The 126882-nt window shown below is 43.4% G+C and overlaps 2 protein-coding genes across 5 annotated transcripts; both read right to left on the reverse strand.

Annotated features, from left to right (window-relative positions):
* Positions 1 to 43355: 43355 nt before the first annotated feature.
* On the reverse strand, positions 43356 to 59327 carry sptssa (serine palmitoyltransferase, small subunit A). The gene is made up of 3 exons (XM_078406535.1): positions 59201 to 59327; positions 49020 to 49156; positions 43356 to 47334 (listed from the first exon to the last, which is right to left on the reverse strand). The coding sequence occupies exons 2-3, from the start codon at positions 49120 to 49122 to the stop codon at positions 47231 to 47233; spliced, it is 207 nt and encodes a 68-aa protein (XP_078262661.1). The 5' UTR covers positions 49123 to 49156; positions 59201 to 59327; the 3' UTR covers positions 43356 to 47230.
* Positions 59328 to 62023: 2696 nt separating this feature from the next.
* Positions 62024 to 112126, reverse strand: snx6 (sorting nexin 6). Of its 4 annotated transcripts, XM_078406536.1 has the most exons (15): positions 112015 to 112126; positions 111831 to 111881; positions 103026 to 103130; positions 102838 to 102858; positions 101454 to 101564; positions 95028 to 95149; positions 94802 to 94925; positions 92963 to 93058; positions 86954 to 87059; positions 85847 to 85922; positions 77362 to 77401; positions 70133 to 70219; positions 66288 to 66447; positions 64512 to 64597; positions 62024 to 62526 (listed from the first exon to the last, which is right to left on the reverse strand). In XM_078406536.1, the coding sequence occupies exons 1-15, from the start codon at positions 112018 to 112020 to the stop codon at positions 62473 to 62475; spliced, it is 1245 nt and encodes a 414-aa protein (XP_078262662.1). In that variant the 5' UTR covers positions 112021 to 112126; the 3' UTR covers positions 62024 to 62472. The 4 variants fall into 4 exon arrangements, with proteins under 4 accessions (XP_078262662.1, XP_078262663.1, XP_078262664.1 ...); XM_078406537.1 differs by lacking the exon at positions 102838 to 102858; XM_078406538.1 differs by lacking the exon at positions 102838 to 102858 and having other exon boundaries at positions 62025 to 62526; positions 111725 to 111881; positions 112015 to 112059.
* Between the last annotated feature and the right edge of the window lie 14756 nt (positions 112127 to 126882).

Consider the following 126882-nt stretch of genomic DNA (forward strand, 5'->3'; position numbering starts at 1 on the left):
ATTCCTCCAAACCTTTTATCAATGTGTCTGTCTTTTAAATGTTGTAATTGCACCCATCTCTACCACTGCCTCTGTCATTCCATGTCACACATCTTTTATATGTGGGAAAACATATTACCCCCTGATCCCTTTAAAGTCTTTCCCCTCTCACCTTAAAACTATGCTCTCTAGTTTTAGACTCTCCTACCCTGGGGAAAAGACTGTGGCTTTAAGACTGTGGCTACTAAAACCTGAATTCTCGTCCCCTGCACCAACTCCTGAGCCACACATTCATCTGTCTCATCTTTCAATTCTTTCCCTCACTAGCATTTGGCACAGGGAGCAATCAAAAGATTATCATTCGAGGTTCTGCTTTTTCATCTTCTGACTAATCCCCCATATTCACTTTGCAGCATATCATCCCTTGGTAAGTCATGTTAAAACTGTAGAAGATGTTGGTAAGGCTCTAATTGGCTGACTGTGTACAATTCTGACTACCTTGCCATGTGAAGGGTGTCACTAAAATGGAAAGGATGCAAAAAACATTTAAAAGTATGTTATGGGGTTATATATCATAAGTATATAAAATTATGATCATAATTTTATATACTTATATCAGGTCTCCCCACAACCTCTGGCATTCCAGACAAAACAAGCCAAGCCTGTCCAACTGCTTCCTGTAGCTAATAACCCCTCATCCAGGCATCATTCTGGTAAACCTCTGCACACTTTCCAAACCCTCCACATCCTTTCTATAATGTGGTGACCAGATCTACACTCTTACTCCAAATACAGCCTAACCAAAGTCCTATAAAGCAGCATCATGACTTTCTGACTCTTATACTCAAAGTCCCACCCTATGAAAGGATAGACAGTCACAACCTTTTCCCCAGGATTGAAAAATGAAATACCAGAGGCCATAGCTTTAAGGTGAGAGGGGCAAAGTTTGAAGGGGATATGCAGGACAGGTTTTATACATAGACGGTGTTAAGTGCCTGGAATGCATTGCTGGGGGTGATGGTTGAGGTATTTAAGAGACTTTGGGATGCAGGGAATGGATGGATAGGGATTATATGCAGGCAGAAAATGGTTGGTTTTGGCCATGTGTTTGGCACAGAGGTAGAGGGCCGAAGGGCCTGTTCTTGAGCTGCACTGTCCTATTTCAGGAAATATTTTTCCAGCCAGAAGGGGTTTAAATCTGGAACCTACTGCTGAAGCGAAGGTGGTGAGAGGTACTCTCATAACCTTTAATAACTACTTAGATGAGCAATTCAAGCACTTAAGATCCCATGGTGTAGAAGCCAAGTGCTGTGCATTTGGGGAAATAGTATTAGTATAACTGGGCAGTTGATGGCTTGCTGGACATGGTGGGCTGAAGAGCCTGTATCCATGTTGTTTGTTCATGATCCTTTACATAAATCTTCTATATTCTTTATGCCGGCACTTGTAACAGACTAAACAGTATTTAAGACACTTTTGGAGAGGCACATAGATATGCAGGGAATAGAGGGATATGGATCACATGCAAGGCGATGAGGTTAATTGAAATTGGCATCATGTCCAGCACAGAGCCGAAGAGCCTGTTCCTGTGGTGTACTTTTAGTTTTACTTTTGCATACTGCAGACACAGCATGGGAACAGGCCCTTCAGCTCACCGAGACTGCACTGTCCATCGATCACTCATTCATACCAGTACTAGGTTATCCCACTTTCTCATTACATTACACATTACAGGCCATTTTACAGAAGCCAAATCACCTACCAACTTGCAAGTCTTTAGGATGTGGAAGGAAACCCACATGGTCACAGGTAAAACATGCAAATTCTACACAAATAGCTCCTGAGGTCGGGGTCAAACCCAGGTCTCTGAGGCAGCAGAATCTTGCTTCTACCAGCTACGCAACTGTGCCTTCCCTTCTTCTTTACGTAGTCTAGCAGGCACCGGCAAGATTCAGCTGGTGTTGCTCACTTTCAAAGTTGGGTTCACTGATGTACGCTGCAGCAGCAAATTGGTTGATTAGCACTGTTTTCAAGAGAAAGTTAGATGGAGCTCTGAAAGATAGCGGAGTCAAGGGATATGGGGAGAAGGCAGGAACAGGGTACTGATTATGGATAATCAGCCATGATCACAGTGAATGGCGGTGCTGGCTCAAAGGGCCGAATGGACTACTCCTGCACCTATTGTCTATTGTCTATTGACTTGTGTAGACGCCAGGATAACAAGTAGGAATTTTGTACCTGGTTGAATCATCAGATATTGTGATTCCAGTGTATGATTTCCAGTGCTGTCCTATTTACCCTCCCTGCCCACCACCTGTTTATAGATATCGTTTTAGTAATTTGTTCAAAATCAGACAGGAGCACTTGTTCTTTAATAGCATGTCTACTTTACCGTGCTGGCATTATTCTATTATTTTATGCGATGACTGTCAAAGGTGTCTAGTAATCATTAGTTTCCCCTCCAAGGTATGGTGTCCCTAATTGCAGTTGTAGAGGTCATTACATTTGTCCATGTGTTTGACATCATAGGTTTGGAAAATGTAATCAATATTTAAAAGCCAAACATAATGATATGCTCTTTGAATTCATCATTCAGATCACATGTTTTAATACATTGTGGCACAGTGGGATGTAAGTTGGCTTCCACATTGAGCAGGTTTAATAGCTGTATCCTTGAGAATAGTTGGTAGGTTATTTACCTCAATTACACCCAATGCTTGTTTATATTCCCCACAGTGTCATTGCAGTTGACCAATTAAATGATTCAAATGCAACTATTTGCAATAGAGGATTTCCCTAAGTTCTGCTAAATGATTAATAACGGCATATTTATTTATGCAATGTGTGCAAAACTCTTTTAATTACAGCTTTAATTAAATTCTAGCTTCCATGGCCCAATTTTCATCTTTACCCTGGGGTTCAGGCCTTGTAGAAAAATAGAGACATTGCAAGTTTTAAAATTATAATTATAGCTACATTGAATGAATAATTTTACAATGAACCTGCATTATATACCATGCACTATAGGGCTTATTTTTTCAGGGACTCTAAACTGATGAAAGTTATGTTCACAAATTTGACAAGGGTATGGATGATAACACTTAGTATTGTTATGATTTACTGAATAAAAGCCTGGGCAGAAAGTGTGTTTTTTTTTCCCTTAAGGAATGCTGGATTATAAAATGATGAATGGGATTTGATTTGTTTTCTTCAATTTATCAAAACAATTGATCAGCTAAGCTTCTTACAGGTACACCTTACATTACAATATGCTCAAAAGTCAGAGTCTGGTGGTATCTTTGGCATAATGTGTTTTTAACTACAGATTGGAAGTTCACACCATGCCAAAACCAGCACTAGTAGACGACATACTGCTAGGTTGCATCACATCTTAGTTTGGGAACAACTGCCCAAAACTGCAGGAGGTTGCAGAGATTAGTAAATGTAAGTCCAGTCCATCACACAGACCAGACTTCCCACCAGTGACTCCATCTACAGTTCGCGCTACCTCGAAAATTCAGCCAACATAATTAAAGACCACTCTTTGGATGCTACCTGACCTGCTGAGTTACTCCAGCATTTTGTCTCTTTCCTTGGTAAACCAGCATGTGAAGTTCCTTGTTTCTACATTTTGACTGCTCCACTGCAAAATCTCCTCAAGGTTTGCCCTCCAGGAATGCTACCTGACACATTGAGTTACTCCACATTTTGACTTTTCTTCCTTAATCAAAGACTTGGCCTACCTTGGTCATTTCTTCTCCCAGCTCCCATCCAGAAGAAGGTACAGAAGCTTGAAAGTGTACACCACCAGACAGCTTCGGGAACAGCTTCTTCCCTCTTATTGGGCTTCTGAATAGTCCTTCTATAAGCTAAGGTACTGTACTATTCACCTCATTGCGAACATTGGATTATGTCTATGGAACTGATACGCTACAATGCTGAGAATTGTATTCTGCACTCTATTTTCCCCGATGAGTTTGACTGTACATAAATACAATCAAATCAAACTCATCGGTAGGGCAAAGGGCAAACATCTGATGTGTTTGGATAAAGTATTCCCAACACTCTACGAAGGGTCAGTAAAGCACCATAGAGAAACCTATCACTGTTCCAGAAAATTGACAGTTTAATACATCGTTGCAGGCAGCAGCTGTTGTTTATTATAGACAATAGACAATAGGTGCAGGAGGAGGCCATTCGGCCCTTTGAGCCAGCACCGCCATTCAATGTGATCATGGCTGATCATTCTCAATCAGTACCCCGTACCTGCCTTCTCCCCATACCCCCTGACTCCGCTATCCTTAAGAGCTCTATCCAGCTCTCTCTTGAATGCATTCAGAGAATTGGCCTCCACTGCCTTCTGAGGCAGAGAATTCCACAGATTCACAACTCTCTGACTGAAAAAGTTTTTCCTCATCTCAGTTCTAAATGGCCTACCCCTTATTCTTAAACTGTGGCCCCTTGTTCTGGACTCCCCCAACATTGGGAACATGTTTCCTGCCTCTAACGTGTCCAACCCCTTAATAATCTTATACGTTTCGATAAGATCTCCTCTCATCCTTCTAAATTCCAGTGTATACAAGCCTAGTCGCTCCAGTCTTTCAATATATGATAGTCCCACCATTCCAGGAATTAACCTAGTAAACCTACGCTGCACGCCCTCAATAGCAAGAATATCCTTCCTCAAATTTGGAGACCAAAACTGCACACAGTACTCCAGGTGCGGTCTCACTAGGGCCCGTACAACTGCAGAAGGACCTCTTTGCTCCTATACTCAACTCCTCTTGTTATGAAGGCCAACATTCCATTGGCTTTCTTCACTACTGTACCTGCATGCTTCCTTTCAGTGACTGATGCACTAGGACACCCAGATCTCGTTGTACGTCCCCTGTTCCTAACTTGACACCATTCAGATAATACTCTGCCTTCCTATTCCTTCCACCAAAGTGGATAACCTCACACTTATCCACATTAAACTGCATCTGCCATGCATCCGCCCACTCACACAACCTGTCCAAGTCACCCTGCAACCTCATAGCATCTTCCTCACAGTTCACACTACCACCCAGCTTTGTATCATCTGCAAATTTGCTAATGGTACTTTTAATCCCTTCATCCAAGTCATTAATGTATATTGTAAATAGCTGCGTTCCCAGCACCGAGCCTTGCGGTACCCCACTAGTTACTGCCTGCCATTCTGAAAGGGACCCATTTATCCCCACTCTTTGCTTTCTGTCTGTCAACCAATTTTCTAACCATGTCAGTACCCTACCTCTAATACCATGTGCTCTAATTTTGCCCACTAATCTCCTATGTGGAACCTTCTCAAAGGCTTTCTGAAAGTCGAGGTACACCACATCCACCGGCTCTCCCCTGTCAATTTTCCTGGTTACATCCTCAAAGAATTCCAGAAGATTAGTCAAGCATGATTTCCCCTTCGTAAATCCATGCTGACTCGGAACAATCCTGTTACTACTATCCAAATGCTCCGCAATTTCGTCTTTTATGATTGACTCCAGCATCTTCCCCACCACTGATGTCAGACTAACTGGTCTATAATTTCCCGTTTTCTCTCTCCCTCCTTTCTTAAAAAGGTGTGCTGCTAGTATGTTTGGACACTAGATATAAACTAACTACACTAATGTTCACTTACAACAAGGACAAACCACATTGATGTAAGTAGCTTGCCAAGTTTTAGAAACATAAAGCTTATTTGACACCCATAGAACTAGAGCTGCTGTTTGTGTCGGAAATGTTAATTGTGGCTCATTCTTTCCACCATGCATGTGTACTGTTGTAAAATCCAGTTTAGTAAAACAGCCTTAGGCAAGAATAAGATTAGGTGAAAGAGATAATAAATATAATCTAAAATATTCACCAAAGAAAGTAGAAATTAATTTAATATTAGTCATTATAAAATTTGCAGCATTTCATAAAAAATAATTCAGGTAAATTTAAAGTAAATCATAGAAAATTATTGAATACAGCTCATATTCATGAGTGGGAAGTTGCATAACTCTAGAAAAACTAACTTGGGAAAATCACAAAATCCCTCAGGAGTGACAAACAAATCATATTTTAACATTTATGAATATAGGATTCTACACTTATGTTTGCTGGCTATTCTCTAACGTCCCTCACAGTTCTCAAACATGACAACTCTTCCCATCTGAGCCCATCTGAGCCCATCAGTCCCAAACCACCTTGTTCCTTATGAAGGAAAGAATTGCAGATGCTGGTTTACACTGAAGATAGACACAAAATGCTGGTGTCTGAAGTCTGAAGAAGGATCTCGACCTGAAATGTCACGCATTCCTTCTATCCAGAGATGCTGCCTGTCCCACTGAGTTACTCCAGCATTTTGTGTCTATTGTTTGAATCCGTGCTTCCCTAATGTCAGTTCTTGTACTAAGCTTTACCCCAGGATGTACTACGTCATTATCCCTTTGTCTTGCTGCCATGAATGTGGCTTCCCCTCTACTGCCCCATGGAGTCCAGATGGAGTAGGGTGAACTTCCACAGGTGTTGGTCTAGAAAGCAAACCAAAGAACCTGCAACTGGTAGCAACAAAAATTCCAACCGACATACTCGACAGATAGCATCTATGAAGAAATAGAGCCATATTTAGGTTCAGGATCTCTCATCATAAGTGGCAGAGGCTGAAAAAGCAACAGGTTATAAATTGCAGAGAAACGGGGAGGGGGTAAAGAACAAATGGGAATTTCTATGGCAGCGTGGTGACCAGGTGAGTTAGAAAAATGCAACTGAGGTAGGGTGAAAATGGTTAATGAATTATAAAACAAAATGACAAACAAACATATGAATGTAGGAAATGCGAGCTACAAAATTGGATTGGCTGATAATTTCAAATTGCTGAATTCGGTGTTAGATGAAATACTTGAGCAAAACACAAAGTAACAGAAGAACTCAATGGGTCATGTAGCAGGAATGTGGCTGGAATGGACAGATGGGATTTTGGAACAGGATCCCGATCAATAATATCATCTGCCCATTCCCTGCACAGATGCTGCCTGACCTTCTGAGTCCCTCTGGGACTTAGTTTTTCTCAAGATTCCAACATCTGCAGTTCCTGTGTCTTCATGATAAGATACTGTTACTGGAGCTAGAAAGTCAAAAACAAAGAGTTCAGACTGGGAGTGGGATAGCAAATCAATTTGTTTGGCAACTTGGAACCCAGGGACACCTTTGTACACTGACCGAAAATATTTTGCATTTGGCTTCCCTGATGTACAGTTACCACTAGAGGCTGATTACTAGATTGCAAAAAGTAAGTCCTAGCTTCACCTGGGAAATGCTTGGGGCACTGGATGGCAGAAAAGAAGGTAAAAGACAAGGTGCTGAATCTCCCTCAATTGCATGGGAAAGTACGATGAGAAAGGAGAATGCTTGGTGGAGACAAATGAATCAACCAGGAAGCAAGAAGGTAATTGTCCCATTGGAATGCCGAAGGGGAAGACAGTGTTTCTCTCTCCAAACCTGCTGAATATTTCCAGAATTTGCTGCTTTTATTTCTGATTTTCAATGTTTTCTGTGTTCTGTTTCTAAACCAGATTAAACTCTGGAGAGAATGAATGGGTAACGTTTTGGGTTGAGACCCTTCTTCAGTTATTCATTAAGTTTATTTTTATTGGTATTGGTTAGCATCGGTTTATTATTGTCACCTGTCCTAAGATGCCATGAAAAAGTTTGAAATTTTCTCTCCATCTTTAGGACCAAGAGCTGTTGGTCAGTTTGCATAATTTTTGCTATGTGGATTGCCTATATATTTCTTCGTGTTCTCTGCGAAAAGTCTTTTGACCTCCTCAGTCAGGGTACAGGGTGCTTTTGTACTGTTTTGCAGAGGTCTGAGTTTGATGGTATATAATGATAGTTTTAGACTAGGGACTATAATATAACTTGCTTAACCAATTCACCATGTGCATATGATGTTATTCATTAACATGTGATTTATTGAAGCAGTACATATGTGGTGAGGAGGTCCATTTTACTCCATTTAATTAGAAAATATTGAGATCCAACAATTAGATTAACTTGATTATGTATTTGGTTTGAGGGATTTAAATTTATTTTGCAGCAGTCTTATTTTTATGGAAGTGCTAATTACTTGAGGTACTGACAATATTGAAGGTACTGCAGCAGATAAAAGGCCCGGGTTGCCATGGTAACAGCTAGGGCTCACCAGTTTTGCAAGCCAGCACACAATTATTTGATTTCATTTTTCAGCTCCTGGCAGCTCTTGGGAAAGCAGTAGACAATATACCAAGGTAAATTGTGACAGGTTGTTTCCGCTAGTTGGCATGACAGTTACAAGATGGCACAAATTTAAGGTAATCACAAAACGATTTAAAGAGGTCAAGAAAAATTTCATTGCACAGGAGAACCATCACTGAAACACAAGCCATCATTGATACACAGTCCATAAATTCTTTCTAAAGAGAATCAGATGGTTGTTTGAAATGGAGGAATATTAAATGCTAAGGGTGTAAGAAGGTGAGTGAGATTAGGTGCTGTGAGCTGTATCAGCTGAGATAAAATGCACTGAATTCTTTGGTTTTACTTATTTGGATTAATTTTGTATGGTTTTTGTTTTGTTTATATATTTTTTACGCTGCATAAAGTTTATTTTGAAAATGTAAGAAAAAATTCTGTGCTGCAACATTCTTGGATTCAAAGATTTAAGTAAGACAGGTAAATTCCACATTCAATATACATGGAGCACAAACATTTAATAGACAAATAAAGTCAAGTCAAGTCAAGTCAAGTCAATTTTATTTGTATAGCACATTTGAAAACAACCCACGTTGACCAAAGTGCTGTACATCTGATTAGGTTCCAATGGGAAAAATAAAATAAAATGAAACATACAGTAGCACGCAAACAGTTCACAGCGCCTCCTCAATGAGCTTCAAACGCTAGGGAGTAGAAATAGGTTTTGAGCCTGGACTTAAAGGAATCGATGGAGGGGGCAGTTCTGATGGGGAGAGGGATGCTGTTCCACAGTCTAGGAGCTGCAACCGCAAAAGCGCGGTCACCCCTGAGCTTAAGCCTAGACCACGGGATAGTGAGTAGCCCCAAGTCGGCCGACCTGAGGGACCTGGAGTTAGAGAGGGGGGTTAGAAGATTTTTGATGTAGGGGGGGGAGTGTCCATTTAGTGCTTTATACGTGAATAGGAGGAGCTTGAAGTTGATTCTGTACCGTACAGGGAGCCAGTGGAGAGAGGCCAGAATCGGGGTGATGTGGTCCCTTTTACGGGTACCCGTCAGGAGTCTCGCTGCGGCGTTTTGGACCAGTTGCAGGCGGGACAGGGAAGATTGGCTGATCCCAGTGTATAGGGAGTTGCAGTAGTCTAGGCGGGAGGAAATGAAAGCGTGAATGATTTTTTCTGTGTCGTCGAATTGGAGGAAAGGTTTGATTTTAGCTATGGTTCGAAGTTGGAAGAAGCTGGCTTTTACCACAGCGTTGACTTGCTTATCAAATTTTAATGCAGAGTCAAATATCATGCCGAGGTTTTTGACATGCGGTTTGACTAGGCAGGATAGACTTCCAAGACAAATAAAGGAGTTGGAGTGGACCATTCAGTCCATTTGAAAGATAATTGTTTAATTAGGGGCAGTCACACTGGCTTCGTATGCAGAAGGTCGTATCTTACTAACTTGATAAGTTTTTCACGGAGGTGACAAAGGTGACCAATGAGAGTAAAATGGTGGACATTATCTACATAGATCTTAGTAAGGCATTTGATAAAGTCCCCCATGGTAGGCCGATCTAGATTAAGACACACGGGATTAACAGTGACTTATTTTTATGGATTCAGAACTGGTTTACTGATAGAAGAGACGTTGTGGCAGAGGGACAATATTCAGGCTGGAGGTCAGTGGCTAGTGGATTTTGGCAGGGATCTGTGCTGGGACCTCTGCTGTTTGTAATTATATATTGGATGTAATTATAGATTGTACATAAATGTAGACAGGTTGGTTGATAAGTTTGCAGATGATGCCAAGATTGCTGGGGTCATGGACTGTGAGCAACATGTCAAAGTGTACAGCAAGATATAGATCAACTACAGAAATGGGTGGAGAAATGGCCAATGGAGTTTAATATGAGCAAGTGTGAGGTATTGTACTTTGGGTGGTCAATTGTAAGAGGAAAATACAGTAAACACTTGGTATCATGGTTTTTGTTATAGTGGATGGAAGTGCTGACCTTTACCACCAGGTCGGTGCCATCACCACCTCCAGCCCGCACCTCCTTCCACCCCCGACCTGCACCGCGTCTCCGGCTGATCCAGGTTGGACCTATTGCTGCCACCATCGATCCACACAGCTTCCTCGGCCGCTTCCAGGTCGCCACTGTTATCGCCAACCCTTGCTTGGACTCCAGCCACCCGCAGGTTGTGACCATTGACCCAGCCGATACTCACCTGGATTCCAGGCCCAGTTCCAGATTGAGAGTCTGAAGAAGGGTTTCGACCCAAAACATCACCTAATCTCTGCCTGACCTGCTGAGTCATTCCAACATTCTGTGTCCTTTTCCTCAGAAATATTCTACTTAGAATTAATGCCACGTTTTGTATACAGTAAACACTTGCTATAACACTCACAATTCTCCCCCTCAATGCTCCGTAATAACGAGACTTTACTGTGTACAATTAATGGCATGTCCCTTAACAGCATTGATGTGCATGGGGGTCTTGGGGTCCAAGTTTATAATTCCCTGAAAGTGGCCACAAAAATAGATAGAGTGGTAAAGAAGGCATATGCTATGCTTACCTTCATTGGTCAGGGCATTGTATATATGAGTCAGGAAGTCTAATGCAGCTTTATAGGATTTTGGTTCAACTGCATTTGAAGATAAGGGTTGCTCTTAGCATTATATTCGGCGCAGGCCGAAGGGCTTGTTCCTGTGCTGTGTTATATTTTCTGTCTACTGTTCTATGTTCTTTCCACCTTTATTCTGTAACCTTGATGATTTTTGTGAGAATTCATTTCATGTGGATGTAATTTCTGGTATTCTGCCTCTTTAATTCTTTATTGAATCCTTTAACCAAGCTAGGCACCTAGACTGCACCAGTCCTTACTCTTCTATTCACACTATGTTCATAATTAAACCTTCCTTTGAGCCTTTCAGACATTCTGATCTTTCCAAGGTCGATATACCTTTCTGAGGTGTCCAAATTTGAATATAACAATAGGGGGCTGAACAGGGTTTTGTATGTTTGGAGCAAAGCTTCTATTTTTTTAATATTGATTCCATTTGAGATTAAAGCTGACATTGAAAATTTAATTTTATGTTTTATATTTACAGCTCTTCTGTATTTTATCGCGACTGGTACAGGTTAGCTCATCTAGTTCATCAGCTTTTCACTTTTCTTTGTAAGCTTTTTCTCTCGGATTCATACAGTCATTAATATCATTTGTTGTCAAGAGTTATGTTCACAAATGCATTATTTTTGGTGTATGTGATTTTTATATTGTAACAAAAACTTCTTTGAAGTTTCATCACAATTTGGATGTAGTTTTACCTACTTACAGTTCATCTCAGATTACAGTGGTGATTTTATCTCATCTCAGAAATTACTTAGATTTAAGGCCATGTTTTGTGTCTTTCCTTCCTCTTTTTCTAAACTAATATAAGGTACAGTCACATTATCATGACTTTTTGCAGTTTAGTTTAGAGATAGCTTGGAAAAGGCCCTTCAACCCACCAAGTCCATGCTGGCCAACGATCATCCGTACACTGGTTCTATCCTCCGCATTCCCAATTTACAGAAGCAAAGTAACCTACAAACCTGCATGTCCTGCGAATGTAGGAGGAAACTGGAGCATCTGGAGAAAACCCACACACAGTCACGATGAGAACGTACAAACTCCGTACAGGCAGCACCTGTAGTCAGCATCGAACCCAGGTCTCTGGCGCTATATGGCAGCAACTCTACCACTGTGCCGCCCCAGGTGTACTGAAATCATCAGATTGTTGGCTAAATTTGTGTTACATAAGTACATTTTTCTCAATAACATTTTAGAAATACGATACATTTTCCTGAAGTTGAGGGGAGACTTGATAGAAGTATATGGAAAGGCATTGATAGGGTAGACAATCTCATTTGCCTGGATATGATTTATATCCCTCTATTCCCTGTTCCTATCTAAAAGCATTTTAAACGCCACTATCATATCTGCGTCCACCACCATCCTTGGCAATGCATTCCAGGCCCCCCACCACTCTATGTAAAAAAATGCCTTGCACATCTCCAGTAAATGTCCACCCTCTCACCTTTATAACTGTGCCCTCTTGATATATAGTGGTTAAATCTTAACAATAAAACATGGGAAATGAGGAAGTAATGAAGAAGAAAACATGAATAACTCAGAAAGGGAAAAAAAAGACTAAAAGAAAACAATATACCCAATGAATATCTATTATATTAATTTTAAAAATGTTTGACCCTTCTTTTTTCTTGGAGCAACTCAGCAGGTCAAGTAGCATCATTGGAGAAAAGAAATAGGTGACATTTCGGATCGAGACCCTCTTCAGACCCGACCCGATCTCGACCCGAATCGTCACCTATTCCTTTTCTCCAGAGATGCTGCCTGACCCGCTGAGTTACTCTAGCATTTTGTGTCTATCTTCAGTGTAAACCAGCATCTACAGTTCCTTCCTACACACTTCTTCTTTCTTGTCTAATAACAGATTTAACATCCCAAAAATAATTTAAAGAAAAATTACTGATATTTTGGCAAGAATACAATAAATCAGCTAATTTATTAAATTTACTGAACACAGAGATCCTCCAATTATATTATCCATTTAGTTTATACTAAATTCATATGATATGAAGGGTATTAACCTTATCATTCACCTCAGAGCAATCACTTCTCCATAGTTTTAAATCTTCAATATCGGAATGATCCTGATCAATAAATTTATTGGTGCTAAAAATGTGCCAAATAAAAACTGCTCCAATCAACAGAAATACTGTCTGAGGCGCAACAGATATTCCTGCTAAGTACTTCATTCTTTCTTTGGCCAGATTCTCATACGGAAAATGAGGAGTGTTTATACTCATACATTCACATCTGCAGTGCTTTTCTTGTCATTAAAAAGGTGCTGGTTTGCCAGACTAATAAACATATGCATCATGTGAAGGGAAATGAATAATGACATTTCTGCTTCTGGAACAGTGGTCTGGCTGACATCAAAGCTCTGGCTCCTCCTAGACGCAGAAAACTAGCATTTCTCCGTAAAAGGAAAACAATCCAGACTTTAGCTGGTTGGGTCTGGGAATATTCATCGGGTATTACAATTATCATATCATATCATATACATACAGCCGGAAACAGGCATTTTCGGCCCACCAAGTCCGTGCCGCCCAGCGATCCCCGTACATTAACACTATCCTACACCCACTAGGGACAATTTTTACATTTACCCAGCCAATTAACCTACATACCTGTACGTCTTTGGAGTGTGGGAGGAAACCGAAGATCTCGGAGAAAACCCACGCAGGTCACGGGGAGAACGTACAAACTCCTTACAGTGCAGCACCCGTAGTCAGGATCGAACCTGAGTCTCCGGCGCTGCATTCGCTGTAAAGCAGCAACTCTACCGCTGCGCTACCGTGCTACATGTATGACTCACTGCAGAATTCACTGTATTAGCATGAAGATGATCTTATACTTCAGCCCAACTTTGAAAAATTCTTCCTAATGTCATAATAACATTTAAAAACATGGAACTTATCTGGAACAATCAAATACTTGTTAGTTTATATGCAAAATACCACGGCAATCCAAATTCACAAGACAATTTAGGGCAGCACCATGGCACTGCTGGTAGAGCTGCTGCCTCACAGCACACGACACCTGGGTTCGATCCTGACTAATTTTATTAATATCTTTACAAACATGTTTTTGTCTCTTGTACCTTACTCTATTCCAATCCCAGATATCACAAAAAGCTGGAGTAACTCAGCGGGTCAGGCAGCATCTCTGGAGAGAGGAATGGGTGACGTTTCGGGTCGAGACCCTTCTTCAGACTGATGTTAGTGGGGGGGCGGGACAAAGAAAGGATATAGGTAGACAGGAAGAGAGGGACAGAGGAGCTATCTAAAGTTAGAGAAGTCAATGTTCATACCGCTGGCCTGTAAGCTGCCCAAGCAAAATATGAGGTGCTATTCCTCCAATTTGCAGTGGGCCTTACTATGACACTGGAGGAGGCGCATGACAGAAAGGTCAGTCTGGGAGTGGGAGGGGGAGTTGAAGTGCTGAACTGTGCAAGGTCCTTCTGTGATAAGTGTGGGGCGAAGGCAATTCAAACAGTAAGAGTGGGCAAAGATGGGCAAACAACATCCAGGCCACTAAACTTACAGCACAGAGACAAGCCTTTCAACAAATGGCCTATTGTTCATTTTATTCATGACATCAACCTCCATTTATCATATTCCTTGAAATATTACTTTAGTCCTTAAACACAGTGTGGAAATCGGCCCTTCAGCCCACCGAGTCCGTGCTGACCAACAATCACCTCTTACACTGTTTCTATCCTACACACTACAGCAATTTACAATTTTACCGAAGCCAATTAATATACAAACCTCTATGTCTTTGGAGTGTGGGAGGAAACTGGAGCACCCAGAGAAAACCCACACGGTCACAGGGAGAATGTACAAACTCCATACAGATAGGACGTCAGAATCGAACCCGGGCCCTTTAGCACATACAAGACCAAGTGGACTCGTTGGGCCCAACCCTCTCCTGCATTGGTCCAGCACCCTCTCCTCCCCCACTGCCCCCTCTCCCTCTCCCCCCCTTCCCCCTCTCCCTCTCCCCCCCTTCCCCCTCCCCCTCTCCCCCCCTTCCCCCTCCTCCTCCCTTTCCTCCCCCACTCACCGACTCCATCCCCTCTCAACCCCCTTTATTCCCCCTCCTCCCCTCCCCCCCACTCACCCACTCGATCCCCCCTGATATAGTCGGTGATGGTCCGGGGCGCTGGGGCCGGGTGGAAGCAGGGACCACACCTCCCAGCAGGTAGCACGACACAGACACAGACACACACACACAGACACAGACACACACACACACACACACAGACACACACACACACACACACACACACACAGACACACACACACACACACACACACACACACACACACACACACACACACACACAGACACACACAGACACACACACAGACACACACACAGACAGACACACACACACACACAGAGACACACACACAGACACACACACAGACACACACACAGACACACACACACACACACAGAGACACACACACAGACACACACACAGACACACACACAAAGACACACACACAAAGACACACACACAGACACACACACACACACACACACAGACACACACACACACACACACACACAGACATAGACACACAGACACACAGACACACGGACACACGGACACACGGACACACAGACACACAGACACACACACACACACACACACACACACACACACACACCTGCGGGCCTCCCCAGCTGACAAAGCCCGTTGCCGGGAGGGAGTTTCCCCCCGGTGCCGTGGGCGGATGAGGGGGGGACAGGGAAGGAGAGAGGGAGCCACTCACCTCGGCCCTATGCCGCCAGCGCTGCAGCTAGACCGAGCCATGGACCCGCGGCGAAGGGCGGCGAAGGGCGGTGAACGGTGGCGACGGCCATCTTGTTGGACCCTCTACCGTCACGCTGCACCACGGGAGGAAGGTCAGGCGCGGGGCACGCTGGGACGAGCGCCGGTCCACCCGGCTGGGGGGTCGTATCTATTCAAGTTAGTGGCAGCTCGTGGGTCCCCCCTCATTGGCCTCCACGCCCATCACTCTGGCGGATCCCGCCCCCAGTGTGGCACCCCCCTCCCTCATTGGCCGCCACTCCTGTCACTCAGGCAGGTCCCATTGTGACGTTGAATGCGGAAGACGGCGACCGTGAGTTCAAAAGGTGATTTTTTAACTTTATAAAATCTAGAACTTTAAAAATACGAGACTAATTTGAATGAAACTTGCATTAAGGTGACCCCAGGAGAATGGTGAGCAAGGTGGGCTTAAAATTATCCCGCTATGGTGTGACAGGGGCACAAAAATAAGGCATCATCAGACAAACAAACAAATAAACAGAGAGTTTTAGTTATATATAGATAGATAGATTGGGCTTGTAGGGGTTTTGACGGCCATGGAGATGGCAGTCAAGAGTGCTATGAAATATCATCCTATCCCAGCCCCAAATGCAACACTGGCAGGCAAATGCTTGAAAGTGGAGTGGGTACAAGCAAACAAGCAAGAGAATGGAGTTAGGGACAGTCAGACACTGGGAATGGAACTGAGTAATGGCAGACACTGGGAAGGACCTGGATACAGGCAGACACAAGGAAATTTAGTTAGGTATAGGCAGACCCGAGGAATGAAGCTAGGTACAAACAGACATGAGGAATGGGGCTGGGTACAGGCAGACATAGGAAATCGAGCTGGGTGCAGGCGTAAGCTGGAGTGGGTTGCCGAGACCAGGGAATGAATTTGAGGAGAGAGAAACACTGGGTACAGGCAGATGCAGATAATGAAGTTGGGGACACACATTACACTGAGAAAGGTACTGGGTACAGGCATACCCAGGGAATGGAGTTGTGTACAGACACTGCAAATGGTGCTGGATACAGGCAGACCCAGGGAATGGAGCTGTGTACAGACACTGCGAATGGTGCTGGGTACAGGCAGACCCCGGGAATAGAACTGGGTACTGGCAGTCACATGGATTGGAGCTAGATACAAGCAGTCATGGTGAATGGTGCTAGTTATAGGCAGACAAGGGAAATGGTGTTGGATAATGTCAGACCCATGGAATGGACCTGAGTGCAGGCGGAAAGAGGGAATGGAGCTGGGCACACGAGTACAGACAGACTCTGGGAATAGAGCTGGGTACAGGCAGACATGTGGAATGGAGGTGGGACAGGCAGACACTGGAATGCAAATGGACACAGACAGACATGGATTGGAGCTAGGTACAGGCAGAAATGGAGCTTGGTACAGGCAGACATGGGAATGGAGGTGACTGAGATGGGGAATAAGCTGGATTGAAGCAGCCAGTGGGGAGTGGAGCTGGGTACAGGCAGACACAGGGGAGTACAGGCAGACATGGGGAATGGAGCAAAATGAACACGGACTTGCAAATAAATAATGAAAATGCTGGAAGATTGCAGCAGGTCTTGCAATGATATGCATCAAATTAACTACTTTATATCCTTGTGGACATTCTATCTTTTTAAAAGTAGAGAAACCATGTGTTGTTAGTTCTGCCACTGATCTAGAATCTAAAGAATATTTATAACTGCAATCCATCCAGCGCTAGGCTCTTATCTACAAGTTTGGCAGCTTTATTGATTATCTCCCCTCTTTCTATCTTCAATCTTGCAGCATCTTTTGATCCCATTTCTTTAATGCCACATCCATCCGGCTCGTCATTCAGGCCAATACTGTGGGAAAGTGATTATTTATATTTCTGCTGTTTTGCTCTCATTACTTGCAAATTTATTATGTGTATCTTCTGGCATCAGTACGCTTCTGAGACAAAAGCAAAGTGGTGGAGGATCTCAGTGGGGCAGACATCATCGATTCTTTTGTTTTCTGCTAGTAATTTGTAGTCGTTTAGTGTAAATGGATCATAGAAGCAAATACATCAAATAATATGTTGAAATTGATATTTGCTTTGTTCCTTTACTTCAGCAGTTGTCACTGCCTTTGTAAATAGTTAATAGACAACAGACAATAGGTGCAGGAGTAGGCCATTCAGTCCTTCGAGCCAGCACCACCATTCATTGTGATCATGGCTGATCAACCACAATCAGTACCCCATTCCTGCCTTCTCCCCATATCCCTTGACTCCGCTTTCTTTAAGAGCTCTATCTAACTCTCTCTTGAAAGTATCCAGAGAATTGGCCTCCACTAACTTCTGAGGCAGAGAATGCCAGATTTACAACTCCCTGAGTGAAAATGTTTCCTGCCACTAGCGTGTCCAATCCCTTAATAATCTTATATGTTTCAATAAGATCCCCTCTCATCCTTCTAAATTCCAGTGTATACAAGCCCAGTCACTCCAGTATTTCAACATACGACAGTCCCGCCATCCCGGGAATTAACCTCGTGAACCTACGCTGCACTCCCTCTAGGCTCTTATCTACAAGTTTGGCAGCTTTATTGATTATCTCCCCTCTTTCTATCTTCAATCTTGCAGCATCCTTTGATCCCATTTCTTTAATGCCACATCCACCCGGCTCGTCATTCAGGCCAATACTGTGGGAAAGTGATTATGTATATTTCTGCTGTTTTGCCCTCATTACTTGCAAATTTATTATGTATATCTTCTGGTGTCAGTATGGAGACAAAAGCAAAGTGTTGGAGGATCTCAGCGGGGCAGACATCATCGATTCTTTTGTTTTCCGCTAGTAATTTGTAGTCGTTTAGTGTAAATGGATCATAGAAGCAAATACATCAAATAATATGTTGAAATTGATATTTGCTTTGTTCCTTTACTTCAGCAGTTGTCACTGCCTTTGTAAATAGTTAATCGACAATAGAAAGACAATCGACAATAGGTGCAGGAGTAGGCCATTCAGCCCTTCGAGCCAGCACCACCATTCACTGTGATCATCGCTGATCATCCACAATCAGTACCCCGTTCCTGCCTTCTCCCCATAACCCTTGATTCCGCTTTCTTTAAGAGCTCTATCTAACTCTCTCTTGAAAGCATCCAGAGAATTGGCCTCCACTGCCTTCTGAGGCAGAATTCCACAGATTCACAACTCTCTGAGTGAAAAGGTTTTTCCTCATCTCCGTTCTAAATGGCCTACCCCTTATTCTTAAACTGTGGCCCCTGGTTCTGGACTCCCCCAACATCGGGAACATGTTTCCTGCCTCTTGCATGTCCAATCCCTTAATAATCTTCTATGTTTCAATAAGATCCCCTCTCATCATTCTAAATTCCGGAGTATTCAAGCCCAGTCGCTCCAGGCTTTCAACATACGACAGGCCCACCATCCCGGGAATTACCTTCATGAACCTACGCAGCACTCCCTCAATAGCAAGAATGTCCTTCCTCTAATTTGGAGACCAAAACTGTACACAATACTCCAGGTGTGGTCTCACAAGGGCCCTGTACAACTGCAAAAGGACCACATTGCTCCTATATTCAACTCCTCTTGTTATGAATGCCAACATGCCATTAGCTTTCTTCACTACCTGCTGTACATGCATGCTTACTTTCAGTGACTGATGAACAAGGACACCCAGATCTTATTGTACTTCCCCTTTTCCTAACTTGACACCATTCAAATAATAATCTGCCTTCCTGTTCTTGCCACCAAAGTGGAAAACCTCACATTTATCCACATTAAACTGCATCTGCCCACTCACACAACCTGTCCAAGTCACCCTGCATCTTCATAGCATCCTCCTCAGTTCACACTGCCACCCAGCTTTGTGTCATCTGCAAATTTGCTAATGTTATTTTTAATCTCTTCATCTAAGTCATTAATGTATATTGTAAATAGCTGCAGTCCCTGCATCGAGTCTAGCAGTACCCCACTAGTCACTGCCTGCCATTCTGGAAGGGACCCGTTAATCTCTACTCTGTTTCCTGTCTGCCAATGAATTTTCTATCCATGTCAGTACCCTGCCCCCAATACCATGTGCTCTAATTTTGCCCGCTAATCTCCTATGTGGGACCTTATCAAAGGCTTTCTGAAAGTCCAGGTACACTACATCCACTGGCTCTCCCTTGTCCATTTTCCTAGTTACATCCTCAAAATTTTCCAGAAGATTAGTCAAGCATGATTTCCCCTTCGTAAATCCATGCTGATTTCGAATGATCCTGTTACTGCTATCCAAATGTTCCGCAATTTCTTGTTTTATAATTGACTCCAGCATCTTCCCCACCACCGATGTCAGACTAACTGGTCTATAATTTCTTGTTTTCTCTCTCCCTCCTTTCTTAAAAAGTGAGATAACATTAGCTACCCTCCAATCCACAGGAACTGATCCTGAATCTATAGAACATTGGAAAATGATCACCAATGCATCCACGATTTCTAGAACTACTTCCTTAAGTACCCTGGGATGCAGACCATCAGGCCCTGGGGATTTATCAGCGTTCAGTCCCATCAGTCTACCCAACACCATTTCCTGCCTAATGTGAATTTCCTTCAGTTCCTCCGTCACCCTAGGACCTCTGTCCACTGGTACATCTGGGAGATTGTTTGTGTCTTCCTTAGTGAAGACAGATCCAAAGTACCTGTTCAACTTGTCTGCCATTTCCTTGTTCCCCATAATAAATTCATCTGGTTCTGTCTTCAAGGGACCCACATTTGTCTTAACTATTTTATTCCTCTTCACATACCTAAAGAAGCTTTTACTATCCTCCTTTATATTTTTGGCTAGCTTACCTTCGTACCTCATCTTTTCTTCCCGTATTGTCTTTTTAGTTATCTTCTGTTGCTCGTTAAAAGTTTCCCAATCTTCTGGTTTCCCGCTCATCTTTGCTATTTAATATTTCTTCTCTTTTATTTTTATACTGTCCTTGACTTCCCTTGTCAGCCACGGTCGGCTCTTACTCCCCTTAGAATCTTTCTTCCTCTTTGGAATGAAATGATCCTGCACCCTCTGTATTATTCCCAGAAATATCTGCTATTGTTGTTTCACCGTCTTCCCTGCTAGGGTCTCTTTCCAGTCGACTTTGGCCAGCTCCTCCCTCATGCCTCCATAGTCCCCTTTGCTCAACTGTAATACTGACACTAATACCGATTTTCCCTTCTCCCTCTCAAATTATAGATTAAAACTTATCAAATTATGATCACTACCTCCTAATGGCTCTTTTACCTTGAGTTCCTTTATCAAATCCGGTTCATTACACCACTAATTCCAGAATTGCCTTCTCCCTGGTAGGCTCCAGTATAAGCTGCTCGGAGGCACTCCACAAACTCCCTTGCTTGGGGTCCAGTACCAACCTGATTTTCCCAGTCTACCTGCACGTTGAAATCTCCCATAACCACCGTAGCATTACCTTTGAGACATGCCAATTGTAACTCTTGATTCAACTTGCACCCTAAATCCAGGTTACTGACTCTACATCTCCTGATTCTATGTCACCCATCGCAACGGTCTGAATTTCATTCCTTACCAACAGAATTACCCCACCCCCTCTGCCCACCTGTCTGTCTTTTCGATAGGACATATACCCCTGAATATTCAGCTTCCAGCCCTGGTCCTCATGCAGCCATATCTCTGTCATTCCCACAACATCATACTTGCCAATATCTAAATGAGCCTCAAACTCATTCACTTTTTAAAAAAATACTTTGCGCATTCAAATACAACAATTTAACTCGGTATTCACCTCCCCTCTCACACCGCCACCTCCCCTCTCACACCGCCACCTCCCCTCTCACACCGCCACCTCCCCTCTCACACCGCCACCTCCCCTCTCACACCGCCACCTCCCCTCTCACACCGCCACCTCCCCTCTCACACCGCCACCTCCCCTCTCACACCGCCACCTCCCCTCTCACACCGCCACCTCCCCTCTCACACCGCCACCTCCCCTCTCACACCGCCACCTCCCCTCTCACACCGCCACCTCCCCTCTCACACCGCCACCTCCCCTCTCACACCGCCACCTCCCCTCTCACACCGCCACCTCCCCTCTCACATCTCTCACTATTGGCCCTGACACTCTATTATCCCTTCTCAAACTTTCCTTCCCATTAATTCAGGAGTCTTTTGCAACTTTTCCTGTATTCACTTCTCCTTTAACTCCATCTTTATACTCCCAATTTGCCAACCCCTCCCCCCCGCTATTTAGTTTAAACTCACACGTGTAGCACTAGCAAACCTGCCTGCCAGAACGTTGGTCCCCCTCCAGTTAAGGTGTAACCCGTCCCTTTTGTACACGTCACCCCTACCCCAGAAGAGATCCCTATGGTCTATAAATCTAAATCTCTGCTCCCTGCACCAGTCCCCCAGCCACACATTCAGATCCCCTATCTTCCTGTTCCTACCTTCACCAGCACGAGGTACAGGAAGCAATCCAGAGATAACCACCCTAGAAGTCCTGCTTTTCAATCTACTTCCTAATTCTCTAAACTCACATTGCAGAACCTCCTTCCTCTTCTTCCCGACGTCGTTTGTGCTCACGTGCACAACTACTTCCGGCTGTTCACCTTCTCTCTTGAGCATGTTCTGAAGTCGGTCCATGACATCTTGAACCCTGACACCAGGGAGGCAACAGACCATGCTCAGGTCAGGCCACCACAGAATTTCCTGTCCGCACCTCGGACAATGGAGTCACCCACCACTATGGCTCTGCCCAACGTTGGTCTCGCCGGTCGAGTCTTATTTGGGGCCACCAACCTGTCCGCCGCTCGGACTGAAAACGTCTTCTGCCCCGAAAGCTCCTGAGGGTGTACCTATTTTCATTAGGCGTCTTCTGCACTCCATGTTTACTCCCCTTCCTCACAGTCACCCACCTTCGCTCTTCCTGAATCCTTGGCGTGACAACCTCATTATAGATCCTGTCCAGAAAACTCTAATTTTCGCGGATGGTCCTGAGGTCATCCAGCTGCTTCCCCAGTTCCCCAACATGTTCATTCAGGAGTAGCACCTGGACACAATTCCTGTAGGTGTAGTTTCCAGAAGCTCCATCGGTGTCCCTGACTTCCCACATCCTGCACGAAACACACTGCACCAACTTGTCTGCCATTTCTGCAGTGACAAAACTCAAATTTCAACCAAGTGTAGCCTCCTTGCCTCAGAATCTTGAGCCAAAGACTCACACTTTACCTCCCAAGGCACTTCACCTCAACAAGGCCGCTCCCAACAAGCCCCCTCCGCTACAGCTGCACTTCTTTATCTGTTACCTAATCAACTACTTTAGGGCTGATTAGTAAATTGACTAGTAAATTACCTGAACCTGGGTCTTGGCGCTCTTTTTAAACTGTCTTTCCCTGTGACTCACTTTCTTTGTCATGGACTTTCAAGCCAATGGTCTCTTCTCTCCACTTCTGCTTACTGTTTCTCCAAGCTCCATGTAAGGACTAGGACTAGGGCCGGGTCTTGGCGCTCTTTTTAAACTGTCTTTCCCTGTGACTCACCTTCTTTGTCATGGACTTTCAAGCCAATGGGCTTTTCTCTCCGCTTCCGCTTACTGCATCTCCGAGCTCCACGTAAGGACTAACGGGAACTAGGCAATAAGCATATTTTCATGTAATGTTTTGGGGAGATCCTTGCAACTACAGGAGCTTGTAGCTCCGGTAACTTGTAGAAGTCGGGTTAGTGCATGTTCCAGCATGAAACATATGCTATCCAAAAAGTGCCAGCAATTCAAGTAATTTTCTTATTTTGTTCTCATCATCACTTTACTTCGATCACAGGACAAGGACTAGTGTTGAAGAGCAGAGGGATCGAGGAGTACAGGTCCATGGTTCCTTGAAGGTCGAGTCGCAGGTAGATAAGGTGGTCAAAAAGGCTTTTGGCACTTTGGCCTTCATCAATCAGAGTATTGAGTATAGAAGTTGGGAGGTCATGTTGCAGTTGTATAAGGTTGGTGAGACCGCATTTAGAATATTGTGTTCAGTTCTGGGCACCATGTTATAGAAAAGATATTGTCAGGTTTGAAAGGGTTCAGAAAAGATTTACAAGGATGTTGCCAGGACTAATGGGTGTGAGCTATAGGGAGAGGTTGAGTAGGCTGGGTCTCTATTCCATGGAGCGCAGGAGGATGAGGGGTGATCTTATAGAGGTGTACAAAATCATGATAGGAATAGGTTGGGTAGATGCGCAAAATCTTTTGCCTAGAGTAGGGGATTCGAGGACCAGAGGACATAGGTTCAAGGTGAAGGGAAAAAGATTTAAGAGGGATCCAAGGGGTAACTTTTTCACACAAAGGGTGGTGGGTGTATGGAACAAGCTGCCCGAGGAGGTAGTTGAGGCTGGGTAGACACAAAATGCTGGAGTAACTCAGTGGGTCAGGCAGCATCTCTGGACAGAAGGAATGGGTGACGTTTCTGGTCAAGACCCTTCTTCAGACTGATCGAATAGTTGAGGCTGGGATTATCCCATCGTTTAAGAAACAGTTAGACAGGTACATGGATAGGACAGGTTTGGAGGGATGTGGACCAAGCACAGACAAGTGGGACTAGTGTTGCTGGGACATTATTGACCGATGTGGGCGAGTTGGGCCGAAGGGCCTGTTTCCACACTGTATCACTCTATGACTCTATAACAACCTCTCCTGGATGTATTTGGACATGGAGCCCCTGTGATTACACCTCCTTGCTCACATCCATCCTGGGACCCCAACAGCACATCCAGTTAACTTCTCTAACTCACCCACTGCATTTGGTTCACCCAATGTGGTCTCCTTTACACTGGTGATACCAGGCATAGACCAGATGACTTTTGCTGAACACTTATGCTCGGTTCGCCTGGTTTTCCTGGATCTCCTGGTTGCTAATCATTTTAACCCCCCGTCCCATACCGACCTTTCTGACCTGGGCCTCCTCCATTGCCAGAATGAGGTCACATGCAAATTAGAGGAAGAGCACCTCATATTCAGTTTGGGTAGCTTGGGTAGCTTACAACCCAGCGGTATGAACATTGAATTCTCCAATTTTAGGTAACTAACTAACAAACACCCTCCCCACCTTTTTCCACCCTCTCTTCCTTATGCCCCACCTGGATGCACGCCCATTTATCCCACGATCCCTTCCAATACAACTTGAATTTGGAACATCTCTGCCCAAGACTGCAAGAAATTGCAGAAAATTGTTGATGTAACCAATTCCATCACACAGACCAGACTTCCCACCATTGATTCCATATGCACAACGCTGCCTTGGAAAATCAGTCCACAAAAGACGTCCCACCCCGGTTGTTCTTTCTTCTCCCATCGGGCAAAAAGGTTCAGAGACTAGAAAGCATGCACCACCAGACACAGGAACAGCTTCTCCTCCTCTGTTATCAGGCTTCTGAACAGACTTCCATAAATTAGGATACTGTCTGATTCACCTCTACCCCATTGCAGAAATTGAACTTTTCTATGGAACTGATGTGATACAATGCTGAGAACTATAGTATGTACTCCGTATTTCACCCTTTGCTCCACGTGGGACTGGGGAGGGGGAGGGGGTGGGAGGGACTGGGGAGGGGGACAGCGTGGGTGGGGGGAGGGGGGTAAGAGAGAGTGGGGGGAAGGGGTGGGGTGGGGGAGAGTAAGAGTGGAGCTAGGGGAAGAGAGAATGGGGGGGTGGGGAAATTTAGTATATCCTAAATCAGCAGTGTCTTTATCAGGTGAACTTCAGTGATGGTGAATCTGCAGCACGTTGCCACAATTCTCGGAGAATGCATTACATTACAACATGCCTCCTTTATCTCCTTTGACGTCCCAATTCAATTTCTTCATTATTTGCTGTGTCCTAAGCCATGAACAGGGTTAAATTCATTAAACATCCTTTCGACTATAATTGCTTCTAACTGCAATGTGTTGTTATGCCAAATTAAAAACGCAGTTTGTCGTGCTCCCGTTGATATCATAGGCTGCTTTTGTTCTTTGGTGCAGATACCAAGCTTGGATTCTTTCCAGTTCTCGCATTCTCCTTAGTAATATATTATCAGTTGTCTCCACTCCTTGATAGCTTTCTAATGTACATTGATAAACTCGGCAATTAAAGTTGCATATTAAATTGTTCTGCTTCACTAGATTCTCACTGTATTATACGGGACTTCTCTTCAGTAATCTTTGACTTGTCTCCACAAAATGTTATTTTTATCTAAATAAGAGAAATCTCTGATCACTGCACTGTTCAAAAGATTTTTTTTAAATTCAGTTCAACCATAGCAACAAATATTAAGTCAGTGGCTTTAAGTCAGTTACCATGGGAACTCGCACTCTGGACAACCTGACTGTATCACCATTAGTCCATTTTTGGAGAGGCAGGTTACCTTGGAAGGGATTCTCCCAAGATATTCCTTGAGGATTTGAATGAGGAAATAAAATGCGAAAAGACAAGGTTAACCAAGGCAGGAGGTTTACAGAACAAGTATCAGGCTATTCAGGCGCAAGTTTTCTTATTTAACCGCATGATGGAGAATAAAAAACTTACTTGCAGTGAAATGGGAAACAGAGAAGATTCACACCCGGAGTCCTGATTTTGAATGTACAGCCTAAACCGAGTTGCCTAAATTGGAAGATTAAGGAAGCTGCAGTTTTTTCCTTTTGGGGCATCAAATCTTTGGAAATGTATTAGCCGAGCACTTGTGCATCGCAGAGAGTGAGATGCTATTTGATACCTGCTCCTGAAGGACTGTGGTATTTAATCCCTGTGCTGTGAACAAACCAGTTTGCACTTTTCATCTGATTCAATCCTGCATCACTTCACTCCAAAAATAAGCTAAGCATCACCATTTGGATTAGTCACAATAGATAAAGCAAATTGTTCCAATCATTAATAGACCAGAAGCATGGTGCATGACGCAGACTAAAAATGGATAACCTTACATATTACTATATGTGAAACTAAATTGAAAGTTAGATACTTTTACTTTTCCACTAACCAAAAGGCAGCTTAAGTTAAAGCTGTGACAGCTCGAGGATAAGGTGGCTAATGCTAATTGACAAGGTTGCTTCTGTTGTAACGCCTTTTAAATCCGGATTGCACCTTCATCCCTACACTCTAATGACTAAATAGTTTCACACACCAATTTTACTTAACTGTAGGCAACGTTGTTTCAAAATCTTTAGTGTCATTGAAAAAAAAATCCTCTTTACCACATTGCTTTTTCCACACTGACGGTGCTGTCAGGTATTAGCAGGCTATATGACAGCAGACCTTAACTCTACTCGATGGGGCAATGGGATTGATGTAGTCTATACAGAGTTTAGAAAGGCTTTTGATGATTGCAGGTTAGCTAAAATAAAAGTGACACCTTGTGGGATGCAAGGGAGAGCGAAAGATTGGAGGCTAGGGTACAACAGGACACAATAGTCATTAGATCGCAATTTATGCCTGTTTCAGATCATCCCGTTACGGGAGATTTATGTAGTTGTTGATAAATCTGGAAAATTATAGCCACAGGTAAGATTGTATAAACTAGGATTGTTACCTTGGAACAGAGGAGGCTGAGGGGGGGAATTAATTGAAGTGAATAAAATTATAAGGTGCCCAGATTGCAGAGCCTCCAAAAAAAACAGGAGCACAAATTTAAAGTTGTTGGTTGAAAGATGAGAGGACAGCTAAGGAAAACCTTTTTCTCTCGGAAGTTGGCAGGGGTCTGGAACTTGCTGTTTGAAAGGATGGTCATGGCAGAAATCCTCTTCACGTATTAGCTGTATGTGGATACAAACTTTTATCATCATCATCAACCCAGTATGATTGCCCTTTGCGAGGTCCTTTCTGTACGTCTTGAGATGGTTGAAAAGACCGACCGAGCCTGGAGCCACAGACTTTATGCCCCTCTGTGGACACCTGTGCGAGATATCTTTTAACATGGGGAGACTGGTGCACAGACAGCCACTACACTGTCCTTGACAGAGACAGACCCAGGCCCAACGGCATGGACACCATGAAGGTTGGGAGCCTCTCTCTGCTGCAGCCTTCTTCTGCCTTCCCAGCCACCATCCTCTGCCTGTTTCACCATTGAGGTAGTCTCCTTGTGCTGTTCTTTGTCAGGAACCTCCCCTGGTTTAGCTCTCAGGATCTTCGGCACGCGCAAGATTCTCCACCAGGACGAGGAGAAGATATATACTTTTGAGCCTTGACTGCAAGGGCCATCAACCTTGGTGTGGGTTGCTCAGATTTATACAGCAGCAACAGGATGGGCAGAATGATCTTCCTCTGCATCTTTAATTGTCCATAATAGCTGATGATCATGTAATCAAGCTTTACTGGATAGCAATGTTAAGCAAACTCTCCATATTTTCCATTGTAGCAACCCAACTACTCCCTAAGTCAAATCAATTAACTCAGCACTGAATGGAAATTTAACTCAGGCCTTCCATCAAGACAACACTGTGCAGTCCCAACAAATGTTTATGTTTATGAGGAAAGTTCTGGTGACAAACGCTCTCCAGATCTTTCATGTCTACACAAAGAGCACATTGTCACCTTTACAGAAGCTGAGATTTATCATATGCAACCCCTTTAAAATTCTGTTCAGCGGATTGAATCCTGACTGATGTGTTTCAATAATTAGGCTTGCAACACGTATGAAGCTGTTCCTGAAATTAAAGCTTATTTGTTTACTGTAATAATGCAAATCCTAATTTACTCATTCCATTTGACCAGTCATGCATGTACCATGTCTATTTCTCATTAAGTCCACTCGTTGGAAAGCTTTGCTGTATAAATAAGAAGATAAGGTTTTTATTATTTTAAGCTTCACAGTACTCACCCCCACATTAAGCATTTGATGATAACACTATATATTTTTAAATCTTAATTTCTCTTAACTTCTAAACGCATTAAAAACCTTTGAAGGGTTTCAGGCTAGTAGTAATGCTTACTAATTAAACTCAGGCAAGTGGAAGTTATAGCCTTTCGGAAAAAAAATAACTTTTACTATAGTGTACATTTTTTGCAAATCACAAGCTAGCTCAGAGTGTTGTGAAGCTCTGCCTCAGAAGGCAGTGGAGGCCAATTCCCTGGATGCTTTCAAGAGAGAGTTAGATAGAGCTCTTAATGATAGCGGAGTCAAGGGATATGGGGAGAAGCCACGAACGGGGTACTGATTGTGGATGATCAGCCATGATCACGGTGAATGGCGGTGCTGGCTCGAAGGGCCAAATGGCCTACTCCTGCACCTATTGTCTATTGTCTATTGTTACTACATCTGTGCTGAAGTCAAATAAGCAGGCAGAAGTCAGTGGGAACCCAACCCATGTGCTCCTGGTCACTGAATCAGGACCATCTTATTGGTGGTAGGAACAGAAAGAGGAGACAGTCAGAACCTTTTTCTTAGTATTGTGTGAAGTTCTGGTTGTCCCCACCATAGAAAGGAAGTGAAGGCTTTGGAGAAGGTGCAGAAGAGGATTAGCAAGATGCTGTCTGATCTAGAGGGTTTTAGCTGTAAGGAAAGGTTGGACAAGCTTTGATTGTTTTCTCTGGAACATCAGAGACTGAGGAAACTTGATACATAAAATTATGAAAGGCATAGGGTAGAAATTAGAATCTTATTCTCTAGGGTGGAAATGTCAAAGACTGGAGGGCACAGATTTAAGGTGAGAGAAGCAAAATTTGTAAGATATGTGGGGCAAGTATTTTTTACACAGAGAATGGTGAGTGCCTGGAACACGCTGCCAGGAATGATAGACACAAAATGCTGGAGTAACTCAGCGGGACAGGCAGCATCTCTGGAGAGAAGGAATGGGTAACGTTTCGGGTCGAGACCCTTCTTCAGACTTCAAATAATTCGTACTGTATTGGCATGACAATGTCAAGGGAGACACAGAGATATAGAAAGGTAAGGTGTGAAAACAAGATATCAAAGGGGACGAAGTTCAAGGACAATGTAGAATAGATCATTGTTAGCTAGGGAAAGGTGACAACAAGACATGTAAAGATAAAAAGTTAATCAGGAGGACAGTCAGACTGGTCATAGCCCTAGGTTGGGGGAGGGTTGGAGAGAGAGGGAAAGCAAGGGTTACTTGAAGTTAGAAACATTTATATTAATACTACTGGGTCGTAAGCTGCCAAGCAAAATATGAGGTGCTGTTCCTCCAATTTGCGTTGGGCCTCACTCTGACAGTGGAGGAGGCCCAGGACGGGAAGGTCACTATGGGAATGGTAGGGGGAGTTAAAATGTTTACCTACTGGGAGATCCTACGATGGTGGGGACATATATGGGAGAGGCATTTAAGAGGCTATTAGATAGGCACTTGGATATGCAAGGAATGGAGGGATATGGTTTCCATGCAAGCAAAGATTAGTTTAACTTGACATCATGTTCCACACAAAGAAACATAGAAAAACATAGAACATAGAAAAATAGGTGAAGGAGTAGGCCATTTGGCCCTTCGAGCCAGCACCGCCATTCAATATGAACATGGCTGATCATCCAAAATCAGTACTCTGTTCCCCCTTTTTCCCCATATCCCTTAATTCATTTAGCCCTAAGAGTTCAATCTAACTCTCTCTTGAAAACATCCAGTGAATTGGCCTCCACTGCCTTCTGCGGCAGAGAATTCCACAGATTCACAACTTTCTGGGTGATTCCACAGATTCACAACTCTCTGGATGAAGAAGTTTTTCCTCATCTCAATCCTAAATGGCCTACCCCTTATTCTTAAACTGTGACCCCTGGTTCTGGACTCCCCCAACATCGGGAACATTTTTCCAGCATCTAGCCTGTCCAATCCTTTAAGAATTTTATATGTTTCTATAACATCCCCTATCATCCTTCTAAATTCCAGTGAATACAAGCCCAGTCAACCCATTCTTTTTATCATATGTCAGTCCTGCCATCCCGGGAATTAACCTGGTGAACCTACGCTGCACTCCCTCAATAGCAGTAATGTCCTTCCTCAAGACACAGACATTGTTGGCCAAAGGGCCTGTTCATGTTTCGTACTGTTATGTCTAGGAGCACAGTGATGAAAAGATAACGATATCACGTAGTGGAATTCATAATGCAAGAACATGAGAATGTACAAGCAGGCTTCAGTACAAAGCCACTCATGTTTTATCCATATTAATCAAACTTAAACTTGCCATCTGCAACAATAAATGTAAAAATGCAGCTCCTCATATCCACTAACTCCTTAATAAGAGATCCATTGGAACATAAATTATATCAGGGAAGTTGGAGGGAGGTGGAGTGTGCCACAGCCATTGACCACAGATTGGTTCCAAGGCTGAACCTGATCCCAAGGTCAATCAAGGATTCAGCAATTCTGCTACAAAGGAAGAATAAGGTCAAGACTCAGACAGCTTCCCATAGCAACAGCAGTCAGGCTGGATAGACCAGCAGCCAACATCACACATGCTAGCAGATTCTTTAATTATCTTAACAGTAGATTCTATTACTGAAATACTTTCCCACATGGGAAAGCACACAACAGGTCAATCCATTACAAGAAACTAACAAAACAATTCTGTGGCCTGTTCCTTGTACATCAAACTATTTATGCAAATAAGCTTTGTTACAGCTGAATGTCACCTGGATTAATCACCTTGAACTTCACAGCTGAGCACCTAAACTGAATTCAAAGGTTAATATTGCCATCTACTGTTAACAACCAGTAACAACTTGCCGATAAAACTCAACACAAGAACACATTTGTTAAATGAAAGCTGTGTTGTACATTGTTACCTTGTTCTTTATGAAAATTGCACTAATATTATTTGTATGTTCTGTCTTTAGACTTTAGATTCTAGAGATATAACGCAGAAACAGGCCCTTCGACCCACCGAGTCTGCGCCAACCAGCAATCATCCCATACACTAGCACCATCCTACACGCTAGGGTCAATTTACAATTTTAACGGAGCCGATTAACTTACAAACCTATACATCTTTGGAATATGAGAGGAAAACCGGAACACCCGGAGAAAACCCAAACAGTCACAGGGAGAACGTCCAAACATCGTACGGACAGGTCGGCGGTCGATGAGGATGCGGAGGAACCACCGTGAAAGGGGGGAAGGGAGGAGAACATACAGAGTAATCATATGTTGTCTTCGAAATTGATTCTCATTATTGACTGCAAAATTAATTTTTCATCTTTTTCCCATCAACCATCAGGCTCTTGAACCACCCTGCACCATCCTAACCTGACCTCAGCAGCAAACCACTGCAGAATTTGCACTACTATTGTTGTTTTATGTGCTTTAGTTGTTGCATTATAATGGTCTGGTTTATTTAGAATAATTGGTAATTTATTGTATAATTGTTCATAGTCATAGACAATAGACAATAGGTGCAGGAGGAGGCCATTCGGCCCTTCAAGCCAGCACCGCCATTCAATGTGATCATGGCTGATCATGCACAATCAGTACCCCGTTCCTGCCTTCTCCCCATACCCCCTGACTCTGCTATCCTTAAGAGCTCTATCCAGCTCTCTCTTGAATGCATTCAGAGAATTGGCCTCCACTGCCGTCTGAGGCAGAGAATTCCACAGATTCACAACTCTCTGACTGAAAAAGTTTTTCCTCATCTCAGTTCTAAATGGCCTACCCCTTATTCTTAAACTGTGGCCCCTTGTTCTGGACTCCCCCAACATTGGGAACATGTTTCCTGCTTCTAACGTGTCCAACCCCTTAATAATCTTATACGCTTCGATAAGATCCCCTCTCATCCTTCTAAATTCCAGTGTATACAAGCCTAGTCACTCCAGTCTTTCAACATATGACAGTCCTGCCATTCCGGGAATTAACCTAGTAAACCTATGCTGCACATCCTCAATAGCAAGAATATCCTTCCACAAATTTGGAGACCAAAACTGCACACAGTACTCCAGGTGCGGTCTCACTAGGGTCCTGTACAACTGCAGAAGGACCTCTTTGCTCCTATACTCAACTCCTCTTGTTATGAAGACCAACATTCCATTGGCTTTCTTCACTGCCTGCTGTACCTGCATGATTCCTTTCAGTGACTGATGCACTAGGACACCCAGATCACGTTGTACGTCCCCTTCTCCTAACTTGACACCATTCAGATAATAATCTGCCTTCCGATTCTTACCACCAAAGTGGATAACCTCACACTTATCCACATTAAACTGCATCTTCCATGCATCCACCCACTCACACAACCTGTCCAAGTCACCCTGCAACCTCATAGCATCTTCCTCACAGTTCACACTACCACCCAGCTTTGTATCATCTGCAAATTTGCTAATGGTACTTTTAATCCCTTCATCCAAGTCATTAATGTATATTAATGTAAAATCATAGAGACTCATAGGGTGATACAGTGTGGAAGCAGGCCCTTCGGTCCAACTTGCCCACATCGGCCAACGTGTCCCAGCTACATTAGTCCTACCTGCCTGCGCATGGTCCATATCCCTCCAAACCTGTCCTATCCATGTACCTGTCTAACTGGTTCTTAAACGTTGGGATGGTCCCGGCCTCAACTACCTCCTCAGGCAGCTTGTTCCATACACCCACCACCCTTTGTGTGAAAAAGTTACCCCTCAGATTCCTATTAAATCTTTTCCCCTTCACCTTGAACCCATGTCCTCTGGTCCTCGATTCCCCTACTCTGGGCAAGAGATTGTGCATCTACTTGATCTATTCCTCTCATGATTTGATACACCTCTATACGATCACCTCTCATCCTCCTGCACTCCAAGGAATAGCGACCCGGCCTACTCAACCTCTCTGTATGGCTTACACCCTCTAGTCCTGGCAACATCCTCGTAAATCTTCTCTGAACCCTTTCAAGGTTGACAATAGCTTTCCTATAACATGGTGCCCAGAACGGAACACAATCTTCTAAATGCAGTCTCATCAACGTCTTATACAACTGCAACATGATCTCCTAACTTCTATATTCAATACTCTGACTGATGAAGGCCAATGTGCCAAAAGCCTTTTTAACAATTTTATCTACCTGTGACTAAGCCTTCAAGGAACCATGCACAACTCTACCTCCACTACATTGACGAGTGAATTGGTGCTACCTCTTGTACCCATGCAGAACTCACTGACTTCATAAATTTCACCACTAATTTCCATCCTGCTCTTAAATATACTTGGACCATCTCCGACATCTCCCTACTATTTCTGGATCTCACCATCTCCATCACAGGAGACAGACTAGTGACTGACATCTACTACAAACCCACTGACTCCCACAGCTATCTTGACTACACTTCCTCCCACCCTGTTTCCTGTAAAAAATCTATCCCCTCCCAATTCCTCCGTCTACGCCGCATCTGTGCCCAGGATGCGGTGTTTCATATTAGGGCATCAAAGATGTCCTCATTCTTTCGGAAACGGGGGTTCCCCTCTTCCATTATCGATGAGGCTTTCACTATGGTCTCCTCTACATCCCGCAGCTCTGCTCTTGCTCCCCCTCTCCCCAATCGTAACAAAGATAGAGTCCCCCTTGTCCTCACCATCCACCCCATCAGCCGTCGTATACAACAAATTATCCTCCAACATTTCCGCCACCTGCAACGGGATCCCACTACTGGCCACATCTTCCCATCTCCACCCCTTTCTGCTTTCCGCAGACCGTTCCCTCCGCAACTCCCTGGTCCACTCATCCCTTCCCACCCAAACCACCCTCTCCCCAAGTACTTTCCCCTGCAACCGCAGGAGATGCAACACCTGTACCTTTACCTCCTCCCTCGACTCCATCCAAGTACCCAAACAGTCTTTCCAGGTGAGGCAGAGGTTCACCTGCACCTCCACCAACCTCATCTATTGTATCCGGTGTTCCAGATGTCAACTTCTCCACATCGGCGAGACCAAGCGCAGGCTCGGCGATTGTTTCGCTCAACACCTTCGCTCAGTCCGTCTTAACCAACCTGATCTCCCGGTGGCTCAGTACTTCAACTCCCCCTCCCATTCCCAATCTGACCTTTCTGTCCATTGTCATAGTGAAGCCACGCGGAAATTGGATGGACAGCATCTCATATTTCGCTTGGGCAGCTTACAGCCCAGCAGTATGAACATTGACTTCTCTAACTTCAGATAGTTCCTCAGTCCCTCTCTTTCCCCTCCCTCTTCCCAGTTCTCCCACATCTTCCTGTCTCCTACTACATCCTATCTTTGTCCTGCCTCCTCCCCTGACATCAGTCTGAAGAAGGGTCTCGACCCGAAACGTCACCCATTCCTTCTCTGAGATGCTACCTGACCCGCTGAGTTACTCCAGCATTTTGTGTCTGCACTCCTAGATCCCCCTGCTCTACAACACTCCCCAGAGCCCTACCATTCACTGTGTATGTCCTGCCCTTGTTCGACATCCCAAAATATAACACCTCACATTTCTCTGTATTAAATTCCATCAACCATTCCTCAGCCGACCTGGCCAATCGATCCAAATCCTGCTGCAATCAATCACAACCATCTTCACTATCTGCAAAACCACCCAGTTTTGTATCATCAACAGACTTGCTCAGACAACAAACTATGTTGGTGTCACTGTTGCATCTGATGTACCTGTAAAGGTACAGCAAGTAAATTTTTCATTGTTCTGGTTCATATCCAATGCCTATGACGAATAAACACTCTTGATCTTGAACTATAACAGCATCTCCAATCCTGCCTTTCAGAGTCAAATAAAAATAAAATCGAAAAACATAGAAATTTGGAAGGTACTTCTTTTCTTGCATTTTTAGTTTTCTTCCATATTTATGTCAGAGTTAGTTCCAAAACCAAGCTTTTCCCAAATTATTCATGTTGAGGGTACAGGAATGCTGGAAAGGAAGGTAGCCGTTGCCAAATGATGAGAGTTCTCAGTATATCTGATCTGTTTGGATAGCATGCAAAACATTGTTTTTCTCTGTATTTCAGTACACGTGACAATCAAGAGTCAAGAGCGTTTTATTGTCATATGTCCCAGAACAATGAAATTCTTACTATAGACAATAGGCAATAGACAATAGGGGCAGGAGTAGGCCATTCGGCCCTTCGAGCCAGCACCGCCATTCAATGTGATCATGGCTGATCATTCACAATCAGTACCCCGTTCCTGCCTTCTCCCCATACCCACTGACCGCTATCTTTAAGAGCTCTATCTAGCTCTCTCTTGAAAGCATCCAGAGAATTGACCTCCACTGCCTTCTGAGGCAGAGAATTCCAGATTTACAACTCTCTGACTGCTGCAGACTCTGCTCAACTGACTGACTCAACTCTCTTACTTGCTGCAGTACAACAGAATATGTAATCATGGTACACTGTAAACAATATGATAAACGAGAGAAAAAAAAAAGTGCCGTGTGTATATAATGAACCCAAACCAAAAGCACTGTGGAATTATCCTTGTACAGAATGTGATAATGGCACGGACTCATACAGCTCAAAAGATGGCATTTAGCCCTTCATGCCAGTATTGGTTCATTGAAGGAGCTATACTGTTAGTTCCATTCTCCCAATCTTCACTTTATCCTTTCAACTTTCTCCCTTTCATTAGCACGTATAAAAACAAATCAGATTGAAAGCGACTATTTAACATATGATAGTGTCTGAGTTATTCAATCTTTTGAGTAAATGTATTCGCCTGTAGCACACATTTCCAAACAAGCTACTTGTCAATTTCAAGCTATTTCAATGTATTCAGAATCAGCCAACCAACAATTTCTCCAGTTGCTGAATGATTTCAATGTGAAACCTTCAGTGAACAACTCACTGCGGTTAAATGTGAATAGCTCCAGAAAATAACATGCTAAATAAATGCGGAGTTCAACACATTAACTACCTGATGACTAGGAAATGCTGATTGATAATATGCTGAAGTCTGTAGATAGAAAAATATATAATTTCTGGAAGTCTAAGAGTAGATAAAGAAGCCCAAGCATTTATTACAGTTTACAAATACAGTAAACACTCGCTATTATGGACCGTGGGAGAGGGGGTGGGGGTGTGGTGTCTGTTATTACTGATTGTACAAAGAGGGAAAGAGGGACTCTGCGGGGGAGGGTGGGAGAGCCGTCAAGAACAAAGAGGGACCCCTTTTGGGGGGGGGGGGGGATGAACGGTGAGAACAAAGAGGCATCCGCCGAGGGAGGGAGATGCGCCGAGAGCGAAAGGGGCCAACATTACTCAAATAGGTACTTTTGTAACTTTGTCGGCGTCAGAAGCATGGCGACTCTTTTTGTTCTTTGTCTGTTGTGTGCAAAAACAAAGCAGTTCACTGTGCCTAGAGTACCTAGATACATGTGCCAATGAAGTATCAATGAATCACTGAGTAAGGTATTAGCATTACATGCAGTTGAAACAAAGAACTGCAGATGATGGTTAATACACAAAAGTACACAAAGTGCTGGAGTAACTCAGCTTGGTCAGGCAGCAACTCTGAAGAACATGGATAGGTGGCATTGGGTCCCTTCTTCTGACTGATTCAGTTTGCTGAGTTACTCCAGCACCCCATGTCGTTTCATCTTAAAACTAAGTGCCGGTGCCGGTGGTCTATGCCAGCGAACTCCTCCACATGAGCTGCCCTAACATCCAGCTGACACGGCAGCCATGGCTGCCCCTAACCATCAGCTGCCCCCTCAATCCACCAATGACAAGGCGCACCCGGCCACCACAGGGACCCCCCCCCCACCTCCACCCCCAGCATTTGCCATCGTCTCTCCCTTCCTGCTGGCCTCCGCCCTATCCACCCCCTTCCCCACAGCCTCCCACACCATCCAAGTGGAGAATGTCAGCGACTCCAGGGGAGCAGGAGACGGTGAAGAAGGTGGCAGTGGAGGGTAGGAGGAGAGGACAAAGCCACAGGAGAAGGAGAAGGAGGCGGCAGTGGTGGATTGGACAAAGCGATGCTGACAAGAAGAAGCTGCAGCCGGTGGAAGAAGCCCCATGGTGACCAGGCTCCTTCCACCATAAGTCCAACAATTGCACTTGGGTAGTTTATAAGCCAACAGTACGAACATTCAATTCTGCCATGAAACTAACCAACAACCCCCTACCCTCTCTTTTTTTCTCCTTTTCACTTCCCTATGTCCCACTTGGATGCACACCCATTTCTCCCACTATTCCCGCACCCCTTTTGCCCCATCCTCATCCACCTATATCCCTTCCTCTGCCCTCACAATTCCCACATCGTCTCACAGCAGTTTGTCTCCCTTTCATCTCCGGCATTTGTCCATCCATCTGCCAACAATCCCCCTCATCTGTATCCTCCTATCACTTGCCAGGCTTTGTCCCCCCCACCCCTCCCCAATTCTCCAGCATTTTCCCCTCCATCTGTCTGAAGAATGGTCCCGGCTCAAAATGTTAACTTTCCAAATCCTCCATAAATGCTGCTTGACCTGCTGAGTTACTCCAGCATTTTATGTTATGTCTTTGGACATCCTTTGGAACAAAGAGGATAGGAGCACTCAAGAATAAAGGAGGTAATTTGTGCTTGGAATCTGGAAATTGACTAAACAAGCACTTTGCATCTGTTTTCACAAGGAGAAGGACATGGAAGGCAGTGAGACTAACGTGGAGAATACTAATATGCAAAGGCACTGAGATTAAGAAGGAGGACGTGTTGGGGCACTTGAAGAGCAGGAAGGTGGATAAGTCCCCAGAACCTGATGGGATCTACATCAGGTTATTGAGAAAGGCAAGAGAGGATGTCGCAGGAGCCCTGACAGAGATCTTTGCATCTTCTCTCACCACAGGCAAGGTCCTGGAGGACTGTAGAGTAGCTAATGTTGTTCCTTTATTTAAGAAGGGCAGTAAAGAGAATCCAGGGAATTATAGGCCAGTGAGCCTCTCATCAGTGTAGGGATGCTATTGCAGAGGATTCTTTGTGATTGGATTTACTCCCATTTGGTGAGAATGGGTTAATGGGAAAATGAGGTGGCACAGTGGCACAGCAGTAGAATTGCTGTTCACAGCGCTAGAGACCGGGTTTGATCCTGGGCATTGGCTGCATGGTTTGTATGTTCTCCCTGTGACTGCGTGGGTTTCCTCCATGTACTCCGGTTTCCTCCCACATTCCAAAGATGTGCAGGTTTGTTGGTTAATTAGCTTCTGTAAATTGTCCCTAGTGTTTAGGATAGACCTAGTGTAAGGGTGATTGTGGTCGTCATGGACTCAGTAGGCTGAAGGGCCAGTTTCCATGCTATATCTCTAAACTAAAACAAACTATGGCTTTGTACACAGCAGGTCATGTATTACTTGCTTTATCTTTTTTTTTTGAGGAAGTGATGAAATTGATCAATAAGGGCAAGGTGGTGGATGTTGTTTACAGAGATTTTAGTAAGGCATTTGATAAAGTCCCCCATGATAGACTGATCCAGAAGATTAAGACGCACAGGATTAACAGTGATATGGTCGTATCGGGCTTTCTGATAGAAATCGGGGTTGTGGTGGAAGGACAATATTCGGGCTGGAGGTCTGTGACCAGTCAAGTTCCACGGGTATCTGTGCTAGGACCTCTGCTGTATGTGATATTTATCAATGATTTGGACATAAACATAGATGGGTCGGTATAGTAATGTTTCAGTTGCTATCAAGATTGGTGGGGTCGTGAGGTGATAAGTGCCTAGAACATGCTATCGTGATGGTGTTTGAGGCAGATACAATGGTGGCATTTAGGCACATGAAAATGCAGAGAATAGAGGATGTGGATTATATGCAGGCAGATAAGAGTTATTCTTGACATTGTGTTCGGCACAGGCATTGCGGACCGAAGGGCTTGTTCTTGTGCTGTGCTGTTCTACGTTAACATGGGAATCAGTGAAATTAAGAAAAAATTTAGCATGACAAACTCCATTCATCACTTGATGGGTCTGAGTTACTGTAATGAATGTGGAGCTTGGCAAACAGAGTATTTAAAAAGAGTAGTCAAGCCTTTTAGTGGGTTTTTTTAAAGCATGATAAATTTTAAATGAATGATCAGAGAAAGATCATTTTCTCTAGCTAGGGAGTAACATGCACACCATTTACCTTTCCAGACTCACGGTGAAAGAAGAACAAAATCATTGCTGCAATTCCTTCCAAATTCAGATAAGAAATTAGAAATTTTAACATCAATGACACCATCCTTGGCTGGGGAACATGGATATAGTGGATAAGGGAGAGGAGAGAATTGTGCACAATGACATGCTTTTAATCAACCTTCTGAAAGGGAGTGGACAGAAACACAGAGGATGCATGTTTTTAAAAGAACTGACAAAGTCCTGTATTCCATGGGAAGTAAAGGACTGACCTGATAGGATGTCCAGCTGGGTCCACTATCTCATGATGAGGGGGGTAAAGGCGGGAATCTATGAACTTGTTTTCATAGGCAGGATGGCAGTGGGGAGAGGTCGCAGCTTTAAGTTCCTGGCCATGCGATTCACTGAAAAGCTGTTCTGGGTCCAGCATATTAATACAATCACAAAGAAAACTCAAGACCTTTCGTATTCTTGATTATTATATATTTATCTGTGTTATTGCATTTACGGGCCTATTAAACTGCAGCAAATAAGAATTTAATTGATCCATTGTTAGTACATATGACAAATAAACACCCTTGAATGCCGAGAGTTAAAGATTTACTGATTTTTGTAACTCCATGAGTCAATTATTCAATAGGCACATTGTCTTGTGAATTCTAGATTTCTTCATCCTTAATTTACTTAGTAGAATTTTATTTGTTGTTTTTTTCTTTTTCTTGTTTTATTCTAACACAACCTGCAGTAATGGAAGAGATTTCCTTTGAGTATCTGACACACTTGTATCAAAAGTTTAATACTTGTAAACATCATGTTCTTCAAAACATGATACATCAGAAATCTCTCAAAGTTCAACACAATTTAAGCAAACGAGTTCCTTCCACAACACAAGGAAAATTCAAAATTTCAGTCAACATATTAAGTTAATGTTACATGCAAATGAATGCCCAGTCACTAACAAAACACTTAACAAATGATTAAGAATGCAAAGCTCTCGTTTATTTAGGCTTATTTTTAGTTATTTTTATTTAGCTTACACAAATGGGACTAATTTTGTCTCCATTAATCTACCGATAGTAACATAACTTGAACTTCAGTTGCGTTTAGTGCTAATAAGCGAGTTCGGTATCTCGACTGCGCATGCCCAAGTCATAGGCCACTTGTGCTAAACATTCTTGCCGGATGAGCTGCTGCGTGTATACAGACCTGCATTTCATCCGTATTTTACAGTTTTGCTTCTTCGAGGTAAGAAAATACTGCTTTCAAAACTATTAACTAGGTGTATTTATGGTTCATTTGTACAAAACTACGATGATTTTGTTGATTTTATTGCTTTATGCTTCGGTGAGTGAGCAAGATCATGACGATTTTCTTGCTCCTTCAGCGTGATGTGACCAAAGTTGTGTCAACCGCTGTCACTCTCTGCAGTCAGAAAGCCGTCCACACTCGCACTAGACTCCGGGATGTCCTCATGGAGCCATGTCCCTGCAAAACACCGAGATCACTGCACTCACGGCACTCCCTCCGAGTCCTCACCAGTGCAGGCAGCACGTCCATCTTGTTTTTGCAGCGACCTCACATTCCCCACTGTGATGGAAGGCAAATATCCTATACCTTCTTTCCTCCTTTTCCCCCGCGGTCGGGGCAATTGTGATCGAAGCTCTCGCAGTCAGCGATCGAAGCTCCCACATCGGAGTGATCAAAGCTCCCGCAGTCGATCCCTAACAAAAGGACCGCCAGCTCCACGATGTTAAAGCCGCAGTGCAGATGGAGATACAATGAAAAGGTAGCATCTCCGTCGAGGAAAGAGATTAAAAAAAGGTTTCCCCCAACCCCCCTCCACCCCCACATAATACAAAAACTAAAGATATACTAAAAAACATACAAGTAAATACAGACCAAAACAACAAAAGAAGAAAAGGACGAGACAGGCTGTTGGCGCGGGCGGCTGCCATGTACGGTGGGTGCCACAAGTGGTAGAAGCTAGTAAAGGATATTATCCAGCTTTTCCCGCTACTTCCAGAATTCAGTTTTGTAGGGTGTGCCAGGATTTAATTCCATCCACGAGGGAACAATGCTATACTTCTAAGTCAGGTTGGTAGGGAAACCATGTGATGACATTCCCATGGACCTATAGCTCATGACATAATTGATGAGGTCACAAATTTGGGAGGTGTGCCAAGTAACTCTAGTCACTTGAGTTGTGGGAAGCTGGAGAGAAAATTGCTGGAGCCCTGGCTTAGATTTGCGAGTCGTCATTAACCACAGGCGAGGTGCCAGAAGACTGGAGGGTGGCAAATGTCATGCCTCCATGCAAGAATGGCTGCAAGGAAAAGGCTGGGAACTATAGGCCAGTGAGCATAATATCTGTGGTCGGAAAGTTACGAGAGTGTATTCTGAGGGATAGGTTATATGTGCATTTAGATGGACAATGGCTTATTAGGGATAGGCAGCATGGTTTTGTATGTGGGAGGTCATGTCTCACGAATCGAATTGAGTTTTTTGATGATGCGACCAAAATGTTGATGACGGCAGAGCTGTAGACATTGTATATATGGATTTCAGCAAGGCGTTTAACAAGGTTCTGCATGGTAGGCTGCTCTTGAAGGCTAGATCCAATGGAATCCAAGGATTGATAGCTGAATGGATAGAAAATTGACTTCATGGAAGGAAGCAGAGGGTGATGGTGGAAGGTTGCTTTACGGTCTGGAGGCCTGTGACTAGTGGTGCCTCTTTTAATTTTTATATTGTGACTATTTTGTAGTTGTGCCTGGGCTAACCTTGAAATAATGGCAGTGATTTTTGCACTATGTATATTTTCTGATGCAAGCAGATTAGTCTTATTTTAGTAACATTAGGCTTTGTTAATGTTTAAATATACGACATAACATTCTCAGGCAATCACCAAAGATCTTAATAGCCAGTGATTTACATCGCACACTGATGTTGTGAAGACAAGTATTGCAATCAAGGATCAAAAAATTGCCGTAGAGTTGCTGCCTTACAGCGCCAAAGAGTCGGGTTCTATCCTGACTATGGGTGCTGTCTGTATTGAGTTTGTAAGTTCTCCCTGTGACCACGTTAGTTTTCTCCGGGTTCTCCGGTTTCCTACAACATCCCAAAAATGTGCAGGTTTGTAGATTAATTGGCTTCTGTATATTATAAATTGTCCCTAGTGGGTAGGATAGTGCTAATGTATGGGGTATAGTGTTGGTCGCGCGGACTCGGTGGGCATATAATCAAGAGTGTTTTATTGTCATATGTGCTAGACAGAACAATGAAATTCTTACTTGCAGCAGCACAACAGAATATGTAAACATGTGTAGGAGGGAACTGCAGATGTTTGTTTACACCTAAGAGAGATGCAAAATGCTGGAGTAAATCAGCAGGACAGGCAGCATCTCTGGAGAAAAGGAGTAGGTGACGTTTCGGGCCAAGATCCTTCTTCAGCCTTCAAATAATTCGTACTGTATTGGCATGATGATTACAGTGAATCTGCAACTCGTTGGTTTAATTGTGTTTTGACAGCCATTCTATTTTAATTGAATACTCCAAGCTATTGTTGGTATATGGCACATCCTATTTTTGCCTACATCAACAGTTCCCTGCTACAATCAAGCCTGGAGCTAAATAGTGCATTTCTTCTGTCATTAACACTTCCTTACCATCGGTGAATAATAGGGCAGTCTCAGGAAACTCAGGATGCTAATGATACGATACAATGGAACTTTATTTATCCCAGGAGGGAAATTGATCTGCCAAAAGTCATAAAACACAACAAGATACATGAACCATGCAATTAAAGTGACGAGTGGAAAGTCCAGGATTGAGGATGTGCAAAGATTGGGGAGGGTGAGGAGAAAGGGGAGTCAGTCTACCCCACGACAGAAGTGGAGGAGTTGTACATTTGATGGCCATAGGGAAAAAAATCTTGTGGCATTCTGCGCTGCATCTTGGTGGAACCTGAAGGTGCTTCTCAGGTAGACCAGTGTGTCACGGAGGAGGTGGGTTGTATTGTCCAAGATGCTCTGCACTTTGAGGAGCATCCTCCCCTCCAAGACCATCTCCAGTGAATCCAACCCAGTGGATTCCAATCCAGTGAAAGAGTTTAAGTCTGCTATTTTACATAACAAGCAGTACTAGATCGAGGTCTGCCATGCTTCCTTTTGGCTTACATTTAAATCACAGCTGATAAGTCTTTTGCAATGCAGTTCTGGTTGATTTTGAATCATATTTGACTTCCTTCCTTGAATGCAGCAGTCGATTTTGTAGAATTTCATTCTTTGGCAATCCTGTAATCTATTAAATATTGTTATTTTTAATGGAAATATAGCACAAACTCCCTGATGTTTGACAGCATTGTAGCAAATAAGATCATAGACCCACTTTACTGGCATTCAGTGATTAGATTTTTTTAGAGATACAGCGCGGAAACAGGCCCTTCGGCCCACTGAGTCCGCGCCGCCCAGCGATCCCCGCACATTAACACTATCCTACACACACTAGGGACAATTTTTTACATAATACCCAGTCAATTAACCTACATACCTGTACGTCTTTGGAATGTGGGAGGAAACCGAAGATCTCGGAGAAAACCCACGCAGTTCACGGGGAGAACGTACAAACTCCGTATAGACGGCGCCCGTAGTCAGGATCGAACCTGAGTCTCCGGCGCTGCATTCGCTGTAAGGCAGCAACTCTACCGCTGCGCCACCGTGCCGCTGCAATGGTTAATGCAATGGAATCCAGATGGGGAAAACTGGTTGCTCAACCAAGATGGAACCAAATAAGCCTATGTTTTCATGGCATTAGGGGATATGGAATAGTTCAGAACAACATTAAAAGGTCTACCTGGCTTGAATGACTGAATTTCAAACTGAGATAACACTGCTGAAATTGAGACACTGGTGATAATTTCAATTATTACTATCACTCCATCCCTCATCCTCACTTTGAGAATTCCGACCAGTTGGCTGTACTCCCTCTTCCTGTGAATAAGCAGTGACTGAACAGTGCACTCCCAGCAGTGTGGACTGCACAGAGTTGGTCAGGGGAGGCAGAGGAACGACTATGGGACTGCTTGGGGTAAACTGGGCAATGTTCAAGGACTCAGCAACAGACTTGAATGAATACACCACAGATGTCACCGATGTCATAAGGAAATGTGTGGAGGAGTGGGTTCCCATGAAAACAATCCGTGTGTTCCCCAACTAGAAACCTTGGATGAATCAGGAGGTCCACAATCTTCTGCGAACCAGATCTCGGACATTCGTCTAGTGACGCAGGTTCATTCACGAAGTCATGATACAACCTTGATAAGCTCATCAAAAAGGCTAAAAGGGACTTTCACTCTAAACTGAAGAATGAGAAAAACATTTGGCAACTAGTGACCAAGAAGAGTATGGTGATGTGCCTCAATGACTACCAACTGATGGCACTAAAATCCGTGGTGATGAAGTGCTTTGAGAAGTTGGTTATGGCGCATATCAACTCTACCTCAGCTAGAACCTGGATCCATTATGATTTGCCTATCGCTACAACAGGTTAACGGACTCTGCGCTGAACCAGTTGGACAATAAAAACACATATGTCAGGCTGTTGTACATAGACTACAACTTGGCGTTCAACACCATCATCCCCTCCAGACTGATTACCAAGCTCAGGGAAATCTGAAAAAACAAAGGAATGCTAATGCTATTAGCTTCATTGACAAAGGAAGCAGCAGCATTGTGGCTCCATATATTGCTGTTGATAAAACAATAATGGAGCTTTGAAAACCTTCAATACCCCAAATTTAATGTGTTTATTTAACAGATATGCTGTTAGCAAAATACAAAGTGCTGTTGGAACTCAGCAGATCTGGCAGCATCAGGGAAGGGAATGGAGAGGTGATGTTTTAGATTGGGGCTCTTCTTCAGACCGATTGTAGTCACGGGGAGCAAGCTGGAAGACAGGCGAGGGCACGACAAAGCTTGCAAGTGATACATACACCGATTAGCCAAAAGATTATGACCTGATGAGCCAAAACATCCTGACCACCTGCCTAATGTGCTGTTGGTCCTCCATGTGTAGCCCCATAAGCAGCAGGGTGCGATACACTGTGTATTGTGACACATTCCTCCCGTGACCACCATTAACATTTTCTGTGACTTGTGCCACAGTCGACCTTCTGTCGGTTCGGACCAGACTGGATAGCCTTTGTTGCCCTTGCGCATCGATGAGCCAACACCTTTGCCGGTTTGTGGTTTGTCCCTCCTCGGACCACTGTCGGTAGGTAATCACCACTGCTGACCGGGAGCACCCCAGAAGCCTTTCCTTTTCAGAGATGCTCTGACCCAGTCGTTTGGCCATAACAATTTGGCCCTTGTCAAAGTCGCTCAGGTCTTTACTCCTGCCCATTTCTCTTGCATCCAACACATCAACTTCAAGAACTGACTGTTCACTTGCCGCCTAATATATCCCACCCCTTGACAGGTGCCATTGAAACAAGATAATCAATGTTATTCACTTCGCCTGTCAGTAGTCATAATGTTTTGGCTGATCGGTGTAGATACAGGTAAATGGTGTTTGATTAGCAGGTGGGTTGAGTAAGTGACAAATGAGACAAAAGGATGTCAGATAAGGAGAGAAGAGTGAAATGTAAAACCAGAGGGAGAGATATAGGTGGAAGGGAACAGGAGGGGGAGGGGAAAGGGGATAAAAGGGAATAAAAGGGAAATGAAGGACTCGGGGATGAGAGATAAGTGTACAAAGGAGGGAAAAGGTTCTGGTTGACTGGAGGGGAGGGCAGTTAGTATTTGTTTGCAAATTGTGTCTTACATGTATTCTGAAAAGCAACAGCAGCAGCAGTAGGAGATCCAAATGGGTCCATTACCAATAGTTAATTTAGAAAGTTGAGTCACAATTGACTTTGTCTTGCTTGTGAAGGATATCATCAGAAGTAATAACACGAAGGAGGACATTCATTCTCATTTAAAGGCCAAGCAGTATGAGTACCGACCAAACTAAATTCTAAGTAACCAAAACTACAGAAAGTCATCATAAGAATTTTATATTTAATTTTAGGACACCAAAAATATGACATCTATACAAGTTTTGACAGGTGGGCATTTTTAAATGGTATTAAAAAAAATCAAAATATGCATCTCATGAAATTCCAACCAGGTGCCAAAAATTCAGAAAAGTTAAAAATTTAAGTCCTCATTCCTTGATATATTTTCAAATGTGGCATTTTACCAAATATTTAATTAATGAGGTGCAATATATACTTGCATTACATATGGAATGTTACACTATAATGACATTTATATAAAGATACAATAATGCATTCACAGTGCAATAGGCACACTGTCAAAAGGCAAGTACTGTTATCAGTAAATACAATAGCTAGATTAACAAGGGCAACTCATTATGTTGAAAGAATGTATATTAAAATAATAAATACAAAACCATGAAATACTCTCCATTCTATTTGGGTTTGCCACTCCATAAGGTTCTACTTTCATAATCCATTCAAGTTGAACTTCAACAACGCTCTTACTGATTACCAAGGTGCAATTACTAAATAGAGATCTTTTTTTTTTTCCCTCGTGTTCTCCTGGTCCCTGCTCCAGGTTTAAGACAGGTCATTGGACAATCTCAAAGTAGTGCAATATTGCCATAATGTGTTGAGGCATGAAAACATAACCTGTGTACACGGCCATTCCAACAATGGATATCAATAGAGAGTCTGAACGGTAATGTTAAGGAATAAGCTTTGTTAAAAACATTGCTGTCATTACCAGAAAATGGGTCACTAAACTTGAAGATACTTGGGTTTTTCTATGTTGTCATATTGCAATTCAATTACACATAACAGAAATTTTAAAACATAAACACCAAGATGATGCTTCTCATACGAGGATACCCAAGATGTCATTCTTTAGTGAATGTGTTTTTCCTTGGCCGTCAGAGATGCATCCCTCACCTGTGTCTTCTGTGACCCACAGTTCTGCTCTCTCTCTCTCCCTCTCCCCTCAGAAGCAAGAAAGAGTTACCCTGGTCCCCAACTTTCACCCCATCAGTTACACATCATCCTCCAGACATTTCACTCTCCTCCCACCACTAATCACACCTTCCCATCTGCACCCATTCTGCCTTCCGCAGAGGCCATTCCCACCGCAACCCCTTGGTTCCCTCATCCCACCCAAACCACCCTCTCCCCTGGCACTTTCCCCTATAATTGCAGGAGATGTAACACCTTTGCTTATACCTACTCCCTCGACTCCATCCAGGGACCCCAGCAGTCCTTCAGGGTGCGACACAGGTTCATATGCACCTCCTCTAACCTCATCTACTGCATCCGTTGTTCCCGATGTGGACTCTTGGACGCTTACATACTCAAAACAATCAATTAAAAGTAAACATTATCACAAAGTAAACTGGGATTTTACCTCTTTCTTTCAACTCTTGGGCCTGACACAGGAATAATAGATTCCCTGGCGTAAGTGCTGGAAAATTTGCAGAGGTCTGTGTTCCACCACGCCACAAAGCTTCAGGAAGAATCCAACAGCAGAATGAAAGGGGAAATACCGAGCAAATAACTGTGTGGGAGTATGGGACTACTGCTTTTACTTGCTTCGGACTCAAACATGCGCGTTGTGCAAATCATGGAAGTACTTCGTCTATAGCAGAAACCTTCGGGCTAATAATCAGGGTTATTGCATTTTCAGAAGATGCAAGGAACAAGAGGAAAAAATGGGACAATATGCCAGTTTTAGTATTCTAAATATACTTTCATTATGATGTCCTGGAGGACATGTTAAATCAGAACACACACCAGTTTAAAAAGGTCAATTTGATAATAGGGTCTTTGATTTGTTATAAATAAATAAATAAAATTATCCATTATTTACATACAAAGCAGAATGTTGCACTATAAGTGACCATCACAAACAAACCCTATTTTATGTAATATTAAAAAGTTACAGAATTATAGCTGCATTTTCAGACCAGGTCCATAATACTGTCTGCAACAAAGAATAATCAGCAATAATGAGGCTCTTTGTTAAATTTAATGTAATTTCTTCAATAGGATTCTAAATGCACCAAACTCTTCTAATGGTGCCATAGAGCTATTTTTATTCAGATCAGCATTAATACTCTAAGTACAGGGCATTCTACTAAAGTTACATACATTTATTCAGATGTATGTTTAAGAATGACTACTTTAAATGCTACCAGTTTAATTCTTGCAGTTCTATTCACTGGAAGAAAAAGCCTTGAATTTGCAAGAGCCTGCAGGTCTGTTTGATAAAACATTTCTTTTTACAATTTGCTTCCTGCTTCTAAACTTTACAAATTGTTACCCAGTGGAATTCTCAAATTGGTTAACTGAAACAAAAACAAAATGGCAAACACCATTTAGAAGGATACTGAATATGGTCCTTTCCCACGGCTCTAACATATATAGTGCTGTAACCAACAAGTACTGGTAGTAAAGCCAAGACATTTGTTTCCACGCTGTCCCCAGCGCCATGGTCACTTCCTCGGATTCCTCCACAAATTGAAAGCTGGAGAAAAAACATGCACATTAATTATCAGCCTTCGGGTTATTGTGACAACTACTTCCATGAATTATATGATCTCAGTCCAATACAATTTAATTTTTGTGCAAAAATTAAGGTGAGAGGGGAATGATTTAATAGGAACCTGAGGGGAAACCTTTTGACACAGAGTGTGGTGAGTATATGGAGTGAGCTGTCAGAGGAGGTAGTTGAGGCAGGTACTATAACATTTAAAAGACATGGATAGGAATGGTTTAGAGGGGTAAGGGCCAAACGTGGGTAGGTGGGATTGGTGTACTTAGGGCATTTTGGTCAGCATAGGCAAGTTGGGCTGAAGGGCCTTTTGCCATGCAATATGACGCTATGACATTATTGGTGCAAGCTAATTTTGGTTAAAATTCAGACGATAGAAAATGATACCATTAGGTTATGAAATCATAAATGCCCGCTAGAAATGTTTAGTACAAGACATACATTTTACCTCTTTGTCTACCCCAAAGACAAATATCCATCTAAATACATGTCCCAAAGACATTTGTCGTATTTAAATTATCAGAGGCTGAGAGTCTTCAATCTACTGAAACTGGAGATTCTTTGTTTTTTTTCCTCAGTTAATACAGAATACAGTTAATACAGAATGGCCTTTTGTACAGATTTATATCTAGGTTCAGATTGACCATCAAAGCTGTCATACAATGCCATACAACAGAGAAACACGTCCTTTCGCCCACCCTGCTCATGCCAGGTCCAGCAAGCCAACAAGGTTCCGTAGGGTAGCTGCTCTGGAATGTTAGATCCCCTGGGATCCAAGGAGAGATAGCTGAATGGATAGAATGATTGAATGAATGAATAAGTTTATTGGCCAAATATGCATATACAAGGAATGTGCCTTGGTGCTCCGCTCACAAATGACAACACAAACATACAGTTAACAATTAAGAATAAAGCATAACCACATCAAAACAATAAGGATACAGCATTACTGCCTAAACATGTGGGTGAAAATAAACCAGAGCAAAAGAGACTACAGACTTTGGTTATTGAGTAGAACTATCACTCGTGGAAAAAAGCTGTTTTTATGTCTGGCTGTGGCTGCTTTGACAGTCCGGAGTTTGTGGCCAGGGTGAGAGGGTCAGAGATGATCTTGCCCGCTCGCTTCCTGGCCCTTGTAGTGTAGAGTTCGTCAATGGGGGGAAGGTTGCAGCCAACAACCTTCTCAGCTGTGCGAACGATCCGTTGCAGCCTCCAGATGTCGTGCTTGGTGGCTGAGCCAAACCAGACCATGATGGAGAAGGTGAGGACGGACTCAATGATAGCAGTATAGAATTGGACCATCATTGCCTGTGGCAGACTTGTGTTTCCTCTGTTGCCGCAGGAAGTACATCCTCTGTTGGGCCTTTTTGACTGTGGAGTCAATGGTGGCCCCCCATTTAAGGTCCCTGGAGATGATGGTTCCAAGGAACTTAAATGACTCCACAGATGTGACTCTGGTGTTGTTGATGGTGAGTGGGGGAAGGGGAGGGGGATCTCTTCAGAAGTCTACAATTAGAAGATTAGCTTCATGGAAGGAAGCAGAGGGTGATGGAGGCCTGTGAGTAGTGGTGTGCCTCAGAGTTCGGTGCTGGGCCCATTGCTGTTTGCCAACTCGATCAATGATTTGGATGAGAATGTACCAGGCATCGTTAGCAAGTTTGCAGATGACACAAAAGGGCGTGGTATTGTAGATGGTGAAGATATATTGTATTGTATTGTATTGTATCTCAGGAGAGAAGGAACGGGTGATGTTTCGGGTCGAGACCCTTCTTCAGACTGATTAACTGATCCAGCATTTTGTGATACCTTCGATTTGTACCAGCATCTGCAGTTATTTTCCTAACTAACAAGCTGAATGAATCTTTTTCCTAGTATTATCACCATTCTAGCGTTGGCTTATGATTTTAAGAAACAATTGTTCAATTAAGTATTAATTACACATGTAGGCTGTGCTTTATAGCTCTGACACTCTGTAGTGTTGTATCTCAATTCATTATGCCATAGAAGGTCATCAGCCCAGAGTCTAAATCTGGAATATGTACAAAAAATAATAGCCCAGTAGGAGATTATTTGATTGAGTTGAGATAGTCTCCCATGTGAGTTTATTGAGGAACCAGGAGAGGGGCGGGGGTGGAGGGAGGATTGTTGAATGACTTGGGACAAAAATATGACCCTTCAAACAAACTTGACGTGGAGTATTATTAAGTAAGGACTCTGTTGAAGATCACATACTTTTAAATATCAATATTAAATAGGGTTTTTTCTGATGGACACACTTTCAAAGTAAAAGTTTGAAACTTTAGCCAGCAACATTCCACGCGATGTTGGGTCAACTGAAGTCAATATACCATCTTCCCTCATGTGGCCCCATAAATGATTCCAGGCCGAAGAAAATAGTTGCCTTCTCAGTTCGGGATCAATTAGTTGACCATTAACTAATGGTAGATTGACTTCAGTGGACCCAACATCGCGTGGAATGTTGTAGGCTAAAGTTTCAAACTTTTACTTGAAAGTGTGTCTATTTAAAAGTATATGATTTTCAACAGAGTCCTTACTTAATAATACTCCACGTCAAGTTTGTCTGTACTTTGCTCCGTTCATCTTTCCCTCGATCCTGACTAGTCTCCCAGTTCCTGCCGCTGAAAAACATCCCCCAGCATGATGCTGCCACCACCATGCTTCACCGTAGGTATGGTATTGGCCAGGTGATGAGCAGTGCCACTTGGCATGCAGGCCAAAGAGTTCAATCTTGGTTTCATCAGACCAGAGAATCTTGTTTCTCATGGTCTGAGAGTCCTTTAGGTGCCTTTTGGCAAACTCCAAGTGGGCTGTCATGTGCCTTTTACTGAGGAGTGGCTTCCGTCTGGCCACTCTACCATAAAGGCCTGATTGGTGGAGTACTGCAGATATAGTTGGCCTTCCGGAAGGTTCTCCCATCTTCACAGAAGAACTCTGGACCTCTGTCAGAGTGACCATCGGGTTCTGGGTCACCTCCCTGACCAAGGCCCTTCTCCCCCGATTGCTCAGTTTGGCCGGGCGGCCAGCTCTATGAAGAGTCCTGATGGTTCCAAAGTCCTTCCATTTAAGAATGACGAAGGCCACTGTGCTCTTCGGGACCTGCAATGCTGCAGAAATTGTTTTATACCCTTCCCCAGATCTGTGTCTCGACACAATCCTGTCTCGGAGGTTTACGGACAATTCTTTCGTCTTCATGGCTTGTTTTTTGTTCTGACATGCACTGTCAACTGTGGGACCTTGTATAGACAGGCCTTTCCAAATCATGTCCAATCAATTTAATTTACCACTGGTGGACTCCAATCAAGTTGTATAAACATCTCAGGGATAATCAATGGAAATAGGATGAACATAAGCTCAATTTTGAGTGTCATAGCAAAGGGTCTGAATACTTACGTAAATGTGATATTTCAGTTATTTCTTTTTAATTACTTTGCAAAAATTTCTGAACACCTGTTTTCGCTTTTTTATTATGGGGTATTGTGTGTAGATTGATAATTTAAAAAAAGTTTTGTTTCCAAATACACAGGACAAGATGTTAGAAATCCAAAGTGCCAAATGTCAACTAGCTCCCGGTGGTGATGGGAGGCTTATGAACTCACCTATGCTCCTCCGATGTTGAGAAAGGCTAGGCAGACACGTCATTGGGGTTATCAAGTGGGATATAAGAATATAATCCATTTTAAAATAAGGTTGTAACGTAGCAAAATGTGGAAAAGGTGAAGGGGTCTGAATACTTTCTGAATGCACAGTACAAGTCTCTGAATAGTAGCCAGGATGTAGGGTTCAAATTACGTCAGGAGGTAGAAATGGCATGTAAGGAATGCAATGTTCCAGTTGTCATGGGGGATTTCAATATGCAGATAGTCTAGGAAAATCATGTTGGTACTCAATCCCAAGAGAAGGAATTTATAGAGTGCCTAGGAGATGGCTTTTTGGAGCAGTTTGTGGTCAAGACCACTAGGGACAAGACAATTCTGGAGTTGGTGTGTAATGAACCAGACTTGGTTAAGAAGCTTAAAGTGAAGGTACCCCAAGGAGGCAGTGATTGTAATATGATAGATTTCAACCTGCAGTTTGAGAGGGAGATGCGGAAATCGGATGTATCAGTATTACTGTTGAGTAAAGGTATCTACAGAAGCATGAGGGAAGAGCTGTTGATTAGACGGGGACCCTAGCAGGAATGATGGAGCAGCAATGGCAGGAGTTTCTGGAAGTAATTCAAAAGACGCAGGAGCTTTTCATCCCAAAGAGGAAGTAGCATACAGAGGGTGGAATGAAGTGATTGTGGCTGACAAAGGAAGTCAAACAGCATAAAAACAAAAGAGAAGGCATATAACATAGCAAAGGTTAGCAGGAAGCAAGAGGATTGGGATTTTTTATAAACCAACACAAGGCAAGTAAAAAAGTAATTAGGGGAGAAAAGATGAAATATGAAGATAAGCCATCCAATAAAATAAAAGAAGATACCAAAAGATTTTCAGATATAATGTAGAGTAAAAGAGAGGTAAGAGTGGACATTGAACCACTGAAAAATGACACCGGAGTAGTAATGGGGAACAGAAAAATGCTGGATGAACTGAATACGTTTTTTACATCTTTCTTCACAGTGAAAGACACTGGCAACATTTCAGTAATTCAAGAGAGTGAGGGGAGAAAAATGAGTGCAGTCACTGTTTAGTTTTTTTTTTAGATTTAGAGATATAGCGCGGAAACAGGCCCTTCGGCCCACCGGGTCCGCGCCGCCCAACGATCCCCGCACATTAACACTATCCTACACACACTAGGGACAATTTTTTTACATTTGCCCAGCCAATTAACCTACATACCTGTACGTCTTTGGAGTGTGGGAGGAAACCGAAGATCTCGGAGAAAACCCACGCAGGTCACGGGGAGAACGTACAAACTCCGTACAGACGGCGGCCGTAGTCAGGATCGAACCTGAATCTCCGGCGCTGCATTCGCTGTAAGGCAGCAACTCTACCGCTGCGCCACCGTGCCGTTACTGAGGAGGAGGTGCTTGGAAAGCTGAAAGGTTTGAAGGTGGATAAGTTACCTGGACCAGATGGACTATAACCCAAGGTTCTGAAAGTGGTAGCTGTAAGGATTGTGTGAGGCATTAGTAGTGATCTTTCAAGAATCACTAGAGTCAGAAATCTTTCCAGATGTCAGGAAAATCGCAAATGTAACTCCACTGTTTAAGAAGAGAGGAAGGCAAAAGAAAGGAAATTATAGGCCAGTTAGTCTGACTACTGTGATTGTTTAGATTTGAGAGTCCATTACAAAGGATGAGGCTTCTTCTTGGAAGCACGATAAAATAGGCCGGTCAGCATAGTTTTGTTAAGGGAAGATCTTGTCTAACAAATTGTTGGAATTCTTAGAGGAAGTAACAGGATAGACAAAGGAATGTCAGAGGATGTTATTCAATAAACGGGTCCTTTTCGGAATGGCAGGCAGTGACTAGTGGGGTACCGCAAGGCTCAGTGCTGGGACCCCAGTTATTTACAATATATATTAATGATTTGGACGAGGGAATTGAATGCAATATCTCTAAGTTTTCGGATGACACGAAGCTGGGTGGCAGTGTTAGCTGCGAGGAGGATGCTAGGAGGCTGCAGAGTGACTTGGATAGATTAAGAGAGTGGGCAAATGCATGGCAGATGCAATATAATGTGGATAAATGTGAGGTTATCCACTTTGGCGACAAGAACAGGAAAGCAGAGGATTACCTGAATGGTGGCCAATTAGGAAAAGGGGAGATGCAACGTGACCTGGGTGTCATGGTGCACCAGTCATTGAAAGCAAGCGTGCAGGTGCAGCAGGCAGTGAAGAAAGCGAATGGTATGTTAGCATTCATAGCAAGAGGATTTGAGTATAGGAGCAGGGAGGTTCTGCTGCAGTTGTACAGGGCCTTGGTGAGACCGCACCTGGAGTATTATGTACAGTTTTGGTCTCCTAATCTGAGGAAAGACATTCTAGCCTTAGAGGGAGTACAGAGAAGGTTCACCAGATTGATCCCTGGGATGGCAGGACTTTCATATGAAGAAAGACTGGATAGACTAGGCTTATACTCGCTGGAATTTAGAAGACTGAGGGGGGATCTTATTGAAACATATAAAATTCTTAAGGGGTTGGAGAGGCTAGATGCGGGAAGATTGTTCCCGATGCTGGGGAAGTCCAGAACCAGGGGTCACAGCTTAAGGATAAGGGGGAAATCTTTTAGGACCGAGATGAGAAAACATTTCTTCACACAGAGAGTGGTGAGTCTGTGGAATTCTCTGCCACAGAAGGTAGTTGAGGCCAGTTCATTGGCTACATTTAAGAGGGAGTTAGATGTGGCCCTTGTGGCTAAAGGGATCAGGGGGTATGGAGAGAAGGCAGGTACAGGTTACTGAGCTGGATGATCAGCCATGATCATATTGAATGGCGGTGCAGGCTCGAAGGGCCGAATGGCCTACTCCTGCACCTATTTTCTATGTTTCTATTTAGATTTTCATAAGGCCTTTGATAAGGTGGGTTGTTAAAGATAGGAGCCCATAGTATTAGAGGTAAGGCACTAGCATTGATACAAGATTTGCTGACGGGCAGAAGGCAATGAGTGGGAATAAAGGGGGGCTTTTCTTGTTGGCTGCCAATGGCTAGTGGTGTTCCGTAGGAGACAGTGTTGAGTCCACTACTTTTCTAATTACAAGTTAATAATCTGGATGATGGAATTGATTGCTTTGTGGCCAAGTTTGCAGATGATACAAAGATAGGGGGAGGGGCAGTTAGTATTGAGAAAGAAGGAGTCTGCAGAAGGACTTGGACAGGTTGGGAGAGTGGGCAAGGAAGTGGCAAATGGAATACAACATAACAAAGTGTACGATCATGCACTTTGGTAGTATGAAAAAAGGCAAAGACTATTTTCTAAATAGGGAGAGGATTCAGAAATCAGAGGTGCCAAGGGACTTGGGAGTGCTGGTACAGAATTCCCAAAAGGTTAATGTGCAGGTTGAGTCAGTAGTAAGGAAGGCAAATGCAATGTTAGTATTTGTTTAGAGAGAACGAGAATGTAAAAGCAAGGATGCAATGCTCAGGCTTTATCAGGTGCTAAGAGGTCACATTTGGAATATTACGAGCAGTTTTGATATGCTGGTATTGGATACGGTCCAGAGGAGGTTTACGCCAATGAACCTAGGGATGATTCGGTTAACGTATGGGGAGTGTTTAATGGCTCTGGGCCTGTTCTTGGTGGAGTTTAGAAGGCTGAGGGAAGATCTCATTGAAACCTACCAAATAATGAAAGGCCTAGGTAGAGTGGCTATGGAGAGGATGTTTCCACTAGTGGGAGAGACTAGGACCAGAGGGCACAGCTTCAGAATAAAAAGATGTACCTTTAGAATGGCAATGAAGAGGAATTTATTTTTTAGCCAGTGGGAGGTGAATCTGTGGAATTCATTGACACAGACTGTCGTGGATGCCAAGTCAATGAGTATTTTTAAAGCGGAGATTGATTTGGTTCTTGATTACTAAGGGTCAAATGTTATAGGGAGAAGGCAGGAGAGTGGGTTGAGAGTGAAAACAAAACAGCTATGATCGAATGGCAGCAGGCTTGATGGGATGACTGGCCTAATTCTGCTCCTATGTCTTATAATCACACTCATCAGGGTGTTCTAGCTGGTATTTTCATGGTAACAGGGACCTTTTTTATAAAGACAACTGGGAAAACCTGGGAAAGACACATCTGGAGTAACTTAGCGGGTCAGGCACCTTCCCTGGAGGTGACCTTTCAGGTTGGGGCACTTCTTCAGACTAATTGCAAAAACGGGAAGAAAAAAAGCTGGAAGTCGAGGGGCAGAGCAAAGCATGATAGGTCAGCAGTGAACACAGGCACAGATGGTAGCCAGAATGCAGCAGGAATCACAGAGGAGCAGTGAGAGGGTCTCTCCCAGAGAGGAGGAGAACTTCTTCACAGTAGGCATACCTTGATGAGATTTTACAATGGAGCAGTCAAAATGTAGAAGCAAGGAACTGCAGATGCCAGTTTACCAAGGGAAAATTGGCATTGTTTGCTTAACTTTCACTGTTCCATGGAGATTTATAGTGTTGTTCGAAACTAATAAAGATTAAGAAGCGTGAAGAAACTATTTCCTGTGGTAGAGGGTCAGCAGTTATCAGTAACTAGATGGCAAGCTTTATGATAAATGACAAAAGAACCAGATTTTGCAAGCTGTGATCTGAAATGCAGTCCAAAAATAGAGATCTTATAGAAATTTTCAAAAATAAATTGAATACACTGTTCATGGTGCCTCATTATGGGACCAACGAGGCAGATCTGCCAAACAGTTAGCACATGGGTGATGGGACAAAAGGCCAACAGTTTCTATATCATTCTATAAATACTTTATTCCTGGAAATTCAGATTTTGCATGGCCAAAATTAAACATTTAAGTACAAGTGTTTTGTTTGAAACTTACATTCGATAAAACTCCAGAACCTTGCTGTTAATGGGCATTATACACCTTGTCAAAATCCCATTGTTTGTTTTAAAAAAAGGTCCCCACCCAAGAGAACTCAATTCCATTCTTCCCAGCTGGTTACTCTTGTTTTGTCAGATTATGATCTCACGCAATTGCATCTGTGATGTGTAAGCATTCTTCTCAAAGTGCAAAACCAGTTGTATTTCAAAGTTTTGAACATCTAAAACCTAACTTATGAAGTTCATAATGATTACAATCCTCAGGGTTAAAAGTTGGTATTTATAATCAACTCATATCTGCAGCTGGCAATAAAATTAGATTATTCTCTTAGTTTATAAATCCATTTAATCTGCATGTTTTATGTCCACTTTACTCCCTGCTCACCCAGCATATCATCACTGATCAATATAGAGGAGTCTTCCAAATATAATTGGTGTAAATATTGTTCAGCCTAAAACAGATGGTCATATCCACTTCCTTTGTGTTAGCATTACATCAGCTGCAAGCTTAAATTTCCAACGACAATTTTGAAATTATTCATCAGTCAAGAGATGCCACAAACAATTCTGAACAATAATAATATTCAAATTACCCTTCCCTCCCTTCCTTACTATATCCAATGCTTGATACATGACGTAATATGAGCATGCTAAATACTCAAAATATAATTGTGGTCATCCATTTTACTGTCACTTCTCTCCTTTCATAAATTATTCCGACAGATACCAATTATTTGTGACCCAGGCTTACTTGATTTAAAAGTGACAATCGCTCAATAATCACATACATTTCCTCCTGCCTACTCCATATGCCAAGTTTACTTCAGTTACAAACCTCGAAGTATTCTTGCAAACGCGCAAAATTGCCTATTCACAAACACACAGAGTTGGGAAACATAATTTCTGAATTGTAAAATGAAGTACTGGAATTTGGGAGTGTGAAGAGAAACAAAATCAGTGTCGGAAGTCAACCAGTCAGTCCATGGAATCAGTATCACATCGTACAGTCAGTCACACCACACAGAAACAGGCCCTTCAGCCCAACTCGTCCATTCCGACCATCTAAGCTGGTCCCATCTGCCATTTTAATAGACCGTGTCAGCCTCAAAATGTAACTCCAAAGGCCACTATTAGAAACAAATACACCACAGTGTCTCCCAGTTAAAACAGTAGGGCCCAGTCTTAGGGAGATTGATGGGATCCCGTGAACTTCCTAGCAAGAGGACACAATAACAAGTGGAGGGCCGCCATCGACCTACTTCCCGCCCCTGAATGACTGGTGCGAGTTGCCATGAACACCCCTCCTCCCTTCCTCCACCGCCTGGCCTGGCCTGAGCGGGGAGCCGAGCCTAGGGGACGGGGTGTTCTGTCAAAGGCCACAGGTGGGGAGGGAGGTCCCGGCGATCTGCGCCTGCGACCCGCCGTCCGCACTCCATGGCCCCGGGCTTTCCAAACCCGCCATCACGTCTGGCAACGACACCGATCAACATTAACCCCCACCCCGCTGGCCGACCACTCGCCCGCAGCTGCCCCGACCGACATACCTACGCCACTGCTCGGCCCGCTTCTCGATGGTGCCACCAGGCTACGGCGACCTGAGGCGCCGCCTCTCGTCCACCCAGCGCCCCCCCGAGGCCGAAGGGAGAAATTAAATATGTCAGTGAATAGCTCTGCCAATCGGTCCTCCCATGTCCCGAGGATGCAGCCAGGGTCTCTATCTGGCCGAGTGACAAAATGCTGGAGTAACTCAGCGGGTCAGGCAGCACTTCTGGAGAGAAGGAATGGGTGACGTTTCGGGTCAGACTTCTATCTGGCTTGTTGCATTCTGCGGGTTTACTCTCAGACATCTGCGACAGTGACCATAGGTACAGACACACCTGAGGTGAGCATGTATGTATTGAGCTCATTAAGGAGGGATGCTTTGTTGCCAACAATATTGCCCAACTTAAGTTTGTAGCCCATAATAAAGTGCAAGCCTTGCCACAAGCAACAAGTGTCTGTTTGGTAATGCTGGGACTCTTACCGCTTCTTTCTTGGCAAACTGAATGGTTTTACAAATGCTGTCAATAGATTTGTACCCCCAGGACTTGAATTTCACCTGGTAGTGAATCTCACAGTTCATCCATGGTTTCTGATTGGGAGTACAGTCATACTGTCATCTTGTAATTTCTCTAGACAGTACGTTTTGCCTTGTTCTTATATTGATCTTATCAAAATTATGAAAGGATGGGCAATCAACAAAAAAAAACTCATTTGTAATTTTAGTCAGAGTAGTTCATACTCTTTCAGCTGATGTAGAATACATTCTAATCAGACGTCCTGCAGGAGTAAACATTATATCAGTAAAGCAAAAGCAGCCATGTGTTAACCCAAAGAGTAAAGTCCATCCCCAGAAATATCCTTTGTTCCATCTTCCACCTCTACCTATGATATTTATTACCCATAAGAGATGCAACATCTGCCAAGACCGGACCGTTCTGACCTGTTCTTCCAGGTGAAGCAACTATTCACTTACACTTTTTCTCCATTTTGTGACTGCTCACAATTAGTTTAGATCAGTAGAGAAATACAGCATGGAAACAGGCCCTTCAGCCCACTGAGTCCACGCCGAAAAAAAATAATCATCCGTACTCTAGGTCTATCCTACATACTAAGGACAATCTACCGAAACCAATTAACCTACAAACTTGCATGTCTTTGGAGGAAACCAGAGCACCTGGAGAAAATCCATGTGGTCACAGAGAGAACGTGCAAACTCTGTAGACAGCAACCATAGTCAGGATCAAACCTGGGTCTCGGGCGCTGTAAGGAAGCATCTCTACTGCTGCACCACTGTACAATGTGGTCTTTGTTTTCGCAAAACCATACATAGATTGGATGTTTGCTTTGCAGAACATTTCCATTCATTTCACATGGGAGACCTATGCTTCCTGACATCTGATGTTAATTCTGCATCCTATGCTTACTCTGATCAGTCTTCTATGACTCCTACACTATTTCAATTAAAAAAACAAAGCAATCTGCAGCCCTCAGACTCTATAATGAATTCAACAATTTCAGACTTCTCTTGTGGTGCAAACCGGCCAGTTTCGATGTAGGGTTGTTCATTACTTTACCATCATAATGGACCAGATCTCAAACAACGAGACAGTACAGAAAGGAGATAGAAAGCCTAGTAGTATAGTGTCAAGACAACAACCTCTCCCTTAATGTCAGCAAGACTCAAAAGAGCTAGTTATAGAACTTCAGGAAGTGATGTGAAGTACATGCCTCAGTAAACATTGTTTTGTGTGCAATTCACACCATTAATCTTTTTCACTGTATCTCAATGCACATGACAATGCAATCCTAGAGTCATACAGCACTTTAACAGGCACTTCAGCCCAACTTACCCTTTCCAACCAAGATGCCCCAACTATGCTATCATCCATCTGCTTTTGTCCCATATACGTCTCTAAACCTTTCCTATCCCTGTATCTGTCCAAATGTCTGAAATGTTGTAAAAGTACCTGCCTCAACTACCTCCTCTGGCAGCTCATTTCTTATACTCACTACCCTGTGTAAAAAAATTATTCCTCAGGTTTCTATTAAATCTTTCTGGCAACATCTTCGTAAATCTTCTCTGCACAATAATAAATCAACAAAAAATGTCCAACAACTGCTGTGTTCTGCAACTGTTTTAGCAAGTTGTTTTTTTCTCTATCTGCCCTCCTAGGTTTGAAAGAGTTATGTCACTTGAACTTGGTCTCCATTGTAACACAACATTCCTGTTGAACTCTCCACCTCGCGAGTTAATACACACCTGTATTCCCACTTTTCTAGCTCGGTTCGTCACTGATTTGGAACTGTCTCCAGAATGTTCCCAAATCTGCTGAGTATTGAGCAGTTTCTGTTTTTGTTCAAGGCATTAAATGGGCTATTCAGTAGTTAGTGCTGCTCCAGTACAGTTCCTATGACCCAGATTTGATTGTGTGCAGAGGTTGCTTATTATTTCAGTGAATTGTCCCCGGGTAGTCTGGTTTCCTTCTACTTCCAAAGAAATGCTGGATTTTAGATTGTGAATTACCCCTAATGTAAGTTGGTGATAGAATGGAGGAATGACTGACATGCAAGAGAGAACACAATATAAATAACAGCATAAATAAGAGTATAGGACTGATGGAAATCCTCAGAACAGGCATAGACTCAAGGAGCCAAATCCTCGAGGAATCAAAAAAATGAGACAAACCAAATATTTAAACATTCTCTAGTGTACCTGTTTATTATACAATGATTAGGAATTATTCTATGAGTTTAAGGCAGATATACATTAAATTTAGAAATTATATTCAGTTTTAACATAATTTTTAGTTGAAGATAAATGTTACCAATATAAAAAATGAAGACTAATTGTCATAAAGATGTTGGAAAAGCACTAAATGCCAAACAATGCACTTGACTATATGGAATACAATTAATGGTATTGCATTTTATTTTTACCTTTATTTAAAAAAACATCCAAATTGTGCCTTTGATATTGTAAAAATGAATATAGTTGGTAATTAAATGTACAATAATATATAAGATATTGGCAAATTAAAATATTTTGATTTCTGGACAATCAAATGTAAGTGACATATTATATGGCATCTCAGAATGGGATTTCTTGATACAAGTTTTCTCTTTTCTCGTCAGATGCAAAAATGCTGTTTACTTCTGATGTATAAAGAGCCTTCTTGCAGTCAATCTTCTCTATGGAACCATGAAAGCTTACCAAGTGATCTCCCTTGTAGAGTCGATACACACAGCCCTTTTTAATACAACAACCATAAAGTAGTTAACTGTCCCCCTTGAGTGCTACTAGACAACTCTGCAGCAATTGCAAATGTCCCTGAAATAAAAAACAAACATTAAAATCACCTTGTTAAAATGAAGGTTCAGCAGAAACACCAGCATTGATCTTAACGTAAACAAGCTGGGCCCAAAAACAACTTTGACAAGATTTGCAGAAACAAATTTAGCGCCCCCCCTCGGACCCTCCCCCAATGTTCCTTACTCTTGCTTCACAATTCGCAACTCTTCAATCCTTATGCCTCACACATTGTCTTTTAATTTCTGACCTCTGTTCAACCATCTGCCTATCAAAAACTCCCCTCACCCATATTCACATATTACTTGCCAGGCTTTCCTCACATCCAGCTTTCTTCACACCTCCCCCTTTGTCCCCACAATCAGCCTGAAGTAGGATCCCAACCAAACATCACCTGTCCATGATTTTCAGAGATGCTGCCTAACTCCAGCATTTTGTCTTTTTTGACAAGATTTGCAAAGTTTAAGAAATTGGATCTGATTCTACCAGTTCTTCATGATACCATCATTTCTACACTTCTAAAACCTCAACATCTTCAAGATACATACACATAAACACCAAAGAACAGGAAGAGTTCCCTATTCCTCACTATTCTCATCACTTAGAAACAGGAAAGTTCCTGTTTCATTTTCAGAGCTCTTCCATTAAAATCAAATTTCATGTTTTGATTGAGGTAGATTTTGCAAAATAAAAGCTTTTTTGGTAAGTAATGACCCTGTCTCATTTGCTATCGCCTAATGGGTTTAATCTACAACTCCCATTGGTATCCAAGGTCTTTTATTGAAAATGCAAGGACATTTTCGTACAATTAGCGCAGTCCATTTTCATTGTAATATGACTGTGGAATTTGTATGTTCTCCATGGGACCGTGTGGGTTTTCTCCGGCTGCTCCCTTTTCCTCCCAAACATACATGTATGTAGGTTAATCGCCATTGGTAAAAAAATTGTAAATTGTCCCTAGTTTCTAGAATAGTGTTAGTGTATGGGGTGATCGCTGGTTGGCATGGATTCAATGGGCCGAAAGGCCTGTTTCCAAGCTGTATCTTTAAAGTCTAAAGACTGGGGCAATATAATTGCATGGACACAATGCAATATAGCTATACTGATTTTGTTTTATAATAATAATAATAATAATGTATTTTATTTATATAGCGCTTTTCATATACTCAAAGATGCTTTACAGAGATTTAGAGAACATAGGGAAATGAATAAATAGATAAATAAGTAAATAAATAAACGAACAGAGAAAGGAGACAGAAGGTGAGGTGACCTTCAGTGGTTGATGCAACATGGAAAACAAATGAATGGAGACTAAAGGAGCTAGGGTTCTTTTAAAATGGAAAAGATAATTGACAGGGTGATTATGAAACAGCAATTGTTTTTGCTCAGAGAAGGCATCTACCGTGTATAACGTTCTCTGAGTAAAGTTTTTCCTTTACTAGAACATATGGAAGTGTCCTAGTTTTACATAAGAGGTTAGTAATTACTCAGTCTTAACTGTTCAATATTTTAAGATGCATTTTTAAATTCGTTTCTTATTGATTGTAGGAGACTGAATATGATACAAATTTGTAGGATGACACTTTCTTTGTAGCTAAATTAAAGTGGATCTATTTAAACTAACACTTATAATTAAATTAGATAGCCTTCAAACTAACAAAGCTATTGAAATGAGGTAAAGCAAGATGAGGCCAGATAAGAGATTAGGTTTGATGCAAAGTAAAATTATTGGGACATTTATAAGAGATTACAAGGAGGTAAGGAAAGACAACATCAAGGAGATATTTGAACAAGAGGATAATAATTTAAAACTGAAAGCACCAGTGAACAAGTCAAAATAAGTTAGCAAGCTTATACACCCAAGAAATGTTAGGTGAATGCAACTTCACTTTCAGCATTTAAACAAGTTAAACACACATAATGTAAGGTTTATCGTGGAATATTTGGACTTTATCTGGATATAATTATTTTAAATTAATTTTATGGAGCACTATCACAAACATTACCTTGGAATGTTTTAGTTCCAGTTCTGCCAATTCTACAAGGTTTTTTCGAAATGCTGCAACTCTTCGAGTTTTGAAGTCTATAAGCTCTAGGAACAAAATTGCAATTATCAATTTTACAATCTCAAAGATTAATAAATTTCTTGGTTGCTAAGAAAGTCAATGACTGCTCAATTCTTTTCACAATGCCTTTCTGGATTCAATGGGGAAATTAGTCCGTTCACTGCTCAGTACCTTGTGTGCAGACTTGAATATAAACAGAAAATGTTAGGAAAAAGTCAGGTCAGACAGCATCTGTGGTAAGAGAAACAGAGTTCTCGTTTCAGGGCCAAGACTGCTGAGCATTTCTAGCACTCCCATTTTCATGCGTAAGGAGGAATTGCAGATGCTGGTTTAAACCAAAGACAGACACAAAAAACTGGAGTAACTCAGCGGGTCAGGCAGCATCTCTGGAGAAAAGGAACAGATGACATTTCGGGTCAAGACCCTTCTTCAGACCGAGAGTCAGGGGAAAGGAGAACGAGAGACATTGACAGTACTTAAAATGAATGGAAGATATGCAGAAAGCAACGATAATCAAGAAAATGTGGAGCCCACAATGGTCCATTGTTTGCTGTGGGATACCGAGTTACAGACAATGGAACTCAACTGGATGACAGTAAAACTAGTACGACGACAAGGGTGAGGGAAGGACGGAGAGAGAGGGGATGCAAAGGTTACTTGAAGTTAGAGAAATCAATATTAATACCACTGGGTTGTAAGCTGCCCAAGCAAAATATAAGGTGCTATTCCTCCAATTTACATTTGGTCTCACTCTGACAATGGAGGAGGCCCAGGATAAAGAGGTCAGTATGGGAATGGGAAGAGGAGTTAAAGGGTTTGGCAACCGGGAGATCACATAGGCCGAGGCGGACTGAGCGAAGGTGTTCAGCGAAACGATCACCGAGTGTGCACTTGGTCCACACCTGGAACAGCGGATACATACGAGTTTGGAGGAGATGCAAGTGAACCTCTGCCTCACATGAAAGAACTGTTGGGGTCCCTGGACAGAGTCGAGGGAGGAGGTATTGGGACAGGTGTTGTATCTTCCTGTGGTTGCAGGGAAAGGGGTGGTTTGGGTGGGAAGGGATGAGTTAACCGGGGTGTTGCAAAGGGAATGGTCTCATTTTCATTTCAGATTTATAGCATTTGCCATATTAGATTTTTTTTAACCATAAATGTTTAGTTAATGCTTGTACAAGTTGCAGCTTTTGGATGAGACCCCAAACTAAGCCCTCATGCATATCCCAGACAGACATTAAAGACCCCAAGCACAACTTGAAAATGCAGTAATGTTAACTTGGGTCTTCTCGCTCTCATTTATCATTTCAACATAATTAAAACAGATTATCTGATCATCATAAAACTGCTTCAAGGAACTTGCAGTGTGCAAATCGGCTGGTGTTTCCTACATTACATTGACTACTCTTTAATCGAGGATAAAGCATGTTAAAATATTGCAAAAGGTTTGTGAATGACATTATTAATCATCAAAAAGACATTGAAGATTAAAGTTATTTTTAATAATCTTTTATAAAGATCAGCTCTAAAATGTCTTGTATCTTTCATAAAAATTAGCACTTTTCTAGCTTTACTGCCTAATTGAAAGGCCACAGACTGACTTATTGCACAAGCACTTCTAAAAAGTAGTTCAATTATGTGCAAACTTCCAAAAGGATACATGAAAGTCTTCTGCTTAAGAATTGCATTTCAAAAATTGTAATGGTACAAAACATTTACCTTGCTTTGCCGACTCTGATAGCTTCTCAAACTTTTGACAGCAGAACTGTTGGTTGGTATCAGTTTGAAGGACATCTTTGTTTTTAGCTCTTGCTCTATCCAACAGCTTGTTTGCATTTTCATAATCCACCAAAGACCTTGCTCGTCTATAAAGGAGGTCCTGAGCATGTAAAGTAAGATTTTAAGATAGACTTTCCCAGACTTTGCAAATCTATTTAAGAAGGGTTGCAAGGAAAAGCCTTGAGAACTATCGACCAGTGAGCTTAACATGTGTGGTAGGCAAATTACTGGAGCTACATGTACACATTTGGAAAGACAGCATGGTTTTGTACATGGGGCATGTTGTATCCCAAATCTGATTGAGTTTTTAAGTACCCAAAAGGTTGATGAGGGCAAAGCCATAGATTACATGGACTTCAGTAAGACATATGATAAGGTTCCACATGAAATGCTGCTCTGAAAGTGTATGGTATACAGGGAGACCTAACCGACTGGATAGTGAATTGCCTTCATGGAAGGAAGCAAAGGGTAATGGTGGAAGGTTGTTTTTCGGTCTGGAGGCCTGTAACGTGCTGTGCCTCAGGGATCCATCCTAGGTCCATCGCTGTTTGTCGTTTACATCAACGATTTGGATGAGAATGTAGAAAGCATGATTAGCAAGTTTACAGATGATTCTAAAGTGGGGGGGTACTGTAGATTGCGATGATGGTTATCAAAAATTACAGCACGATCTTGATCAGTTGAGCAAGTGGGCTGAGGAATGGTTAATGGTTTAATGCAGATATGTGCGAGCATTATGGGAAGTCAAACTAGGTCAAGACATTCACAGTCAATGGCAGGGCACTGGGGAGTAAAGGGATCTAGGAGTGCAAGTACATAGTTCCTTGAAAGTGGCATCACAGGTAGATAGGGTGATCAAGGTGGCTTTCGGTACATTGGTCTTCATCAGTCAGGGTATTGAGTGCAGATGCTGGGATGTTACGTAACAGTTGCACAACACATAGCTGAGGACGTATTTGGAGTATTGTTTTCAGAGATCTATGAGCATTTTGCCAGAACTAGAGGTCCTGAACTATCGGAAGAAGTTGGGCAGGTTAGGATTTTATTCCTTGGAGTGCAGGAGGATGAGGTGCATAGATTATGAGGGGAATAGAAAGGGTAAACGCACAGTCTTTTACCCAGAGTAGAGGAATGAAGAATCAGGGGGAAAAGTTTTAAGATGAGAGGGGAAAGATTCAATAGGAATCTGAAGGGCAATTTCCACAGAGGGTGATGGGTATATGGAACAAGCTGCCAGTGGGAGTAGTTGAAGCAGAGACTATAAAAACATTTAAAAGAGATTTAGACAGTTACATGGATAAGAAGATTTAGAGGTATATGGGCCAAATTCAGACAGATGGGACTAGTGCAAGTGGTGCATCATGGTCGGCACAGGCAAGTTGGGCCAAAGAGCCCGTTTCTGTGCTGTCGAAACTACAGTTTAGTTCTGCAGTGGCTACAGAAATTAGATGTATTAACACAACTAATTAGTTTGAAATCAGAACAGATAATATGTAATACCGGAAAATGCACACTTCCCCACATATCCCATTCTGAATAAAGCACATTTGCAGCATGAACTTGGTATAAGTATTAACCCTGATGACATCACAGGTTGGTCCCTTTAAATAAATTTGTAAACACTGTCGAAGGAATTTCTGACAACTTTTGTAATTGGGGGTAATAGCTAATGTTATAAGCAGCAAGGCTGGTGGACCGTGGGTGCAAGTCAGATTGACGTGTCCCACTGTCCAAATGTGGCCATGTTGTGTAAGATAGACACAAAATGCGGGAAAGGCACCTCTGGAGAGAAGGAATGGATGAAGATCAGTGAAGAAGGGTCTCGACCCGAAATGTCACCCATTCCTTCTCTCGGAGATGCTGCCTGTCCTGCTGAGTTACTCCAGCATTTTGTGTCTATCTTTGATTTAAACCAGCATCTGCAATTCTTTCCTACCTATATTGTGTAACACTGCTATAGTCCAACTCAACCGATAGTTGGGCAATTCAAATGCCGTGATTTTTGTAGAGTGGAAAACTGTCCATTCACCGTGTTCCAGTGTTAATGAATTGGCATAGATAGGATAGGTAGTCAACTCTTTCTCCCAGGGCAGGACAATGTAAAACTAGAGGGCACTGGTTTAAGATGAGAGGGGAGAAAGATCTGAGGGACAGGTTTTTGCCCACACAGAGGGTGGTGTATATATGGAATGAGCTGCCAGGGGAAAATACAGTACATTTACATTGTTTAAAAGGCATTGGGACAGATACCTCGATAAGAAGGATGTAGGGGATTTGGGCCTGATGCGATAAGTGATCGGAATGGATGAAGTGGGCTGAAAGAGGCCATTTCTGCAACGTACGTGTCACAGATTCTATGTTAACCATGCAAAATTGGCTTATTTTTAATTGATTATGAATGTCATTCAAAGAGGTGAGAGCAGACCTCCCAACATTTGATTCTACAAATTCATAATTTTGATGTCCAAAATTCAGAATTTTATATCAAAATTCAAAAGGCGTGTCATGCAACTTATCAGCAAAAAAAATATGTTCGCCAAATGCGCATACACGTTGCGCTACATTCATGTGTGAAAAACTACTATTATTTCTAACCGTCTGTAGTTCTTGGACTACATGTATGAAGTCAGGCCTATCATGAGTGTATTCTGCTATTTATAGAAAGGTTATTGAACAGAGATACTTTTAGCAACACAAAGGAAAAATTGTTTTGTTTTGTTTTTTGCTATTTTGCTTTTTCCTGACACATCCCAATTCTCTTGGTATTGAATAAAAGAACAATGGTCATAAAATGTATAACTAAGTTATGAAGAAAGAGTTGATATATGCGACTCGACTAAGCATACGGAAGTACTTGTTGATGTAAATTTGCACATTACTTGAAAATCAGCCCAAACAAGTGGTAATTGGCTTTTCTGCTGTGTTTTATATTTTAACCCCGTCTTAATTAATTAATATAGTTATATAAACGCACTTAAATTTAATATTTACTCATTACAGTTCCACCATTGATTTTCTGGCACTCTTGGTTCCAGAGCTATGCTGGTTTATCCAGCTGGCTAAGGAAGTCGGCTATGGGGATAGATGTGCTGGCGTTCCAGAGCCCCGGCCACAGGTTGCAAATTCAACCCACCGATCGGCCATGGAAGTCCCGATGAGGTCGAGACTGGCTGCCTTGCCCAGCCTAGGTGCCACATTTGCAGGGAGACTTCCAGGGCGGGGGGATTTCTCGCGGAACCCCTAGCGACCGAATTGACAAATTGCAATTACCGACTGTTTTGCGGAAAAATGTGAGGCGAAATCGGAATGGCGGAAATGAAATAAGAAAGCGGAAACTTTCCACCAAATTCGGAAGGGTTTGGAGGGGTGTGATAGGATTCAGTGATAAAATTCTGACACCCTAATGCTTGAAGCAAGGTGAAGATTGCAATTGAGAAGATCAGAATGTCCTCCAGTTAATTTATTCTCAATTGTGGGGCCAAGATGAAGTATACACTTCATTATTCATAATGCAAACAACTCTTTCTCACCCTTTTGCAAAAGTGAAACAGACCAGCAGAGTAGTGAAATAACCGTGTTCTCGGTGTGATGGGAGAGCAAGCAACTAAAGTGAATTTGGAGGTTTTTGACATTAAATCAATTGGTAGATAGTTAAAATTCCCCTTCCACGTTAATTCTCACTTACATCTTGCAATTAATTTTGGTTAAAAACTCTGAGAAATCAAGAGAATAATCTAATCTTATGTGATTATATAAATCCGGCACGTGGTTTAAAAATGATTTACCTTACCAGCTTGCGATTCTCTTAAGTAATACCTCAAAAGATCAGAAAGCTTTAGGTCTTCATCTGCTGATACTCGTGCTTCTATTTTCTGGAAATAAAGTGCAAGATATTAAGTACAAAATGTCAGAAACATTTGCCAGTTTAGTCTTTATACAATTTGGTCCCAAGCTCAAAATAGGCTCATTACAACATCCATTGTGATTAAACGACACGTATGTTAAATTAATGGCAGTAAGGAAAAAGTAAGAATATATTAAGTCAGTGAGAGCAGGATACTTAGAAAATAATAATGTGATTATTTACACGGATTTAAGAATTGAGTCACTATGAATTTATGAAAGGAAAACCACATCTGGCCATGCTGACCAAGATATCCCATCTGCACTTGTCCCACCTTCGGCCCATATCCCCTAAACCTTTCCTATCCATGTGCCTGTCCAAGTGTCTTTTAAATATTGATATAGTACCTCTTAACGTTGTTATAGCACCATCTGTTAAAATATTTTATTTGTAGTTGTAACTAATAGAAAAGGTAAAGATGTAGTGCATTTGGACTTAAAGACGACTTTTGAGATAAGTGACATTTGAGTTGATAAATAATTGAGGTAAAATACTAGATTGAAAATTGAATGCAGAACTGATAACTGAATAGGAATCAAGAGATCATATCTGTTAGGGGTCTGTGATTAGTGAGATAAAATCTTGGAGTCATAGAGCACGGAAACAGGCCCAATGGCCTAACTTGTCCACGTTGACCAAGATGCCCCATCTAAGATAATCTAATATTCTAGAGGGATAGAGATCCTAGACCTTTCCTATCCATGGACCTGTCCAAATGTCTTTTAAATGTTGTTATTGTACCTGCCTCAACTATGTCATAGAAACATAGAAAATAGGTGCATTTGTTCCACATAGCCACAACACTGTGTGGAAAAGGTTGCCCCTCAGGTTTCTATTAAGTCTTTCCCCTCTCAACTTAAAGCTCTGCCCTCTGGTTCTTGATCCCCCTACCTTGGGGAAAAAAAGTGTGTATTCACCCCTTCTATTCCCCTCATGATTTTATCATCTATATTAAGATAGGCTTAGATGAGAAAATCTTCCAAATCTAAGTTATCTAAATTAAATTCCATTTGCTTAACATCACCCCTCAGGTTCCTGTGCTCCAAGGAATAAAGTCCTAGCCTGCCCAACCTCTCCCTGTAGCTAAGACCTCAAATTCCGGCATCCTTGTAAATATTCTCTCCATGCGTTCCTGCTTAACGGCATATTTCCTACACAACTGAACACAATCCTTCAAGTGCACCATTATCAGCATCTCGTACAACTGTAACACAATGTCCCAATCTCCATGCTCAATTCCCTGACTCAAGGCCAGCATGCCAAAAAACCTCCTTCACCACCCTATCTATCTGCAATGCCATTTTCAGGGTTGCAGGTTTGTACTCCTAGATCCCTCTGCTGTACAAACTCATCAGGGCCCTATTGTTCCCTGTGAAGGTTCTGCCCTGTTTTGACTTCTCAAAATGCAACACCTCACAATTATCTAAATTAAAATCCATTAGCCATTCCTCAGTGCACTTGCCCAGCAGATCAAGATCACGTTGTAATTCTTGGCAAGCATTTTCAAGTATCCATACCACCTATTTTAGTGTCATCTGCAAACTTACTAATCAGGCCTTGTACATTCTCATCTAAATCGTTGCTATAAACTATTAACAGCAATGGGCCCAGCAACGATCCGAGAGCCACATAATTATTCACAGGCCTCCAATGTGATAAACAACCTTCCATCACCACCCTCTGCTTCCCACCATGCATCCAATATTTTATCCAGTTAGTTACTGGGATCATGCAATCCAACCTGTTGCTCTGTTGGTGAGGGACGAAATTCAGTCCCTTGCGAGGGGTGACATAGGGACTGACGAGGTAGAGTCACTGTGGATAGAGTTGAGGAATTGTAAAGGTAAGAAGACACTAATTGAGGGTGTGACAAGTAAAATGGATGAAGGGAAGCCAGTGGATGTAGTGTATCTAGACTTTCAGAAAGCCTTTGATAAGGTCCCACACGGGAGATTGGTGAGCAAAGTTAGAGCACATGGTATTGGGGGTAGGGTGTTGACATGGATAGAGAATTGGCTGGCAGACAGGAAGCAAAGAGTAGGAGTAAACGGGTCCTTTTCAGAATGGCAGGCAGTGGCGAGTGGAATGCCGCAAGGCTCGGTGTTGGAGCCTCAACTGTTTACCGTATATATTATTGATTTGGAAGAGGGAATTAGAAGTAACACTAGCAAGTTTGCAGATGACACAAAGCTGGTCGGCAGGGTGAACTGCGAAGAGGATGTTGGGAGGTTGTAGGGTGACCTGGACAGGTTGAGTGAGTGGGCAGATGCGTGGCAGATGCCATATAATATAAATTAAAGTGAGGTTATCCACTTTGACGGCAAAAACAAGGGTGCAGATTATTATCTCAATGGTGTCAGGTTAGGTAAGGGGGAAGTGCAGCGAGACCTGGGTGTCCTTGTACACCAGTCACTGAAAGTTGGCGTGCAGGTACAGCAGGCAATGAAGAAAGCTAATGGCATGTTGGCCTTCATAACGAGAGGATTTCAGTATAGGAGTAAAGAGGTTCTTCTGCAGTTGTATAGGGCCCTGGTAAGACCACATCTGGAGTATTGTGTACAGTTTTGGTCTCCTAATTTGAGGAAGAACATCCTTGTAATTGAGGCAGTGCAGCGTAGGTTCACGAGATTGATCCCTGGGATGGCAGGACTGTCATATGAGGAAAGATTGAAAAGACGAGGCTTGTATTCACTGGAGTTTAGAAGAACGAGAGGGGATCTTATAGATACATATAAAATTATAAAAGGACTGGACAAGCTAGATGCAGGAAAAATGTTCCCAATGTTGGGTGAGTTAGTCTTAGAATAAAGGGGAGGTCATTTAAAACTGAGGTGAGAAGGAACTTTTTCACTCAGAGAGTTGTGAATTTGTGGAATTCTCTGCCACAGAGGGCAGTGGAGGCCAAATCACTGGATGAATTTAAGAGAGTTAGATAGAGCTCTGGGAGCCAGTAGAATCAAGGGATATGGGGAGAAGTTGGGCACAGGTTACTGATTGTGGATGATCAGCCATGATCACAATGAATGGCGGTGCTGGCTCGAAAGGCCATATGGCCTCCTCCTGCACCTATTTTCTATGTTTAACCTTCCAGAGCATTTTTATTATGTATTACCTTTCAAGGGTCTTGTTGAAATCCATATAGATTACATCTACGACCCTGCCCTCATAAACCTTCTTGGTTACTTCTTCAAAAAACTCAATCAAACTTGAGAGGCATGATCTCCCACATTCAAAATAATGCTGATTACCCCTAATCAACCTATCTTTTCAAATGCATGTTTATCTTATCCCTCAGAATCCACTCCAGTAACTTTTACTGGAGGCAGGAGTTGCTGCAGGAGATATTGCAGGAGTTGCTGCAGGAGATATTGCAGGAGTTAGTGCTGACACGCCAGCTTTTCAAAATTTCTATTAATGATTTGAAGAGGGAATTAAATGTGTTGATAAAAAAGATGGGTATCAATCTCAGATTATGAGGAGAACCCCCTTCATATTTATAACTAACTTGTTATTGTTCTTTTCCAGTTCTGACAAAGGGTCTTCAACCTAGCTGTTGAGAGTTCCAGGAGCAATAGACAGGTTACTCAAGGACTTTTGGAGTATAAGATGGCAAAATGAAAAGACAGGTGGATTATATTTTTAATTGAAGACAAAATTAAATAGAAATTCAGAAGAGGGTTAGATTTAAATCTGCATATATTTAAGGCCAATAGTAAAGTCGCCTTACTGGAATTATACAAGTCCCAGGTGAGAACTGGATCTGAAATAATACAGGTTTGGTCTTTATGCAACCAAGGTTCATCAGCTGGATTCTGTGATGGGGGCATTTGGTCTATGAGAAAAGGTTAAACGGTCATGGTCCTTATTCTACATTTTTTGGAAGAATAAGAGATGATCTCTTTGAAGCAAATAAAATTCTTAAACACCTTGACACCTGAATTGGTGAAAGGAAAATGTTTCCCCGAACTGGATGTCTGGAACCAGGAGCTAGTCGTTCAGATCAGAAACAAGATATTTCTTTGTAGAAACAAGGAACTGTAAATGTTGGTTTACAAAAAAAAAAAAAGTGCTAGAGTAACTCAGCGAGTTAGGCAACATCCCTGGAGAATATAGATACGTGATGTTTCTTCAAAGTCATCTTCAGAAATAGAGATATTACTTTGCCCTGGGTAAATCTTTGAAGTTCCCTGCCAAAGCAGGACGTGGAGGCTTTGCCATTAAATATATTCAGTACTAAGATTGATAAGATTCTTTGATATGAAGGGCATCAATAAACATTGGGTTGGTGCAGGATAGTGACACAGTGGTGAAAGATCAGTTATAGTCTTACTGAAGAAGGCACCCGACCCAAAACGTTGCCCCTCCATGTTCTCCAGGGATGTTGTCTGACCCGCTGAGTTATTCCAGCACTTTGCATCATCAAATGGCCTAGCGCTGTTTCACATATTTAAAAATATATATTTTAGTTAATGTTTCGTATCATTCAGGATACATGGGAAACTCATGCGAACGAGGCCAAAAGTTAATGTGTATTCCAAACTACTATTAAATTAAGTAGTTTTGCAGGCTAATTTTAGAGCGACCACAATAGAGTCAAATAAAATAACTCTGATAAGATGACAAAATTACTGTGGGGATAATCTATAAATGACATCACTACTTTATCCTATCCTTCCCTCCCTTTCCCTCTCTGCAATTTAAAACCAACACGTTTTCTTTCTCAGTTCTGAGGAAGGGTCTTAAACTAAAATTATAACTTTTCTCTTTCCACAGTTGCTGCCTGACCTGCAGAATGTCTCTAGCATTGTCTGTTTGCATTTCAGATTTCCAGCACCAGCAGTTTTTCCACTAAATTTGGGTGACACTATGAATGGATTCCTCTACTTTGAGATCAACTGATTCCTTTCTAAAGAATCATCAAGCTCTTTGTGAAAATATTCTCTTCCTATTAATACTCCAATATCTCTAGTTGCAGTTTTACTTATTCAATCACCAGCAGATCATCTTCAGCAATACCTCCCTTCAAATTGTGGGCCCTTCTTTGCACAGTTCAAAATTTCTACAGACAGGCTGTGAAAATATTCTCTTCCTATTAATACTCCAATATCTCTAGTTGCAGTTTTACTTATTCAATCACCAGCAGATCAGCTTCAGCAATACCTCCCTTCAAATTGTGGGCCCTTCTTTGCACAGTTCAAAATTTCTACAGACAGGCTGACAGCCTCAACCTCAACACCACCTTTCTCAACTCACATGTCTGTGCTACCAGACTGTTTTTTTGTGGTATCCAACTTTGGACAAGCTGTAATTCTTTTCAATTAAAAGCTGGAAGAATGAGTCACTGCCTTCAACCATTCCAAAAACTATTGTTTCCATCAATTCCAAGTCTTCATTTGCAAATTCTGGATTCTATTTACCCTGCAAATGAATATCTACATCCAAATAATATCCTGGTACATATTAAATGCTGAGTTACTCCAGCATTTTGTGAATAAATACCTTCGATTTGTACCAGCATCTGCAGTTATCTTCTTATACATATTCTGCTGCATTGCCACCCTCCTTTATTATTCCTGATCTTGCGAATAGCAGTTTTCTCAGCCCGTTCTTTTACAATCCCATTTTAGCTCTGCCTAACCCTCCCTCAAATAAAACCTCTATCTTTCACCAACCCTTCCCGCTGCCCCCCCCCCCCCCCCCACCAAAATATTGTTTTAACTTGTTTCTCTAATTGGTGCTTCTATTTCCTGTCCTCACATCCCACCACTGATAGTCATACTATAGTAATCTAGATAACTTCAAATATATAAAGAGTAAAAGAAAAGCAAGAGTGAACACTGGATGGCTGGAAAATGGCACTGGAGAAGTAGTAATGGAGAACAAAGAAATGGCAGATAAACTGAATATGATTTTTGCACCAGTCTTCACAGCAGAAAACCAGCAGTGTGCCAGAAGTTCAAGAGTTCGTCAGAAGTGAGTGCGGTCACTATTACCGAGAAGATGCTTGGTAAGCTGAAAGGTTTGATGGCGGATAAGTCACCTGGACCAGATAGACTACATCCCATTCTAAAAGTAGCTGTTGAGATTGTAAAGGCATTTGTACTGATCTTTCAAGAATCACTAGAGCCAGGAATGGTCCCAGAGGACTCGAAACATCGCAAATTTAATTCCACTGTTTAAGAAAAGTGTGAGGCGAGAAAGAAAATTATGGGCTTGTTAGCCTGATTTCAGTGGTTGGTAAGAGTCCATTGGTAAGGATGAGGTTTCGGGGTATTTGGAAGCACGTGATAAAATAACCCAAAGTCTGCATGTTTTTGTATGGGGAGATCTTGCCTAACAAATCTGCTGGAATGTTTCGAGGAAGTTACAAGCAGGATAGACAAAGGAGAGTTAGTTGATGTTGTTCACTTGGATTTTCAGAAGGCATTTGATGTGGATAGACTTGGATAGTTTTCTCTGGAACGTTGGACGTTAAGGGAAGACCTGATAGAAGTATATTAAATTATGAGGGGCATAGATAAGAGACAGTCAGAACAGTTTCCCCAGGGTGGAAAGGTCTAACACTCGAGGGCACAACTATAAGATGAGAAGGGCAAAGTTTAATGGAGATGTGCGGGGTAAGTTTTTGTTTTTACACAGAGTGTTGGTGTTGTGGGGCGTAGAACACATTGCAGGGGTGGTGGTAGGGGCAGATATGATAGTGGCGGTTAAAAAGCTTTTAGATAGGCACATGGAAGTGCAGGGAATAGAGGGATATGGATCATACAGGCAGATGTAATCAGTTCAGCTTGGCATCATGTTCAGCAAAAACATTGTAGGCCGAAGGGCCTGATCCTGTGCTATACTGTTCTATGTTCTGTTTTTAGTCATCATCCAAATATTTCCTCATTTGATTCAGCATTTCCTGTTTCTTGATTCAATTAAGCATTTTAAAAGCTTTCCCTATGCAAAAATCAGCTCAATAATTGGATGTTGTTGCTCTGTATTCATGCTGACATTGTACAAGGTGATTGCCTTTTTTTAATAAATTGCAAGCATATTCAAGTTCAGCTAAATTTCAAAACCTGGAAGATAAGCAAATTAGGTACATGCAAGTCAAAATTGACATACCCTTGTTTTTTCCAATAATTCTGATACCTTCAAGAAAAATCTGAAACAAAATTAGGAATACATTACTAAACTGTAACTTTTTAAAAAATAACGTATAGTGCTAATAAGTATAGGAAATTTGTTACATCAGTAATTCCAATAAAAGTCCATTCGAAACTATGAAAATTATTATCTCATTGAGAATCATCGAAACTCAATTGTTCAATCATTGCTCCTGGATTTTGTAGATGGTACACTGCAGTTGGTCTGGAATGAATGAATGTTCACAGTGAATTTTGACGACCTCCATCTTAAAACAACACAAGTGCAATGGTCCACCTCCCTACATTTACCACCAAGATCCAGATCAATATTTAAATATTTAACTGAGAAAAACCTGTTGAGACTTTTAATAACTGCCTTTTAAATGTCAAGGGTTAATCGCTGCAGGATCTGTAGCAAAATAAAGGTTCCTCTAATGAGCTGAATAGCTATATTACTCCAGTTTTTACTTCTCAATATATCATGGTCCTAATATTATGGTATAATATGTATTTATAACAAATGCAAACATCTACTAAATATTAACTTTATTCCACTTAAAATTGATTGGTCTGCTGGACAAAATGTTATTTAACCCGGATCATGTAAAAGTTATAAGCAAGATGAAATTCATAACTTTTCTCCCAATCAGCCTGCTAGTTAAGTGAAAGCTTTGTAACAAATTAAATTTCATTGGACGGGTAATAATCGACTTGCTAAGGGTTTAGGGATTCTCAATTTAAGTAGTAATCAGTAGCTTTTTAAATATATATTGATCTGACCATGAAACAAGCACACAAATTGTAGGATGTAGTATATCAGGATGCAAGTAGTATAGGCGATCCCCAGATCAAGGGGAGCTGCATTTCTAGAAAATGGTCCTTAATGCATTTTTCCATAACGTAGAAAACTTGTGTTTGTTTACTTTTTTCATATATAGTTTGTAAGAGCGAATTTTCATTAAGCATGCCAGATTTGTTGGTAGTGATTTACGAATTCCTTAAGTGTAAATTCCAATTTCCAAAACTGCAGTAACGTGGGCACTGCCTGTACATAGTTATGGTCTATAAGGCTCTGGCAAGTTACAAATTTAGGCTTGGTTTTCTTATAATTGCATGTTCTGAGGTTCAGTGAAAAGCTTTTTGGTTGGTGTGCTATTCAATTAAATCAGATCATACTCGACACAAGCAGAATCCGGCTATACACAGGTACAACAGGTACTCTGTCATCAGACTTCCGACCACTTCTCCCATAAAGTTAGGGTACTGTCTGATTCACCTCTATCCCATTGTGGATATTGGATTTTGTCTCTCGAGCTGGTGTACTACAATGCTGAGAACTACATTCTGCATTCAGTATCTTGCTCTTTGCTTTACCTATTGTACTTTAGTTCGGCTTGATAATATTTATCTCTTGTGGCGGATCAGACCACTCCTTGGGTCAGCCCCCTCGTTACGTGACGGACAGGCGAAAGGGGTTAAAAGCCAGACCAAGGGAAGGCGTTCCTCATCCCTAGGAGAACTACGCTGTGGGCAGGAGCTCACAGCCTAATAAAATAATCTTACTAAACACTGCCTGGCGTCTTGCCTTTTCTCTGGCCTCCGCCAGGCCACTACATTGGTGACCTCGACGGACATCACACGTAGTGATGTCAAACGATAATGTGCAACCCGGTCCTGCCGACCTCGTGCAACCCGGTCCTGCCGCCCTCGGTCCTGCCGACCTCGAGGCCGTCTCCCTCAAACTCCCGACCCTGTGGACCGAAGAGCCTGAGGTCTGGTTTCAGCAGGCAGAGGCACAGTTTGCTGTGCGAGGGGTAACCGTCGACTTGACGAAGTACTTTTATGTCGTCGGCGCCCTGGACCAGGCGACAGCAAGGCGAGTAAAGCCTTACCTTAATGACCCCCCCGCGGATGACAAATATAAGGGCCTTAAAGAACTCCTTATCAGGAGGTTCGGCCTCAGCGACGCCGAGAGGGCAACTCGCGTTATGAGCCAAGGGGGGCTCGGGGACCGACGGCCGTCGGCCCTTCTGGAGGACATGCTCGCCCTTATGGGCAACCACCCGCCCTGTTTCTTATTCAAGCAGGCCTACCTGCGGCAGCTCCCGGTCGACCTCCGTTCTCAGCTCGCTGAGGACCCCTTCACCGACACGCAGCGGCTGGGCGAGCGCGCTGATCAAATCTGGATGTCCCGTCGGGAGGACCTGGAAGCCCTAGCCGTCTTTTCCGCGGCGTCGGAAGGCCAACAGCAAGCTGGGGCCGCCGTCGACCCCGTTTCAGGGTGACCCCCGCGGCGAAATCCGGCCGCCATCGGGCACCCCGGTGCCGGCACGCCCTTCTCGCACGGCCCGCCGACAATTCAGCCAGACGCCACCAGAGGTCGCTGGTGGTCGGCCCAAGCAGCACCACCTCCAATACCGCTGGAGACCACCGGAGGTCGCTGGTGGGCATCCCAGTCTGCACCACCACCGGACACCAGCAAAGGCGGCTGGTGCTATTATCACCGTCGTTGGGGACCGAACGCCAAGCAATGTCGCCTACCCTGTGCCTTTCCGGGAAACGCGAGGGCCGGCCGTCAGTGATCCCTTCGGTGGCCGGCCAGATCCATCGTGTGTTCGCCCGGGATCGCCGCACCGGGGGTCGGTTCCTCGTCGACACTGGAGCAGAGGTGAGCGTCCTACCTCCTTCCACCGCCGATATCCATACGGGCAAACGCGGCCCCCTCCTCACTGCGGCGAACGGTAGCCCCATCAACACTTACGGGGTCTGCCAGCTCGCCCTTAACTTCGGCGACAGCTGGTTCACGTGGCGGTTCATCATTGCCGATGTTTCCCAGACGCTGCTGGGCGCTGACTTCCTGCGAGCGCATTCCATGCTCGTGGATGTCAGGCGGCAGCGCCTGGTGCACTCCAGCACGCTGAGGCCGGTCTCCCCCAACGTCGGACACCTGTCGTCCGTGGATGCGACGTACGCGCGCATCCTGGCGGACTTCCCGGACATTGTGGAAACCCACTTCTCCTCCTCCGCTCCCAAGCACGGGGTGCAACATCACATCCCCACCACCGGACCACCCGTGCACGCCCGAGCGCGGCGTCTCGCTCCAGACAAGCTCCGTCTAGCTCGAGAGGAGTTTCGTCAGATGGAGTCAATGGGCATCGTGCGCCCTTCCGATAGCCCGTGGGCGTCACCACTCCACTTGGTCCCCAAGGCGGACGGGGGTTGGCGACCGTGCGGGGACTATCGGCGCTTAAATGACGCGACCGTTCCCGACAGGTACCCGGTTCCGCACATCCAGGACTTTAATGCCCACCTGGCCGGAGCATCCGTGTTCTCCAAGGTGGACCTTGTGCGTGGATATAATCAAATCCCGGTCCACCCGATGACATCCCCAAGACTGCCATCATCACCCCGTTCGGCCTATTCGAGTTCCTACGGATGCCGTTCGGGTTGAAGAACGCCGCAAGGAGGTCGAGTGGGACGACGAAGCAGGAGCGGCCTTTGAGCAGGCTAAGGAGGCCCTAGCCAGGGCCACGATGCTCGTCCATCCTAAGGAGGATGCCCCAACCGCCCTGACCGTGGACGCTTCTGAGGTGGCGGTCGGTGCGGTGCTAGAGCAGCACATCGACGGGTGTTGGCGGCCACTCGCCTTCTTTAGCAGGCACCTCAGCGGGGCCCAACGGCATTACAGCGCGTTCGACCGGGAGCTCCTCGCCCTCTACCTCGCGGTACGCCACTTTCGGTACTTCCTAGAGGGGAGACCCTTCACCGCGTTCACAGACCACAAGCCACTCACCTTTGCGTTCGCCAAGGTTTCGGATCCGTGGTCTGCGCGGCAACAGAGACAATTGGCTTATGTGTCGGAATACACCACCTCAATTCGGTTCGTGGAGGGAAAAAACAACAGGGTGGCCGACGCCCTGTCTAGACCCGCGATCCACGCCGTCCTACAAATGGCCGGGGGGATCGACTATTCCGCCCTAGCAGCCGCACAGCTGGGGGACGAGGAGATGGCCGCCTATCGTACAGCCGTGTCCGGCCTGCAGCTGGAGGACATTGTCTGTGGCCCCGGGGATACAACACTGTTGTGCGACACCTCCACTGGCCTGCCGCGGCCCATCGTCCCTGTCGTCTGGCGTCGCAGGGTATTCGAGGTGCTCCACGGGCTGTCTCACCCCTCCATTCGGGCGACGGTGGCCCTTGTATCCTCCCGTTTCATGTGGCACGGGCTGCGTAAGCAGGTCGCACACTGGGCACGCACCTGCATCCCGTGCCAAACTTCAAAAATCCAGCGACACGTGCGTGCGCCTCTGCAAGAGTTTCGTGTCCCTCGGCAGCGCTTCGACCATATCATATCATATCATATCATATCATATATATACAGCCGGAAACAGGCCTTTTCGGCCCTCCAAGTCCGTGCCGCCCAGTGATCCCCGTACATTAACACTATCCTACACCCACTAGGGACAATTTTTACATTTACCCAGCCAATACATTCATGTGGACATCGTAGGGCCGCTGCCGCCATCCCGGGGCATGACCCACCTCTTCACTGTGGTAGATCGCTTCACGCGGTGGCCGGAGGCAATTCCGCTGGCAGACACCTCGACGGCCACCTGCGCGCGGGCCTTGGCGGCGCACTGGATCGCCCGGTTCGGGGTGCCACTGGACATTACATCCGACCGGGGGCCACAGTTCACTTCGGAACTGTGGTCGGCCATGGCAAGACTCTTGGGTGTCAGCCTACACCACACTACGGCGTACCATCCACAGTCGAACGGGTTGGTGGAACGCTTTCACCGCCAGCTGAAAGCTGCCCTGAAGACTCGGCTCACGGGCCCAGACTGGGTGGACGCCCTGCCGTGGGTTTTGCTGGGGATCCGCACCGCACCCAAGGAGGACTTGGCCTCCTCCTCCGCCGAGTTGGTGTACGGGGCCCCCTTGACGGTTCCCGGGGAGTTCATCCCACCAGCGCAGGGTCGAGTGGAGCAGCCTTCTGACGCCCTGCAACGTCTTCGGCACTCGGTGGGCAGGCTGGCACCTGTGCCCACGTCACGTCATGGGACATTCCAGCCACACGTCCCTGCCGCTCTGGAGGACTGCCAGTTTGTGTTCCTGCGCAGGGACGCACACCGATCACTTCTCCAGCGGCCGTACGAGGGCCCCTTCCGGGTCCTGCAACACGGCTCGGCCACATTCGTTCTGGACATGGGGGGTCGCAGAGAGACTGTTTCGGTCGCACGGCTGAAGCCGGCACACGTGGACATTGATCGGCCGGTGCCGGTTGCACAGCCCCGCCCGCGCGGTCGCCCCCCGTCCAAGCTACCCCCTCCAGTGTCTGCTACGACCCCTCCACCTGTCGGTCAGTCGCCGGTCCCTGCGCCGGTCATAGTGCGCACCCGGGCTGGTCGCCTCGTGCGCCCTCCTGTCCGTTTTGTACCTCCGGTTCTTGGGGGGGGTCCTGTGGCGGATCAGACCACTCCTTGGGTCAGCCCCCTCGTTACGTGATGGACAGGCGAAAGGGGTTAAAAGCCAGACCAAGGGAAGGCGTTCCTCATCCCTAGGAGAACTACGCTGTGGGCAGGAGCTCACAGCCTAATAAAATAATCTTACTAAACACTGCCTGGCGTCTTGCCTTTTCTCTGGCCTCCGCCAGGCCACTACACTCTCGTATTATCTGATTTGATTGATAGCAAGCAAAACAAAGCTTTGTACACGTGACAATAACAAACCTAAACCTAGAGAAAAGAAAAAATATTAGAGTGCAGAATATAGTTTCCAGCATTGTCACATTACAGTTCCAGAGAAAATGTCAAGTGTCCACAATGAGGTAGGTTGGAAGATCTGGACCACAAGCTTTGGGAAGGCTAAGCAAAAATGCACCAGCCACATAAATACCACAGAGCGAGGAAGGGGTTGTGTATCCTGCAGCAAATGACTCACTTCCTGCCATCCTAAATCTTTACCAACATAAATCAGGAATATGGAATATTCTTTCACGGTGAAGACTGACGCAAAACTCTTATTCAGTTTATCCACCATTTCTTTGTACCCCATTATTATTTTCCAGCAGTCCAACATCTACTTTTTGGTATCCTCTTTTTACATTGTTCGCTAGCTTACCCTCATTTTCATCTTTTCTCCCCTTATTGCTTTTCTAGTTGTCTTCTGTTGGTTTTTAAATGCTTCCCAATCCTATAGCTCCCATTCATCATTGCAATATTATATGCCTTTTCTTCTGCTTTTATGCTATTGTTGACCTCCTTTGACAGCCACAGTGGCCTCATTCTCCCCTTGGTATATTTCTTCCGCTTTGGAATGAAAAGAACTTGCATCTTCCGAAATATTCCTAAAAGCTCCTGCCATTTCTGCTCCACCACCATTCCTGCTGGGATCCCCTGTCAATCAAATTTAGCCAGCTTCATCCTCATGCCTCTGTAGTTCCTTACTCAATGGTAATACCGATACATCAAATTTCAGTGTCTCCCTCTCAAACTGCAGGGATGAATTATATCCTATTATGATCACTACCTCCTAGGGGTTCTTTCACCTCAGGCTCCCGAATCAAGTATTTTCATTGCACAACACCAAATCCAGTATTGTCTTTTCTCTAGTGGCATCAACCACAAGCTGCTCTTAGAAGCCATCTCATAGGAATTAACCTGATCCAGTAGGATCCAGTACCAACCTGATTTTCCCAGTCTACTTGCATATTGAAATCCCCCTTGAGCACTGTAAAATCATCTATCCCACATGGATTTTCTGTGTATGCCATCTTGGAGAAACTACAAAAAGGAGGCAAATTTAAAGAGGATATCCGAAAGTTCCAACCAGCTGATTGAATCAAACTTTGGCATGGTCAAAAAAGGCCCTGTGTTACAGTTGGTGTTGCTCCCTTTATTTCTTTTGATTGCTGTGTGGTGAAGATCCATGCCTCTAGATGGACAGAATACGCACTGTGATACAGGATGCAACCAACCATTTGAAGGAAGCAGTTAAGGAGGATCCTAACAGTGGCTTTCCCTTTGATGGACAACAACAAGACCCCTCTGTAGTTATCACTGAAATAATTGACTCCAGTCTTGACGATGCTCACAATTACAACATCCCCAGTGTTCACAAATGCAGTTGTGGATTTGTAACTGAAATATTTCACCATTGACTTTCAGGTTTGTAAGCAGGGATTCTCCATAACACAAAAGCCTTAGATATGGGTTTCTTGACTTTTTGGTGTCAAGAATGATTGCAAGGCTTCTGAATGGACTGCCATGAGATGAAGTCAACAGCAATCATGTCAAGGACATTGTTGTTGTTATGGAGGTCTTTCTCATGGGTATTCCACAATGTCTTTGATGAGTTCATTCCTGTTCCTGCCTTAGCAGCTTACCAATAATCACAAATGAAGGTTCTCGAGTGCTGAAAAATCCATCTGCAACCACATAACCTAATTCCCAATTCCAAAGACATGCAGAATTGTAGGTTAATTGACTTCTGTAAATTGCTCCCAGTGTGTATGATACAAAAGTGCGATAACACAGAATTAGTGTACAGGTGATCAATAGTTGGCTTGAACTCGGTTAGCCAAAGGGCTGGTTTCCATGATGTGTCTCTAAACTACCCCACCAGAATAAGAGGTGGAATCACCTGGACTACTCTGACTGAATCCTCCAGACCTCTAACCCCAAGGACAAAGGCAGCAAGCACAAGGGAACACCACCACTTGCAAAGTCCTCTTCAAGACATACACCCTTCTGACTGACTTTACAGAACTCAGAACAGATGAAAAAGACTGCAGCAATTCAAGAAGTGGCTCATACTGCCAATTTTCCCCCACAAAATCTTTAAAAATGAACTAACAATCATAAAAAGATACCTGATAGAAGACCATGCAACTCTGACTATGAATCATGTAAAAACAGGCATTTTCTGAGTCATTACAAAAAGGATTGAAGAATGTTATTTTTTCAGAAATTCATAGAAGAAACCAAATATTGATTGAACTTAAGGCTCACTACTCACTTGCAATTCGAAATATTAAAATATTGTGGTCATTATACATCACTCCACATCCCCATTCCTTCCATTTCTATAAAAGCTACCCACCCGGTATGGAATGATTTCCATAAACATCCAGGACCTATGTTATAAAAATGACCTTACTTCCCGTGTATGTGCCTCATTTAATGGTTTTTCAGTGAAGGACATCAGAGATCTTGCTCTCCTTACAGGTGGATGTCAATGCGTAATAACAGAAAAACTAGGAAAAACATTTCTCTCCCTTGACAGTCACTCTAAAGCAAATCATGGCAATATGTTTACAGACTCATCTATTCAAACAGGGCACATTTGATTATATGATTTAATGTTGCACTAACAAAATGCCAAATTCATAATTTGCATACATATATGATGCAGTACTTAGAAAAAATATTAATTCATCTTAAGGAAAATATAATTAATCTTACTTGCATAAATCTGTTGAGTCTTGCGTTCCTAAGGAGTACAATATTGAACTAATTCTACTGTTGGCATCAGCCACACCTGAAAAGAAAAATCATGTAGTTCTTCAATAAAGATATATCAGGAACTTATCAGAAAATGCAGACAGCTCAACAAGTCTATTCGTGTGCTGAACTTCCAATCCACATTTCCATGAAACCAATTTAAATCTTATTTCCTTTCCCAATTTTACACCGCTCAATGGACACTTCCTCCACCCGAAAAATCAATGGCATTTCATGTTCAAGAGACTATTTAACAACTAGCACCATAAATATTCTTAAAATACCAAAAATGCCTCATACACAATGCAGCAAGTTTCTCATGAATTAGTTGCAATTAATTATGTCGAACTGAATCAATATCAATGTAACATTGGGCATGATCAGGCTACAGGGTAACCTGCGGCTCTTGCTGGTGAGCACTGCATATGTCAATGGTTTCCAGACTGCAGTGTGTGTGCATTTTACAGCATGGAAATTATAGAACATGCTGTGGAGGCCACATGTCCATGAGCATTCTGTAATATACGGAATTGAAATAATTCATATTTGGCTCCTCAGCTTTAAGCCAGCCAGAAATGGCACACTCTGTGCACCCCCATTCATTTGACTAAAAAATTGAGTTCGCTTTTGTGAAAAAGATTATGTACATTAAATGGAATTATTAACACGGGACAACCCCTTCTGACTGCACAGGTTGCCACAAGAATATTCAAACATGCCAGGGACCAAAAATATACTTTTGCTATCTTTGCCAAACATGGGTTACTTTTCTTTACAGAAAGGCTGCACCAGCAAGATCACCAAGGCACTACGAACAAATAACAATGGGCAGTGTGATCTGGTTCAACAAATTAGGAATTACTTTATCTCTAAACAAATTAAGCAGAAACAATGAACTTTGTAGTAGTTCCTGCTCCCATTTTCTCACTAATGACTTGCTCCACAGGAATAATTTAAATGCAATGAAAAGATATATAAAGATGTGAAAATGAACAAATGTTTTAACAATATAATCTGCATATGTAATTGCCTTACATTCCATAACATCACAAAAAAAGAGATACTTACTTTTATGTGATTTTGTCAATCTGTCAACTTTGACAGCTGCATCCTTTATTCTGTTATTATATTCTAGGAGAAAGGTTTTCTCGTGCTCGAAGAAATCATCAACATCCTAAAAATATTTAAAACTTAGTTTAAACAGAATATGGAAATAAAACATTAGTTGCTGAAACAAGAGCATCAGAGACCCAGGTTCAATCCTCACTGTGGGTGCTGTCTGTGCAGAATTTGCACATGCTCCCTGTGACCATGTGGGTTTTCTCTAGGTGCTCCGGTTTCATCCCAGTGCTCCAGTTTCCTCCCACATTCCAAAGATGTGCAGGTTTGTAGGTTAATTGGCCTCCGTAAATTGCCCTTAGTGTGTAGGGAGTAGCTGTGAAACTGGAATAACATAGGACTAGTGTGAATGGATGATCAATTGTCGGCACGAACTCGGTGGGCCAAATAGTCCGTTTCCATGCTGTATCTCTGCACTAGACATTCCAAAAGCTGCATGTTTTCATGGTTCTGTACACAATTCTGTATTCACAGGCTCAAATCGTTAACTCGTCAAAGCCAAATTCTGCCATTTTTATTAAGGTAACATGATCCACCCAAAAAAAATTTTTTTTTAAGCCATAATCGTTCTAATGCTGTATGTAAATACATATATCATGTGAAATTTACAGACTAATAGTTTTCATTAATATTTCTAGATATCAAGAACAATCTGTATTGTGAGAATGTCATTAACAAAACGAGGACTGCTGTACACCAAATGGTACAATAATCCAGGAAGGAGTAGAAAGGATAATCAGAAGTTTGGTCAAAAAAGTTGGTGGAAGGGGATTGCAACATGGAAAGGTTTACAGAAGAACAAGGAAGACAACAACTGAAAATCTTTAGACAAACGTATCCATTTACTTGTGACTGAAGTCAGAGGAATGTAGACTTTGGAAGATAAAATAAAGCTTCAGAATAGGTCAAAAACTAATTGTGACATATTTGTGTAAAGATTTTATGTCTCACATGTTGGGTATACACTGATGAGCGAAAAAATTATGACCACCTTCCTAATATGCTGTTGGTCCTCCGTATGCCGCCAAAACAGCGCTGGCCCACCGAGGCATGGACTCTACAAGACCCCTGAAGGTGTCCTGAGGTATCCAACACCAAAACATTAGCAGCAGATCCTTCAAGTCCTGTAAGTTTGGAGGTGGAGCTGCCGTGGATCGGACTTGTCGATCCAGGACATCCCACAGGTGCTCAATCGGATTGAGATCTGGAGAATTTGGAGGCCAGGGCAACACCGTGAACACTTCATTATGTTCCTCAAACCATTCCCGAACAATGTGTGCAGTGTCGCAGGGTGCATTATCCTGCTGAAAGAGGCCATTGCCATTAGGGAATACCATTGCCATGAAGGGGCATACCTGGTCTGCAACGATGACACGTGTCAAATTGACATCCACATGAATGGATTTCACCCAGGATTTCCCAGCAGAACATTGCCCAGAGCATCACACACCCTCCACCAGCATGTCGTCTTCCCACAGTGCATCCTGGTGCCATCACTTGCCCAGGTAAACGGTGCACACGTACACGGCTATCCACGTGATCCAAAGGAAAACGGGACTAATCGGACCAGGCGACCTTCTTCCACTGCTCCAAGGTCCAGTTCCGACGCTCACGTGCCCAATGTAGGTGCTTTCGACGGTGGACAGGGGTCATCATGGGCACTCTGACCGGTCTGTGGCTACGCAGCCCCATACGCAGCAGGGTGCGATGCACTGTGTATTGTGACACATTCCTCCCGTGACCACCATTAAAATTTTCTGTGACTTGTGTCACAGTAGACCTTCTGTCGGTTCGGACCAGACGGGATAGCCTTCGTTGCCCTCGCGCATCGATGTGCCTTGGGCGCCCAACACCCTGTCGCAGGTTTGTGGTTTGTCCCTCCTCGGACCACTGTCGGTAGGTACTCACCACTGCTGACTAGGTACACCCCACAAGTCTTGCCGTTTCAGAGATGCTCTGACCCAGTTGTGTGGCCATAACAATTTGGCCCTTGTCAAAGTCAATCAGTTCTTTACACGTGTCCATTTCTCCCTTGACAGGTGCCATTATAACAAGATAATCAATGTTATTCACTTCACCTGTCAGTGGTCATAATGTTTTAGCTCATAAGGGGTTGAATTAATAGGTGAGCAGGAGTAAACACCAGGACGGAATACAGATGTCAAGATTTGAACAAGTTAGGATTTTCTGGAAGCCAGAGAGGACTTTGTTAGAATAATCATTTGTAAATAAGGGCATCAGGAGCTCCAAAACACCGAGCAGCTGAAGAAGGTTAGAAAATGAAGATAAACAAATATGTTTTTAGTTATAGCTCAGCAATTAGTAGAATCTAGAGAAACCAATAACACAACTATTAAATTAATACATGTTCAAAAGAACAGAAATATTGTTTAATTAACTGATTTTACAAGTAAATTTAGAAATGTTTGTCTAACTCAGGTTTACAATTTTTCAACCTATTAGTCAAACCTTGATGTAGCTAAATTCTCTCTCCTGCCTTTTTGCTAGTCTATTGCAGTGTGTCTTCTTTATAAGCAGCAGCTACCTCACAGATAAAAATCTTCAATACGTCCACTAAAAAAGAGATAACAGATCTAAAGCAATCTTATGGTTAAAAACCAATAGCCATTGCACTAACAGAGAAAGGTTAGGATATAATTTAATTGAATAATGTCAAAATATTTATACTCATCCATAAAATTGCAATAGTTTTGTGTTTAAATATATTTTCGAACTCGTACATTAAAATATTTTTCGCCTTTGTAATTAAACCCCAATTAAGCAGAAAATTCCATTAAAAAATGACATGAATTGATACTTCTAAAAAATATTTAAAGAAAATTAGACACTAACAAATGCCTAGCCTTCAGGCTGGTAGATATGATACAAACTAGAAGCCAATTATCACCTTCACATTTAACTGTTCATCTTTGGGGTTTTTTTGTAGAAAGAAAGCTCACAAACATCTGTACTTCCTCTACATCACTAGATTGAGATTTGGCATGTCGCCGAATACTCCATCGCTTCTACAAATGTAAAGAGCATTCTGAATGACTGCATCAAAACCTAATTCAGTAATTTGAACACATAAGAATGAAGTAGGTTTCAGAAACCATCACTGATATTGACTTTCCCTACTGAAAGAATCCAGAGGAAACGCAACCTCAAGAAAGCATCTAATATCAAAGGCCCACATTACCCTGGCTATGCTCTCATCTCATTCCTACCATTGGGAAGTATGTACCAAGTACCAGAATGTCTGAGACCCATTACCTTCAGATTGAAGCTTTTGAACTCATCCTGCACAACCCCAACTACAATCACACCTCAGTACTGAACTACTATGGACTTTGCACTACCAAGGTTGCAATGTGTACTTCGGCTTGGACTATTACGGTCTGGTGTATGTAGAATATCTGATAATCTATTGTATATTTATTTTTTGTGTTGTTGTTTTCACTAAGCTTATAAAGCTTCAACAAGTAGGACCTTCATTTTTCTGATCCTGGTGCATTTGGCAATTACATACGTTTGCAATTGGATATTATGAGTATGCAGTATTATACATGAGTGCATTCTTTACAAAACGAAAACCATATTATAATTGCACATCTTTTTTTTGAAATTTGACAAAATTCTATTATTAAGGTTAAAAATGGGCCACTAATTTAAGTGCTATAATTTAGAAAATAGCAAGCAGTAAGTTCAGCAATACAATTCTCTCACTGGTACATATTTATTGCAAAAACTACCTGATTTTGAGTCCCAGGTGACATGTAAAGTAGATAACTCAATCCACATAAATCTCTAGCTAGTGGAAGGTATTAGTACATCAAAGGAAGTTGGTGGTTCCCTTCCAGCCATCTCCTCTGCTAAAATCATCTAAAAAAATTCCCTAACAGCTTTCTAATATCTTGTTGCTTCTCTCCCTATCAGTTGTGCCCTGAAATCAACATCGGGCTCTTGTAATCAACAGTTGGCAATTTCTCGACCCAAAGCTCCACTTTACCTCCATGGATGCTGCATGTCCCACCGAGTTCCTCCAGCAGTTTGTTTTTTGCTCTAAGATATTATTCTGCACTCTTTTCTGAGAGTCTCCACCAAGCACATTATCAAAAAGCTAAATTGACAATTATTAGAAACAAGACCATGTTCTGAGTACATTAAACCCACGTTAAAATGGACCATGGAGGGGTCAGTTATTGCCAATTGTCCGCTATAACAGAGTAAGATATTGTAGGAACTTGCAGAAAATTACTGGGGTTAGTTTCTTAAAAAGAACCAGTAACAAGCAGCTTGAGAACTCAAGGTTTCAATTGTAAGAACCTAGACAGAACTGTGAACAATGAACTATAGATAAAGAAATGTGTTTTTTAGCAGTGCGGTCTGTGTGAAAGTTGTTAGTTGAATGTCCTTTTGAGTGTCTTTTGTCTGTTAGTTATGTTCAATATTTAGTCTTTTAGTTGCAACTCCATAGGTTCTTTGTTTTGTTAGTTATATGTTCAGATTTTAGTTAAGGTCTACAGATATTTTAATACGAATAGCATTAAACGTTTAATCGCTACTACTGGACATGGCAAATCATTGAGAATTCAGTGATCCTACCGTTATTATCATTGTATGTAGATGAAACAAAGAACTGCAGATGATGGTTAATACACAAAAGGACACAAAGTGCTGGAGTAATTCAGTGGGTCAGGCAGCATCTCTGGAGAACATGAACAGGTGATGTTGGGATCCTTTTTCAGACTGATTCAGTTTGCTGAGTTGCTCCAGCACTGTGTGGTTTCACCTTAAAACTAGGCGCTGCTGCTACAAACAAACACTTGGTGCAGGGGAGGAAGCCACATGGTGATTGAGCACGTCCTGTCGGTGGCAGCGGGCTGAAGAAAGCCCCAGGAGCTATAATGTGAACCGCAACAACAGCCTTATCAACTGAACCTTGCGGTGGGTGGCTTCGGAAGCCAAAGCTGTAAGTGGAGGTGCAAACTGGGAGTGGGGTCAGCAGGTCTGTCCGCTATATCCAAAATCCGTTATAAAGGTAGACAGACACAAAATGGTGGAGTAACTCAGCGGGTCAGGCAGCATCTTTGGAAAAAAAGGATGATGTCGTTTCGGGTCGGAACCCTTCTTCAGACTGAAAGTAGAGGGGAGGGAACTGCAGGGAGGAAAAGGCCAGAACAAATTACCAGGGAAGGATGGAACCTATAATGGCCCATTGTTGGCTGTGGATGTCGTGATAATGAAGAGATACAAAGATGCGAACAGAGAACCTAGTAGGACGACTAGGGTGGGGGAAAACAGGTAAAGTCGGGGTTACTTGACATTAAAGAAATCAACATTCATACCGCTGGGTTGGAAGCTGCCCAAGCAAAATACGAGGTGCTGATCCTCCAATTTGCATGTGGCCTCACTCTGGCAGGGGAGGCAGCTCAGGACAGAAAGGCCAGTATGGGAATGGGAAGGGGAGTTAAAATGCTTGCCAACCAGGAGATCACATAGGCCAAAGCAGACTGGGCGCAAGTGTGCAGTGAAACAATCGCCCAGTGTTTCGCCGATATATAGGAGCCCACACCGAAAACAACGGAAACAGTCAGTCAGGTTGGAGGAGGTGCAAGTGAACCATTGCCTCACCTGATAAGATTGTCAGGACCCCTGGATGGAGTTGAAGGAGGAGGTATAAGGACAGGTGTTGCATCTCCTGTGGCTGCAGGGGAAAGTTCCTGGTGAGAGGGTGGATTGGGTGGGAAGGGAAGAGTGGTCAAGGGAGATGCGTTGAACAAAGTACAACAACTTTGTTTTTGTGGGGTTTCCATTGGCAGCAAGATTTACGTGTCTAGAAAAGCCAAATGTAAGTGGATTGCTATATGGTGTCACTTGGATGCTAATAATGCCTACTTACTATTTAAGGTTTGATATTAAAGAGTTTTTTTAAACTTTACAAAAACATAAACGCACCTTAACACCCGCTACAAGAACTTCATCGGCCGACTTTACCACATTCTTAAAGAAATCTTCCAGTTTCTCTTTTTTATTTTTTCCTCGAATACTCAGCTTAAAAAAAAAAGTAAACACTGTTACCATTGTGTAACACTGCATTTTCTGAAGCACCCCTCGTGTAATGTGCAACTTACCCAACATACTACTTTTAAAAGTTACAATTTCTAACATTATTTCTCAATTTTTAAAAAACAAATGGTAAGGAGTAAAGATGGAGACAAGCCTTAGTTCTTGATCATTAACTCCAAATAAAGGTGCAGACATTGGTATCAATCTGATCCTCCCTTCTATCCGGTCGGTGTTAGCATTAATCCAGATAGATGGCAACAGATTCTAAAGGTATACAAACCTGCAAAACCTGCCATCAAAGTATATGTTTAAATCATCTTTTGGACAACAGTGACAAGACCAACACAATACTTCACCAAAGGAGCTCCATTTATTTTTGTCACAGCCTCAATTCCCCTCTGATGTGGGAAGGAACTAAGTTTATTAGGCGTTTTGAGTCTTAATCTAAGCAAATCCTTAAAAAGCAATTAAACAGACAATCTTCCTGGTTTCTATCAATTTCAATATATAACCTTCAAGGAGTGGGCATCTAGCTTTTCCAGAACTATCCTGGCCATTAACCATTCTAAATGATAGGTCCTAAATATTGGTGGGTTCATGTGAGGATGTTGCTGAACTAATCTTTGATCTTTTAGTTGGAACCCTATGCAATGCGTTTTGAATATTTATTGTTGGCATAATTTAGCAGTTATTACAAAAACAATAATACCAAAGCATGTTGCTCCACTTGTATGTTTAGTCAGTTTTAACAAAAGAATAATTTAATAAAGATTGCTGATGAACCCAAGTATACCATTATCCATTCTGAGCTTAGAGGTGCCAAATCCAATAATTAACAGCCTTATGTTGGAAATCAGTAAATGTTCTACAGAGTGTCAAAGCATCAAAAGCAATCTCTTTCCATCGCCAAAGACCTGAGCATGTACTAAAATCACATTCCAAGCACAAAAAACTTTGGCATGTAATTCCGCACATGATGGATGTGGGACTCAGCCCATTGACTGCAGTGCCCCATTACCCAGGAGTTACCTTTTCCATATACAGAGCCAAGGGAGCTGACCTCCCACATCCTGCATGGCAAAAACAAACTCTGTAAAGCAAAATTCCAGAATGTCCTGAAAACATTGTCAAAAGTTTCTGAACTATATTTGACTACCGCTGATGAAAACTTTGAAACACCAACAAAGATCTTCCTGCTTGGGGTCAATACCTCATTCAAATGAGTAAAACACAAAAGTGCTGGAGGAACTCAGTGGGTCAGGCTGCATCAGAAGGATTTCGACCAGAAAGGTTACCTGTCCATTTCCTCGACAGATGTTGACCTACTGAGTTCTTCAAGCACAAAGTATTTTGCCCAAGATTCCAGAAGCTGCAGATAGTCATTCAAATGACTGACTTCATTCAAATGAGTGTTGTAGTTGGTATTGTATCTAGTCCTGGCATTACGACGAGGAACCATTGTCACATCTAAAAAGCTTGTGACAGAGATCCACATTTGCCCAAACTGCTGAAAATCAAAATGAGCTGGACTATTATCAACAGAAAGCTTATAGTTTCTAATGAAACCAAGAGCTGACAGTCAATTTGCCATCCATAACCATTACCAAAATGCAGCCATAATATCATGTCTTCATTAACTGCAGAATCTTCGTAAATTAGTTGAAGGAAAAATTAATCTTTCAAACATATACTCTATATAAAAGACCGTATAAAGTAAACTGAACTCACATCTTGATTATATTCCAAGAATACATGAAAGTTTAAGTCATTTCGTAGAACTGGATGTGCAGCTACACGACACAAGAATACTTCGTGCATGGCAACAGTTTTCTTGAATATAGCCAGGTACTCGCTGTAAAAAGAAAAGTTAAATGTTACTTTTAGCAATTGCACGAGATATTGGCTAATCTACATTAAATCCACTTGTTTAATCTACATGGTATATCATACTCACGCTTCAAGTTCTTGTTTCATCTTTGTGAATTCTTCCTTAGTCATGGATCCTTCTCCTTCCCCGAGTTTCTGCAGTTTATCTCTTGAAGCATCAAAGTCAGGCTTTGGAGGTGCTGGTGGGATCTGTCGAAATATTTCATTTATATTATTTACTTACTTCATTTTTTGTATTGTTCCACTTTTGGCTTACTGGAAGAAATATTGCTACAAATGAACCAGTCTTCACTGTCATATCAAATTTATCTTTTAAGTTGAAATATCAAACAGTACAATGAGGCACTTTTGTGGCCCACTGTGTTTTTTATAATGAAACTCTCCTTGCACATCGAGTTTCTTTAATTATTTTTTGCCCACGTTATTGAATATCCTTGAAAATAAAAGTTCAATATCTTTGTATTAAACTATTTTAGCTCCCTGCTCCATAAAGTAAAACATGGAGTAATTAAACTGGTTTGTCCGAGTAATTATCCCCATTTCCTAGTACTTTCCCCCAATTTCCTAATATTTCAAAATAGAATCCTAAAAGCTCAGGTTTTTTGTTTAAAATTGTTTACACTAATTAACAGTAAATATTTAATCATAATTAGGAAATCCACATTAGGCAGGAAATGGTGTTGGGTAGACTGATGGGACTGAAGGCTGATAAATCCCCAGGGCCTGATGGTCTGCATCCCAGAGTACTTAAGGAGGTGGCGCTAGAAATTGTGGACGCATTGGTGATCATTTTCCAATGTTCTATAGATTCAGGATCAGTTCCTGTGGATTGGAGGGTAGCTAATGTTGTCCCACTTTTTAAGAAAGGAGAGGGAGAGAAAATGGGAAATTATAGACCAGTTAGTCTGACATCAGTGGTGGGGAAGATGCTGGAGTCAATTATAAAAGACGAAATTGCGGAGCATTTGGATAGTAGTAACAGGATTGTTCCGAGTCAGCATGGATTTACGAAGGGGAAATAAATCATGCTTGACTAATCTTCTGGAATTCTTTGAGGATGTAACCAGGAAAATTGACAGGGGCTGAGCCGGTGGATGTGGTGTACCTTGACTTTCAGAAAGCCTTTGACAAGGTTCTACATAGGAGATTAGTGGGCAAAATTAGAGCACATGGTATTGGAGGTAGGGTACTGATATGGATAGAAAATTGGTTGACAGACAGAAAGCAAAGAGTGGGGATAAATGGGTCCCTTTCAGAATGGCAGGCAGTAACTAGTGGAGTACCGCAAGGCTCGGTGCTGGGACCGCAGCTATTTACAATATACTTTAATGACTTGGATGACGGGATTAAAAGTACCATTAGCAAATTTGCAGATGATACAAAGCTGGGAGGTAGTGTGAACTGTGAGGAAGATGCTATGAGGTTGCAGGGTGACTTGGACAGGTTGTGTGAGTGGGCGGATGCATGGCAGATGCAGTTTAATGTGGATAAGTGTGAGGTTATCCACTTTGGTGGTAAGAATAGGAAGGCAGAGTATTATCTGAATGGTGTCAAGTTAGGAACAGGGGACGTACAACGAGATCTGGGTGTCCTAGTGCATCAGTCACTGAAAGGAAGCATGCAGGTACAGCAGGCAGTGAAGAAAGCCAATGGAATGTTGGCCTTCATAACAAGAGGAGTTGAGTATAGGAGCAAAGAGGTCCTTCTGCAGTTGTACAGGGCCCTAGTGAGACCGCACCTGGAATACTGTGTGCAGTTTTGGTCTCCAAATTTGAGGAAGGATATTCTTGCTATTGAGGGCGTGCAGCGTAGGTTTACTAGGTTAATTCCCGGAATGGCGGGACTTTCATATGTTGAAAGACTGGAGCGACTAGGCTTGTATACACTGGAATTTAGAAGGACGAGAGGAGATCCTATCGAAACGTATAAGATTATTAAGGGGTTGGACACGTTAGAGGCAGGAAACTTGTTCCCAATGTTGGGGGAGTCCAGAACAAGGGGCCACAGTTTAAGAATAAGGGGTAGGCCATTTAGTACTGAGATGAGGAAAAACTTTTTCAGTCAGAGTTGTGAATCTGTGGAATTCTCTGCCTCAGAAGGCAGTGGAGGCCAATTCTCTGAATGCATTCAAGAGAGAGCTGGATAGAGCTCTTAAGGATAGCGGAGTCAGGGGGTATGGGGAGAAGGCAGGAACGGGGTACTGATTGTGCATGATCAGCCATGATCACATTGAATGGCGGTGCTGGCTCGAAGGGCCGAATGGCCTCCTCTTGCACCTATTGTCTATTGTCTATAATTGTCGCCAGCTTCCTCCCCCCTCCCACATTTCCTCATCCTTGATGCATCCCTGTTCTTTAGATTAATTCATTTCACTGTTTATTTTACTCAAATTGTCAAATCTGCTTGAATGCCTAGAGTACTAGTGACTCATTCTGCTCGTAAATGTTCAGAAAAATATTTGCCAAGTAAATTGCAATGCGTCATATAACAAGTGCCCCCATACCCAATCAACTCAATTATTCCAGGGAAATTAAAGCTCAATGGCAGAACAGGACAAGACATATTTCTTGACACATTCATGACAAAGTTCAGCAGCTAATTCAAATATTTTCTTCAGTTTGTTATTTACCATTTCAAAATATCTTTACAAATAACAGTATCACAAAATGCTGTAGTAACTCAGCGGGTCAGGCAGCATTTCAGGAGAGAAGGAATGGGTGACGTTTCGGGTCGAGACCCTTCTTCAGACTTTACAAACAATGGGGCAGCACAGTGCCAGAGAGTAGAGTTCGATCCTGACTACAGGTGCTGTCTGTGCGGAATTTGTAGTTCTCCCTGTGGCCGCGTGTTTTCTCCGGGTGCTCTGGTTTCCTCCCACATTCCAAAGTGTTGCAGGTTTATAGGTTAATTGGCTTCTGTAAATTGTCCCTAGTGCATTGGATGCGAAAGTGGAACAACATAGAACTAGTGTCAGAATGATTGATGGTCGGTGTGGACGGTGGACGGAAGGGCCTGCTTCCATGCTATATCGCTAAACTCTAAATTACTCTGGTACCTTGCATTAATAGGAAAAAAAACACTAAAAGGAGTCATGATATAAATAGCAGTGCGTTACTGATAACATTACTAGTTTCAGCAACCTGGCAACGGTCTCTTCCCTCTTTACTGCCATGCCAGGGACTGTTGAGAGCTCAGCCTTCCACCGGAACTCCCACAGCAATTAAATAAATTGACTGAAAGCTACAGCGTGGAAACAGGCCCTTCGACTCACAAAAATCAATCAATTGCCCACACTAGTTCTGTGTTATACCACTTTCTCATCCACTCCATATACACCAGGCAATTTACAGCTGCCAATTAACCTGTAAGCCCACACCTGTTTGGGATATTGAAGGAAATCAGAGAACCTGGAGGAAATCTACGCAGTACATGGAGAACATGCAGACTCCACACAGACAATGCCCAAGGTCTGGGTCGAACGTGGTCTCTGGCGGTGTGAAATGGATAGTGATCTCAATGCCATATGGATTGGAGAGTGAGCCACCAAGGCAATGTGCTTTAGAGCACCATTATTGGAAAGGCCAGTGCAATCAGTACTGCTGGTTAATGCTATTTAGCAGGATGCACCCTATCTGGCACAGTGAGTGCAGATCGATTTATTCACAAAATGCTGGAGTAACTCAGCAGGTCAGGCAGCATCTCGGGAGAGAAGGAATGGGTGACGTTTCGGGTCGAGACCCTTCTTCAGACTGATGTCAGGGGGGCGGGACAAAGGAAGGATATAGGTGGAGACAGGAAGATAGAGGGAGATCTGGGAAGGAGGAGGGGAAGGGAGGGACAGAGGAGCTATCTGAAGTTGGAGAAGTCGACGTCCATACCACCGGGCTGCAAACTGCCCAGGCGAAATATGAGGTGCTGCTCCTCCAATTTCCGGCGGGCCTCACTATTCATTAAACCCGCTGACAAGGGAGGGGCTGTGGTAGTCTGGCGTGCTGACCTCTACCGGACCGAGGCCAGACGACAACTATCAGACACCTCTTCCTACCTATCCCTGGACCATGACCCCACCGATAAACACCAGACCTTTATCAGCAGCACCATCACTGACCTCATCATCTCCGGTGATCTACCCCCCAGTGCCTCCAATCTCATAGTTCCCCAGCCCCGCACGGCCCGATTCTACCTCCTACCCAAAATCCACAAACACAACTGTCCCGGCAGACCCATTGTCTCTGCCTGCTCATGCCCCACCGAACTTATCTCTACCTACCTCGACTCCATCCTATCCCCCCTGGTTAAATCCCTCCCCACCTACGTCCAAGACACCTCACACACTCTCCATCTCCTGGATAACTTCCGGTTCCCAGGCCCCCACTCCCTCATCTTCACCATGGATGTCCAGTCACTCTACACTTCCATCCCCCACAAGGATGGTCTCGAAGCCCTCCGTTTCTTCCTCGACCGTAGAACCATCCAATCCCCATCGACCAACACTCTCCTCCGCCTAGCAGAGCTGGTTCTTATCCTCAACAACTTCTCCTTTGACTCCTCCTACTTCCTCCAAACCAGAGGCGTAGCTATGGGCACTCGCATGGGCCCTAGCTACGCCTGCCTCTTTGTCGGGTACGTCGAACAATCCCTGTTCCAGACGTACACTGGCCCCATCCCCGAACTCTACCTCCGCTACATCGACGACTGCATTGGTGCCACCTCTTGCACCCATGCAGAACTCACTGACTTCATACACTTCACCTCCAATTTCCATCCTGCCCTTAAATATACCTGGACTATCTCTGATATCTCCCTCCCGTTTCTGGACCTCACCATCTCCATCACAGGAGACAAACTAGTGACGGACATTTACTACAAACCCACCGACTCGCACAGCTATCTGGACTACACTTCTTCCCACCCGGTCCCCTGCAAAAAGTCTATCCCCTACTCCCAATTCCTCCGTCTACGCCGCATCTGCGCCCGGGATGAGGTGTTTCACACTAGGGCTTCCGAGATGTCCTCGTTCTTCAGAAAACGGGGCTTCCCCTCCCCCATTATAGATGAGGCTCTCACTAGGGTCTCTTCTACATCCCGCAGCTCCTCTCTTGCTCCCCCTCCCCCCACTCGCAACAAGGACAGAATCCCCCTCGTTCTCACCTTCCACCCCACCAGCCAGCAGATCCAACATATCATCCACCAACATTTCCTTCACCTACAACAGGACCCCACCACTGGCCATATCTTCCCATCCCCTCCCCTCTCTGCGTTCCGCAGAGACCGTTCCCTCCGTAACTCCCTGGTCCACTCGTCCTTTCCTACCCAAACCACCCCAACCCCGGGCACTTTCCTCTGCAACCGCACGAGATGCAACACCTGTCCCTTTACCTCCCCCCTCAACTCCATCCAAGGACCCAAACAGTCTTTCCAGGTGAGACAAAGGTTCACCTGCACCTCCTCCAACCTCATCTATTGCATCTGCTGCTCTAGATGTCAACTTATTTATATCGGCGAAACCAAGCGCAGGCTCGGCGATCACTTCGCTGAACACCTGCGCTTGGACCGCATTAACAAAACTGATCTCCCGGTGGCCGAGCACTTTAACTCCCCCTCCCATTCCCAGTCTGACCTTTCTGTCATGGGCCTCCTCCAGTGCCATAGTGAGGCCCACCGGAAATTGGAGGAGCAGCACCTCATATTTCGCCTGGGCAGTTTGCAGCCCGGTGGTATGAACGTCGACTTCTCCAACTTCAGATAGCTCCTCTGTCCCTCCCTTCCCCTCCTCCTTCCCAGATCTCCCTCTATCTTCCTGTCTCCACCTATATCCTTCCTTTGTCCCGCCCCCCCTGACATCAGTCTGAAGAAGGGTCTCGACCCGAAATGTCACCCATTCCTTCTCTCCCGAGATGCTGCCTGACCTGCTGAGTTACTCCAGCATTTTGTGAATAAATCAAACAGTGTGTGCAGATATTGCTGGGGACCACAAGATCAACAGTCTGCTCCATGTATTGGCAGATTCAAAAATTACCTCCAATGGATACAACAGAAGCCACCGTCTCCTCCTCTGTGTGGTTGCACAGCTCTCCCAGCAGAGATTTCCTTTGACAACTCAATTGTTGCCAGGGCACACCCATACCACCATAGTCCATCTCTAATCAGATCAGAGTGGTGGTTGCCTGAAACATGCGGCCAAAGGAGGTGATGGAAGCAGATATTATAATGGATATGCAGGGAATGGATCACAAGAAGACAGAGATTAATCTAACTTGGCATCGTTCGGCACAGACATTGTGTGCCAAAGGGCTTCTCCTGTGCTATATTGTTCTATGTTCTATCTATGAGTGTTCAGACTCAAGAGCCCCATGATGAATTAGTATTCTGCGGGATAGTGGTAAGTGTATCTATATCAACTTTAAACTTGGTTCAGTTCAAACATTAAAAGTCAATAAGGTAAAGAATATTGTTTTGTATTAATTATCTATTTAATTTCGAAAACACTTACCACATAGCCAGCATACTCTTCATTCTCAACAAAAGCATCATGTAGCCAGACAAATTCTTCATGCTGACGAACTACAGAAAATTCATCTTGTTTGAAATTAGGGAGGGTACTCTGCATGGATATAAGCACACAGCAAGTCACTATTTATCCTTGTACAGTTTTTAAGAGAAAAAAGATACTATGGTAGGTGCAATAAACCTTGAAAGAAATCCTTCACTCTCAGCAAAAAAGTTGAAGCACATAATTGTCAAGAATTTTAATATGACAAACATTTTATTTCAAAAATATTTAACATTGGTGATAAAGGACAGTAAGTCAGGAATGGGACTAAAACATTTGAAAAGAGATGCTTTCGGCATTTTCTTAAAACAGGGGTTGGGGGAGCAAGGAATTAGAGGATGAATGGAATTGTTAACTTTTCAATGGATAGATGGAGGAGATTGGGAGCAATCTTGCATAGGATTATGTCAAATAGATTATATAAACCAGATTTTTTTTTAAAGAAAATTTGGCATTCATAAAACCCTTTTGACAAATCACAACATCCTGGAAATCAAAACATTCTGCAACAAATGGAGTAGTCTTGAAACATAATCACTGTTGCATTGTAGGAAACCTGAAAAATTTGAAGAGAGCAAGTTTCCACAAACAGCAATTTTGTGATGATCAGATAACAAGTGCATATGTATCAGATAATGTGCACACACATGATTTTGATTGATTGGCTCAGTACCGTGGATAACTCTCCGGCACTTCTAGTGCCCTGGAATCTTATGTCCACATTAGAGAATGTTTAAGTTTAATCCCAAAAGCAGCACCTTTAAAGTTGCTCTTTACCCTTCAAAATGCATTGAAGCATCAACCTAATTTTTTTGAGCTCCAGTCCCGGGAATTGGCCTTGTATCCACAATGTTTCAACTTAAGAGAAAAAGTTGTGCCTGGTGATTAGGTAAGACTATATAAGGAATTTGAAAATGCATGCAACAATGTTGAAATCAATTCACAGGACATAAAGGGGAAAATATAGCAAGACAAGGACAGAGTTGAATTTTGGTTTAGTTAAAGATTAAACTGTATTTTGCAGATCAAAGGGGTAACTAACTTAAATTATCATTTTAAAGTTGAAGATAATGAATTTTAAAGTGGATTGATTTTCTGTTGCTGATAACATACAAAGTGTAACTAATTTGATTTAAACAAAGATTTGACATTTGTGTTATCTTTCATACCAAACAAGAATTCTTAACCCAAGAGTGCACATAAACTATAAAATTAAGAATATTTGAAAACTTTTAATAAGGATGCAACATAGCATATCATGATTACATATCCAAATTTAAGTGGCCTCGCTTCAAAAGTGGTTTGTACACAGCAAGTCACTCACCCATGAAATCTGTAGCTGTACCTACAGGCACAAAATGCAAGTACTGAGAGATTTTGGAGGAATCCATTGCTGAAGGTAAACATTAAAACTTGGTAGAAAACCATGAAACCAATTGCATATGGTACAATTTTAGAAAAAACAGGTCAGTTAAAGTGCTCATTTTTCATGTTAAATGTTAATCTCTTTACCTTTGTGTGAACTGTAAATTTAACTTTATCTCTTTCACTAAGAGCATCAGAAATGTCAACCAGAAGAGTGGCATCTGTTTGAAGATCCACATCGATTGGTCTAGGCTGAAATGGGAAAAAAAATTAAAACTAAGTCTCAAAATGTACAAAGAAATGGACATTTTTCAATAAAAATAAAGTGAGAGAAAAATATGAATTCATACATTTTGGGAGTAAAAATGGGGAAAGCACAAATCTTAAATGGTAGAATTTCAAAATGGCATAAGGAACCTTAAGAGAGTTTGGCAAGAGATAAATTAAAATGTCACAAAAAATGTCAAGACAACTATAATGAAAAGGCAAGTTGATTTTTTTAAAACCGAGGCATTAAAAAGTCAAAAGCGGGAACTTGGACGATAACAAGTGGACAGTGGTATACATGGTTTGGATTCAGCAAGATACAAAAGGAACACAAAATGCAGAACACATTTACTCAGAAACTATCAAATATGAGGTAATATAATTAAGTGTTATGCAAAGTTGGAATTTTATCATTTGATTCAAGTTTGAGGTTGAAATGCAAAAAACTGCAAAAAGTAAACTAAAGCACAAAATGCTGCAAATACTCAGGTCAGGCAGCAATCAGTGGAGACAGTTAATGCTCTAGTTCAGCGGTCTCCAAACTCTGGCCCGCCACGAGATTTTATCCGGCCCGCGGCAGGCGGCGGGGACTGGAGGCAGAAGCTGCCGGCGAAGGTTCACCAGAGAGTGGATCGCCACTGGCCCAGAGCCGGGACAAGGCGAGAGATCGCAGCTCCCCCTCGCAAACAACAAGCCCAAGGAAACTTCCCTTCCCGACGCCGACGCTCAACCTGGGGAGAGAGGGGAGGGGGGGAGTCGGGGTAGAGGGTGAGATGGGAACGCGGGGCAGGGGAGGGTGTCGGCGGGTGCTGCTCCCTCCCTCTCTCTCTCTCACTCCCTCCCTCTCTCTCTCTCTCCCTCCCTTTCTCTCTCCCTCTCTCTCTCTCCCAGCGCCAGCGAGATCTGCGCCGCTCCTCCACTCTTGTCCCTGGCCCCGTCTCCCTTGAACGCTGCGAAATACGAACAAACACAAGTGAAAGTTCCCTCCTCGCTGCCGCCGCTCACCCCGGGGATGCGTGGTTTCTGAACAACAACTACACTTGTATTTGTTCTTATTTTGCTGCGTTAGAGGGAGATGGGGCCGGGGAAGTGAGTGAAGGAGCGGTGCAGATCTCGCTGGCTCTGGGAGAGAGGAAAGAGAGGGAGAGAGAGAGAGGGAGGGAGGGAGCAGCCCCCGCAAGTGGCGGCGCTCCTTCACCGGACCCTTTGACACCAACACCCTCCCCGCGCTCCCGCTCTCACCCGCTGCTCCCTCTACCTAACTCTCTCCCCCCCCCAGTGGTGGTCGCTGTATTTTTTCTGTTTTATAAATAATTGTATACCTATGGTATATATATATTCCAATATTTCAAGCTCTTTTTAAAAATTGAATATTATTTATTTGTTGCCATATAAACCTAATGTAAACTAACCTAATCTAACCTAACCTAGTTTAACCTTTCCTAATCTAATCGAACGTAACCTAGTCTAAACTTTTTTGAGTTCATTAAATTTATAAAACTCACACTTCTTTATTTTTTTCTACGGTCTGCAAAAATGTGCCAAATATGTAATGTGGCCCTCATGCTGAAAAGTTTGGAGGCCCCAGCTCTAGTTCAACGATCTTTCACCAGAACATTCTTATGAAACTGATCATCAAACTGAAATGTTAACCGTTGTCTTTCACTGAATGCGGGATGCTGCATATTTCCAGCAATTTATTTTGTTTTAGTTTATCATTGAAGAATGACCAATAAAGATCTTCAAAACAATTAATCTAATCATCAGTTAGTATTGGGGTCATTTCCATCTACTGTTAACAATAATAAAGCAATACAAATTTTACTAATCACAAAAAGGATCAAATTAGACTACTTCAAATTTTATTGACAGTGTCCATCTTTTCAGAGGAAAATTAGGTAGCTGCTGGAACCACAATGACATATATTAAGGGATGGTGAAGAATGAAAACAGTGAATGAGGCACAGAATCAGACTTTGTACTTGGGCACTGACATGGGCTTCTCAGGTCTCATTCTCCACATGCTTGAAGAGTGAGTGAGATGTTATATGAAAATTGCAACAAAATCTAATATCAACTGCAAACATATAGTTAAAGTCAATGCTCCTTTATTACTTTGAAAAATCTACAAACAAATGGCTTCTATATTCTAAAATTGTTTGCATGCCATTCAGTCAAATCACAATACAGATGCACCTTGACTTACGATGCTTCGACTTACGATATTTTGACTTTACGATGATGCAAAAGCGATACACATTCAGTAGAAACTGTACTTCAAATTTTGAATTTTGATCTTTTCCCGGGCTAGCAATATGCAGTATGATACTCTCTTGTGATGCTAGGCAATGGTAGCGAGCCGCAGTTCCCAGTCAGCCGCACGATCACGAGTGTAAACAGTGTACAGCGTTGCCAGATACTCTACAGTGTATGGTGTTGCCAGCATTTTTTGGATTTTGCCCAACGGTAGGCTAATCTAAGTTTCCGAGCACGTTTAAGTTAGGCTATGATGTTCAGTAGGTTAGGTGGCTATGATGTTCGATAGATTTTAGATTTTTTTTTAGATTTAGATTCTACAGCGCGGAAACAGGCCCTTTCGGCCCACCAAGTCCTCGCCGCTCAGCGATCCCCGCACATTAACACTATCCTACACACACCAGGGACAATTTTTACTTTTTACATTTACCCAGTCAATTAACCTACAAACCTGCAGGTCTTTGAATAGGTTAAGTGGCTCTGATGTTTGGTAGGTTAGGTGCATTAAATGCATTTTCAACTTACAATATTTTCGATTTACGATGGGTTTATCGGTACGTAACCCTACCGTAAGTCGAGGAACATTTGTATACATGAGTGCAATCAAGCCATTGCACAAGAACAACCGGTAATGCAAAGAGAACAATACCAGAGTACAGAACATAGTGTTATAGCATTAGTTACAAAGAAAGTGCAGTCAAAGAAGGTGGTCACAACATAGAACATAGAAAAATAGGTGCAGGAGTAGGCCATTCGGCCCTTTGAGCCAGCACCGCCACTCAATATGATCATGGCTGATCATTTAAAATGAGTACCCCGTTCCTGCTTTTTTCCCCATATTCCTTGATTCCGTGAGCCCTAAGAGCTAAATCTCTCTCTTGAAAACATCCAGTGAATTAGCCTCCACTGCCTTCTGTGACAGAGAATTCCACTGATTTGCAACTCTCTGGATGAAAAAGTTTTTTCCTCATCACAGTTCTAAATGGCCTACCCCTTATTCTTAAACTGTAACCACTGGTTCTGGAATCCCCCAACATCGGGAACATGTTTTCTGCCTCTAGCGTATCTAAGTGTCCAAGCGTAACGAACAAGTGGCCTGGCAGGAGGTGCCTTGCTAGTCACCCAAGTCACCCTGTAGCCTCATAGCATCCACCTCGCAGCTCTCACACTGCCACCCAGCTTTGTGTCATCCGCAAACTTGGAGATATCACATTTAATTCCCTTGTCTAAATCGTTAAAATGAATTGTAAATAACTGGGGTCCCAGCACTGAGCCTTGTGGCACACCACTAGTCACTGCCTGCCACTCTTAAAAGGACCTGTTAATTCCTACTCCTTGCTTCCTGTCTGCCAAACAGTTCTCTATCCATGTCAGGGGAGAGTGGGGGTGGGGACAAGGGGAGAGTGGGGGTGGGGAAATGGGGGTGGAGGCAGGGCTGGGGGGAGTGGGGGCAGGGGAGGGGCAAGTGGGGGTGGGTAGGGTGGATGGAGTGGGTCAGTGGGGGGGAGGAGGGGAGGAGATAAGGGGGATTAAGTGGGGAGTTTGGGTCCAGGGCTCACTCAGTCACACCCTCTCCCCTTCCCTGTCCCCCCTCTACGAGGAATGGGCTCAACGGGTCCACGGTCTAGTATATATATATATATATATATACACAAACACCACTAAAACACAGATCTTGTATATATATATATATATATATATATATATATATATATATATATATATATATATATATATATATCCGTATCTATGTATCTGTGATTTCGGCAAAAAACGGTCAACCGTAGTGCCACAATTGTTGCACCACCTTAATCACCACTCTCGCCGCCAGTGCATATAACAATTTCATTTCAACCGCTCTTATATTTTTTAAATCACAGATGTTTTAAACTTCAACAATTTCATTTCTAAAGACCTTTTTCCAAGCGCTGCTGTGCTTATGGCGGTCACCACGCACGCACGGCCTCTCTCCTCACTCGCACACACAAGATGGACGCCGTTAGCGGAGCCGCCCGCCCGCAATCAGGGGCTCCCCTCCATCCTCGCTTCTCTCTCCCCTCGCTTCTCCCCCCCCCCCCTCAACCGCCGCCAGTAATCGCAGCTTGGCTAGGCCACAGCCTCCACCGCACTGCCCGTCTCCAGCAGTCCGCCGCTCCGGGAGAGTCAGAGTGGGGGGGACGGGGAGGGTGGGAGGAGGAGAGAGTGGGGGTAGGAGGGAGAGTGGGACTGGGGAGGGCGACAACGGGGGTGGTGGGGAAAGGGGGGGTGGGGGAGAGTAAGAGTGGCTCTGGGGGAGGAGAGAATTTACATAAGATGGCCGCCGGATACACACGTGCGCAGTTGGGGGAGGTTTGTCGCTCGGAGGGGGGCAGGACACGCCTGAGTGACAGGAGTGGCGGTCAATGAGGGGGGAGTGACGAGAGCTCTCCTGCTGCTGGCCGCCGCAAGTGTCACCCGGGGCCTCAGTGGCTGGCTCCCTCTCTCCTTTCCTCTCCCCCCTTGCCCGCCCCCGGCCCCAGGGGAGTTTTAAGGGGGGTTGAGGGAGGATGGAGTGGGTGAGCGTCGTTAGTTGGAGGAGGGTTGGGGACCCGCAGGAGAGGTTTGGACGTAGGGTTGCCGGGCCCGCAGGAGAGATTCGGGCCCAAAGGGTCCACGCGCAGCTATTTATTCTATATCTCTGTACGTCACTGGCGATATCCCTTTTCCCCGACTAGTCTGAAGAAGAATCTCGACATGAAACGTCACCCATTCCTTCTCTCCAGAGATGCTGCCTGTCCTGCTGAGTTACTCCAGCAATTTGTGTCTATCAAATATACACTGGTTATAGCTGAACAATGGATTATGTTCATTAACATTTGCTGTTATGTTTTTACATTATTTTCAATATCATATTTGACTTCTGGTTTTGACTTCAGAATTCTTTAGGCTGAAAAAGTACTGAGGAACTCTATTAAATTTCAGCGCGAGCCAGATTTGTTCTTTGGCCCTCCTCGGTCATGGCTGACCATGGGTGATGCATTCTAGTTGGCTGCTTGCTCCAAACCTCGGCGAGAGCAGCGTCGTTTGTGGCTGAAGAAACCAACGAGAGAGTGACAGTCTCTGTCGCAAAGGTCACATTTGTGTGTGGTCTCTGGTCTGTTGAAGTTGCTGCGCTCCTTTCTGCGTGCCCACTTGTCTGCCGCTGCGTTCATCAGTTTCTCTTCCCACGTCTCTGATGAGAGCTTCACGTACTTTTGTCTTGGCTCTGAGGTGGGTGAGGTTGAAGAGCCTGCCATCTGATCTAGTACGCAGGTAGATCCCCTCTGTTGCGGTGCCAAAGGCATGTTTTAGGAGCAGAGTGAAGAAAATCCCAGAGTGTGGGAGCGAGGACGCAGCCTTGTTTGACGCCACTGCGGATGTCGAAGGCCTCCGAGAAGCTGCCATTGAACGTCTCTGTCCCCTTCGTGTTGAAATTTGAAGGATTCTATCATGCTCTGCAGTTTTGGTGGGCAGCCGATCTTTGGGAGAGCCTTGAATAGGCCCTCTGTGCTGACGAAGTCGAAAGCCTTGGTGAGGTCAATGAAAGCAACATACAGAGGCATCCGCTGTTCTCTGCACTTCTCCTGGAGCTGGCGAAGAGAGAAGACCATGTCTACTGTTGACCTTCCAGCTCGGAAACCCCACTGTGACTCTGGGTAGACACGTTCTGCCAGCTTCTGCAGGCGGATCAAGATGACCCGAGCAAAGACCTTGCCGACGATGTTGAGGAGGGAGATGCCTCTGTAGTTGTTGTAGTCGCTTCTCTCGCCTTTGCTCTTGTAGAGGGTAATGATCGTGGCATCCCTCATGTCCTGCGGTACAGCTTCTTGCCAGCACTAGCATAGGACTTCATGCAAAGGAAGCAGTAGGGTAGTCTTGCAATGCTTGATCAGGTTAGGGGGAATCCTGTCGCTGCCTGGGGCCTTGCCTGAGGCCAGGCTGTCAATGGCCTTGCTGAGCTCTTCTACCGTCGGCATTCCATCTAACTCATTCATGGTCGGCAAGCACTCGATGGGGTCAAGGGCTGAGGGGGACACAGTGTTCTCTCTCTCTCTCGAGTATAGGTCGGAGTAGTGTTCCACCTGTTGGCATTTGTCTGTGATTACTTCCCCATTGGAGGATTTGAGGGGGGCTGTCTTGCTCTGGACTGGTATAATCATTCAGAAAACAATCACAAATCTTATTGTCACTTGACACATTCTTGCCAGTATGTTTTGACCACCTAGGAAACACTAGCATGTTTTTTGTATTGATATTTAGTAACAATGTCATCAGCAAGACCAGGAGCTCATGTTGTCGACCTCCCCGTGGTGAGCCCTGTCAACTGACCTCAGTCAGGCGAACGACAAGAGACAGCAGAAGCAGAAGCAGCTTCATAACTTCTGCTGCCTCAAACGCAAGAAGAAGCAAGACCAAATGGCCAATCCAACTCAAAAATTCTAAATGTCACCTGATTTTGCATACTGCACCATCTATTCACGTTGGGCAAATTCAAGAAACAGTCATGTTTTGCTATTTAATCAGAAGTGTGCCAAAACTTCCAAACATATTTATTGCCAGATCATCCGAAAACATTTTGCAGCCAATTAAGTGTTATTGATTTTTTGTTAATTGAAAAACACAGCAGTTAGTTTACATACTGTAAACTTACACAAAAGGCAATATGTCAACAACTAGATTATGTTTTTAGCATTACTCAAGGGGTAAATAATAGTCACAAGTAATAACCCACCCACCCAGCACAGATTTGGAATAACATTATGAGATATTTTAATCGAAAGGATGATTATAAACACATCTTAACATCTCATCTAAAAAGCATCATTCACAGATTTTTTCACCTTTTTAATAGGAAGCTAGAGCACACAACTTTCTGATGCAGAAGTGAAAATCTTACCAACTGAGCCACAGCTGACACTGGATGTGCAGATATTGTTTTCAGTTTATCCTTTGATGGTTACATCTGAGTCAGTTTGAAACTAGTTGAAGTTCTGTACAATGCCAGAGTTGGGCCCCTGAACCCCCGATTTAGACGAGGAAATTAAATTTTAACATCTCCAAGTTTGCAGATGACACAAAGCAGGGTGGCAGTTGCGTGGAGGATGCTATGAGGCTGCAGGGTGACGGATAGTTTGGGTGAGTGGGCAGATGCAGTTTTATGTGGATAAATGTGAGGTTATCCACTTTGGTGGCAAGAACAGGAAGGCAGATTATTATCTGAATGATTCAGATTAGGAAAAGAGGAGGTGCAACGAGGCCTGGGTGTGCTTGATATCAGTCACTGAAAGTAAGCATGTAGATACAGCAGGCAGTGAAGAAAGCTAATGGCATGTTGGCCTTCATTGCAGGAGGATTTGAGTTTAGGAGCAAGGAGGTCCTACTGTAATTGTACACAGCCCTAGTGAGGCCGCACCTGGAGTATTGTGATCTCCTAATTTGAGAAAGGACATTATTGCTATTGAGGGAGTGCACCATAGGTTCACCAGGTTAATTCCCGGGATGGCGGGACTGACATATGATGAAAGAATGGGTCGACTGGGCTTGTATTCACTGGAATTTAGAAAGATGAGAGGGGATCTTATAGAAACATATAAAATTCTTAAAGGATTGGACAGACTAGATGCAGGAAAAATGTTCCCGATGTTGGGAGAGTCCAGAACCAGGGGTCACAGTTTAAGAATAAGGGGTAGGCTATTTAGAACTGTGATGAGAAAATACTTTTTCACCCAGAGTTGTGAATCTGTGCAATTCTCTGCCACAGAAGGCAGTGGAGGCCAATTCACTGGACGTTTTCAAGAGTTAGATTTAGCTCTTCGGGCTAAAGGAATCAAGGGATATGGGGGAAAAACAGGAACTGGGTACTGATTTTAGATGATCAGCCATGGTCATATTGAATGGCTCAAAGGGCTGAATGGCCTACTCCTGCACCTATTTTTCTATGTTTTTATGTTTCTATGTTTAACTCAGTTTTCTCCTCCCAAAATAAAAAATGTTCTAAAGGCAAGGAAAATAGTGCAGCCTACAGATAACTATTTTCTATGTTTCTTTGTTAACTTTCTAGATTCCTGTTCAAGCAGTTTGCAGAACTGACATTAATTTCTTTCAACAATAATTTATCACAAACAAATTTCTTCAAGATTTGATAGCTATATTAATTCAGAAGTAATTCTAACAAATAACATGAAATGTATCATGAGGCGCCAATTAATATCAAAACAAAATAAAAAGAAACGTGCATAACATGTAATCTTGTTTACATAGGAAATAATTAGTGCACAGGCGCAATTGCAGTGGGGCATGTTCACCTATCGAGGTGGCAGCTACGACGGGGTGAAGGTGATTTATTCCCCTTTAAGGCCCGATCGAGGGCCCAGGTCCGGGGAGCCAGGACCGAGAGCGGCATAAACTTACTCCTCTGTCTTCTTCTGAAAGAAAATCGGGGCCATCGTCCAAATCTTCCTGCTAAATGAATGAAATACAAAATGTCAAATTAACACCGACGTCTGCGGCCGAGATGGTAGCGGCGGCGGATCAGAACAAAAGTGAAAACCAAGTGTAGGAAACCGTAAATGGGACAAAAATTCATGACACCCACCATCATGGCTGCGCAGGAAAGCCCGTGACGCAACAAAGAGGGAGGAGGATGTGGCTCCTGGGCGCGTCCGAGGGAGCACGAGCCTTGTGTGCACGCGCCTTGTGTGCACGCGCCCCATCATAGGGTGCACGAGCCTTGTGTGCACGCGCCCCATCATAGGGTGCACGAGCCTTGTGTGTACGCGCCCCATCATAGGGTGCGCGAGCCTTGTGTGCACGCGCCCCATCATAGGGTGCACGAGCCTTGTGTGTACGCGCCCCATCATAGGGTGCGCGAGCCTTGTGTGCACGCGCCCCATCATAGGGTGCACGAGCCTTGTGTGCACGCGCCCCATCATAGGGTGCATGAGCCTTGTGTGCACGAGCCTTGTGTGCACGCGCCCCATCATAGGGTGCACGAGCCTTGTGTGCACACGCCCCCATCATACGGTGCACGAGCCTTGTGTGCACGCGCCCCATCATAGGGTGCACGAGCCTTGTGTGCACGCGCCCCCATCATTGGGTGCACAAGACTTGTGTGCACGCGTCCCCTTCATAGGGTGCGCGAGCCTTGTGTGCACGCGCCTTGTGCACACGCGCCTCCATAATAGGGTGCACGCGCCCCAGCCATGAAGGTGCACAGGCACACAGACCCCGCCTCGCTTCACTGCACCCGTGTTGCAGAACTTCGTGATGTTGCCTTCTCCAGAGATGCTGCCTGTCCCGCTGAGTTACTCCAGCTTTTTGTGTCTATTTTCAATCGCTCTGGCTTGAAACTAAACAGATGAGGGCATATTCGGGTGAGGGGATATTTAAAAAGTTAATGGTGGGTGATATTCTAAAGATCTTTGATAATCCCCTGATTCGGCATTATGATTCACCAGCTCATGTTTGCCACCCCCCTCACTCACACACCCTGGTTCACACACTCCCTCTAACACACACTGTCCTTTGGACCAACTCGTCCCTGCCGACCGCGATGTCCCTTCTGAACTCGTCCCACGTGTCCGCGTTTGACCCAAACTCCTCTAAACCTTTCCCGTACTTGTCCAAGTGTCTTCCAAATGTTATTTATAGTACCTACCTTAACCACCTTTGGTTTTTAAAAAAAGACACAACGTGCTGGAATAACTCAGCGGGCCAGTGACTATCTCTGGTGGGCATGAATAATCGACGTTAAAGGTCGGGAGTTTAAACAAATTGTGTGGAGAGAGCTGGAGGCAGAACAAAGTGACAGGTGGGTACAGGCGTTGATTGCCAATTGAAATGTAGAAACAAGGAACTGCAGAAGCTGGTTTACAAAACATAGAAACATATAAAATAGGTGCAGGAGTAGGTCATTTGGCCCTTTGAGCCAGCACCGCCATTCAATATGATCATGGCTCATCATCTAAAATCAGTACCCCATTCCTGCTTTTTCCCCATATCCCTTAATTCCTTGTGTAGGAAAGAACTGCAGATGCTGGTTTAAATCGATAGACACAAAATGCTTGAGTAACTCAGCGGGACAGGCAGCATCTCTGGAGAGAAGGAATGGGTGACATTCAGTCTGAAGAAGGGTCTTGACCTGAAATGTCACCCATTCCTTCTCTCCAGAGATGCTGCCTGTCCCGCTGAGTTACTCCAGCATTTTGTGTTCCCTTAATTCCTTTAGCCCGAAGAGCTAAATCTAACTCTCTCTTGAAAACATCCAGTGAATTGGCCTCCACTGCCTTCTGTGGCAGAAAATTCCACAGATTCACAACTCTGGGTGAAGATGTTTTTCCTCATCTCACACCTAGATGACCTATCCCTTATTCTTAAACTGTGATCCCAAGTTCTGGACTACCCCAACATTGAGAACATTTTTCCTGCATCTAGCCTGTCCAATCCTATAAGAACTTTATGTGTAAAAAGGAACTGCAGATGCTGGTTTAAACCGAAGATAGACACAAAAGGCTGGAGTAACTCAGCGGGACAGACAGCATCTCTGGAGAGAAGGAATGGGTGACGTTTCGGGTCGAGACGTATAAAGTAGGGCAACATGCCATCAGCTTTCATCACTGCCTGCTCTACCTGTATGCTTACTTTCAGTGACTTATGTAAAAGCACACCCAGGTCTTATGTACAATCATACCCAGATTTCGTAATCTGACACTATTCAGATAATAATGTGCCTTCATGTTCTTGCCACCAAAGTGGATAACCTCACATTTATCCACATTATACTGCACCTGCCATGCCTCTGCCCACTCACCCAACCGATCCAAGTCACCCTGCAGCCTCATAGCATCCTCATCGCAGCTCACACTGCCACCCACCTTTGTGTCATCTGCAAACGTGGAGATATCACATTTAATTCCCTCATCTAAATCGTTAATATATATTGTAAATAACTGGGGTTCCAGCACCGAGCCGTGCGGCACCCCACTAGTCACTGCCTGCCATTCTGAAAAGGGCCTGTTAATTCCTACTTCTTGCTTCCTGTCTGCCAACCAGTTCTCTATCCATGCAATACCCTACCCCCAACACCACGTGCTCTAATTTTGCACACTAATCTCTTGTGTGGGACCTTGTCAAAGGCTTTTTGAAAGTCCAGATACACCACATCCACTGGCTCTCCCTTATCCATTCTACTTGTTACATCCTCAAAAAAAATCCAGGATTAGTCAAGCATGATTTCCCCTTCATAAATCCATGCTGACTTTGACCGATCCTGATCAAAGTCTTGGAGTAACTCAGCTCATCAGGCAGCATCTTTGGAGAACATAGATAGGTGATGTTTGGAGTCAGAACCGTCCAGACTGATAGGTGGGGGAAGAGCTGGAAGAGAGGAGGGTCAAGGCAGATTGATTTATTCACAAAATGCTGGAGTAACTCAGCAGGTCAGGCAGCATCTCGGGAGAGAAGGAATGGGTGACGTTTCGGGTCGAGACCCTTCTTCAGACCTTCTTCGAGGGTCAAGGCAGAGCCTGGCAGGTAATAGGTTGATACAGGTAAGGAGTTTTTTTGATAGCCAGGTGGTTGGACAGAGATGAAAAGACAAAAGGATTGTAGAGTTGGAAATTGTGAACTTAGGGGAAGCAATGTGAAATGGGACAGGGAGGGGGAATAGGTGCAAGTCCAGGTGGTGCACAAGGGAAGATGGGGAAAGAAGAAGGGATGGAGTAAGAAGAAAGGGGGGGGGTGGAGGAAGAAGGGAGAGGGGAAGGGTTATGCAGTTACCTTAAGTTGGAGAATTATATGTTCATATTGTTGGGTTGTAAGCTACCCAGGCAGAATATGATGGCTTGTACCTCTAGTTTGTGTCTGCCCTCACTCTGGCAACGGAGGAGGCCCGGGACAGAAAGGTGTGTATGGGAAGAGGAGTTAAAACAGTTAGCAACCGGGAGATCCAGCAGGTCTTGGCAGATGCAGCCTAAGTGTTCGACAAACAAAAAAGGGGAGGGGGAGGGGAACGTTTGGTGGGGGGAGGGGGGGGGGGAGTTGTTTGTTGGTTGGTTACCTAAAATTGGAGAATTCAATGTTCATACTGTTGGGTTGTAAGCTACAATCAACCGCCCCTTCTCCCCATCCCCCCAACCTTTTTTCCCCCTCTCTTCCCTGTGCTACACCTGGATTTGCACCTGTTTCTCCCTTCCCCCAATTCCAGGGACAGATTCGAAGACAGACATCAAACGTTGCTGGAAGGTCATCAACTCAGTGAAAGATGCTCTTTGGTCTGCCCAAAACTTGATGTCCCAGCAGAGCGAGATGTCCATCAGGAAATGTTGCCTACTGGCCCATTCCGGACTCCAGGAGTATGTGCTGAGGGACACGATCAAGCTTTGTGCAGCCAATGCTAAGGCTCTGTGGGGGAAGGATCACAGTCTATCTATGGGCTTTCGGCGGGGTTTTTTTGGAAAAAAATGTTCTCCAGAGATGTTGCCTGATCTATTGAGTTACTCCAACACTTTGTGTCTTTTTTTGTAAACCAGCATCTGAATTTCCTTGTGTCTCCTTGTACCTCCTCTGGCAGCTTGTTCTGTTTACCCTCCACCCCCTGAATGAAAAAGTCGCCCCATGTTCCTATTAAATTTTTCCTTCCTCACCTTAAACCTATGTCCTCTGGTTTAGATTTAAACTTTAGAGATACAGTGTGGAAACAGGCCGTTCAGCCCACCGAATCCACGCCAACCAGTGATCCCCCCATACATCAACACTATCCTACGCACTAGGGACAATTTACAGAAATAAATTAACCTATAAATCTGTACTTTGGAGTGTGGGAGGAAATCAGAGCACCCAAAGAAAACCCATACAGTCACAGGGAGGGCTCCATAGAGACAGTACCCGTAGCCAGGATCGAATCTGGGTCTCTAACTCTGTAAGGTAGCAACTCTACCCCTGGGCCACCACTGTGAAAGACCTGCCCTGGTTTGACTTCCCAAAATGCAACATCTCACATATCTGAATTAAATTCCATTAGCTATTTCTTAGCCTACTTGTCCAGCAGGTCAAGATCCAACAAAAATTCGTGATAACTATCTTTACTGTCTATGATATTTTAGTGCAATTTTGATTATCCTTACGTACGAAACATTGAGAAATAGTGTGCAATTACAGCAAGCAATTGGTTAATTGGTGTGTTGGGCTTACTTGTTTAGTTTATTATTGTCAAGAGTACCAAGACACAGTGAAAAGCTTATTCTGTGTGTTATCCAGTGAAATCATATTATACATGAGTACAATCATGCAAAAGTAATAGAGTGAAATGATTGGAAGATTTTCCCTTTTTGGGACAGCATGCAAAGAATTTCAATGTTCTGGTGCCATCTTGCAACTTTCAGGTCTCAAGTCTCTGTAAAGACCAATCTTATTTCAAGGATATATACCATTTCTTATTTTCTCACTTTAAGGCTTGGTGTTCTGGCAGCACTGGATTGATGATGTAGGGGTTGGCCTGGCCCAATGTTATGCTGTCAGTTCCTTTCACTGCCACACTATTCTGCTGCTGCAGGCTGCACTGAAATTGCTTGGTCACCCAGCTGCTGTAGCCTCCAGCAGCTGTCTCCACCAACACTATACCCTGTGAACACAGCAACTGCTCCATCTGTCACCTCCCGCAGCCGACCCTCCTCTTCCATGCGACGCTGAGATTGCCGTGTCCTGCTTCCCGAACTAACCACAAATTTTAAGGGCGCTTTCCAAGGGCATGGGAGATGAGAGCGCAGACCTTTCACAGCCACCAACTTTCCCCTTCACCTTCCACCGCCGCCATCTTGAGATCAAATGAAAGTTTCTTATTGAAATTATACAGGGTCCCAATGAGACTACCTGGAATACTTTGTGCATTTCTGGTCTCCCTACCCAAAGAAAGATAGATTTATGATCAGAGAAATGCAATGAAGGTTCACCAAGATTTAATCGATAATCTTGAAGTAGCCTTCTTCTTGAAATGTCTATGCAGAGAGTTGCGCATCTGAGGATTTTTGATGTGCTCTTTTGAGGAATGATTTACTCCTGCCTCGGCAATATCAGCCTGGAATGACTGAACCGAAACAATGAAAGACTGAACTTATGTTGAAACCGATAGACTGACTATGCTGATTAAGTTTCACCTTCAGTTTAGATGACATGAGATGCCAGAAAAAACAGGCCAATAAATGTATGCTCATTTCCTGGCATTAAAATAGTATTAATAATGCCCCATAATATTGTTTTGGAAAAACTCTAAAAATGTTATAAAAGTAGTTAATATCCATATAATCAAGCTCTCTTATATAACACCATGCTTTTTTCAAGAACTGTGGATGTTATACTTACGAACTCAGGAAGCAACCCTGAAAGGGTCACTTCCCATTACAAGTAGCACTCTTCAAGCCTCTGGGAATGTTGATAGGGAAGGAAGGGATACACAGGCTGCAGAATAGCACACAGTGAGACAAGTGGCAGGGAGTTGCCAGGAGGGAGCCTATAAAGGCACAAGAACCTTCCCACAGTATCTGCACATTTGCAGGAAAATCTACAAAGCAACCAAATGCTCTTACCAGGTCTGAATACAAAAGATGTGTTATCAAAAAATCAAAGATCCATAATGGTTGAAAATTTCATATCTCAGCTGAGACAACCAGGAGGGGAACTAAGGCAACGTTTCTGAGCATGAGGAAGACCTTGATTTTGACCTTGAGAGCTGTGTGAACTTGCACTTATTTTATTCTGAAAGCTACGGATGTATGTGAGGACTATTTGTAGAAAATAACCTTTATTGACATTGTTGCTGCAAGAACCATTGATCAGTGTGTGGCCTTTTTAAAGTATGGGTGGATAAGGTGTTGGGTGTCACCTCACTGCCATTTGTCTTTTTCCTGTTTTTCATTCATTTCTCAGTAGATGAACATTGAACCGCTTCATTATATGCAAGATTTTTTTCTGGCCAACAAATTTTGAGGATGCGTCCACTGTAACCATGTGGCGGTGTGGTAAGTGAGATCCTAGTTTAAATCAGTTTACTGAGATTAATTTGGTAGTACCTATAGGGCAACACACTGGCATTTTAAACAACCATGCTTTGGAGCTTTCAGCATTTGGTAAAACAAATTCTTCTGGAAGTACACAGCAGCTGTCTTCATTTCGACATGTGTGGTTGAAAATCTTGCTGGAGAAGAATTAAGAACATGGTACTGCGGTTGATTTTACTTAGGTGAGCTGGGTACCAGAAAAGCAGCACTAGGATTCAGGAAAGTCTTCCAAAAAAACACAATATGATACCAATGGTCCCAGAAATGTACACTAAATTGCTTAATGTCATTTTCATGAACATTTTAGAAGTAAGCATTTCACAGACTAATTTCAGGCCACTCCTTCAGAAAGGGTATAGAATGGAGAAGTGCCCTCAAGTGCCAACTGGAAATATGCTGTTGCTGCAAATCATTGAAGGATAATTACTGGGGAAAAAAGGAAAATTTAACAATGCTCATTAATTAACTTCAGAGCAGATGAAGCTTTTGACGTTATAACAGCTTTGGTTGTGGTTGGTGTAATATTCTTCATATACCACTAGATGTCTTCAACAGGACACGTTTACTTGTAGAATCGTGGAACAATACAGCATAGAAACAGGGCCTTTGGTCCAATTTGTCCATGCTGACCAGGATGCCCAATCAAAGCTAGTCCCATTTGTCCTCTCTCATATCCCTCTAAACTCTTCCTATCCAAGTATCTGTCCAAATATCTTTTACATTTTGTTATTATATTTTCCTCAACTACTTCCTCTGACAACTCATTTCATATACCCACCACCCTCTGTGTAAGAAAGTTGCCTCCCAGATTCCTAGCTATCTCCTTTCATCTTAAACCTGGTTCTTGATTCCCCTATCCTGGGAAAAAGTTTGTCCATTCACCCCTATTCACCATCTATAGACAATAGACAATAGGTGCAGGAGGAGGCCATTCGGCCTTTCGAGCCAGCACGGCCATTCAATGTGATCATGGCTGATCATTCTCAATCAGTACCCCATTCCTGCCTTCTTCCCATACCACCTCACGATTCTATACACCTCTATATGATCACTCATCAATCTCCTGCACTCTGTGAAATAAAGTCTATCGATATATCAAAATAAACAAATTAGATTAAAAAGTTGAATTGTGCAATGCGTTTTTTAGGATTTAGGATTGAATTCTAAAATAGAATTGTTTGCTAAATACGACTGGATCCTAATAGCCAGGGGTTAATTTTCTTTTTTTTTAATCCAACAATACTCTGAGTTGACAATGAGTGGCAATGGTTCAGGGTTAACATTTGCTTTCAGAATGTTACACATGATTTAAAAAATGCGCATACAGAATACCGACTAATCATATTTGTCTTTGGGAGGTACTGGAAACAGGCATGATAGGGATGTTTTGGTAAAAGGATGGGACGGAATGGGGTAAGGAAAACCAAAGGGTGCATGTTTATATGAAAGAAAAGATAAAGGATTTGTTGAATTAGTTCTGTTGAAGGGATTTAGCTCCAGAAGTCATGTTACCTTGAAGTAATTTTATGACCTCTCTCCGTCATTACCTGCTGAACAGCCTTTGTAAAAGTAACCAACAAGATAGTGCGATTCAATTGAACACCAACACACTGTAGATGCTGGATTTCAAAAAATGTTGGAAAGTCTCAGCATCATCTCTGGGAAGAAAAACAGAGCTCCCTAACCGGCTCAGAGTTTCCAATGTTTTCTGTTCTTATCGTGGAAGTGGAAGTTGGCAGCTTAGGCAGCTCCAGTCTGATTAATATCTTACTTCATTGAGGAAGTGGAACCTCAATATTTTGATGATAGACGCAAGACACTGCAGATGCTGGAATCTTGAGCAAAAGACATAGTGCTGGAGGAACTCAATGGGTCAGGCAGCATCTGTGAAGGGAATGTACAGATGATGTTTCAGATCAGGATACTTCTTTGCACTGAAGGAATGGGGGGAGAAAGATAGAAAACAGAAGTGGGAGTGGGACAAAGCCTGTCAAGTGATAGATGGATACAGGTGAGGGGGTTTGATTGGCAGATTGGTGGAGTAAGTGACAAAGTCTGGAGGTGAAAAGCGGAGAACTGGATGTCAGATAAGGAGAGAACAGGAGTGAAATGCAAAGCCAGAGGGAGGGATATGGTTGGTATGGACAGGGTGGAGGGGGGATAAAAGGGAAACCTGGTACTTGGGCTAAAAGGGAAACCTGGTACTTGAAATGTGAATGGAGTTGGGGAAAGGAGAAAGGTGACTAGGGTGATGGGAGAAAAATGTGTGCGCTTAGTGGGGGAGGACAGGGGAAGGGAGGGGGTAGAGAAGTGTTATGTAAAATTGGAGACTTCAATGTTCATACCGTTGGGCTGTAGGCTACCCAAGCAGAATATGAGGTGTTATTCCTTTAGTTTGCTTTGGCCTCACTGCCAATGGAGAGACCAAGTACAGAAAATATGGGAATGGGAGTGAGATCAAATGTAGACCAGATAACCATTTCACTAATAAAACACATGCTCAGTCTGCCAAAGCCTGTTGGAGCTCCTGGTTGCTATCCATTTTAACTCCCTTCCCATTCTGCTTGGGGAGTCTACAACCCAATGGTTTGAACATTGAATTCTCCAATTTCAAGGAATACTTCTCCCCATCTTTTTTACATGCCCCCCATCCGTCTGCGCACACATTTTTTTCTCCATCCACTCGTCACCCTGGTTCTTTCCCCTCCTTGAAACGTTCATCTCCCATCACTGAATCAAATATTTCCCTTTTATATCCCCTCTCCCCCCACCCACCTCCAGCTCCATCCACAAATATCCCTCCCTCTTGCTTTAAATTTAATTTCTCTTTCCTTATCTGAAACCCTTTAGTCTTTGTCATTTATTCAATCCATTTGCCAATTCTTCCACCCCCCCTCCCTTCACCTGTATCATTGCCAGGTTTAACCTAACCTCTTTTCCAGCTTTATCTGCCCTGCTCCATCAGTCTGAGGAAGGGTCCCAACCCATAACGTCTTCTGATCATTCCCTCCACAGATGTTGCCCAATATTATGATGGGCAAGATATTCCCATTTAACTTTCCACAGGTTAAGTGTAATGCCAATTAAAGAAGGGCTTCCGTGTGCCTCATTGTCAGTTTTTTATTAAGGCTCCTCATGTTAGTCACACTTTCACAGCTTGTCCAACCTCTCTTGAATTTTGGTTCTGAATGCACGTCTTGTTCATTGCTATGATGAGAAAAGGATTGAGGTTATTCAGGAAGTCACCAAACATTGGATATGTGAGTCATTGATGAGTAGAACAGATGCCAAGAGCTTTCATCCTCGGTCAGTGCTGCCTGCAGGCGAGTTGATCAGATGCAATGATGTCTGACTTCTACTGTATAGACTGACATCTATATTTCAGTTTGCAGGTGACATACCGATTACGGAATCTCTGGCAAAACATAAATATGATCCTGCAAACATTTTCAAAATTACAGACAAAAGCCACAAGTTCTATTTAGAACCTAGTGTTTACTAGCAAGAACAGTATTGTGCCTTCATGGTCTCAACTTCCACTGCTTCGCCGATGATATCCAGCTCCTCATCTCCACCAAGTCAATCTCCCCCACCACACACTCTACACTGACAAACTGCATCACTGAAATAAAATCTTGGCTTCAATCAAATTTCCTCAAACTCAACTGCAACAAATCTGAAATCATCATCATTGGTCCAAAAACGCTCACCAAATCCACCCAAAACTTCATCCTCAATATTGATGGTCTCCCAGTATCCACCTCCCCTCACATACGGAATCTTGGAATCATCTTTGATCAAACCCTCTCCTTCGACAAACACGACAAACACATCACAAAGACAGCCTTCTTCCACCTCAAAACATTGCCCGTCTCCGTCCATCCCTCTCCTCCACAGCTGCAGAAACCCTCATCCACGCCTTCATCACCTCCCTTCTGGACTACTGCAACAGCCTCCTCTATGGCGCACCCTCAAAAATCATCAGTAAACTTCAATACATTCAAAACTCCGCTGCCCGTCTACTCACCCACACCCCGATCCGTGACCATATCACCCCTGTCCTTTACAAACTCCACTGGCTCCCCATCCCCCAAAGAATCCAGTACAAAATCCTCCTCATGACCTACAAAGCCCTCCATAACCTGGCCCCATCCTACCTGACCGACCTCCTCCACAGGCACACTCCCACCTGCACCCTCCGCTCTGCTGCTGCCAATCTCCTATCCCCCCACATCCGGACCAAACTCAGATCCTGGGGGGACAGGGCTTTCTCCATCGCTGCTCCCACCCTATGGAACTCACTACCCCAAACCGTCAGAGACTCCTCCACACTCACCACATTCAAAACATCACTGAAGTCTCACCTGTTCAGTACTGCCTTCAACCACTGAAGGTCACCTCACCTTCTGTCTCCTTTCTCTGTTCGTTTACTTATTTATCTATTTATTCACTTCCCTATGTTCTCTAAATCCCTGTAAAGCGTCTTTGAGTATATGAAAAGTGCTATATAAATGTAATGCATTATTATTATTATTATTATTATTATCTAGTGGTGTCACATAATTATTGCAAGAAATAACATAAACCATAGCCATCAGCCCACAATGTCTGTGCGGAACACGATGCCAAGGCCATCTCTTATCAACCTACACATAATTCATATCCTCCATTCCCAGCAATATCCTATGCCTATCCAAAATTGTCTTAAATGCCACAACCACCAATCCTAGCAGCGTATTGCAGGCATTCACTACTCGCTGTGTAAAAAGGTTGTCCTGCTTCTTTTTGTTGTAAAGGTTACAATTTTGATATTGACTGTTTTAATCAATATATATATATATATATATATATAACCTTTTCCAATGTAGAATTGTGACAGCATGGGCCAAGATTCAGCGTACAACATCAACACTACAATAGGAAAAATAGCTTAGTGAATGGAAAGCAAAATGATTTGAAATTAAAACAGTAAAATGCTGTAAACATTCAGCAGACCAAATCGCATCTGTGGAAAAGGAAGCAGTTAATGTTTCAGGCCTAAGGTCCTTCATCAGAAGTAGGAGAGAATACAAGTTAGTTTAGGTAACATAGCAGGTGGAGGTGGGGACTGAATATGAAAAAAATGACCTAATGAGGCAGTTAAAATCAGATTATGCTTCTGTGTGTAAATGTGTTACTAATGATAAGGCTGTGGGACAGGCAAGCCAATGCAAATAAAAGGAAGAAAAAGTAAAACAAAGCCAAAATAATTGGAGGCAGAAATGGCCAGAATGGCCAGTACTTAATATTGGATCTTACAAATTTCATCATATCTAGACATAAAATATGGGGTTGTCCCTCAAACTTGCATTGGGCCTCGCTGTAACAATGCAGGCCACAGGTAGAAAGGTCAGAATGGGATGGTAACTGAAATTGGCAAACAAACAGAAGTTCAAGGTCATTCCTGCTGAGAAAAGCAGGTGCCCTTCAAAGCAATCACCCAATTTGTGTTTGTAGAGGAAGCCACGTGGTTTCTAGCATTCAACTTTACTTGAATAATTTAATATAAGACGATGGAGGATAATGCTCACAGCAGTTCATTCCAAGACATCCATTTTTCCGGTATTAGTAGTATTGAAAAGACTACGAGCATATAATCAGGTTAAGTTTATGCATAAACATGGTTAAACAAATGCAAATCAGAATATCAATGGTTTTACCATCATATGTTTCACAAAATATCACCAGTGGAATGATTTCCCTCCAGCATTTAGTGATATGGTTTCTAAACAGTTTTATTAAACCCTTTGGGATAAATACAAATAATTATGCACAAGATTTTTTCTGAACTATCGATATTGGATTATACATTTTGCAATTGCAATGCCTAGCTAGTCATCAGAAGAATATTAAGATTTCTTCTGTTTGAAGTAAACATCCCATGTTGAAACGCTCATTACAGTATATTAATCCAGAACGTAACACAATCATCGAATCACATGAGCGTGGCCTAGAAAAATGATATTGCACAAGAAAAAATGAATCGGGCAAAATTATATAGCTGAGCATGAGGGTAGTGCCAGGTTTCAGTAACACTGTTTAGATTACATGACTATGTTAACAGTTGAGAATACTCTGCTCTAAGGATTAAGGTGAAACTATGGCGACCAGCACTTAGCAAAGGCAGATATCAATGATGAAATTCACTATGAAGGTAGACACAAATGCTGGAGTGACTCAGCAGGACAGGCAGTATAAGAAAATAACTGCAGATGCTGGTACAAATCGAAGGTATTTATTCACAAAATGCTGGAGTAACTCAGCAGGTCAGGCAGCATCTCAGGAGAGAAGGAATGGGTGACGTTTCGGGTCGAGACCCATCTTCAGACTGATGTCAGGGGGGCGGGACAAAGGAAGGATATAGGTGGAGACAGGAAGATAGAGGAAGATCTGGGAAGGAGGAGGGGAAGAGAGGGACAGAGGAACTATCTAAAGCTGGAGAAGTTGATGTTCATACCACTGGGCTGCAAGCTGCCCAGGCGAAATATGAGGTGCTGTTCCTCCAATTTCCGGTGGGCCTCACTACGGCACTGGAGGAGGCCCATGACAGAAAGGTCAGACCTGGAATGAGAGGGGGAGTTGAAGCGCTCGGCCACCGGGAGATCAGTTTGGTCAATGCGGACCGAGCGCAGCTGTTGAGCGAAGCGATCGCTGAGCCTGCGCTTGGTTTCGCCGATGTAAATAAGTTGACATCTAGAGCAGCGGATGCAATAGATGAGGTTGGAGGAGGTGCAGGTGAACCTTTGTCTCACTTGGAAAGACTGTTTGGGTCCTTGGATGGAGTTGAGGTGGGAGGTAAAGGGACAGGTGTTGCATCTCGTGCGGTTGCAGGGTAAAGTGCCCGGGGATGGGGTGGTTTGGGTAGGAAGGGACGAGTGGACCAGGGAGTTATGGAGGGAACGGTCTCTGCGGAATGCAGAGGGGAGGGGATGGGAAGATATGGCCAGTGGTGGGGTCCCGTTGTAGGTGACGGAAATGTTGGCGGATGATTTGTTTGATCCGCTGGCTGGTGGGGTGGAAGGTGAGAACGAGGGGGATTCTGTCCTTGTTGCGAGGAGGGGGAGCAAGAGCAGAGCTGCGGGATGTAGAAGAGACCCTAGTGAGAGCCTCATCTATAATGGAAGAGGGGAAGTCCCGTTTCCTGAAGAATGAGACATCTCTGACGCCCTAGTATGAAACACCTCATCCTGGGCTCAGATGCGGCGTAGACGGAGGAATTGGGTGTAGGGGATAGACTTCTTGCAGGGGACCGGGTGGGAAGAAGTGTAGTCCAGATAGCTGTGCGAGTCAGTGGGTTTATAGTAAATGTCCATCACTAGTCTGTCTCCTGTGATGGAGATGGTGAGGTCCAGAAACGGGAGGGAGATGTCGGAGATAGTCCAGGTATATTTAAGGGCAGGATGGAAATTGGAAGTGAAATGTATGAAGTCAGTGAGTTCTGCATGGGTACAAGAGGTAGCACCAATGCAGTCGTCGATGTAGCGAAGGTAGAGTTCGGGGATGGGGCCGGTGTACGCCCGGAACAGGGATTGTTCGATGTACCCGACAAAGAGGCAGGTGTAGCTATGGCCCGTGCGAGTGCCCATAGCTACGCCTCTGGTTTGGAGGAAGTGGGAGGAGTCAAAGGAGAAGTTGTTGAGGGTAAGAACCAGCTCTGCTAGGCGGAGGAGAGTGTTGGTAGATGGGGATTGGCTGGTTCTATGGTCGAGGAAGAAACGGAGGGCTTCGAGACCATCCTTGTGGGGGATGGAAGTGTAGACTGACCTTGTGGGGGATGGAAGTGTAGATAGAAACATAGAAAATAGGTGCAGGAGTAGGCCATTCGGCCCTTCGAGCCTGCACCGCCATTCAATATGATCATGGCTGATCATCCAACTCAATCCCGTACCTGCCTTCTCTCCATACCCCCTGATCCCTTTAGCCACAAGATGGAATGGGTGACGTTCCGGGTCGAGACCCTTTATGAGTCTGAAGAAGGGTCTCGACCCAAAATGTCACCCATTCCTTCTCTCCAGAGATGCTGCCTGTCCCGCAGTTACTCCAGCATTTTGTGTCTATCTTTGATTTAAGCTAGCATCTGCATTTCTTTCCTACACATGAAATTCACTACTGTCTTTGATGCACCAGCTCAGCTTAGATCGATTGAAGAAAGCGGTTCTATTAATAAACTCCTGCCCCATCTATTAAGAGTCTGCATTTCCAACAATGAACTCATCTGTAACTTTCCTCAGACCCCACAAAACCATAATGGAAACAAATCATTCTCGATCCTGAGTGAATGTCTAAGAATAAAAGGATAGTTGATGGATGTTTTTTGTAAGAATGAGTATAAATATGGTGTGGAATGTAGGTGCATGTGTGGTGTGGTAATG

This window comes from Rhinoraja longicauda, chromosome 10 (assembly GCF_053455715.1).
Source record: "Rhinoraja longicauda isolate Sanriku21f chromosome 10, sRhiLon1.1, whole genome shotgun sequence".
NCBI classification, from domain to species: domain Eukaryota; kingdom Metazoa; phylum Chordata; class Chondrichthyes; order Rajiformes; family Arhynchobatidae; genus Rhinoraja; species Rhinoraja longicauda.

Coding starts and splice junctions, on each gene's coding strand:
- sptssa (XM_078406535.1), bottom strand. CDS start 49,122: ATGGCGCTGGGGACAGCGTGGAAACAAATGTCTTGGCTTTACTACCAG. Junction 47,335..49,019: donor GTGGGAAAGGACCATATTCA/GTATCCTTCTAA, acceptor ATTACCGTTCAG/ACTCTCTATTGATATCCATT.
- snx6 (XM_078406536.1), bottom strand. Junction 94,926..95,027: donor ATGAAACAAGAACTTGAAGC/GTGAGTATGATA, acceptor TTCTTTTTACAG/CGAGTACCTGGCTATATTCA. Junction 85,923..86,953: donor ATTGACAAAATCACATAAAA/GTAAGTATCTCT, acceptor TTTTCTTTTCAG/GTGTGGCTGATGCCAACAGT.